This window comes from Amblyomma americanum, chromosome 4, assembly GCF_052857255.1.
Source record: "Amblyomma americanum isolate KBUSLIRL-KWMA chromosome 4, ASM5285725v1, whole genome shotgun sequence".
Lineage (NCBI taxonomy): Eukaryota > Metazoa > Arthropoda > Arachnida > Ixodida > Ixodidae > Amblyomma > Amblyomma americanum.
In genome coordinates, this window is record NC_135500.1 from 205,118,194 (window position 1) to 205,262,372 (window position 144,179).

Here is a 144,179-nt window from a genome sequence, read left to right on the forward strand (position 1 = left end):
GATGCTTCCGTAAAGAAAACATCCGCGGATGTTTGGATTTGGTCTTCTCCGCGTTTGCTGAGCACACCGATGTCAATACTTGAAGCTCCCGTATCTAACGCTTTGAAGTCGAACACTGAGGCAGTGTTGGCGGAGAATTTTTTATTCCAGATACTGTCCTCGTACACCTTTCTTCTCGCGGTCAGCCTCACGCTGCGCTCATAGTGCGATGTTTCGCTCTGACCAACGCACATATCGCGACTAGTTACTAGCCTGAGTACCGGTGTCCAGTCCCGACCGCGGCGGCCGCGTTTCGATGTAAGCGAAACTTATAAGGAACCCGTGCGCTGCTCTCTATATAATCCAGCCTGCCATCCGCAAAATTTCGAATCGCAGTTTCTGAATTGCTAAAGATATGTTTAGCCTCGGTGGAGGTGAGAAAAGTAGAGCGGAGGGTGGGGCAGTAATGCGCAAGAATTAGTACGGTAATTATGGGAAAACACTCCATCGTTGTGTTTGATCAATGGTAGTTTAAACATGCACCGATAGGGAGGCCACGAGGGATCAGTTCTGCCCGTTCGGTCTTGGTGTTTTTGTTAGCAGGAAAAAAAAATAGAAATTTTGCTTTTGTGCTCCATCTGCATCAGGTGTCACACAACCAGAGAACGACTGGAAAGCACGCGGGCGTGGACGCTTTTTCGGCGCCTAAGCGGCTGTCTACTCTTGTTAATAATGTTAATCTCTACAAACAAAGAACCACGCTGGTGCTTGAAAATGCATGGTTATCGTTTTGTTCCTTGGAACGAAGTGCTAGTCTACTCTTCGCTGCTATTATGTAGTGAGACCTGCATTCGTGGCGTAGGTCGATGTTTCAATGAAAGATTAAAGGTTCAACTCAGGTCAGGTAGGAAAGCACAGCAGGGGTGAAATATTTGAATGCATCGTGACAGGCAAAAACCATGATCACCTTCAAGGGAAATAATTGGAGCACACAAAATAACGTGACTCGTTATCTTAGGAAAACTGAAGCTCATGTGATAGCAATTTTAAGGCGAATGTATCACCCCCCCCCCCCCCCTTCCTGTAGGGCTGTCCAAAACGAAAAAAAAAAACTTACCTTTACTGTGAATAATGCCACGTGCCGCTTGTCAAAGTACCGAGGCAGGACACGTGTGCATTGTTTTTCCTATTTTTCCTCTGGTGGGGCATTTGTATCGGCTGCCCAAACGATAAAAATTTAAGTAGCGAGTCAGCGCTATGTTGTGTCCTTCTCATTGTGTCCTATGAATTGGGCCAATGCATGAAATGGAGTGATTTCAGTTAATCGGCAGAAACCAGTCGCCCAGTTGGAGCCACTTATGATAGCGCATTGATTGTGTGTATTTTTTTTATTCGAACCTCTCCTAGTCGGAAATACTGGTGAACCAGTAATAGTGACTGTTACTGACTGTGGCTAGGAACTAGTAGAGAAAGGAAAAGAAATACCTCCGTGAAAATACACACAACTCAAGTTAATTTTGAACGGTTTTGGTTAGGAACCCGCTTCCAAGGGTTTGTTTCTTGGCGTGCAGACGAGGAAAATAGCTAGGATTGATGTTGTATTGGCTTTTACTTATAACAGCTGTTCTCGAGTCAACACTTTCAAGTCTGCTGTTTCCTCTCCAGGATTGTACACAGCGTAATCATATTATGAGCCTGTCCGCTGACGACTGTATTTTGCCAGGAAGGGGCCTGAACAGCTTGGCGGGAAACAATCAAGAAACATTTTGGTTCTGGCGATGAACCTGGCTAGTGATTATTGAAAGCATAGATGGATGTTTTTTTATTTCGTGTAGAATTGTAGTAAAGCTCTCTTTTATAATTTGAACTATCTCAAAACATCGATTTCTGCAGCACTTAAAGCTTTATTTCCGGAACACCGAACTCTAGAAGCATTATTTTTGCCCATTCATTCAAATAGAGGCCGGGGCAGCTACTGCAGCGCAATTGTGGAAAGTCATTGACAGAACAAGCTTCTTCCAGAACATGTGTGTTACTCACCTGCGCCTAGAAATTTACTCTGTCCAATAAATACCCTATTAAATTAAAATTGATTCTATAAACTACAATTATTCTAAGCAAAAAGCAAATTGACAGCTAAATAGAATGTTACCAATGTGACAACATTAAAAAAATCCAGAAAGCATGGTATCCCAAACCTCGGCTAAAACGCATGTCAAGTATCGGGCCTAACTTATCTCTTTAAATGTTATGCATTTAAACCTTCAGTGGCTCCGATAATGGTTATGAACTTTGAATTTTTTATTTTTCTGTCACCTGTGTCTGTTCTTCCATGCCGTTCACGCTGCCGTTTATGCTTCCTGTATTTTCGCGCACGTACTTGTAAACTCAGCGCTTCGCTAGGAAGCTTTGCTACAGCAGTCTAAGCGGCACTGTTGATGGCAATGAACTGAAATGGCCATTGCCATCGACAATGTTACACCAGCCGCATGTATGCTGACACTTGCTTTTTGCGTACTCGAGGAAGACAATTATTTAAGTAATGATTTTCGAAACACGTGCCTTAGCGACACAAGTAACACTTTTTTTATAAGTTTTGATGAGTATTACAGAAACCGCTGCAGCCACATGAGCAGCCAGGGTTGTTGGAATTCTAGTTTTTTTTACTTAATGGAAGGACACAGCAACGTACGTCTCAATCCATTTGAGCTGCGTAGCATTGTGTTGCCCTCTATACGTGTTTGGGAGTACCAAAGCGCTCTGAATCTCTCTTTAGTCACGAGAGGGCAAGGCGAGCGGAAAGCATCGAAACGATTTTTCTGCACATCTTCCTTAGAGGGCGCCAGTGTACGTTTCAATCGGCTGCCAGCTCGATGGCTGCAGTTGCAAAATGCCGCTGCTTGGAAAGACAGAGTAAAAAGACTGGAAGTTTCACTTTTACCGAACTGTGCAGGTAGTGAGATTTCCCAAGGCCCCACCCTCTAAACGGAATAAAGCTACATGATATTATTTGGAGAAATGTTCTAAAATCTTACGGCGTCGATAAGTTCTGGAAGGAAAGTTGGCGCGAACAGATACCGTGATGGTATCATGAGCTGGCAAAAGAACCACCATGACCCCTAATCGTATTGTTTCAGGAGAACATCATTCGTTCTTCTTCAATGAGCGTCATGATCTGTTAATTCTGTGATAGCTGCCCATCACAGCGTCACAATTTCGCTTTGAGTATGATCCTAATTATCCATTCAACTACGTTATAGGTTGTAAATGCATTTGAAGTACTCGATATTATTTGGTGCATCAAATACGTGCATTAAATACGTGCAATGCTTAAAGTTTACTGCCGCCAGTGTTTTCAGCCTTCAGCATACTTTTTTTTTTTTTTACGCCAGGAAAATGAGGCTTCGTGCGCTTATTTTTCAGAAACCGCTGCATTATTGTGTGCGCGTCCAGGCGTTTACTTCAAACATATGCATACAAGCATGGCTATCCCAATGCTAATCGCATACCGTAGGTCTCAGTACGTTCAGATGTCTGCGCGACAGTTTCTTTGTTACCTAAAACAGTTTATTCTTTAGTATTCTGAACATAGCCGTCCTTGGCACGTTGAAGGCTGACATTTTTTACGACATACTCTGCGGTAATGGGATCAAAGCCATTTTTTTTGCACGTATCCGTACTTGTACAGGTACATGCATACTTCGTGCAGTAAAAAGTTCAGGTTGATTGTAATTAATGACTTTTTTGTTTTATCACAAAGGGTGCGTCCGTATGCAAGATGTCAAGCTCTTGTTAACCGTTTGTAATTCGGTAGTTTGGAGAAAAAGAGCTCCATGTTTTGCCTTTTAATTATAAATGTTTCAACATCGGTAAGATTCATACCTGTTCTGAATTTTCAACAGGAGTATTTCACATCTCATTAGTCAATACCTCACGTCTCTGCATTGATTTTTCGACCGTTGGTCTCATCAAGAGATCAAGTTAAATGATTGTACATGGGCACTGAAGAAAAGCTACATAAAGGCGGCTAGTTGGAATTTGATCATTAGTGAGAACTTTCTCTAAAATTCACAAAGAGCGAAAAGGGTGTTCGCTGTTCACCCCGATATTCTCGTATTATTGTTTGTTTCCGCTTCCCGTGTAGTTTAAGAGGTATTTCCTTTAATACAGACGCTGGAGGTCACACGCGACTGTCTACATTAGCACCCTCCGCAGTGTATTTGCTTCGTGCCAGCTTCGATAAAAATAATTTTCTTGATCTCAGTTATTTTTACAGGGAAGGACCCCACGTCAATAAAAAAATCCAAGGATTTCCTCAAATTAAATTTTAAGATACTTTGTTCCAAACAACACTTATTCCTCTAAATGCGTGACAACTGCCGAATTTCTTTAAAAATTAGGTCGACCATTCGTGATATTGTTTTCACCTCATCCTTTTATGTTTGTCATAAGCGTAATTGCAACCTGTGATATAAATGGCTATACCGGGTTTGTCAGCGAAAAATTTCAAAAATTCCTGAAGATACGGAGCTCGAAATACAAGGACAGTGTTTAGGAAAAAACTGTGAACCGCGGTGGCCGTCAGCTCTTATAAAAAATGTCGGAGTAAGATAGGTAATTTGTTAATTGATTTAATAGTTCACCTTGTAGTTAACTCTAAAAGGAAAAGGATAGTCCTCGCCAAAGGCATGCTGTTATTTCTGAGAGGGGCGAAGCAATGTAATTAGCATGGCGTGGTAGAATAGCGCCATAGAATAGCGATAGAAAAGCGGTAGTAGAGTAGCGGTAGAATAGAACTGGGCCCCGTAAACACTGCAACACGTCACCAAGGGACGCTTTGTGTGCCGAGCTGCCCCGCCGCCGTGGCTCAGTGGTTAGGGCGCTCGACTACTGAACCGGAGTTCCCGGGTTCGAACCCGACCGCGGCGGCTGCGTTTTTATGGAGGAAAAACGCTAAGGCGCCCGTGTGCTGTGCGATGTCAGTGCACGTTAAAGATCCCCAGGTGGTCGAAATTATTCCGGAGCCCTCCACTACGGACCTATTTGTTCCTCTCTTCTTTCACTCCCTCCTTTATCCCTTCCCTTACGGCGCGGCTCAGGTGTCCAACGATATATGAGACAGATACTGCGCCATTTCCTTTCCACCAAAAACCAATTATTATTATTATGTGCCGAGCTTCCTAAACATCTCATGCTCTCTGCTGACGTTTTGTGAGGAAAAAAACGGTGCAGAGCGTTAGCGAGTAACTTTTGATTCGTTTCAGTAGTTTTTAGCGCGTCATATTGTCGATGGCTTCCCATTCAGCGTTGGAGGATATTAATCAGCTACCTAATTATGCTGTTTTCATGGCAGCTGACGTCCGCCGTGGCTGGCAGTTTTTTCCTCTAAAAGATTTCCTTTCAGTGCTGAACTCTTTATATTTAGGAATTTTTGAAAGTGTTCTCTGAAACATCCCGTACATTTGTTTTGTTACTATTGTTGCTGACTCGGAAGACGACGAAGCTGGCCGTGACGCGGGCGGAGCGCTCCCGCTAGGCCAGCAGCCATTAAGTTCTTTCATAGCCGTCTGCCGCCATGTAAGGTACTGGTGCGTGGTGCGGGGTATCTTCATCAGCCCGTTCCCGTAGCTTCGCAGCCTGTTGTCTGCCGAGGCATTCTGTGGAGTACTAGTGGTTCGCACCTACTGGCACCAGCCCCAGCTCGAAGACTATGACTGACCCGTTACGGTCAAGTACTGACCCTACGACCACACGAACTACGACGGCACCTCCACCGCTGTCGTTTGGTACATACTTGGGCCTCGGCGATGGCTTCTGGCGGCCTTGCGGCTCTGCAAGTTCCGTGGACTAGGCTTCAGTCTTACAAAAATTTCTTGACTGGTCTATAAACTGTCCATAGACTTCTGTCTATAAAGACAAATCTTTGAGAATAGTCTATAGGCAATGCAAATTCCATACACAGTCTATAGACAATCTATAGACTTATGGCCATCATCATCGTCAGCCTAACTACACCCACTGCCGGACAAAGGCCTCTCCCATGTCTCTCCAATCAATTAGCCATACAATTTTAGTTGGATTTTGTCTATTATAGCCTATAGACTATGAATAGAGAAAAAGAAATATCCATAGAAAGTCAATAGTGTTGATATGAGGTCTGCAGACTGCCTGTAGACCATGTTTATAAGGGATGCATCCACTCGTCATCCATTTATCTCTTTGATCGTGGCGGAAAGCTCTTCACTTTCTCTCTACAACCATCCAGTCACGTCCATCGTAATGTCCTGCATCTCCCCGACTGCGGAAGTCTTCCTAGTTCGTGATCGGGACGATTTCTCCGTGGCCCCGGGTCGTTCAGCGAACTACGAAGACGCCGAATTGGGCAGAGACGCGAGTGCTATTTCAGCAACCATCAAAACATCCCGCAGACATCTGTGACCGTGTGTCGTCCTTCTGCTTGCCGCCACGTAGCAATATATTTACAGCGCAAGTAGCTTACTTCGGCGTTTCCGTAACATGTTTCAGCATGTTTCCCGGCCCTTGCGTCCCCAAGAGATGTGCTCATCTGTTAGCCAGTTCATGAAAGGCGGCGTCGACTTTTGTTGAACTAAATGTCATCATGGCGACCCGTCATGTCATGTCTCTGAGGAGCCTTAATAAGGCATTTTCGTAAGGTTCCCATGGGCACGTGGCAACTGGTTTTTCGGTTCGCTGGCCGTACCCTAGCAAGTTCAGCCCGTGACAAAATCTTCAGGCTTTTATTTTAACTCGGTCTATGCAGGATTGCTCATACGGTGACTCACAATTTTTTTCATTTCTTTCCCTCATTCGTTTTATCATTTCATTCCACATAGCTGAGGGATTTTGGATGTATAAGCAGGCATAAAACTTAGTTGTTGGTGGCTCTCTTGCGCCTAATGCAGTACAGGCGTATGTGTGATCAATCACGCTTCTGCAGCGGAGAATACCCACCTTTGCGAGCAAAAACTTATTGCTACTAATGAAGGTCCGCTACACTTCCTTGTCGAAACTTCTGATAATGTTGATGCTGAAGACTACTAATCCTGGCTTGAGTCATTCGACCCTCCCTTCTGATAAGGGTGCTGATGAGAGCCCCATCCACTGTTTTGATCAAAGTAAAAATTCCTCTTATGGCTTTCTGGATATGTTGGACGTTTGTCCGGCCGCAGAAAACGCGTTTATTGCATATACAAGTGAATCACTTTGCGGTAAAGTTCTTCAAATGCAAGCTCTTCATATCTACACCAAAAATGACTCCATGATCATAGTTTTAAGTGAATAGCAATGTAGCCTAGCCTCTGAGATCCGCACCTGCACACAGGAAAAAAAAAATGTGTCGGCGCACTACTGTTGACTGCGAAGTTGGTCGGTGTCGACAATGCATGTATTTCATGTTTAGCGTCTTTGCCACTAAAAAGGAGTAATCTATCGATACAGGCCGACTTGGATTTGTCCACTGTGTCCCGTTAATACATGCCAAAATAGAGGACACCAGTGGAAGAGAGGAAGGCTTTAGCGCTATCTCCTCCGGTGCGCGGAGAAGATGACAGCATTTTATTTCGCATGCATGCACGCGCGCACACAAGCGCACAAAACCCTCCCTCCCTCCCTCCCTCCCTCCCTCCCTCCCTCCCTCCCTCCCTCCCTCCCTCCCTCCCTCTAGAGCATTCGAGCAGTACTTTCACTCGAGTAGCACTTCCATTTACCCCCGACTGCCCATGCTTGAAACCGGGTGTCTGACATCCAGTGCCGCCTTCCACTTGCACCATCAAGTTTGACTGTTTGCTGCCAACAAAATGCTTTTCAAATTTTGAGGTTAGGCAGTAAGCCTGGGACTAAAGTATACTGCACGAGGTCAAGCCTCCGCAAATACTGTCAAATAAAGCGTGCGTACTAACACCTCAGTAGCAGGGACAGCTGCGCTGAGAACTGACTCGACAGCGTTGGGCACCTTTGGACAAGCGTTCTTTCCAAACGCGATTAATTGTGTCCCTTGGCCACCAGTCCAGCTAATTGCATAATGACGCTGCGTTGTTCCACCCGTGCTTCTGCACTGGCTGTTGATTCTAGCTACATGGGCACTGAGCGCACGTTAATAAAGGTGAACTAAAAAAAAGGCGTAGTTCACAAAGACACTTGCATGGCCAGCTACTAGCGTTTTTTGGGGGGGAAATGGGGCTCCCTGATTGGATTGAAGAAACATTTATTGCGCTTTAAAAAAACTCTTGTGGTTGTCAGCGGTTGTCGGTCAGTTCTTTTGCCAGCCACCGATCGAGGTCGGTTCAAGCGGTGGTCGTTTGCCTTTAAGCCAGGGCTCCACTAGCCTTTGCTTACTTTTGAGCACGCTACCTATTTGGTCCTCGGATCACCAACAGCAGGAACGGAATGCGAGAAGAAGACACGTTGAAACTGGTGAGACACTTGGTGGTAAGCAGAGTCACATACAGCTCACCACACTAGTGTCTGAACCAGGCTGAAAAACTACAAGCAGAGACCATCTTGCGTAAAGCACACATGACGGCGCTCAAGCTACCACAGAACACGTCAACTGAGAAGTTTCTGGCCCTAGGGATCCAGAAAACCTTCGGAGAGTTCAGGGAGGCAGAGCTCGGCTCGCAAAAAACACGGATTGATGCAGACAACGAGTGGACGAGTGCTCTTAAAGAGACTCCGCTACAGAACAGGTGTGGGGATCACTAAAATATATTTTGATCTATCGGTTGAGAGCAGCGGTGAATGAGGCTACTTTCTGCGCATGTCCTTTTGAGCACATCATAAATTCTAGAGGTTACGTTTCCGGCGACGCCTTTCCGGACGGGTGCGATGCCAGTACAGAAAAATATTCCGCGTGGGATTAAATTTTAAAGCACGAAATTTTCTCAGTGATCAATTTTTTTGGTCTTGTGAAGTGTCAGATGGTTAATGAGTGCCACAGATGCTTGCTTCGATTTTTATGCGGCCATGTACAGGAGGAAAACAAATAAGGCGTTACCTAAACAACCTACTCTGCTTAGCGTGCACTGTGCGCCGCTGATTGGTCACATCTTACGGATGTCCAACCTCTTTAACTCTTTATCTGCGACCATCTACGCCGAGTTGGAGTGTGTCTCCGGGAGACATTTCACGTTTCGGACCTGCAATCAATGACCATACAGGCCCGTAATTCTGCTGTCACTATAGCTAAGCATTACAGACCACTTTGTGCTCTTCCGTCACGTCAGCGTAATGACCACCTCTTGACGATAAGGAATACGGCCACCCACGCCAGGAAACTTTTGTCGGGTCGACAAAAGGCTTGTCTCGCACGCAACCATGCACACTTATAGCTCATCTTTTAAGAGAACATGGTATACAATTTAACTACAGTGCAGTCAGCAGCGCGCATCAAAGTTGCCTCTTCCTGAATTCTTGTACGTTTAAGAGTGGGTATGTGAATGCCGCCTGTTAAATATGATATGACTCCTGAATGAGCAAAGCGCAGGCTCATTCCACCCAGAAAGGGATAACAGGCGCCTTAAAAGGGTTTGTTTTCAGACGTTGTCGTTCGCTGTCTCAGTGGAGAGTACACTAAGCTTTGAAATGAAGGATTGCATCAAGTGCTCTTTCTACCGACCCGTGAAGATGATTCCGACTAGGAGCTAAGAAATAAACCAGTAGTGTCCATTTAGCAAAGTTGAGTTACCGCAAGAAAACTGCGCTAGCAGCTACGGAGTTTTCCACTTTGGGAACCTATTCATATATTTATTATTCTTTTATTCCCGGTGGTTCGCAGCTGTTGTCACACTGCTTATAAGGCTTCAGTGATGAACATCGAAGTACGAGGTCCTCCTTAGTTTTTCTCATCCCCATACGCCGCAGCGTTACGCACCGAACTTCCGAAACGACATTCAGAAACTAAAGTTTCTGAATTAAGAGTAAACAGAGAGAGCAGCAGGAGTGCACTGATTCTGACACCTGCTGCGACTAAAATATTTTGTCAAGATTAGTTTTTTCCTTCCCACAGCCTGTGTCGGGGACAAAGCATCGTAACTTGCGTCATGCAAGCGATGTTCAATTCTTATCAAGTTTTTAGCTTATTTGGTACCTGAGAACTTCGTTAAAATACGCGGAGAGAGTCGCAGAACAGTCATGTAGACAAAACCGTTAGCTTTACTGGTACTACGCGTAGCCAGGGTTCGGAGACGCAAGTTTATAAATAATTCTAGAAGCAAGTAAAAGCCTTGGGTTTATGTAGGAGATAACGCTAAGAAAAGAACAATGGCATGTACGTAGGGCCAACGAAAATACACTGCAATCGTTGGTGATCATGCTCCAATTTGCCCTGCACTTACGTGGTAAGCAATTTTCTCCTCTCGTGGACAGCCACGCGACGCGTCTAGGGACCAGTGAGGTACGCTTGTTTTGTAAGAGGTATTTCCCGATCTCATGGTGACGAATGCCTTTGCTTTGTCCCAATGGTGGCGACCTACAATGAGCTGTTATGTAAGCGAGATAGCTCGTTTCCTCCCATTCTTCATGATAATTGTCTCAGTCCCAAAGCTATTGTCCACGTGCTTGACAAATGGTGCAGTCCCTTGGCATTGCGTCATGGTAAAGAACGGTCAGGGTAAAGAAGCGTTAGAACGGTGCCGTACATAAAATATAAGCGTTTTTTTTCGCCGTTATCACCTTCGTTGATTGATTAATATACTGATTGATTTTTTCGCTGAGTAGCCCTAATTGATGTTCATCGTCATTAATTAAAGGGATTCAGCGAAATAATCAATCATTCTCCAAGTAAGCTGGCACAACCCGACTGGAAAAAGCCTCTAAAGGGTCCGACTGCGTGATTTCTTGAGCACACCTCATCATTCATTTGCGGCAAATGACACGATTACAGGTGAGCAGATATTCGTACGCCTCGCACCGCTAACGAAATGGAATAGAATTGCAGAACATGCTTGAAATATCTGATGTGTGTACAGTTAGTTCCTTAGATAACTGCGAAGCGAACTTGGCGTGTCAAGGCAACGAAGCTACAAGCGACTACTCTTTCTCTAGCTCCGGTAGATGCATTTTAAGTCCTGCTTTAAAAAGTCAGTTCTCTTTCTTCTTTAGATAGAAAATGAGGCTTAACATAATGACATTATTTAAAACATGCTGTCTAAGTTCTCTGAAATGAAATGAACCCTTGAAACATTTCTGCTCATCTTAAGGCCTGAGCGCTATGTGGGGACGTTGGGACAAGGACAGGAAGATGGAATAGGCGATACCTGCGGAACTTAGAGTGGTTCTTACGCTAAGACTGCAGTGCAAACGTGCATTTGAAGTGAGACAACAATGGGCGCGACAAGGCGCGCTATCATTGGAGTGGTGTGCTATAGAGATGTTGAGATGCGTCGTAATTCATGTATTTTACTTTACGCCAGCCCTCTAAATCCATTGGATGCCCTTTCTTCGTTCCCAGAACACGTCCCTGAAATTCATATCACGTCAGTACTCATACCCATAAATTCTGGACAAAAGCATTTTTGAGCGGGAAACCGTTTATGAATGCAGATTTTCATACAATGTAAGATTAAGATTTCACTATAGCAATCAATATATCCGCAGATCACCTGACGGCAGTCTTGCATTTTTTTTTCTATTCACGTTTTTGCTATCGTCAAAAGTGTTCCCCTTTGGTTTTCTATGGCAGTCTTAACTGTTAAATGCGATCAATGGAACCACTGTAAAATAAAGATTTTGCTACATATCACAGTAATCGATCATTACCTTCACTGTTTCCATAACAGTGTCATACAATATTTCAATATTCAAAACTATTGCCCGATAAAGCTGGACTTGGATCGAGTGAAATCTGGAAAGTAGTATGCAGTAAAGGGGGAATTCGTGCGCAGAATTATCACCTGAGCTTAAACAGTTTCTTCCTGGAAAACATATGGTCGCTACAAGATGTAAAAGAAAATGACGCCGATGCAAAGCCACCAGTTTATTTTCACTGGCCGTGAACATTTATTTACAGTCAAACAAAAGAGCCGCATACAGGGTCTTCGAAGACTGGCGATCGGTTAAAACGCCATCGATTAGATCGCTGAACAAGCATGGCTAATAACGCGCCAGGCGATAAGCACCGAAATCCAACACTTTCAACAATAGACAGGAGGTAAACCTTTCATGCACACTGCACAATCTAAATTCGTGTGATTTTGAGAGTCGCGATTTGGCGAAATCAATGTCTGTTGAGTTTCTCTCAGCTGGGCTTTCACTACGTTTTGTTTCTTTTTCGGGGAAAAGTGCGTATGTCTTGGGGCCTGTTTTCATAATTTCTTGCGAAGTGTACTTCTAGGTGCCACGGTCATTGCAAGAAGATTGACCAATCAATATTTACAGTAATACACACACGTATGTCCTACCTCGGCCACATGTTTTCACTAATATCCTTTTCTATTATGGTGTCTTGGGATCGTGGTGAAACTGTGTCATTTTGTAGTATTGTTATTTCTGGCCTTCCAGGCAGAAGCATTTTCTTATTAGCATTCTACACTCAAGGTCCTTGGTGTGCCGCCGACAACAAGATTTATTTCGATAAATTCTGTTGTTGCACGTTATGCTCATGTTTCCGTTGTAATCGATGTATATGGTTCTGAGCAGATCGCAAAAAACAAACACACACTGATTCTTTCTGTCAGAAGTTCTAAGTGAGGTTGGTGTAGTTTCGTTTATGCTTCGAGACATATGTCATAGATATGAATGTTGGTAGCTAAAAAGCAAATGGAAAGATATGTTTACTACTGCACTTCGTATGGAACATAGTCGTTTGAGTTGCGATTAAAATACCAGATATACGTTTATCAGAGCTTTAACTCGCTCTCTGAACAGTGCTCACTATCAAAACTGAGCACAACTTCGGTTTTTCAGCTCATTATACGGAAAGCACGTGCCCATATTTATAAAGCACGTTCCCTAGACGAGAAATAAAAGTAATTAACTGAAAAATGTTTCGTTACAAGCCTACGGAAATATATCTGCCTTGATAGTACCGAGTGAAGGTATTATACTAAGAACCTTTCGTTTCTGCATTTCCCGACGCAGAAATAGGCTGCGACACTCTGAGCATTTGCCTTGCTGGCGCGTTTAGTGACTATCTCGCACTGTCGTGCATGTTTCGTCGCCCTTGACGCTCGCGGATTATTGATTCGCCCGCCCTTCATCATCGTGCACACGGCGCTAGGGGCACTCTGCATATATACTGACACGTGGCAACGCGAGACTCGCGATTGTATCATACTCGACCACGCCGATCGCTCTATAGCATTTGGAACAAAGGGATCATGCAGTGAGGCAGAAGAGACCGCAAAATGAGAGGCAACGTTTCGCACGAGTGGGAACTCAGAGCAAGAACAAGAAGAGGGGAGACGTCTGCACAGGTTCTCAGGCCCAACGAGGCTTGTTTACGGCGGTCCGAGCTCAAGGTATGCCTCTCGAGTTCCCTTCGTTAGTTCATCCTATTAACGTTATTTTTTATTATCTTTTGCAACGCCTTCTTCGGGCAACACAGTTAGGCTTACCAGGCTTAGGCAGGCCTAACGAGGCCCGCCGGCCGACGCATTACTCGCGAAGGGGAGGAGCCCCGGAAGAGAGGTGAGGATTGAGTGATAGAGGGAGCGGATCTCAGGCAGGATGGTAGAGGGAGTTCATACAACGATCGAGGTGTCGGGTGGTTCGCCGTGTTTTCTTTTTTTTCTTGTTTTTCTTCCCGTGGTCCTCGTGATTTGCGGGTAGTAGGTCTGGGCGCGGCATTCGTGGGGCAGAAGGCAGGGAAGCCGGTTCATTGAAGGGCGTGTGAATCCCCTCTGCGCTTTAGTCGGAGCTCCTCTTCCAGCGCTCGGCCGCGTCGGCATCGCCGCCGTAGATGCCGCGCTTGCCCAGGCCGAAGTTGTACCTGCGCTTCATGAAGTCTTCCAGCTTGGACTTCTTGTCCCGCTTGCCGAGCCCGAAGCTGAAGCGGTGCCGCTCTCGCTTCTCCTGGTCGAAGGGCGCGTACTCGCGCTCGTGTGCGCCCCTGCGCTTGCCCAGGCCGAAGCCGTAGCGCAGGGGCTCGCGGGGGCCGCGCTTCTCCAGGTAGCCCCTGGACGCCTCGGCGGCCGCCATCGCCTCGTCGTCCTCGTCCTCGTCGATGTCCGCCTCGACGGGCGACTCGTCGGCCATCATGAGCAGGGGAGACCGCTTGCCCAGGCCGAAGCCGTACAGCGGTGCGGCGGCGGCGCGCTTGTCACTCGCGTGGTGCTGGAGGGGAATGACGCCCGCGCCGCCAGCGCCGACGCCGGGGCCCATGGCTGCCTCGTCGGCACTGCACCGCTCGCCGGCTCCGAGCACCAGCAGGAGCCACAGGGCGAGGCTGGCCGCCAGGGCGGGTCTCACAGGCTGCGACGCGCTGCTGACAGTCCTCCTGCGAGATACGGCAGAACGCGCTGGTCAAGCACCGCCACATTCAAAGTCAAACGAAGATCTATTACAGCGAAAGCTTTACTAGGCTCCGTCTGCAAGGTCGTGTCCGCAGCAGTTGTGAGGAACTTAGAAGAGGTAGCGCCAAACGAATGGTTGGAATCGAAAGAGCATGATGTGAGGATGCTGCGCTAAAAAAATTATGTCAATAGAGGGATTAGCTAATAATTAGAGCCAAAAATGTCCAAAAAGTGGGCGGAGCCAAGGCGACTTGTGGCGCCAAATTTGAAATACCGAAAGTGTGGGCGGAGCCAACGCGTGGCGCCAAAATTGAAAACGAAGCGTGGCGCCAAGTTTGAAAATTCGAAATGGGCAATTGATGAAACTCGATTAAGTAAGACAATTAATTGTGGTAATTGGTAAATTGAATGAATTTACAACAGTGCTTAATCGAGTAAATGTGAGGAGAAGGGACAAGTGAAGCAAAGAGGGGCAAAGAGAAACGAGGAGGCGTCAATGCTTTCGCATTCCTCCAATGCGGGTTACCACAGTGACCTCAAACGTTTTTTTTTCCATCTCCAGAACGTTTTTGCTATTTTTAATTATACATACTATCAATCCTATACGGACCGAGATAGGAGTGGTGTGCGCACATCACATTATGGTAAACGCACATTAGTACGATAAAACTCAGTGAATTCAGGTAATAAAATATGCCACTTCTATGCACTACTGTTTGAAATATGTTGAAAGAATGGTGAAAGACTTCGCAAACGGTTGTGCGTTGACAATTTGGTTTGGAAGACTATTCCTGTCAGATGTCGCAGCAGGAACGAACGACCATTTGAAGCAGTCTCAAAAAATCTGTCTAGCTGGACGTGTTCAGCACGTTTATTAATACTTACAGGCATCTTTGATTCATTCGTGTAGTGTTCTTTCTTCAACTGGACTAATGTTCTATTTATGGAACAATGAAACTGAATATACTCGGTCTTTTAGGCTGCAAGGCTAGAATCCTATTCAGTTGAGACAAAGGCATTTAGGCAGCCACATAATGAATGTGCTGGTCAATGTTTCATCAAGTTATAAACAAGCACAAGACAAGACACGAGACGACCAATGCATCACAACTTGACATAATAAAGGAAAGCTTAGAAATTTCTGCCCAGTGTTAATTTTGTTGGCCTTGTTATGCAAATCTAAATTCCAGCAAATACTGGTAATTTCTCACCGTATACATTGTAGTACGTTGTAAACATACTTTGTTGTAATTTATAAAGATAAAATCACTGTGAGCAGCATGTCTTGATACAGCATGTCCTATGGTGTGCACGAAAGCGCTAGACAAACGAAAGCGCAAAACACCTGACGCTGGTATTTGGGCGACAGTTGCCACATACAGGGCACGAAAAGTGCGCGGACATTCCACTTACGCGTCGGGACCTTCGCGTCCTAAACTCCCTTGTGTGTAATAAAGTTTCCACCACCACCAAGCAACAAAGCGCTTCTGACAGCGACCAGTAAACAACGTTTATATATATATATATATATATATATATATATATATATATATATATATATATATATATATATATATATATATATATATATATATATATATATATATATATATATATAAAGGCCTTCCTTTGAGGTTATTACATGAGGGGGGGGGGGTCAGTGTAAAAACATGAAACATGTACAAGGAAAATCATTAGCAAGCAAAGGAACAATAAACAGGCTAGGTATAACGTGGAAAAAAAATTCAGCACCAGAGAGTAAATAAAAAAGCCGGTGATAAAACCAATATAATAAAACTATAGATTTAAAGAAAAAATTAGACATAATGGAAATGGAAAATACCACAGTGTACGTATTAGGCACAAAACTAAGAAGCAATCGCAGAAGTACAGCAAATGAGAAAAAATTATTAAAAATTCAGAACATTTCAAACATTTTAAATGCCAACGCCGCTGCGGATGAGAGCAAGAAATGTGGATGTCTTAGATTCAATGGCTACGTGCGCTGGTAAATTGTGCCACTCTATGATAGGGCGTAGTATGAATGGCTTCGCAAATGCAGATATGACACGCCATGCGTTTAACTTAGTGCGGATGGTCGAGGCGCGGAAAGAAGGTTGATGGTGATTGGAAAAAATCGTGGTAAAGCGAAGGATGGTGATATAATTTATGCAAAAGTGCTAGTCGTGTTAGTTTATGGTGATAAGAGAAGTCTTCTAATTGGGCGCAATTTTTAAAGGCAGTGACGCTAAATTTATGATGAAAGCTGCAATCTCTGCGGCTCACATGGATAGGTGTGGTATAGCGCTCCTCATTCACCATATTAATCGGCGTCTCATTAAGGGCAGGCAGCAACAGTGCTTATAGCGCGGCAGCGCAAACGGAGAACTACATTCATTACAATTAAACGCGACAAATTTATCAGAACGAAATACGTGAACAGTGTTATGTGTTACGCTGCGTAAAACAAATTCGGAAGCACAGTGCTTACGCATGATCGCAGGGCGTGAAATATAGCTGACTTTAAATGTAGCTCACTTCGTTTTTAAAGACGAGCTAATAGAAACAGTTACACTGAATTTTTATACCACACACGCAGCCAGATAAACCAGGATCTTTTTCTGGCTTCCAGAGCTCGACAGTTTTCACTCTCATAATGAAGCTCGAGAAAATGATTTGATCACTCAGCTGCTGTCATGCCTTGAAAATCTTTTGCTTTACCACGACGCATGCGTTACAGGCATAAGAAAAATCTGCATCTCATTTAAATCTAAACTTGCCTATATTTTATTCGCAGTAACTGTAAGGAACACAAAATTCCTGTAATCAACATATTGCGTTCGCATGTAATAAATCTGCGCAGTAGGAAGCTCCTACAAAATGCTTGTGATATTACGCATATAACACTCATAAATAGAGCTTCGACTGTATGCTACTGCTCTTATATGACACACACAAAAAAAGAAAGAGGACTTTACTGAGAGACGCAATTTTAAACCAGTAAGTAAAAAGACAGAAAATGCTCCCGCAAATGTCGAAAGTGTGATTGCGCTAGTCTGAAAACTTAAGCGCGTAAGAGAGCGTGAATTGTTGGAGCACATGGCTATGCCTAATAGGGCTTCAACTTTCTTATCACGTTTCCTCTTCGCACAGGGGCTTTCTCGCAATGCGCGCGGCGACCGGCGGGTCCTTTCAGTGATTCGCGGAAAAATGCCCTTGCGCCATGGGACCCCTTCTAATGAATAAGCTGCCCGATAAGTATAGGTTTGCGCGCAATGCGCGAAACGCTGTATCATTCATTTTCCGGAGCGGTGGACGAGCACAAAAGTGCGGGTGCTTAAGTTTCTACAGCGGCCGCGAGAGGCGTATAACCGCTTTGCGTCGGTTATTGTAATTTCGAGCGAGGTTCCAAGAGTTAAGAAATTGCAGTGAACCACCACGTTACGCTGGCTCAGATAAAATAAGAATGAAAAGATAGGAATTGATGGAGCAAGACATTCCACGGTAGCGCAAAAAATACTATCTTTGGGTGCTTCTGGTATCTCTGTTATTTGCTGAGGTAAAAAGGAACTGCTTACAAGGCCCAGAGTGAATGGTTCGTGAAGGTTCATTCGCATGCGGCGATACGAGCTGCACCCGTTCATCAACGCTGGTTTTGGGGCGACCTCCGAGCTCTGGAGTACGACCATTTGGCGAGTTCGTCTAGCCTCTCTCCATACGCAATTGGCCATCTGTTTTCCGCGCCGCCTGGGCTACCTGTACTGAACACGCCGTTTCTTCCAGGGGTGCCGCGGCATCCATCAGAAGGTGAACTCAAAATGCTTATGCCAAGGAAATATGGCAAGATATGGATATGCAGCCTCTAAGATGTTCTCCTAGGGGGCGCCATGTCTTCATTTTGTGATGTTCTTAAATATGTGACAATTCACATTCGAGTTCGTAGACCTCGTTATGCCTTGTTATCACGCAAGAGGCTCGAAATTGAATTTAAATAAAATTCATATTTGGGAATTCGAGCCCATTGTTTCAAGGAAAGGCATATAGGGATGATGCAGATCGCCCGGAAGATCGATTACTAATGCGAGCGGTGCATAGTTCAACAATAATGATGGCAAATGCTTCTGCACATTGCGATAGAAACAGAAATTTCCTACAGGAACACGGTACGAAGCCAACCAAAGTTCCACCAAATTTTATGCACGAACAATCATTCAGGCATCCAATATTCCAACGAAGTCGTTGCTTACAAATTCTTATTTTTATTTACTTTTTTATTCGCCGTGGTGGCTTTGTGGTTATGGCACTCGGCTGCTGACCCAAAAGACGCGGGTTCGATCCCGGCCGTGACGGTCGAATTTCGATGGAGGCGAAATTCTAGAGGCCCGTGTACTGTGCGATGTCCGTGCACGTTAAAGAACCCCAGGTGGGCGATATTTCCAGAGCCCTTCACTACGGCGTCCCTCATAGCCTGAGTCTTTTTGTGACGTTAATTCATAATGGAGACAAGTTTCGCAGCATGGATAAAACGCACACAGAAGACAAGGAACAAACAAGACAGGACTGTGCTGCTCTTGTTTGCTCCTTGTCTTCTGTGTGCGTTTTATTCATGCTGCGAAACTTGTCTCCAATATGAATAGCAACCAACTAGCCCAAACCACCGTCTTACTGTGACGTTAAACCGCCATAAACCATAAACAAATTCATATTTTAACAATGCAACGTGGCACCATAGAAAATAAGCGTGAAACATTGCTGTCGAGGTTGCCTTGCTGGTCGTTGCTATTTTGAGGTTTAATGAAGTGATTTGAAAGGTAATTTAGTGTGGTACGCAAGAAACAGTGGAGCCCCTCACGGCCAAAAGATCATCGTTAGAGAGACAAGAATCTCTTAGACTGTTAATTGTTCTACGTTTGTTCATCAGAAAAAGAAACTTCGCTTCACATACGTGGTCTATGGCTTCGCCGTGTAGCTGAGCGGGGTGTCTCACGTGCCCTGAACCCGAGATTTCAGAAGGGTGGTTCAGGCGCACAGAGATTGTGAACTCGACTCTACGCATGGTGCTCTGTGCATACGCGCCACTCACAGCCGACATGAGGAGCCATGATACGTTCATATCCTTGTGTGCTGGATTGTTCCTCTAATACAGTAGAAATACGTGCCGCGTTTTGTACTTGGTGACCCGTGAATTTGTAAGGAATGCCGTAGTGTGGTCCGCATTTATCCGCGCTGGTAAGTTTGGTGAGAGTAAAGCTATATTTGCATTATTATAGTATTTAGCCATATTAAAAGGCATGAATTCTTTAGTTGCACGGAAACAAGGCAATATGGGCTTATAGAAGTCTAGGATAAGCTTTTTCTGGAAAATACGCGAATAGCATAAACTGGAAAGATGAACTTCGCCCGGACCACTTAAGATGGCTCATTTTGTAAAGGGGCAGGTGTATTAAGTGCTCGAAACAAATTTCGATCTCAATGGGCGTTACCATAACAAAGTCTGTGGAAGTGATAGCAGCTCCTAGAATCCACTGGCTGGTGGGAAACGTTTATTGGCCAATGCTGTAGAGCGCCGGTGCTAGCGTTGCGGCCTAAAGAATGCCTTGAACATCTGGAACGCCTCAGTTCGAACTTCTCGTTTTCTTCCGTGGAAGTGCGAACTATACTCAGTGTTTACCGAATATTCACTGCATATTTAGCGACCTCGAATACAATAACTTTATACAATATGGCGCATTCACATCAACCTCCGATATATTACACATTCACGCATCAGAAGGCCTCCGTTCTCATTGCCGAATATTACAAACGAGTGCACCTAAAATTTGTGAAAAAACTTTTCTCTTAAAATTTTCCTTCCACCCACACCTTACTAACATTTCTCAACCCGTCCTGAGCGAATAACCTCTCATAAAACATCGCAGCCGCTTCTTTCAAAAACATGTCTGAAAATTTTTTTGTCAGATAAGAGCTGCTGCTACATACAGAAGAACCCTTAGGGTTGTGGTGTTGTGCAGTTTTTTTTTTTTTTTGGGGGGGGGGGAATTCACGTTGTACGTTGCAACAAGCGTTATTGTGATGGCTTGTTTCCCATTTTCAGCATTTCTGCGCCTCTGTCCGGGAATCAAGGTGACTAATCAAGAAACGTCAAGATTAATGGCCTGCCCTCCAGAAACCAATAGCTTTTTCCGCCGCCGCAGAGTGAGTATCAAGTGGTCGATTTGGGCACCGTCCGCTTCCCCAAGCGCCTGCGTGAATTTTCTTCCCTCTTGAAACGTCGCTCGCATTCCCCAGGGTGGCTCATGTTTTTACCACCCCGTCTTCCACTGAACGCTTTTCGCAATATATGAATGCCTCCGTATAAGGCATCTGTTTTGATCATTCGGGTAAGGAGACGGCCTTATGTGTTTTGCTAGGCGACAACATTGAGAGCGCAGACGCCTATCGGCAGTAGCAATGTGTTCAATACGCGTACAAGACCTAGTTCGCTGCTTGCTGGAGGTGTCTTTGTTGGAGCATTACAAAAGGAAAACAAGTTTCATCCTTCTCGTGTGAGACACGAGAATAAGGACAGAAACATTCCAGAATTCGCAAGGCGACGGTTGGCAACGTCGCCCATTTGCGTATCGAGTTTTGGGGCGCCCATAACCGGTGAATCGGAGGGCGAAATTGCGTTCCCGGAACGCGTGCGAGAAATGTTTCCCCGCTGTAGTCTTATTTAGGCGGGTTCTGTATTCTTTGAGACTGTTGGGTGTTCACCCGCGGGCAATTAGAAATTGTACCTTTAGGATCAGTACAGAACAAAACAAAAAGAATTGTGTATGTGGCGTTAATTGAGTAATGACACTTTTATCGTGAAGTACGGGCACGGAGAAGAAGACATCTGACCGTTACAGGCATTTTCTCATGGCCTATTAAGACAATCAGTGGGTATATAATTAAGCTGAGAACCTGAGAACCAAATGTGGTGATTGTGTCGAATTATTTATGGATTGAAAGAACAAATTTCTTGAGCAACTGGGGTTGCACTTTTTTTCACCGACTTTGTAATGAGACAGGAATGCTACAAAATACTGTTGTCAATAATAACACAACAGCGCGAATAAGGACGGGGATGAAAGTGAAAACGAAACAACGAGCGCTCGTTATTTCGTATTCACTTTCGTCCCCGTCCTTATTCGATCTGTTCTTTCTTAATGGACCGATACCAGCTCGTGCAACTCGTTGTTCTTCTACCGTTGTCACTTTTTTTTATTTGTTACTTCGACCACAAACCAGTTTTATTGTAGCGCCACATGCTTTATTCTTGCCGGAAAAAATCTTATTCTTTGTTGAACTTACTTTAAGATAGAATCAATTACACAATCCAAGTGCATGCTATAACCTGCGTCCTGTCGTTCCTTCCTGCATATGTGTTCTTCTTCGGCGTAAATAATGTTTTATGAAGAGTACGTCGTTTGAAAAATTTTCAATAAACCCGGTTTCTGTGACTCAGTTTAGGATACGCTTGCCGCTTCTTTTTTGCTCTCATAGCCTGAGTTGCTTTGGGACGTTAAACCCCCATAAATTATAAACCAAACTAATATTTGGCAGTTAAAGCGTTTTGCCATGGAATCGCACGGCAAAAAGCCAGGAGAGCCTGTGTTTTCGAATCAGTAAGCGGAATACTCCATGAGACATTGTTTGGAGACTTTTTGTATGGAAAGAAAGCGCAGAAGTGGGATTTGTTTTTTAGTGAAAAAATTGTTTCCGAGATCGTTGCTTTCTCGGGTATTGCTGCTTTCTCGCCGGCGTTTTATTTGGAAATACTGCAATATTACATCAACAAACAGGCGAAATTAACTCATGAAAAATTATTTGCGGATACCGAATTAAGATTGAGAAAAAATTTATTCTCATCGGTTATTGTTTTCAGCTCCTTTTATTTCAAATATACATTGCCTTTAGTGCAATGGCTTTTTTTTTATTAACGAATCGCTTTTTTTGAACTTCTGTTCTTCTTCTCAAGCTGGTGATTAGAAGCGTCGGATGAAACTAGTGATTTCGTAGGCAAGAAAATACAAAGAATTTAAATCATGAAACCCACATAAAGGCATCCACGCGCAAGTACATTCAAGGTTACCGTAGAGAAAGGCATTCCATTTCTGTATATTGCATGACGACAATTTAAGCTGCCGCTGGCCCGAAGCCCTCCTAGATAATAAAAGAAAACGCCTACCAAGCCGGCCATCCCGCCGTCAAAGCAAACACGTTCTTGCTTGACCTCGACTGAAGAACGTAATTAGCAAGAACAAAAACAAAAAAGAAAGGCGCACCGCCAAGAAGCTTTCGGTTCCCCGAAAACAGTCCCAGCAGGTCAGAAGCGGCGTTATCAGATCACGCGCAAACCGCAGACCACCGTGAGACTGCGTGGCTGTTGCATAATGAACCATTAGCGAGAAGACCACAGCGGTCGCGAATTGCTGTCGTTTTGCAAGCGACATTCAAGCCTTATGACGCAGCTGTCATTGACACCCGAAATGCCCATATCAACGAGGCAGCCATCTGGCTCCTACTTATGGCCTGCAGTTCCACTAAACGCCGTGTCCATCCTATTTCTTAGTTCACGGGCGCCTATCTGAGAGCAAAGAGAATCGCATGTCTCTAGTCTGGCCCCATAGCGGGCAAATTTTTTCTGCGCCTTCTTTTTCCAGTGCGCTGGGAAAGCCCTGTGTTAACTTCGTCGTTCCTGACCTTTGGCACTGGCGTATAACTGTTAGCCATTCCTGAAATTCAGGAGAAAGGTTCGTTTCAATTTCGCCGTCGCTCAAATATATGCGAATGCAACGCAGACAGCACATGAACTAATCTCCGTTTCATTTTCTCTGGCGGGAGTTCTCTTGTTTCAACTTGAGATGTGCTTTCAGAGGCATGGAAGCGTGCTCTCTTAAGAACGGTTTTGTTTCTTTAGGTAGACCTAGGTAGGCAAAAAATTTACAGAACAGAAATTAGGCTCTGAAATTTATTGTTGATCTTTGTGCTTCTTTGCACTATCGAGTAACATTCCTCTTGGACGGCATTTAAAACGATTGTTCTTTTTTTTTACAACTCGCAGTACGTTAAAATTGTAAGTCGTGTTCTTTCTTGCCTTTAAGTGTATATGTAACATCAGTGTGTATGGACCCCTTTAATTACCCACACAAATGAAAGAACAGCCAATGTTTCCAAATAGCACTTTATAGGGTAAATCCGTTTAACAATTATCTCAGTACAAGCCTATTATTTTCTCTAGCTTAACCAATATTCTATCCAACTTTTTTCACTTTCATTATTAAAGCTTTTAGGGAGCAGCGGAAACTTCTCCAAATGAGTGTATATTGAATGAGGCAAACAACGGATTGGAGAAATTTCACCGATTGTCTCCGGCTTCTGCGCGCATATAATTTCTTAAATGAGTCTAATATCTTTGCCGTTCACTGTCCAGTCTACAGTGTTCTGCCTTCCCCACTCACAGGCCTTGAATTCTTGTGGATGGACACCAGTAACTTTCGGTTTATCAGAGCACTTTGAGTGGTTTTTCTGGTGGTATTTTTTTTCGTTGTTCATGGAGCCTTGTACAACGACGTGCCGGATCGTACGACGCGCATGCTGTTATTGTGCAGCAGACATGAGCTGTGTGCCCTCACGTGTAAAATGTAAGTAATTGAGTTTATGAAAATACAACTTTGTATCAGGGTGGTTTAGTTGTTGGGAGAAAAAAATAAAAGGCATTTATCAGAAGAAGCAGACACATGAAAATTCCAGTCACATCACATGACTATCTAGGTGCTAGTAAAAATATATATTTCAATTGCCTAAATTCTACTTCGACACTCTGGGAAACTTGAGAAAATCGGTCATAGGCTCCTTTTATGCACATATATTTTGACGGTCAGTGAATTTTCGGTCATTCCCAAATTCAAACGCTTGAGTGTGCAAGACGTGGTTGCAAGGAAAATGTGGACAAATTAATTTGGCCTGTATTAATGTATTACCGAGCTGAAATCAAAAATAGAGTACTTTCGCATGAAAGCGGAGTTGTTATAAGCTAGCATAGTTCAAAAGCAGAAATGCAGGTGTCGCCACTTGGGCCGTTTTCGCAACCGAACTGTGTTAGGACCGCACAATATTCCTTTCGCGGATCTCAGAGGCTAGGGAACACCTCAAAACGAAGATCACAGAGTCCTTTTCACTACAGACGTCCCACGTTTGAACCAAGAGGCTAGAAAAAAATTTAAATCCTATTATATCGGCAGTAAATGCGCCTTTTTCTGCCGGGAAAATATCAAGACAGTTAAAAAGAGCCAAAAAAATGTTTTGTACCAAGAACGAAAATTCGATGGCATTCTCTTCACGGTCCATTCAAGTTGATTATTTTTTAGGGCACTGCAGAGACCAGAAGAAGGTGGCATGGGTAAGGTGCGTAACAGACGCGCTTTAGTGATATCATTAGCTAAAATCAAGCAGAGAAAATTGATAATACCAAGAACTGATCACTGATATTTCGTTACATTAGCGGGGAGTTCTAAAGGAAGGGAAACGTTAGAGGGTATGACCGGGAGTCAGGTTCAGTCAGGCGAAGTCATCAGTTTAAGTAATTAGGGGGGATTAAATGGGCTGCCGCTGGCACTGGACGTTGTTAATTTGGTACCAAATGGGGAATTCCTCATCTTGCAGTGGACGCAGCAGAGCTCACGATGACGATTGCGAAGATAGACACTTTCAATTCTGTGGAGTTATTTTTACTGCTGCAGTATAATAGTCTTCGTTCACCAAAAGACAACGGTGTAAAAAGCCTCTGGTGACACCGCTTGCGCACACAGAGGAAATCGTGTCGAACAAGACTATGAGTAGAATTGTGGTTAGATTCTCTCAGGAATGGTTTCCTCTAGAAATGATGTGATGCAGCCAATAAGCAATTATTTTTTCGCTAAATATTGTTGGCTGCATTCATTATACAGCTAGAGTAGCGATAGGCTGCCTTTGCACGTTTGAGTGAACGAAACAAAAAAGTTGTGGAGTTATGTGGCTCCAAATTGGTGTGCTGGCAATTTATATTTCCGGATCGCTTTGATAGCCATAATAAATCTGAAATATAGTTTAAGAGCGTACGTTGTTGGGCTAGTCGGTCAATCATGGTAAATACAAGGGGGGGGGGGGGGGGGGGGGTACTGCGCACAAAAAGACGAGGACAAGAAGAAAACACAACTGCGCCTGTTGTGTTATCTTCTTGTCCTTGTCTTTTTGTGCGCAGTACCCCCCCCCCCCCTTGTAAATCTGAAATAGCGCATTATTACTGCATTTCTGATAACTTGATGTGATAGGGCGGCTGGAAGTATGAAGTCAAGACTGTTATTTTCACCAATATCTTTTTCGATAGTGCTTTGTAACCATACAATGCTAAACACTGCAACGTATCTCGCAAAGTTTTGTAAGACCGATAGAAACGATAATACAAGAAGATAGTAATCCAGGCCACCTCTAAGAATTCACAGCCTACGAGCGCTTGAATCATGTAGAACTTCTAAGCAAAAATTTCTGTTTCATAGAAAGCGCTGATCTGCACGGTATTGCAGGCAGACGTATGGAAGTGCGCATTTTATAAAATACTGTGGAGTTCGGAACATTTCTTATGATTTTTCTTTCAATAGCATAAAGTAGATGTTTGGATAACAGCGCATTATGTATACGAAATGTACCTTTTTTTTCTTGCATTGCCGCTTTAATTTCGCGACCCGTTCTAATAAGTAGACCGTGGGAAGACATGGATACTTAATAAAAAATAACATTTAGTTAGTTCAGTAGCTGTGTTTTCAACATTTGCCAGCAATCTCTGTAATAAGGTTTCCTTCAGCGTAGTGTTTACCACTCCCTTTCCATTCCTATTGACGCGAGAATGAGCAGCCAGCTCTGCTCAAGATTGCCAACGTCTTCTCTCAGACACGTAAAGAAAAAAATAACAGATCCTAAGGCAAAGGTTCTTTGTTTTTATTCGCCACGAGCTAGACGCTCTGCTACGACAATAAAATGGTGCCTGTCGTAAACTTGGCTCCGCGAGGAGCTAAGCCTAACTTCTCTGCCAGGAACGTTCTAAGTTTGAGTCTGCATAGGTGTTCCTTATTCCGAACTCACTATCGCTAAATCCTATTTGCATAGAGCGAATTTGAAGTTGGCGTTGAACTTGACTACCACTTGTACGGACTCCCTTGGAAGGCCTCTTTACTGAGACTTTTATGTCTTAGTTTCACGAAAGAATGTGCGCTGAGCCACCGCTTGATGCTCACTTCAGAACTTGAGCATTGAGATGCGCCTTCATTTCCGCCTCGAAAGTTTTTTGCGGAATCCTATAAACAAGCAATTATAATAGTGAAAACGATCCGATCATCACAAGAGAAGCAGAAAGTGTAGTGACTCTTTTACACGTCATGCGCTAGGAGAAAGAGAAAATAGACTGTCATGCAAAAAGGATGGCGTCTCACATAGACAATATATGCAGGCACGTTCGGTAATTTATACATAGTGTTTCACCTAAGATTTTACATAATTTTTAAAAATACCATGTTTGAGTTAGAAGAGCGCTTTTATTCGACATAGCATTGTCAGCGGTGTAGTACACGAGAATACAGTAACGACGTGCTAAATCGCAGGCTGGTTAACTAATATTGAATAGACAACTTTTCAACTAGTATTGTTAGGCTGCCTAATTATTGAGAGGCGTGCATCCCAGCATAATTAGTATCCATATCAGTTTTTAGAATTTCGAAAACGCAGTTACCCTCGGCGCTGTGGCCCAACAAATTATGCAACATCGCCCCAAAATACATGCGCTTTCGAGAAGCTTGCAGGCAAAGCAATCTCTCCAGCGCACGTAACTCTTCGCAATAGCCAAAATTTATTGGGCCACAGCGCTGAGCGTAACCGCACTTTGGAAATCCTAAATGCTGGTATGGATATTAATTATGGTGGACTACACGCCTCTCAATATTTAGAGAGCCTAGCAATAATAGTTACAAAAGTTAACTATTCAGTATTGGTTAATTAGCCTGCTAGTTAGCACGTGTTGTCTGTACTTACATCGCTGAGAATGCTATGCCTTTTCCTCTCCGTATGTGAATAAACATTTTACTTGGACCGTTTTGTTGTACTTGGCGCATGAGGACCTTAGCTGTCTATGTGCCATTAAACCTAACACAACACAACTTCGACTGTTTTGTTAAAAATAATGCAGTCTCCGTTTGAAAGTACATCTGAACTGCATTCGCATTACGAGAAAACCCGTGACTTGGAATGCAGACAGCCGAATTAGAGTTTATACGATAAGAACAAGAAGATCACTTATGCGACGAAATCGTGACGTTCGGTATTTACTCTCCACATGAGCGTCAGCGAGATGTGGAAACTCTATTTACAAAACTGAACTGAGGAGACTAGGGGCGTCATAATAGCACGAGTCGAAATTAAGGCACATTCTTGCTTTTTCAAAACTTTGTTTCAGGCTTCTTTTACCTGCGAAATAGATCTGACACATATCTGTTCACGCCGTCAGCATCTTCCCGCGTAGAACTCCCAGTAATGCTGTCTGTAGCTTAAGGGTTATCGTTATCGCTGAAAGCTGTTATTTTTTTTTACAATCTCAAGAACACATAAAGCTAGAGTATTTGTAATATATAACCAACAGTGTTAAACGATAGACTGTGAAACATCGGCGAAGCGAATCCGAAAGCTGACACAGTGTCTACTTGCACTGCGTACTTGCTCGGCAGAAATTTTACATTGGAACCTTCCGCCTGACTACACACGAACAGAAAAATGTTTATTTAGCAGCCCCTGGACGTGTTTCGGAACAGCTTGAAGCATATGCACTAAACAGTTTTTGGCAGTTGTCAGCAATGATGTTTCAAATTACACCTCCATATTTTATCGGCAGCTGCCGACTTCAGTTCATGAGATAAATTTTCTCTTTTTTCTTCTGTTTTCTTTTATGACATACATGCTTTGTCGTGACTCAAGCTGAAGGTTGCACGTAAAATGAAATGCCATTTTGAATAAATTTGTATTTTCAGTCACCGCTAACAGTATTGCCTGTGTTGTCTCTTCCTGTACCTATGCGGCACTTGGTGCCCCTTGTTGTCTTCGTACTCTGTATGGCGATATGTGAGCGCCAACAAAGAGAATACCTCGTTGCTCCAAGAATCAAGGCGGGACTTCTGCATACAACTCTGATGATCCTTTTTCTCGTTTTTTTCGATTTTTTTTACGAAATAAACCTGGTGCTACAAGAGAACGTGTAGGCGGCCTTTCTTCATGCCTACGGAGCAAGTGAGTCAGCATCCAGTGAGCTCTAGCCTTCAAACTGTATGCCATATGGAGCAATTTTGAAACGTTGGTACAACGAATCCTAGAAAAAGTCGATATAGGCGTCATACTAAGGGAACATAGATTTTAATAGCTTGCAGCTTTGGACTTGGGATATGATTGCCTTTCACCAGTGATACCTTTGCATGCTAGGCTAATAAAATTTCCATACAAACTGTTTCTGAATGTAATATTCCGCGGCCACAGATCCTTTGACATTTTTGCCGTGTTTACTGCCGTCTGAATCCTTCATGTCTGTAAAGCACGTTGTACAGTAAGCCAGCGAGCATAAAAAACAAGTCGATAATCTTTACGCAAAGATGAAGTTAACGTTGCCACGTCAATGCTCGTGTGTCAACTGCATTGATTCTGGAGTCACTTTTTTTTTTTAATCAGAGGAGCTAACAGTGTCCGCAAATTTATAAAAAGTGGTTACTTGAAGCTTATCTATTGTACGGGTGCACAAGATCAAAGAAGAATACTGCAGAAAAGATTTGCTGAAAACGTCCAGTTTTTCTTCAACTGACCAGCAATTAAACAGGCTAGATCGGGATGCTCCTGATGTCGTGTTAAATGATTAATTTGTCGGTCTTTTGAAATCATTATGGCTTATTAACAGTGTTCTATTTTGTCACTTGTACCTATACTAAACTTGTATCGCCCTCTTGCACTCCTCCCTCAATTTGTAATGCCATAAACGGACTCTGTGGTATACACTGATAAATAAGCACCTCGCTTTCGGCAAGCAGCGAACAATAAGAATACCCTCTATTTAAGAATTTGATGTCATCCCGAAGCCATCAAACCACGGATTCCTAGTTAGTTTTGGGCTCTTTCGGAACGTAACGGAGACAAGTTCAATACCGTTTGGTTGAGCGCGCAAGTTTTTCTGACAACTCCAAGTTTGAAATACAACCGAAAACTCGTCCAGGACAAGCGCGCGCCTCTACAGGCGCCAAGAAAGCATTTTCCATTCTCTGCAGTGGTCAGCAATAGCAACAGGCAAGAAAGAAGAACTGGTATAGATGTCGCCAAAAAGAAAAAAAATAATTCGAGGTACGGGGGACAATTTTCGTTCTCTGACCGCTCCTCGTGCTTCCTCTGATCTCGGAAAAAAAAAGGAAAGCAGCGCCAGAGTTGAATCTGAGAACGCACTTTCGGTCGCTTCTGCCACGGACAGTTTGCTTAGCGCGACAACACTCCACGCCTCTGGAAATTCGAGCTTCTCCAGTGGCTCGAGCGGATGCGCCGATCTCGACCAGCAGCGGACGAGGCCCGTTTCTATGGCGATGCAGCTCGTATGCCCCGGAGCGAGTGGCCAACGCGGACGTCAGCGGCCGTTGTTAGCGCGACTGTCCAACGCACTTCCGTCGCCGCTCGCGTGTCCTCCTTTGAGGCCGCGGTGCCAAGTTTCCAACTGGCCGCCGATTACCCGATGCCCCGCTGCTTGCTGTCCTGTTTGATCACGGATACTTCCAGCACAGAGAACCGTTGTTACTTCGTCTTTATTTATGAATTCTATTCGTCACTTTTTTCAGAGTCATTTCCCAGCATGCAGTTATGTTGCTCTCGCAATATTTTGAGCTCCAGTTGCAGGAATAAGAGAAAGTTAGAGGCTCCGGGGTGATGCCTGAAGCTGCTAGTGTGGCTACAAATGTCGCATTACACTCGAAATGAAAAAGACTAGTAGATAGGTTAAATTTGTTCTTCGAAACTATGTTTCTGGACTGCCCGTCCGATGTCTTGTGAGGAATTATGATTAGTCCGCAAACCACAGTCGTCCAGTGTGAGCGGCGTTCCGCTATTGAGACTAACGTTGCGGATCGAACTTAGCCTTATAGTGACCGAGTTGTGAAGGGGGCGAAAACTAAGACCACTTGCGTAATCACTCTTTTGAGCTCTTATAAAGACTTCGTTGGTTCTTAATTCCGCTACAAGTGCATGCCCAATCGCTTATGCCTTCGAAACGCAATACTTTGTTAATAATTTTTATTATTACTGAGCTACAATCTCGAACTCTGATGTACCAGTAATCGTGCTGTTGCCAGTCAAATGGGGCATTTACGTGAAGAATGTTTCTCTAATTTCACGAATACGCCCATTTGGAGAGGCGTGCCTTTAATAGGAACATACGCCCACAAGCGTTCTCATCATTATCGTCAGTCCGCATACCACGGTACAAGAAAGGCTACCCAATCGATCTCCGATAGCCCTGTCTCGCGCCATCCGTTGTCGTCATTTCCCCCAAACTTGACTCCTAATCTTATCTGCCGATGCCTTACACACGGTCGCCTCTTGCTATGATTTCTTTCCGTTGATATCCACTGTGTTAGAATAAGAGACGACCAGTTATCTGCTCTCCATATTAAATGCATAACTTATATCCGTATCCTCCTCTTGATATGCTCTTTATCTTGCTCTTAAATTGAGCTAGTTTTCTAATTTAAGCTGCTCTCATTTTTCCTTGGCGCCACGTATTCAGTTTCCTTTTTCGGTAAGCTAGTCACAGTAGAATCTGTTCACGGTATCTAATTTGGTCTCAAGCTTCCGAAGGGAACCACATGTATCTCGCCTTGCGCGCCTTGGAGATGGTTTCAATTTTTGCGACGTCTCAAGGTAATCGCGAATATTTAGCTCTGTGTCTTAGTGCCAGTTTATTGCAGTCATTACGAAAATCCTGGAATTTGGGGCCAGCCAACAAAAAAAATATGCAAGCAGTACTACTGCACTTTAGCCGAAGGAAAAAAAACGCAGCATTACAAATTGCTGGGATCCGGCACTGAACTACAGCGAAGGCATAGAAATTTGAATAAAGTCGCAAAAAAGTTTACGAAAAAATATGTTTCACGTACATGCTTTTGGAGCAGCAGTTTCACTTATATAAAGGTGTGTTTTTCAGGACGCAGTAAAGAGCGTTTGCTCAGTTGCGCAACCACTAGAAATGCAAGCTACTAGGCTTAAAGCTGTGTTCATCTAGGCCTCGAGATGTGCTTCACTGTTTAAAACAGCTGAATGCCAGGAATGAGAAATGTCCGAGATTTTCTCCGGCTAAGTTCTGCTGTAAAGCCCTCAAGTAGCTGCGCTAAAGACCACCTACACGCTGAAATTTTTGCTACTTACGCCACAAAGCAAATAAGAGCCATCCACGTAAGATAGCGCTTAGATCACTCCTAAAGAAATAATTTTCAGACTCGGTTCTTCTAAACAAGCATTCAATAGGAAGTTTTGCGCTAGAAGAGACACGTTCAGGAACGTCGATTCAAATAGTGAACAAATTTCTAGTTCATTACTGGCTTTCCTGCTGATAACAAGAAGAAAAACAAATGTAAGCCTATAATTTCCATGGTGGTGGAATTCTCTTTGCCTTTTCTGCTGGCTGAAAGCAACGAGAAGGTAAGTATAGAAAGACTCGTGCTGAATATCCTTATAAAATGTTAGCACTCTTTCGCAGCATAGGGTTCTGTGTCTTGTCTTAGTAATGCCAAATACAGAGAGCAATTTGAGATGTTGTATAGTTATGAGAACGGCGATAATCTGCCACAGAAGGTTTGTGACGAAAAATATTGGAGAGCAAAATCGACAGCCAAGCACACACGTCCCGTGAGATCTAGAAGGTACGTGAACGCACAATTAAATCTTAGTGTCAACTCTTCTGACAGGCCGGGCAACTGCACAGCCTTGAGGAAAACGCATACATCAGGCTGGATTTCTGAGATTTGTAAAGTCTTCAAGTAGCTTCTAGGTAACCAGTGCTTTCCATTATATTAGCTTATGCGAGAGACATAACGAGGAGAATAGACCCGCATGACTTAATGGTTATGATAAGAAGACTAACATGACCAATATTTCATAATATTCGCCAATAAAAGCGCAATGAACGGTGGGCTACAAAACGCCTAATTATAGCGCGGCAACCCGTCTCCAAATGTGTATGCATGTGCGCGAGATTTGTGTGCGTGTGTTTCGCTGAATTTTTGGTGCCCTCATACGAAGTAACCTGCCGAGTAAATTACCAGGATGACATATCTCGTGATGATTAAAAAGCGCCTCTTCCTCTTTGTTAATAATAATAATAATAATAATAATAATAATAATAATAATAATAATAATAATAATAATAATAATAATAATAATAATAATAATAATAATAATAATTGGTTTTTTGGGGAAAGGAAATGGCGCAGTATCTGTCTCATATATCGTTGGACACCTGAACCGCGCCGTAAGGGAAGGGATAAAGGAGGCAGTGAAAGAAGAAAGGAAGAAGGAGGTGCCGTAGTGGAGGGTTCCGGAATAATTTCGACCACCTGGGGATCTTTAACAAGCACTGACATCGCACAGCACACGGATGCCTCAGCGTTTTTCCTCCATAAAAACACAGCCGCCGCGGTCTTACAAACCAAATGTGGTTTGCAAAAGCAGCAGAAAGTTCCTTATATTAGTGCGAAAACCTTTCGCACCAGCTGAAAGGTCGTTTCCAAAATCATCCACCCTATAAAGAATATGCAGCAGAACCTATATATCAGCAGAACCAAGGATTAAAACTTCAACAAAGTGCATGCATGATCAAACATAACTGTTCTTATTTGTTTTCATGAACGTCCTTTGTATGGCAATCAATACCTGCATTGAAGGGCATGTTTTTAAATCCTGGTTTCTGACGAATATATCCATGTTACCTTATTCGTTCCCGCAACAGCTCTCTCAGACTCCTGTATTTTACTGGTTTCGATCAGTACACGTCGTATCATGCGCGCATTTTTCTTCAATTAAAAAATCCCTGACACCGATTGTCTCCACATACAACCAGCGTGTTCTCTGTTTTGTTGTTGTGATTAGTTCAAACACAATACCAAGGAGAGATAAAGCGTTCGGCTCTTAGAAATATCAAGCGCGAAAGCCATCTTCATTAAGCTCACAGAATCTAGTTTCGCAAATTAAAATCGGCGGGCTCATATTCTAACTCTCGAAAACTCAATACTTTGCAAGTAGGCGGCCGGTGCCGCGAGCCTTCTTTTATCAGCGCTTCTATATATTTTCCCTTACAACCAACCCTTATTCTCGGTAACCAAACTCGCCATTAACAGTTGCTGTCTAGGCCTAAAGCACCATAAAGTGAACGAGAAAAAGGTGTGCGCCCTTGCGTTGCCACCAGAAGTAGGCGTAATCGCACGGCACCATTGCGTTGCTCCTTGCGATTCATTTCGACCGGGAAACGACACAAAGAAAGACATTCCGCACTATGTTCGGAATCAACGCTGGCTCTGTTCTCGCTGTGTGAGGCGCATTCCTGGAGTTCCGCCTTTCATGCCGGCCCGCGGTCGGCTACTTTCGGAGCTCCAGCATTCTTCGGAGCACCTTCCGCAGTAATATTCATCCGAATAGTTACAGTTTCTCCCAACTTCGCCTGCTCCTGAATTCGACTAACTTTGGCGAAAACTCAGTGAAATGAATCAGATTCATGCATTATTGTCTTAAGTGTATTATTATTTGCTGTTCTTTACTGTATCCAGGATTTCGCTAGCCGCTTGCGGTATGTGAATGCGTTGATGCTGACTTGTTTCTTCCCTTCCATGTGCTACGCATCTTAGGCATCCGACTTTCGTGGATTAAAATTGTGTCCATTTCTGTAAACACAAAAGTTGCTTAATATTATAAAGCTTCAAAAAACTTAAAGAAAACAATTTATGACCATAAGCTTTACTTCACACAAGCAACCTCATGTTGAGGTATGCCAGTCTGTTGCATCATTAAAAATATGCCCAATTGGAAGCATCCACAGCTTATGCAATAGTTATTAGTAAAAACATTTATTGAAGAAAAAGCAAGAATGTTCAGAGTCATTTCTTAAAACTTATAGTTTATTTTAGAAACTTTACTGAGCGGGATTTTACAGCATGAATTATGTACCTCATATAAATCAATAATTAACGATTAATTAACTGAAAAAATTAAATAAATTAACTTTTCATTTTTCATTGTAAGGAAAGGTGGTTATATTGCGAAATAGATGGCCGTCGGCAACGAAGGTGAGTTGCGGTTTTAAATTTTCTTAATCGGAAACGTAATTCGCAATACGGATGGTCAAAAATACGCACTTGAAAGCTCATTCAGTTCAAGTTCTCTCACTGAAAATTTATAAAATTTTTCTCTCGCACTTCTTAAGCATGAACTACATGCGCAGTTTGTGTATTTGGTGGTGTAGAAGAAGTTAACTTCATTTCAGCGACGGCACCGTGCGCATGGTTGCTGTTGTTGGTGTGAGGGTAACAACAACAACAAGCATGCCTAGCGACGCTATTTTATAAATAATTAATGCGGGAAAGTCAACACGAGAGGCTTTCGATTGTGCATTTTTGACGTTCGATATTTCGAACCACATTGCTGATTAAGAAAAATTAAAAAGGGCTCACCATCAATATTGGCGACCATTAATTTCACAACATAACCTTGCGCCTTAATATAAAAAAATATTAACGTTTATTGCTCAATTTAATTAATTTATCCTCTTATCATTGATCTATAAGAGGTACATAATGTCCGCTTTGCTGTGCAATGCAGCTCGACGGATCGTACCGACCTATATCTAAAAGTTTCTAAAATAAAAATATGTAAAAGTTAATAAATTCACCGTGTATTCTAATTGGCCAACGGTAAAATAATGTCGAAAAAAATGCCCACACACACATATGAGGTTATGCTGTACATTTCGCTTCAACATTAATCACCGTCCCACTGTGTCTTGAATTGGATTTCGCCGTCGCTGCTGTGGAGTTGGAGGCTTCTGGAGAGCGCCGGTGGATGCAGCTTCTGGCGACAGGAGGTGGGTGGGGGGGAAGGGAGGAAGCTATTAGGTTGGAGATGCATTTTTACCAGTGGGTGCTTGGAGGTGCAACCTTCGGAGGATGATTCCGAAAGTTGTGGGCGACGGAGACCATCTGCAAGGTTCAGGTGAATGAAGGTTGGGTGGCGGGCGTACGCTTGCAGCTGGGGTATGCTCTTTCCGGCGGGTGCCCGATGGTTTACCCATCGGAGGGTGCTACTGGGTGCCGGAGGTGAGTTGAGAGTGGCGATGGGCGGGGGCCTTCTGGAGTGGGAAGAGAGAATGTTTGTGGGCGATGGTAGGTGGAAGTCCTGGAAGGTTTAGGCATGTGGAAGGCAGGGGTGGGTGTAGGCCCGTAGATGGCTGATGCCAATTTACCGGTAGGTGCCGTTAAGCCCACCCACAGGTAGGTGCTTCATCCGAACGGTGCTTCCGAAGGGTGGAGGCTTAACGCACACACACGCATACAAACAACGAATTTTGGGAGAAATAGGACTACTATGATAGCGCAGTAGACATGTAAAAATTGTTGATACCCGTCAATCTCCTGATACTGCAATACACTGTAGAACACCGCCATCATAGCCCAAAGAGAAAAGCAGCAGTGCTTAACGACATTTTCGCTCATGGATCAGCTTTCTTGAATTACTAGCCGCAGTCATAACTGAGAATCGTAGAGTGCCAGATCAAGCTATGAGCTTAGTAAATCCGTTGAAATGACGAAGTCGTGGGTTCCGTGAAAGATGAAAAATTGCACGTCATTGGGAGAGACCTTTGTCCTGCAATAGGAGGGTGGTATAATTCCTCTGACAGCGATGATAAGCTTCCTGAAATCCCTTTAGCTGTAAATCTTTGCAGTAATACATGGCTTTGCTCGATAAAGAACTTGATAGAACAATCAATGTTTCTTGTGGCGCTGACAAAATTATATGTCCTGATTTTTATCCATCTTTATGTATGGGACTTCTTAGTTTTCGTTCACTAAATTGTAACGTCCTTGAAGGAATTGCTCTGAGACAAACCGCGTAAAGAATTAATTGACACTACTCATTGGTGAAGTTCTCCAGGTGTGTAAGCAGGTTTATTATATCAACAAGCTTCGCAGATGCGATCACATCATAAAACGCTCAGTGGAGCATAGTGAGGGCCTAGAAAACGCTCGTGAGGCCAAAATAAAGCGACAGACTCAGGTTGCTCAATTTTATGCTCCTATGTAAACTCTAGCGGTTAGGAATGGGTTAAGCGCTGTGCTGCGAAAATGAACCACATCTGTCACAATCGTGCGAATGCATTTTCGTAGATGAGGTGATCGTTAAGAACCCACAGTAACCTACCTCTTTATGACGAGCGAAGTATTGCGCCCCGCGCATCTTGACTGTGCTATGGCGGGGGATATTCGATTCAATACTGTCATGGAGACTTTAGTGTTTAGGAATATGTTATGCGCCACACTGCGTTCATTAACACAACCCGTCAGAATCATTCGAATGCATTTTCATAGACGAGGAGATCGTTACGGACCTACAGTAACCTGCCACTTTGCGACGGTCGGAGCGTTACACCTCGCACTACTCCATTGCAATATGTCGAGGGTTTTCGACGTCTCACCTTCTTCGATTCATTTCTCTCATGCAGACTCTATAGCGTTCGAGATGAGGCTATGCGCCGCGCTTCGTAAGTTGACTGAATATGTCACAGTCAATCGAGTGCATTTTCGTAGACGAGGTAATCGTTGCGGACCAGCAGTAACCTACCCCGTCACGATGACCGAAGTGCTAAGCCTCGCACTACTTGACTGCGCTATTCTGGGGGCACCGTATTTCACTTTATTCGATGCGATACTGTCATGTAAAATCAATCGTTCGGGAATAGGGTACGTGCTGGAGTGCGCCTACTGATCTAAGCCCTCACGATCATGCGAATGCATTTTCTTAGAGGAGATAATCGGTTTGGACCCGCGGTAGGCTAACGGTTTAGGATGGACAAGCTGTAACGCCTCACGTTGCTGCATCGCTCTGTGACTGCGGTTACCAACGTCTGATCGCATTAATTTCTCTAATTTTTTCTCATTATCATGATAACGCAAGAAAACTGATGCTAACTACTTCCCAGGCATGTTTATCGTTTAAAGAGCCTATTAACCTACCTGTTTAAAAGAGAACAGGGCAAACACGGGGAAAAGATAGGAACGTACAACACAGGCGCTTACTTACAAGCAAAGTTTATTCGAAAGGTGCAAACACATGTTAAGTAGCCTCGAGGCAAGCTGTCAGCTGACTCAGCGTCAAGAGGGGTGTAAAGGGCAGGATAAAATCGATAAATTCTGTAAAAATGCACAAGCGATTATAGTTGATTGGTATTCATGAATTGTCATCAAACGCAGAATAAACGCTGTAGTAATGAGCACGTATGAAAACCTCAGTCCTGTCCTCTGTGAGCGCAGTCACTTCATTTAAATACCAACAGCTGCTAGAGTGGAGAGGGCAGTTTACAAAAAGGCACTTAGACGTTGCAAGCGCAAGCGCCTTATATATACTCCGCTGCTAACGGAGCTAGTTAGACGGTTCCAGGTCATATAACCGAATTGACTGAAACTACTCTGCCCATTCAAGGCCCGCGTAAAACATTTCTGTAATAACAGCTCCTTTGTTCACTAATAACCGCAACATTAAAAATGCACGCACATTTAAAGTCGCCTTTTTCTCGGTACAAGGAGTCTTAAAAACTACTTAGCCGTAGAGGATAATGGTAGGACTTATTTATGTATTTCTCCTGGTTGGTTTATGGTTTATGGGGGTTTAACGTCCCAAAGCGACTCGGGCTATGAGGGACGCCGTAGTGAAGGGCTCCGGAAATTTCGACCACCTGGGGTTCTTTAATGTTCACTGACATCGCACAGTACATGGGCCCCTGGAATTACGCTTGCATCGAAATTCGACCGACGCGGCCGGGATCGAAACCGCGTCGTTCGGACCAGCAGCCGAGCGCAATAAACACTGAGCCACCGTGGCGGCTGTGTGTCTCTGCGCACAAGAATGTAAAGAATTGTGGTATATGAGAAGGACGGAGATGTTAGCGTGGGTCATGTCCGGATTGCAACCTTACGCATGAAGAAGGCGTGGAAAGAAGGAAAAGAAGAGAAGACACGGTAGAAAAGAATATGGTTTCCTATTGGAGGGTACGTGCTGGTCACGAAACCTCGCCTAGCACCCAAGGCGTCATCCGTTTCCGCAGCATGGCAACCAGCGCTGAGAAAACGCGCAGCAGGGGCTGGCGATAGACCGCAGGTGCGTCCACGCTTTCTTGATTTCTAGGAAAGACAAAGAATCCGGCCCGGCGGTCTCGATCCTGCAATCGCGCATGCCCGCGAGGGGGCACGAAGCGTTTCCAAAACTTTTTTTGTCACGCGAGGCAACGTGGGCAGAGGAAAATAATGCGCCTGCCAGGGCTCCCACTTGTGGTGCCATGCTGCGCTATCTCTCGCCATTATATCGCAGTAGTACGCGATGTTGGACTAGCGTGACCAGTAAACCTTACGCGCGAGGAATATATTCATACGTGTTTTTGTTTTACCGAATATGTCCCCAAGTCTTCACGTCTGGTCATTGTTCCTTCTTGAATGGAACGCCACGGAGTTTTTTCAAATGCCTGCGCGCTGGCAACAATGGGCTCGGGCGCCGGGAATCCGGTGAACTTGAAGTATAAAAAGCTTTTACTACCCTGACAAAGCGAGTAGTTAAGTGAATCACCACACAGTGGAGAAAGTGATGTGACGAAAATATAGGCTACTCTAACGAGGAAAGTAAGGAGAAAAGTCAATAGAGTATAAGCTTCTGATGGTGGGAAGAAGCGTATACCTCTTTTAATAAAACAAGAAGAGTGCATCGGCATGTAAAAAGCGGATATCTCTCCTAGTTACTGCTTCTGACGTGTCTGCTTCGGAGCATCGGAACATAATTGTCGGGGAGCTCTAAATGTTTTGTTTTCATTGTTTTGGGGCTCGGTGATTAAGGACGACGACGCGCATGATGTGCGTAGGTGGCTTCACTTCGCAGTGCAGCAGAAAATGGATGTTGCCAGTATTAAGTATTGCAATGAATGAATTGTATTCATAACGAAAAAGAAAAAACAACAAAATATGTTTGTTTCTTGTTATAAATATATCACTCAGAAATTTACGAGATGCGTGTGCTCTGAAATTAAGTGACCATCGCGCTGCCACATTCCTCAGTCACCATGTAATAATTTGAATGGATGTAGCATGCATGTACCGTCGTATGTGCCAACGCCTCTGGCAAAAGCCCAGAGCAATTTCACCCAAATAAATCTGTTTTTTTTTTTTGTTTTGCACTCCCGCATCCAGTAAACATTTACTGCCAACTCTAGGTGTTATAAAGAAAAGCAGTCGCACCTTTTTAAGCTAAGTAAATTCTTGGTTACATGATATTAGACCCTGCATAATATCTTGTGCAGTAGACTGATGTTTTCATAATTTCTCTCGCTGCATGGTATCTGAAGATCTTATTTTGCTGCTACTTGCCTATCAACTGCTACTGGGCTTTCCTGCCAGGTCGGATCAAACCGGTGCGATGCAAAAATGTACCCAATCGCCTGAAACCGATCAAGTAAAAAAAAAATATGCGGTTTCTGTGAGCAGTATTAACTCCATAGACAAAAACCAAGACAGCTAGTATCCGGATTCAATGGCTGCCGCGTCGGCGTTACTTTAACGTCGTCTTTGAAGAAAGATTTCATTCAAGAGAGCGCACTCGCCATTGTATTAAAGCATTTTTGAAAATTATGCAGTCTGGGAGGCTTGAATCTGGACATGTTGTGTGGGTCATTATGCATCATCAGCGTTTTAAATCTATTAAAGTAAGAGTCCCTCCCTGAAAATTCGGGCTTCATTGCACTGCTAAAAAAACAATACATTGCATGAAATTAAATTCTTTGGGCTCCTTCACTTTGGCAAAGGCTGTATCGTAACCCCCCTGGAACGTAAAAAGCAGATTAACGTAACTTCGAGTTCGTTTAGCCTATGAGAGCAAAGAAAGAAATGAAAAACCGTAAAGGATGATCCCTCTTCTATTTCTCATGAAGTGTCATCTAGATTGAGCAATGCTCTGGGGAACAAGATAACCAGGCTATTCGTGCACTTTTCGCTTGGAACATTGCTGGCTGTCTTCATCATATGGGCGGTTGCCTGCTTTTAATTTCTGCACTGCTGAGTGCTTTAACAGCAGAAATCTGCTCCTGCAGAGCTTCTTATCCTCTTTCATCGCCTTCTGCGCTCCTGTCTTCCTTCCAGCATACGATTAATCAAAAAGAGGGCAGATTCGATCTTCAGATCCGCCTACAGTTTTCCGTGATAAGCGTTTCACATCGAGGGGACGTCGCTATGTATTTACAGCAGCTGAAGAAACAGTCCCTGCTTGAGAAGTAAACGGAATATTAAATGTGGCCCACTTCCACGAATTTGCCGACAGCTGTGTCGTTGCGTCATTTTTGGAACGTGATCCATGGTGCTGTATGTTGTACCGCTCTAAGCTCTAGAAACTGTTTCAGTTTCCTTTTCGTTTCCAGTCGTTTTAATATTTATTCTCGTCCCCGTGAGCGCGTAAAATTTATACGAGATCGTTGAACAAATCGCATCTTCGCTCGCCAATTGCTGGCACCTGTCGCTGCTGTGCTCGCGCGGTCGAAGGGAGCGGAGCCGCCAATAAATGTACCGTTGGATCGATAGATTTTCAATACCGCAGGAGCGCTTTAATCTCGACGACATTGGAGAAGTTTCGGGGCACCGTAGCGCGCTGTCGCCGTTTCATCAAAAACACGGACAAAATAACGAAGGGCTTGTTCGACGCATTTTAGACCTTGAGCTTACGACGTTACTTCCAATTTCTTGCAGAACACCACCCACCCGCCAAACTATATAGCCGGGCTTTCTGTTTGGACTTGCCGAGAAATCCGGATAAATGAGCCGTTTCTCGCTAATCTACTGTCAACGCCATGCTGCTCGCTGTGTTTTAACAGGACGTAAAGTAAAGTAAAATGCGATATGAACTCAAGATAAAAAAAAAATGAGGGTACATAGCGAGGCACCATAACGTCTCCCTAACGACAAGTTGGCTGAGCGTTGATCAGCGAAGCGTCCGTTTAACCGTACACATGACTCCATCAAGGAAGGCAAGCTATTTCCTTTAGCTGAGATTTTCGGTGTGCGGCTTCCCTGTGGCGCGGATTAACGCGTCGAATTACGAGGCCTGGACGAAAGTCTCCCAAGAAACGAGCTTCCTTCGGCTGGGCTTAATCTAGATTGGATGCGTGTTCCCTCGCGCTTGCGAGTTTCGAACTACGGTGCCTGATTAGTCGCGTGTTCCTTAATTACGTTTGTTTTTGGCGGCCCTGAGTTTTAAAATAAAATATGCTCAAGACCAGGAACGTCATGACGTTAAGTCGAATCAGTAGCTTGCCAGTTATACAAAGCCAGAAAAGTTTGTGTATGCAAGTCTGCCAGCATAGGGCTTGCTTCTAAAGTAGGCTTAGCTTTAAAGTAGACATTAGTGTCATGTGTGCATATACGTTGGCCGTAAAACACGGTTATCTGTTTTGTAACACCTTTTTTGCTCTCCTCGCCTGCCTTGGGTTGAACTATTCCTTTCACCAACCCGTATGTAAAAGTGCTCAAGAAAACTCTCATTTCTCCACTGCCAAGGTTATCCCACATCTAAGCATTTCTCACTGTAAATAGCCCAGGATAACTTGATGTCGGACAGCTTTCATTCCTTCCTTCCATGCTGTAGCAAAACTGCGCCCTATCGCGGTTAATTTCTTTATTCGGCACCATTTGTAAGCTCTGTCTTGTCATAGTGAACCTATCCGCGGGCGCTTTTAGCATTTTGCGCATGATTGCTCTCCGCGGGGTTTTATAAGTGTCGTTCTTCTAATTTGATCTCGCACTCAAATTAAGCTGTTCATTTGTCTCTTGCGGCTGTGGCAAAATGTCTGTTGTAAGCTTCAAAACCAATGCTGCTCCTCTCTTCGCTGAAACGATGTAGTGAGAAATAATAAATTGCGGCACGCTAATAACGCGTCTCTTGCGAGGTCAAGCCCGAATCTTCGAATCAGATTCTGGGCCTTTGAACTAATTAGCTTTGCTCTGACGCTGCGTCAACACTTGAACAAAGCAATTTCACGTTGATTTTAACAATGGGCACCAACGAAAAAATGAATACTGGGAGCTTCGTTGAAAAGCTAGCTGCTGTCTTGCACGTAGAGACCTTGATAGAGGCAAGGTGCGAAAAATCTTACATTTGAAACACTGATTCATAATGCCACACGAAAGCCGCATTCGACTTTAGGGTGTGCTTCTATCAGGCCGAGTGCTTTCCTTTTTATTCTAATGAAATGGAGGAAGATTTTTTTAGGGCCACAATATTCGTAGTCGTAGCAATCAGTCCAGTTTATTGCAGGACATAGCACTCTCCGAATGGAGGCCTGTGTTGGCTTTTAACATTGCAGTCAAGAAATTCTTTGGCTATTGTTGCACTTGCGCCCTACACATCCACCACCACAACCACCAATCACTACGATCACCATAATTACAACCGTCATAACCAGCATCAAGTCTCTCCTAATTACATCCGCTTCTGCTGGGCAGGTTGTCACGTTTTAAGGAGGGCAAGTTGTTATGACGTCTCAAATGTCACGTGACCGTTCTCAACCAGTCAGACAATTCCGTGGATAATTTCAAATTTCGCGGTGCTCTTTGATTTGTCATCTGGGGTCACGTTACCTTGATGATGTCATAAATAATTTTATTACCCAGGGATTTTCGTTATGCAGAAGCAGGAAACTGCATGAGGACAGCCTAAATGCTATTGCAATAAAGGAAACTGGTTAGCGATCGCACGATGTTAAGCGACAAATTTGCGTTCGCACTTTTGGGTTGTACATTTCGCTTTCAGATTAATCGCTTGTCCAATGCGTCTTTAAATACGATTTTTCCGTCGCTTTCGCCTTCGACTGCTGCCTGGGTTTCTGGTGGTTAGGGGCTCCTGGAGCTTGGTGGGAGGTGGGCTCTTTTTTTTTTCCACGCTGCCGCCTCGGCTTCAGCTTCGCGCCAGCCCATGCCGTTGCCTGCAAGTTCTGAAGGTGTGTAGGTGGCGCTTCTAGAAGTGGAGGCTTCACTCGTCCAGGCTTCACCAGACGTCGTCGTTTTGAGGGAATGTCGCTCGTGCTGCTAATACAGTTTATAAACCTTGCAGGTTATTCAGTTCAACGTCTCGACATCCTAGATGCGTGCTGCGCTGTGCCGTGCAGTTATGAGTATACGTAACCAAGTGTTGTCTTCACGTTTCCCTTCTCTCCCGGAGCATGTGTTCTGCCTAGGCTGCCTCTTTTTTCATCTTTTAATAATTCATCTTCTTTTTCAAGCTAGGTAAGGTACGCTCAAGCCTGTTCGGTCATTTATGTACTGATCTAAGTATTATTTATATAGATGAGCTTAACTGTAATACAGGTGAACTGTCCGTCCGAGGACGGACGACGAGACAAAATGTGCGCTTAGATGGATGAACCGACGGACGGACTCGGAAAAGAGAAAATGTAGGCGCATAATGCACAGCATGTATTGGAAAGAAAAGTCCCGCCGACACCGGTCAGCCTAACACGCTGGACTTTGATAACGTCACCAGAGCAGCTTCTACAGCCTGTCGCAGCATCTAGTGTGTACGCTACACGGCTGTTGGAAGGTGGCTTTTTTTTCCTGATTTCTATATTAGGCGAAACCCTGTTTTAACATCTGCGGATATATGAACTGGTGAACATTTGAAGGCATATTGCTGGAGAATGTAGTTTCTTCTCAGTCTCCTACAGAATCGGCCAAAGTAAGCAGCCTTTTCCGTCTGGTGCAGAGAGATGCTGTTGTTACGGGGAAACTTTCCTTCAGAAATCCTCGCTTCGTTCCGCAACCCGGCTGGCTTGGGAAGGTCGGAGATAAGGACAGCTTTTTTTGTTTCTATTTTAAGACGCCTAGAGTCCGCCTCTCGCCTTCGGTTCTACAGTGCGTGCAACTAAGTTAAAAAAAAAGCACAGACGAAGGTAGAAGCGCGGATGGGTTGCCCTTTTTCGCCGGGCTGTCCCAAGGCAGCGATTAAATTTTTTAATCAGTTTGCTCCACAGTAGTGGAAAACAGCTAGCAAAAAAGAAAACGTCACGCGCAGTGTTCATCCAAATTCCCGCGCCTGGCACCTCGAGGGAGTTCTTGTTCAGAGCGCACACGTTTGTTTAGCAGTCCGCAAGAAGAAGCATATTTCTTGCTCCCTGGGGACGCACGCTTTTGGCACGTCAGCCGCTTGTGTCTGGACAGCTTTAATGTTTAATATTTTTGAGGTAGCCTTGCAGAGTTTCTGTTTTACGCACTCTGTCTGGTCTTTATTTTTTTTCGTTCTTTAATGTCCCGTGAGCCGCATGGGCCCTGTGACGCAGGCGTGCTTTGTGAACTCGCAATTTTTGCTGTTTCGGGCGATTTTTGTGTGAATCTGGCTCACGCACGGCTTTGTCGCCTTTCCACTCACGGTATACTCTCACTTGAAATTAGGTCAAAGAGCGCGAATTCATTTATTCAGTTACCTTGGCTTGCTCTTTGGATTTCTACTTAGTAAATGAATAATTTGAATAATATGTCGCATGTTTTTTAATATGGAATAAATATTATTTGCGTCATTTCATACCAATAATGTGTGCACACACAAATCTACCTCATGATAATTGTCAGAATTGAGCATTAAATGCTATTTTGCAGAAGTCTCTACATTAAGAGCATCTAAAGATATTTTTTTAGGGGGGGGGGGGTGGGGGGGGGGGGCAAGACGCGGGTTCGATCCCGGCCGCGGTGGTCCAATTTCGCCTCTGTCGAAGTTGTAGAGGCTCGTGTACTGTCAATGCACGTGAAGGAACCCCAGGTGGTCGAAATTTCCGGAGCCCTTCACTGCGGCGTTTCTCATAGACTGAGTCACTTTAGGACGTTAAGCCGCCTTAAACCATAAACCAAACCAACACGTTTGATGTTTGCCCAGTGGTGGATGTGTTATCTAGGTCTTCGCGTCCCGAAGCAGCACTACGGCTGCCAGATATTGTGTAAGAGAGGGCTGCGACTTAATTTCGACCAGCTGGGGCACATTCGGGGCGGCGGCCAGGACTAGTGCGAGCATTTATAAATGTAAAGTTTAGATTTGTGTTTTCTCGTTACTCAAGGACAATACTGAGATGCCGATTCGCCTGCCCTTCTAAACAGACCTCCATGCACCTGCCTAAAGCGCTCGCATGGCGCACCAGGGAGCACATTTGCGTTATTTACGAGAATCCTGGATCTTGAAACAAGACTTTACATGAATGCGCATCTCCAAATACTTTTTCGAACTCCCGATGTCTTTAAAAACTACATTGGGTCTAGCACGAAGCCGCGGTAAGCATAAGTGCACAACAGAGTGCGCCACTCGAGTGCTCAAGACAGGTTTATAGACGACTGTATTAGTACTGTACGTACGAGACAAAATTCGAAGACGCGACAGAGCCGACCAATGTGTATTGTTGCGCCATGTTCCGATGCCTCTCAATTAATATGCAGGCAAATGGAACGGAGGCGTTCTTGGTCTCTAGTGTAGTCGGAAGTGCCACGCCGATGCTACGCTCACTTCGTTATCCTACGTCTTGACCCGTTTCTTGTGCGTAGAATTTCCGCGATGTGCAGGAGGAGGAGGAAAACATTATTGTACTCATGTGCTTCTTGCTGCAGTTGTGGGGCATATTCAGAGATGTTCTGCCCATGGCTGTATCCCCAGGAGTCTTCTCTGTCGACCTCGTCCACTTTAAATCAATGGTCGTTTGCCCTAGGTCCGGAAAACTTTGGAGAACCAGGTGTACAATGCATTCCGTGTTAAGAATATCATAAACACCGAAAACAACCTTCACACGTCATTTGGGCATGAATATTTCTTGAGCTCTCAGTTTGCAGAGGAGACATACTGTCGCTCTGGGATCGCCTCCTGTCGTCGAACTGTGAAACATGCGTCTTACGATTTAAAAAAAAAATCTGCCGTTTAATAGGAGGACGCAATTAAGGCAGCGAATTAGCGAGCTTGTGCCGTCCGACTGCGGCTACGCTGGCACTGTCTGGCACTTATATTTAAGGATTTCCAAAGTACGGAGGATCGAACATATTCTTCTCGTGGGTTGAAAGTAGGCGAAATCGTTTGCAAAGGATTTATGTTGATGGGAAGAGTAACTGGATTGGCGACATCTGTGCCTCTAGCCAATTACTTTAAGGATTACTTGTAATACGTGTCGGTTCATGAAGTTTGCGAAGAATTTCCGAGGAGGTTACTTGGACAAAAATAAAGAGGCTGCAAACAGCGTACTACGTGAACCCAGAGAAATGTAGGTGATAAAAGGCGCAAACTACGGAACAACTTATGACAAAAGTAAGGAACGAAACCAGTCCTGGTATTATTCTCTTGCCCTCTCTTTGTTTACACTTTTTCCTAGATGAGTCTAAATCAATCCACCCAACTTCAATCTTGAGAACAGTTCAATTCCGAGAGCTGGCAGATCATTTTGCACATCGTTACATATCACGCGGACACACGCTAATGGAATCCCGCCCGAAAGTTTTATTTTCTTACATTCATAATGCACGGATTTACACTTCTTGATTTTTTCATAGCAGGCGTAGCTTAAAACTCTCCAAAGTGGTCTCCTGACACTCTTGGAGGACTGAACTGAAGCATTCGCAGTTACAGCGTAGTTTGACCTATATTATTATGCAGGCGCGGGTGTTTAATGCAGCAAAGTTGTTACCTGTGCAGGACTGTGGAACATCGTCACATGATTTCGCATGTCGTCAGCAGCAGTATTTGAGTCCAAGCCAGCTGCATAGGACCTCTCGACGTGTAGCTTACACGGCAGCTTCGCAGTATGCTCGTACCTCAGACACAACTCGAAGCGATAAGGCAACAGATGCCACAACTGGAGAAGCTCTTCGCACGATAAGATTTACCACTTTTTTTATTTGCAGCCAGAGACCTTAGGGGATGTCGTCAGGATCCACCAAAATTTTTAAAAAGAGGAGAAGGAGGAGGGGTCAGTTGTTGGCGGCGCAAAGTTTAGATGTTCGGCAATCATCGGACGATTCGATCGGCCTAGCTCGCGTCGCCCTGCCTTGGAACAAGGATACTTGGTCCTTTCTGTCATTCCTTGTTCAAAAAATAAAAAAAACAACGCTATTCTCGGTCCGCTTGCGATTGTTTAGCTGGGGATATTCGCAAACGCAAGCGTGACGGCGAAATCCTGGAATGCAGGCTTTTGCGCTGAGGCTGTGCTAAAATACGCTACAAACATCCGCTATAAAAATCTTGTGTGAGCGTTTCGGTGACCAGGTGCTGACGCACCCCGAAAGATGCTGTTTCTTTGGAAACCCGCATATATCTTTGTTCGTGTGAAGGAATATTTTATTCTATGTTCAGAACTGCCGAAAAGTTGAAAGCGCCTGCTTTTCTCTTCCCTGTTGGGTTCGTTGCTTTTGTTTTATTTTGCATTGTTGCATAGTTACAGCTTCTAGAGGAAAGTGTTCCTTTGAAGAGGAGTCGAAGCGAGTATTACTGTAATCTATATTTCCCATCTTGCGTGCAACCATAACGGGCATTAATTCGCGAGAACTACTCACAGCTGCTGAAGGTGCTGACATTATCGCTGTGTCCATGACCGTCACAAAGAATGCACAGAATACCACTGCGATAACGAAATATTCCGTCATGAAATCTTCACTCTTTTTCTGAACGAGAACGTCATCACAAGACAAAATTATCAGCGCCAAAATTTTGATGTTTCTTTGCTGTCATCTTTCTCTCATCGGTCTAAAGCCGCGCTCCTACAGTGCCGGTGGCGAGAAGTGTCGTTGCTGTAGATGGAATACTTTGCTCACAACTGTGAAGCCAGGATAAGGAATCATTACTGGGTCGACTAGATTGTCCCATCCAGCAATGCGCCGTTTATTTACGTGTTTTTTATTTTCCTGTTGAGCGCTTCATAGGTTATATTCCGAGCAGGTATGCCCGTGGTAGATTCGTCGAAATCTAATTCTTTAAGAGGCAATTTACAGCGAACTTAAGTCTTCCTACCTCTAGTAGTTTCCACCTCCAGATGTTTCTCTCCCTATCCTACCAATACTGAAACGTACTCTGAAGAGATGTGGAAGGCAGTATAGTCATTTCCACCCGCGCTAACAGATGAAAGGTTTTAGAAGACCAAAACCTGCCACCAACGTTGGATGCACGCTTCTGGGTTTATATTTGAAGAAGTCTTGCACTTTGCAGTTCTCCAGCAATCCTGCATTTGTCATACTTGAAAGTTATTTTGTAAATTTCTTTGCTTTTATCAAAGTTACATGTTCCACGCGCGAAGTATAGTCTACGCTTTTTGCTCTTTATTGACCACATTTCGGGATTTCTCAGCCTGTCAGAGTTAATGGCTTAACACAATATACTCTACCCACTCGTTTCAAATTTCCGCCTAATATAAGAGCAAGGACATGAGAAAATTAAATACTGACACGGCGTGTTTCAAATACACAGCTGACAGAGCACGCAGAGAATTGCACAGAACTTTCACCTCTTCTTTCTATCTTCCCTCTTTGTGCATGGGGCGTCCTAGAGTTTTAAAATTTCCTAGCGACGCTTTTGGTGCGAAAGTAAAATTCATCGCGTATTTCTCGTCCCGTTATTAAGAAAGGGGCGTCCTCGTAAAGTGTGTCGAGGCGACGTCGTGAGATAAAGCACGAGCGCAGAGCAATCGAGAAATAGGAAAACAAAGATCAATGCAGGGGGAAACTAAACGAGAAATGCTTAAACGTTTCGTTCCTCCTCCAGCCAGCACGTACATGAGTCGCAATTATAAAGAGGCAAAGCCGAAGAAAGCGATGAGAAAGAGAAATGGATGTCTTCACGGAGTCGAGAAGAAAAATTACTCCCTTGATCGTCACGAGGCGGCGGTGGCGGGGTTGCTTCTCTTTGTATTTTAGTTTTCGCTTTAACGTCACCAACTTCGGAGTCCTCACTGTTCCGGTTTCCCGTTGAGCAGCAGCAATGGTGGGAAACGCGTAGTTTCTCAAGGCGAGAGAGACAATGCAGCGTCGTCGGAACAAATGTGGTCTGCGGCGACACTGGCTGATGGAGATGCGGAAGAAAAAAAAAGGGGGGGGGGAGAGTTAGTGCCTGGTTCTGAGAGCAAGAAATCTGCGGAAGAGCGCACTATGAACGAATAGCATTAGAGAGGGTCGTACGAAGGGTTAGAGAAAATCACTGTGCTTTGATCGGGAACATTAAAGGATTTACAGTCTCGTATTTGTTCTCGTTTTCTTGAAAAATGAAACGCTCGTTGGTTGCGGAAGCAAAGAAGGCTGCCTGCTGCAGAGATCTCTGAAAGAGAAAGAGACAGCTGACTTCGGCTACGCTAGCTCCTTTGCCGAAATCTTCGTTTTGCAACGAGCAAGTCTGAAACGAAGAAGGAAGCGGAAACGCGAAGGAACGTGAAGGATATGAAAAAGTGAAAAAGAAATGCACGAACGCACAACTGTTTCGTGGATCGAGAACGTTCCCAGACTGACTCCCTCGTTCTCCTCCTCGGAGTAGAATGCCGGGCAAAGTGCCTCGAAAGCGCGCTGGTGGCTCGCCTTTACATCGAGCACAACAATAAGCCTCTAATAAGCGCTGCGTGCTTTGCAAAGGGGAGCCCACCGAGAACGCGTGAGTATAGGGGGGAGTTGCGGGACGCGGAGCATTGTTCACCCGCCCTCGCTTGTCGTTTCGTCCCCCCCCCCCCCCTCCTTCCCATTCTTTTATCGCCGTTTTGGTTGAAACCTTTTCAGTACTCATCTCCACCCACTCGCTGCGAAGTGAACGAAAATTTGCGCGCTCCGAATATCCTAGAAGAGACGGCATCTAGAAAGCCCGCGCACGCAGGCAGGAACGCCGGGTCTCATTCACGTTAACTTCGGCTCGGATGCCCGCCACTGCGGGTTTCGACACCTGGATTCTTGTTTTATTTTGCGCGCCAATCTCTCTTGCTTCCTTGCATTCTCTTTGGGGCACAGAAAACAAAACTGTCGGGCAATCTCGGCGCCCGAAATGCGTTTCGTTTTGCCGCGTCTCGTCTCTGCTTTTGTTGCAACTTCTTCCAATTCAAATGGCGGGCTGGCGGCCGGTGAGATTCCAAGAAATATTTTTTTTTTCGTAAAGGTGGTTCGACTTCTCCGCGTCGCATCGGAGAGGAGACGCGCAGAAAAACAACTTCGCGAAGACGCCCACCGCTAATACCTTCAACACTGTCTGCACTCGGGACGAAGGAAAATGAGTGTGAAGCGTTATGAGCTCGCAAATGCACTGCGTTTTCTCCGCAGTCGAAGCAGAACACGTGTGCACCAGAAATAAAGTTCCACAACCACAAAAAAAGTCGTGGTTAGAGGAAGGAAATGCATAAACGGCAGTTTCAGTGCTTCAGTGCTTCAGCCCGCAACTCGTGCGTGCCCTGTCGTTTTTCTGATCACTCAACGCCTCCTGGGTAGTTACGCCCTTGCAGTCACTACTGAGACACTGCTAGAAAGGGCACGTTCACTTCATCTTTTTCTTATCTTTAAGAGCCACGATTTGTTGCTTGAGGTTGCTTTTTTATTCCCGTTTTCAGCGATTTCTCTGTCTGAGGCACACAATTCCACTTGTTTCTTACGAAATCTTTCTTGCACAATGGAACTTTCTTTCCTGTATTCACGGCTTTTTGTTCATAGTTTGAATGATCAGGTCCTTCGACCAAGCACGGATGCGCGCGGTGTCACTCACAGTGAAGAAAAACATGCTCAACCACAGGAATGGCCATAGCGTCTTTATTATTTTCCCTCTTTGCTGTTAGCAGAACCATTTAAAGTATTACGAATTATGAAATTATAGTGAATGATTACATGTAGCTGAAAGCCAAGAATTCAAAGCTGCGCGAAAAGGGTATGAGATATAAAATGCAGATTTATAATTACATTTTTTGTCTTGGGCCCCAAAATTACTCATTGTATCAGCTTGCATGCGCATAAGTTCAATGCGGAGTTCTGCTTTCATGGCGAGCACCAAAAAAAAAAAGAAAATCGAGTGATGCGACCGCAGAATATCATCAAAAAGTTTTGGCAGTGCAATACTGTTGCCCAGTTCAGAATAAATATTAAATGCTCAGTCTAGCTTGGAGCTGTAATGCGCGTATGAACAATAAAGTTAGTCTGTAGAACATGAGAGCGTTTGGAAACAGGAAAGTCTTCTTGGAAACCTTGGAAACCACGACCTATGCAGTCTACTGTGTACCTTACAAAAAGAAATGCTTCTATGAACTGGTAGATAAATAACTATAGAGGCGGACTTTTCAGATTTCTTGTTTTCTATAAGCACTGTGAATGTAGATTATAATTTCCGGCTAAATGAATGCATGAATTTACGCGCGCACCGTCAGGAAGCCAACTTTGTTGCCTGTACCTGTCTAAAAATTGCACAACGTCGAGGATGCGTAACTGACCACATTGGTTTTTGCAAGATTCAAAGGCCTAACTCTTACACATTTATTGTTGCCCCAAAACTGGCACAATATGTGCGGCATGTTCACCTTCATGATCACGCGGTACCAAAATATCTTTCATTTTTCACCAAAGTCTTGGCATCTCGGGCAGCGAAATTTCGCATCTTCAGAAGTCCACAAGAAGACAACGACGTCATTTTGCGCCTGCGGGTCAACAACATACGTGGCGTTTGCAGCGAGTAACAGTATTTGCCGCGTTTGAGTTGTAGCTGATGTTCCTGAGGAGCTCTAAGCACGAAAAACCTGTACGACTCTTTCGGAGCTGCAAAGCCATTACGACTCTGCACAAAGTTGCAGTGAAGTTCAGTGTCTGCGCACTCTTTCTGCAAAAAGTAAAAAAAAAAAACTCAATTTCCTTGAAAATCTGTGCAGGCTTTCTGCACAGTGAAAGAACTGCCTCATGGGTATAACGGCGTTTCGCTCCGCTCCCGATTTATGCGTGGGAGTGAAACCATGTGCTCAACGCAAACCTAGGCTCCTGTAAAGCGTGTTTTGCCTGTGAAGCTCGTTAGCTTGAGCACAAAGCCCACTTTACATATCGTCAGTGAACGTTATTGTATCGAAAGCTGTGCACATCGGGCACCGCCTACTGTTTCCGTGGCAGAAACTGGCAGCTGTTGGTTATCATTCGGCCATTAAGTACAATAAATTACTGGACATTTTAGTTCAGCCCTGCTTTCACTGCTTTAGGTAAATACAGCCAAGACTTATAATTTTGAGTCGAATTCAGAATAAAGTTTATTGTGCGACCACAACTGCGCAATTGTGACAAATGTGAACAAAAACGACGACAGAACTGTATGATGGCATAGCGCTGTTCCTTCAAGCACTCTAATGAGGCAAGCCTATTGGGAATTAACTACTCTTCTACTTTGAATAAGTGTTTCAGGTAACATCCCAAGCTACCTTTCGTACTCCGCTCGGCAAGCGCTGTAAATCGTTCCTTCAATTGCTATTAATGTTCTTTAAACGTGACTAAGAAGGACGGGTCTGCAAACTTACACTTGGCAAATACTTTTGCTTTTGAATCAAATCCACCCGACCTGTTCCTCGGAGTGTTTCGCGCAGTTTTCGCTCCGCGACTAAGCTGAATTGCCAGTTCCTCCTCTTCCTCACAGAGCTCTTTTGGCGTTTGCTCACTAGCTCTTTCTCTTTTAAACGCTCTCTCTTTTTTGCATTTTTACTTGTTTTCTTCATGTCAGCTCCATGTTCGGCGAATTGGGTGTACGATAATTGCTAAAACAGCCTCCGGCACTGCCTTTGCAGAAGGATAATAAAATCAACCGAGTAGCAAGCAGCGAGTCTCAAACTGACTGCCGCCTGTTTACTCGTTGCCAGCATGTTACTGGTTACACAAGAGAGGGTTTCAACAAAAATGCGGCTGCAAAATAAGGGCTGGTAATCGACAACAGTTGGTCATGTTACGCAGCCTCAGGGTGTTTCTGTTCAAAGCATCTGCTTTTTCCGTCTCTGCTTGTCTTGCTGTTTTGAAAGCGCTTGATTTGGTTCCTGTGTTTGCTTTACAGGGGTGGCTGAAGTGTTGTGTGTTTTACTTTGCACTTTAAGTGAACACAGTAAGCAAAACTAAATTCACTCTGCTCCTGTGCCTCAGCCGCAAAATCCCAATTTTAGCCTGATTTCACCGGCGCAGCGCCACATTGTATTCCGCCTGGGCGGAGACGAAGAATGCCGCGACTCTCATGCACCTCCTCGAGAAGAGAAATCAAGGAAGCTCAGTCTTCTCAAACATTTATTAAGAGCTCGCTTGAAAACTTGCCCGTCCCAAATACTCACGATTTAGTTCTGTGCTGAATGTAATAATGCTTTAGCAAAATTCCGTGTGTGGAAAAATCAACGAGACCTGCACTGATGGACAATATTGAAATTCAAAAACATACCCAGATATCACGTTAGAATCAGAACGTGCCGGTGCACAGTTTAGAGAGTAAATATGTGCTTTGAAGTGGCTCGAAATAATCTAAGAGTGTTTACTCATTAATGTTTGCGTTTAATTATTGCTCCCGACCCGGCTGCACAAACTCATTCCCTGGGAGATACCTGTTTGGTGGACTGCTTGCGATTAAAAGGATGCGGATGGCTGAGTGAACGCGTGTTTTGCCCTCTTAATTAGTGCTACTGCTTTCAGTACTCCCATACTGCAGTACTTTGAAATACGGAGCAGATAAATTTCTATTTCAAGGCATCTTTTGCAAAAAAACTTACGCAAGTTATAACGTGGTTTTCTGTCTTTATGGGGGCGAAACAGAGGCGCTGTGTAACACCGAACTACCATAAAACCAAAATTGTTGCTGTTCTTTGCATATTGTTTAAATGTTTCGCACCACGCTGCAAGGCAACCACGTTTGCGTTGAACTGATTTTATACACCATGACTGCTTCATAGCCACTACAGAACAACAACTTTGTGATGATTACAGCTTATGCGCATTTTAAATAACATTGCCGATAGAACGACAGGATTGAGGAGGTCCCTCATCGATTTATCTTCCAGTCTATTGTAGAAAGCATTCGCAAGAAAATAACGACTGCATAATTTGCTAAATACGAAAGAAAATAGAACATATTCGGCATACACGTTATTATGAAGCGGATGCTAATGAAGGGAGCCCACAAGCGAGGGCAGGCTGTCTTGATTAATTTTGTGTTTGTCGGTGGTTAATACGTCGGCTGGTTTTATTTCTTCTACCTCTACTTAGGCCTTCTCGTGACAAACATGTTGTGCTTGTGCCCTGCTAATGCGGTGCGTCAGACCCTGCGGCAGTTGACTGCAACGATTAGCTCTGCGACTTTGCCTCGCTTTTCCTATTTGTGTGCCAGGCTTGGCGTGAAGTTTTTTAGCGCGACACTCTACTACCCCTTAATCATCTCGAGCGACGCTCGGTGGTGATAAAATAGGATGGTTGATTGCGGTGCATAAAAGCTACATATATTTATTATGCGGATGGCATTGTGGCATCGCTTTGGAAAATGAGTTTTCGTTCATCGATTGCCTCAGGTTGGATGAAAAACTTGCGTGCACAAACTGGCTCTACAGGCTGCAAAATGATAGAAATTAGGTGCTAATGTCAAAACTGGATTTCGTGAATTCAAAAAAAAAAAAATCGATTGCAAGCTTGGCTCAGCCAACTGTACAGAAAGCTCTAGGGATAGTTTCTTGTGTTTTCAGCCTGGAAAAATGTATTCAAAACTCGTTGCTTTCCTAATTTTCTCTGTGTCACCGACGCTTCTCACCTAGAACCTATAATAAACATGCATTTTTTTTTTCTTTCTCTTGAACCTTCATCCAGAACGAACTCAAGAAAAAACGAGCCACATCATCACATGATTTATATCTGTGAACTGTCCCATCATGCAGCTAGTCCTGTGCGCTTGGAGTGCCCTTGCTCCTTCGAGATGAGTGGAAACAAGGAACGAAAGTGCAACAATCGTTTGAAAGCTTCTTGTTCAACTAAATTAAAAGAAATAATGAAAAGTAAATATGAAGGATCTTAAGGCTCTTTTTTTTAATTAAATATGTATGCTCCTCATCGGTCGCCACCTTCGCCTTGTGAAATTATCGATAACAGCGAAAATCTATATTTAGCGCTGGCTCCGTGAATCGTCGTTCCAGAGGAGTTTATAAAACTTGCTTATGCATATTCAATTGCTGCACTCACCTGTTCAGATATTCCAGTGGTCGATTAGATTACTGCCGACCCATTTATGCTGGAAGTAGTAGGAAGCTAAAGCGGTGACCTCGAATGTGGCATTCATTAAATTCTGCTGCGGCGTTTTTGGAGAGGGCGTATTTCACTTTGCGGGAAGGAGTGCCAGGGAGTACTAATTTTATTTTTACATTCTTTGAAATACCATTCTAGAAGGTTAATGGGATACAATGTACCAATCAGTCACAGTGCTCTTCGAGGCATGCCGTTGAGACGGGCTTCGAATTGATTCGTACCACCTACTGTTCCTTAACTAGGGCCTGAATCACAGAAGGAAGGTACACTCTTGCTCAGGAGCCGAACGCTGTAACCATTAAACATCGAGGCGGATGATTTGATAGGAGTAAAATGATTTTAAAGTGCCGTAAAGCCTGCCACATTCTTAAAACAATTATCAGGTGGAGCGTATGTTTTCGGCTCTTTTAATGTGCTTGCATTAAAAGCCCCATCGGAGAAACAAAAGCAGCGTCATGTGTCGTAAACGTCTCTGATTGGTTGAGGAAGTGTGCCGTCATAATGACACCACCAGACCAGACGTGGTGTCACCAGACCGGAAGTGACGTCCCTAAATACGACTTGGCCGAGTATTGGCTGCTGCACAAAGAGGTTCAGCGCATGCAGGGAGCAGCAGGTCAGCAGGACTTCAATCTTTAATGCTTTCGCATTCTCAGCACGTAATATATTGAAGCGTCTCCTGTTTTTTTTTCTCTCTATTGCAGCTAACTAAAAAAAATATGTAAAGATATAGAGCGGCAACACTTTCTTCATTCCTGTTTTCTTTTTCTTTTGCTGAAGAAAACAAGTCAGAAAAGAGGGAAAAGAGAGAAAAGGAAATAAAGTAGAAGTACGCTTCATTATCACTTCTTGATTACTTTGCGATAGCGTTAGATCTTTTATCTGAATTCCACTGCTTGTGATCTCCCAGCGTTTCGTGTAGCATGCTGCATGCTCATCTCATGGCGCTTCCACGTGCACGGATGCCAGATGATGAAGACGGCAACTTTCAAGCCACAGCGCGAGACAGTGTCATTTTAACACGTGTGAACGCGGGTAGTTGCTAAATACGATGACATTCTGAGCACAGTGCGTGATACTGGCAGTTTTAGCATCTGGGCTGTTAAGCTGCGGTGATGGCGTACTGGTCTGAAGTACCGGCCATCGGAACTGATCTGTTCGCGCCTCCGTGGGTTCGAGTCCAATTCCCCGGCTGTGAACCTTCATATTTCATTAGCTTCTTCCTCAGGTGTGACCTCGGTCACCGCACGACGCCGACTTTCCGCTGCAATGAGGCTCTTACGCCTTCGTTTAAAACAAATGATATGCTTCGGGTGGCCATTGGGCCGCGATGTGGGGCAGCGCTTACGGCGAAAGCAAACAAAAGCCTCCCCAAGATAACGCGAGCTTAAGAGCGTTGCATCTGCTCTATTGCACGCAGGAAATAAAGCGTTTAAAGACTACTGTGGTGTCACAATGCACTGACCTTCAATGCTCAATCATTCAAAGCTCCAGCATTTCCCAGTCAGTGAAAGACCATAATTGCAGCCAAGTAGCCTAATTTGAAGCCATCTTGATATTCATTCGATTTTTAGATGTTTCTCTATTGCTTCTAGATTACGCCTGCACCGTATGATTGGAACTTGATGGAGGTTTTATTATATAGTCAAGAGAACCCCGATAATTAGGCAGCAAAAGAAAAGCTAGAAACGAAAACTGAATCTATCGTACTCTAGTCTCAACGACGCGCGAAATAAGGTTGCCAGAATCTTGCAGAACACGTCAACTGCAATGCTTCTGCAGTCTTTTGGTCGCCTCTGCACCTCTGACGTAATTTAGGCTGGGAAAATGATATCACACTAACGAACACTAATGCTTCGGGTTTTGTGCTCCGGGCAATCACCAAGCTGTGACTCCCCCATTTATGCACCGGGGTGGCTTTCCCTGTCCTCGCCATCTGGCCGAAATAAATAGTCCTTGCCCTTGCACCCCGGGTACTTGAAGTCTCTTATCGGCGGAAATAAGCGCAAGGTTCAGCAGCACCCTGCGGAGCTTATTTATTGGCTATAATTTTTTTCTTCTACTGTCACACTCTTCAGCTATCTTATCTGACTCAGCGGCTGTTCTACTCTGGATACTAGTTTTTTGTGCCGTGTTCTCCAGAACCAAGAAGCAATGAAGGGTGCCTACTGGGCGTGGAAAAAGCAAGCGCTCCATTCGTTTTTTGTGCACATTCCTTGTAATTCCCGTGTAAAGGATAAAATAAAAAGACCAGGGCACAACATAGTCCCAAAAGTCTGTGCTAAAAATCTGATAAATTGGAAGCGTCTCGTTAATTCTCAAAGGTGTCGCGGCAAGACATAAGTTATCCGCACCATCAGTTACACTCTGCACTATCCCTTCTCGTAGCCTGCTTCTCATCAGCACTCTTTCTTCCCTTTTCATTCCCTCTTCTCACTTCTTTCCGAAGGCTGTGAAGTCTATTCTGATATGTACATCCAAGAGCTCTCATTTTATTTATCTGATATGAAAGGTATCGTAATTAGGCTCTTTATAAAGTGGGGGGGGGGGGGGGGGAAGCGGAATAGGTTAGATTATAGCAATTTTTCTTAGATACGCGCCAGAGGCGCTGTTAGCGCGTGATAACATTGTTTGGTTTATTTGTAAAAAATCCACCGTTCTGGAAAGGGCGAGTAATGATGCTTTGTGTATTTTACCACGTACGGTATTTCAGTCGATGCGCATGTAAGCCAGTAGAGATGTCATGAAGGTACTGCAATAAATGGTCAAGGCCTCAGAATACAGAGTAGTTGGCAACGTAACGCCATTCACTCAATAAGCGTCGCACTTGATATTAAAGAGCGTTACGTACCATATAGGGATTTCAAGTCCCAACGCTCACAACTGTTAAATTCTCCTCTGAGTGCCAGAGCATTTATGACGCAACAAAAAAAAGCAGTTCCAGAGCATATCACATCAAGATACGTTAATGTTGCACTCCTGGCTATTTAAACGTTCTGTGCCCACCTTGTCAGAAAAAGTAGAAAACAATGATTATCATTGATTCGGCCTGAGCATCTGACAACACGTTGCGATAAACTTGACGTTATCGGAATAGATAGAAGGAAAGTATATATCCCCTTCAAAATTCTCCAAGAAGCCTTTCTTAGTTCTGTCGTTGTGTAACTCGAAGATTTTAATTTTTTATAAGACTCAAATGAGAGCAACAATTCATTGCTATAGAGGTAATTTAACACGAGGCATGGAGTTTCACATATTTGTTTTGTTTGGCTCTCTGGGATTTGGTATCTTTCGTGTGTTCGGCTAAAATGAAGTTTTCTGCGGCTTCAATGCTTGTTCCTTAGCGGAGATTTTATGCCCAGGGAAGAATATAACCACATTTAATATACAGACTATAACCTCAGCTGTCATTTTTGCGAATGTTAGCACAAGGCAGCTTTTGTATTTTACTTGCTGAAGAAAACTGACGAGGTTTTGCAGGCCGAACAAAACCAGGCTGTAATTCAGTTAGCGCAGCATGCGCCATGCAATGGCAGTAGGCAGAGCACTTACATGCGGTGCTTTTTTTATTTATTCTTCGCTCCAACTAATGTACAAGCTATAAATGTACACAGTATTTCAGACAAGCTATAACAATCGTCCCATGCGTGCTCTAGCATCAGCAACTGCAGGTTCTTTAATTATCTACGAGGAAACGCTTTACGTTTTCTATGTCATTCACCCCATCAAAAGCTGAACACCTTTACAGCTCTGCAAACAACAAAAATGTATAACAGTGAAACACAACATAAAAAGGGTTCAAGTAAGATAAGAAGGGCACAAGTAAAGAAAAAAATGACCACGAAGCCTATAGAGTGCATGCTGTAGTGCCAATGATGTGCGCTCTTGATGCTGTTTTATTGAGCCCACCAGGTCGAATAAACAATGTCAATGCGCAACACAAAGAATGAACCCGTTCATATCGTGTAGGATTCCTAGCGCTTGCTCCTAACAAGATGCGTCTTGTTCGTGCTGTTCAGAAGCAGACTGATGGTGGTCGTTTCCTCTCTAGGAATACATCCCAATGGCGCCGACACTAGGAAAGTGTCTTTGTGATTGGGTATGAATACAAGCGCACGCATACGCTCCCCGGGCCCGTCCGCGTCCAACGTCGTCGCGAATCCCACGCAAGGAGCCCACTTTTTCTCGTGCAGTCGCGAACATTACCCATCTCGAGTCTGGAACGCATTCCCGACTCCACCTCGCGTCATCAACACCCCACTCCTATTCCTTGCCCCCGTTTCATTCCCCACGCAGCCTCAACACCCTGACATACCTCTCGTGACAAACAAGCGACACCTAGCGTAATCGTCCCTCATCACGGCGTGCCTGGCCCGTTCAGCAACGAGGGGCAGTACGTAAGGACGAGAGAGGACAGCGGGGGTGGAAGGCGCAAATGATACCCACCACCGAGGGCAGTCGTCGGGCCTCCGAAACCCCGCTTGGTTCAAACACACAACACACACTGTTGCGACGCGCATCCGCTGGGATGGAACCGGCCGAGCCGCTATGCTGGACGTGGGTGCACGCCCCGGCGACACGAGTGTAAAGCTGCGCTCCGTGCGAGTTGTCTGACCGTCGAGGACGGAGACACCAGGAAGGAAGGCGCCGGCCTAATTTGGAGTCACCACGCATGGCGCTACGTAGTCAGAACTGTACGCAGGAAGTACGCGTTTCGCTTTTGGACTGACGCACTCTTCTCCTGTGCGCATTAACTTCGGTGCATGCACGACGTGTAGAATAGCGCGTGAGAAACCTAAATGGAGTTAATATGTCACACTGTCCTTCTTCCGTGAATTTATCCCGCACGCCTCAAGGAATGAAAATAGCCAGGGATAAGCGGGTACGAAGTTCATCACAGCTGCGCGCCTATCCTAAGATGGAAGCATAAAACCTGCGTTGAACTTTTCTGAGATCACTTAGTTTCAGGCGTAACTACGGAAACGCCAAAGTCAAGCTTTCATTCTCGTACAGTCGGACTTAATGCGACTAAACTCAAACAAACTCGCGGCCTTATCGCTCGGTCATGTTGGAAAGACGCTTGTTGCTTCCTTCATACCTAGGTTTGCGTCGGTAGTTTATGTAAATGTCTAGCTTCCTTATAAACAGTGCCCTTCTAAACTGCCTTCGTGCATTTACCAAGTTGATTGCATTTCGATGTCCTCACCGTACCCTACATGCTTTCTCGACACTTGTTGCGCGCACACATACAAGCGAGCAAAGATTTTGTTTCCAAATTGAGAATTGAGCTTCTGGTCAAGCTGTAGCCACTGTGATCGTCGTGTGTCTGTGATCCGCACTCCCCCGCCTCGTCACTCACTGAAAGCGGACGAGGCGTCGTCATACCGCTCTCCACCAGGCCGCTTCGGCGCCGAATACTTGAACCTCCCCTCTCACAACAATATTCCCGACCATCTGAACCTGCCAGGCTTAATGAGCGCGAGGTTGTGCCACGGACCGCGCCGCTCCACTTGAGTTTCAAGAGGCCCGGCACGCGCCGTACTGGGCGGCGGCGCTCTGACTCGCAGCTTTCCCTTTCTCCTCTTTCGTGCGTTCTCCTCTCCCGCCACGCGTAATAGAGACTGAAATTACCGCTCATCAATACTGAGCCACGGGAGGGTGACCTCGTAAGTGCATAAGGGCGAGAAAGGGAGAGAGAAGAATTAGCGCAGGCTACTCCTGCAGCATCCCTTGCGGACGCTTCACTCCCACTGGCAAAGACAGCGCTCGTTTTTCATGTTTTAATTTTCCTTAACGCATCATATCTCTACTTAGTAAATATTGTTTCTTGTTGTATTGCCGTTTTCTCTGTAATGAGATTTCGCTGCTCTCATTTGTAGCTAAGCATGGTGGTCAGGGGATTGAGGCTTTCCTTCTCTACGAGATCCAGTTGATCTCTGTGCGTCAACAATTATGTCTTTCTTCTCTCTCACAGTGGACGTCGAAGCATCAAATGGCTTTCAACGGAAATCACGGATTGAGTAAAAGGCGTCATGAATTTGAAAGAAAGGCCGCAGAACTGAATGTTTTTTTATACATTGCGAGGCCTTTTTAATGGAAAATTAAGACATTTTCTCCTGTTCTTATGTGGGTTATCAGTGGTGGCCCAGTCGTAAAAAGCTAATTAGGGCTGTATAGCAAATGACGAAAACAAGGCTCGAGGCCGCACAACCAGCTCACAATCTCATTCCTCTACTTTGTAAGCATTGCTATAGTCTCATTTCAATGTAGCAGTCCGATGCGTTTTCTATCACCCCTCGAAAAGCTATATAGAAAGAATCCCGCTTAAGTGGAGAAGCTCACTCGCTCCACCGTGTCTCAGAGCTGCAGCTGCTGCTGCCCGTTGACTGTTTTCATCCAAGCAAAACACACACGTACGCACGCGGGACTGCGCTGATACACGTTTCCATTCGCTAACAGTTCGATGCCGGGAAAGTGTCTCCAGACTCATACACTGAGCAGCCGAGCTTCTGCGTCCCAAAGGCCCAAAAGGAGCTTGGAGTAGTAGAGCTGTTGCGAGTGCCGGGAGCGCTATCGCGTCCCACAATGTTTGTGGCTTAGAGACGGCCACACACCCCCGCCGGCGTTCCTTTATTAGATCCGAGCGGTTTGGGTGCTGTAGGGTCAGCGTTGCGCAGCTGTCCCGCCAATTACAGAGCGCCACCCCATGGCGTCTGTGTGTACCTCGTACGTCCGCACAGACCGTCATTTGTTCGGGTCCCGTTTCCAGTGTTCTCATCATTTTTCCCCCTCAAGCCTCCGCCAGCGTCTGTTTCGTTCGGGGTCGAGAAACGGTAAAATTCTTAGCAGCGAAATAGGCTTTAAGGCAAGGCCGAAGAAGTGATGGAGTGCGTTGGTACACTGATTGAACGCGAGATGGGTTTTTGCTGGAACAACGAGTCTGTGGAGGCTTACTGACTGTATGCAGCAGTTGTGCGGAAAACTAAGTAAATTGCTCTCTGTGGTGCTTTTTTTTAATTCGTGCCGCAGGAGGAGGTGACAGGTGCGCATTGCCTTGGGGATCAGGAGAAGTCGTTATCGGAAAGTATGGAAGAGGCAGACGTTCTCGATTGAATCTTTTGCGTATTTCTCAATACCTTCTTTAAGCTCACGCTGTTAACGCTCAGGTTAGGGCCTCAGGTGGTCGTTTCTTAACGGTTGGTTCTTAATTTATATTTTTCCTTAATATCTCAATGCCCGGAGCAGGCCCAAGGTTATCACGCGGAAGAAGACTGGTTTAGACGCGTGGTTGAATAGAGTGGTCAGCAGTTGTCCTTTCTGCACCGATTTCTTGTTAGTCTACAATATTCGCTTCTTAGCAGCAGATGATAGCTGGAAGAATTAGTTTAAAAATTACGCGAAAAATGATACTAAGTCTATGCGAATAATAAGGTAACTGGATACGATTAAAACGAATATCCGGTGTGGCCCTACTGTGATAAAACTATATTTTCCACTTTTCCAAATATTTCGACATGGTTGGGAAATGTGCGAAAATACAACCGTTTTCACTTAAAGGCTGTTGCACACGCTACGACTTATGTATATCTGCGCACTGTTTTTGGCTTTGGTGGCAAGAGAATCGTCTTAGCAATAAGCCATTGCTCTTACGTATGTTCTTAGCGAAGAAGGCTTCGGAGCGAATGGAAGTTATTGTACGCGCTGAGAAAAGTGCAGGAGGTTTCGAAAAGGAACCAAAAACAAAGCAAAAGCTCTTGCACTGCGAAGTTTTGGTTTGAAATGCCTCAGAATGAGCTGTGCAGTCAGTTTGAAATGAAGCGCGAACAAGAGAATGAAAATGTAAATGAAAAAAATAGCAGACTTTCGATGAAGGAGAACGGATACTTTTGCACTTGATTTTCACTGGGATGGTGCTAAGGCTATTCCAGGGAAGTTTTAATGAAACCAGCCTGTAATCCTTCTCTACGGTCTAAATTTTTGCGTTCCTGTGTTCACGTTTCAATTATCCTGTTTGCTTTTCATTTGACGCTGATGGTACATTTCTTTCCAGTCTTCGTTAAGGCGATACAAAGCTAAGCCGACCGCTTACCAGCATGCGTGGTTTATTTTGGGGGGCTAATCCAATTTTTATTCTTTAAGCTTTGGTTTTGAACTAATTGTGGGGTTCTCAGGAACAGATTGACTGTGAGATGGGATTCGTTACGGCTAGTGTAAGTTCCTTCTACTGCACATGTGCGCATAACTCGTTCACCTGTGACTTCACACGTTCATACAAGCTCTACGTTTATAAAGAATTAACCTGCACTTTTTTCGCCGCTTTGCCGCACTTCCAAGGACACGATGCAGCACAGTCCAGCACGAATTCAAAACTTAAATTTCTGAAAGGGCCCGCCAAGTGGCTTTGGCGAATTTAATGGCATTTTTAGAAGTTATTTTCTTTTAGCTGCCTCCAGTTCAAAAAGATTGATTTAATGTTCGATGGTAAATCTGAGATTGCTATTTAATCTTACATAACTATGTTTGATTTTCATTCATATTTTTGAACATTCTTTCTTCTCTGAAGCCCAATCAGCGTGTTTGAGGATAAAAGGAGCATTCTTTTTAATGAATGAATGAATGAATGAATGAATGAATGAATGAATGAATGAATGAATGAATCTGTAGTTTTGTGGTGATGAAACAACGGCTTAGTGAGCGAGTGAATGTGGTCAGCAGCGAGATAAGGAATGAAATACTGCGCTATTGTTACAGCAAGCAAGTTATGAAAAAATAACTACAGCGTGCTTACGCCACGTGGCTTGTGTGAAAGAATTAGTTGCTGGGAAGGTATCTTTTGTTCATTGGCTGATATTAACCGGACACAGCAGCTCACTACCAAAAAGACATTGCTCTCCCTGTACTTTTTATTGCTGCTTCCATGTAAGTAGCCCAAGCGATTGCAGCCGCAAGCAGAGCGCCTTGAGAGGAACCAGTGGTTGCAGCTCGCTTAAACATTCACAAGAAGGCATTAATTCTAAAGGACAGTTCTGATACATGAAAGCTTTTCCTAATGCACAAGTGCATTGACATTATGAATGTTGTGTGTAGTTAACTAATTTCACTTCATAAGAGCTGTTCCTTTTAGGACCTAATAAAAACGCTTCGAAAACCCAGACTAGTTTCAGAACAGAGTAAATTGAACTGCCAATAATACGTCGCCGAGCTTTTATGCTTGAAAGAGAGAATACGAAACAAAGGCCGTGAAAAATAAGCATATTTTTTCTGAAAATATTACGCGCTTAAAAAGCCTTATAAAAAGCAGAAGCAACGTATACTGCACTCGCCAATAAGGAATGTGAATAACAAGTATATCGCACCAGGCACATTATTTGCTTTGAAACGTTCACAGACACACAAGAAAAAGCCACTTTGCATACCATGAAGAGTTGTAGCAGCAACTTTCAAACCCGAAAGATAGAACGCTTCCGTAATTCGTGATTTTACGCGGCGTTTTGTACAGCTCAAACATTCGCAGCTTTCCTTTCCTTTCATATAAAGCATACGCTGCTGCTTGGCTCTCATGCAATCTCCGCTATATATGCTAATCCACTCAAGAGAGCCAGAAGCTTCCCCATTCGCCAGTGCCGTTTATTTTTTTAATCATTCTTCTTATTCAATATCTGGGCAAATATCGTATGTTTCCTGCTAACGTATCTCGCCTGCTGTGCGTTTCGGTACCGCTGCAATTAATTATTCTCTGAACTCATACGCGGGCGTTTTCACATTCTGGTCTTGCCTTTTTTAACGCTGCGCCTCAATTTCGCAGCTTTTTCTCACCCCCTCTCTAAATTAGAGACTTTCTGAGGAGCCCTTCTGAGTATACTTTTGAGTACTGCGTTTTGCTTTGCCCCCTGTTTAAGAGGTAATTGCGTTCACGACCCACGCGTATTCAGGCGAAAATGTCAGTCGTAGCGAATGAATAATTGGGGCGCTTTAATATATATTTCTGTGACCTGTAAATTTGTCTTAAAGCTGCGCAATCTTTTTTTCACAGGTTCCAGCTAAACGCTGTAAAAGTACTGCCGCTGTCTCGGGCCCGCCGTGCGCTTCTATAGCGTATCAGTGTGCTACCGGTTCTCCATGACCTCTCGCTCATTTGTTCAAATCTTCCGCGTCAGAGAGAGAGTCGCCGTCGTAACGTTTCCCATGCTGTGAAGGAATTTAGTCAGTTTGTAGATGCCCTTTGTCTTGACGCACTTTTGACTTTGTGCACCTTACACTGGTAAAATATGGGGGCGCGTCTCTCTTTAAAGCCGAGCTAACAGCGAAAGCGCAGGCTTTTCGAACGGAAGTTTCCGCTGTTCGGGCCGCCATTGATTGCCTTTAGCGAGCGTTGAACTCAACGGGGGCCCCTGTGAGAAACCGACGTGTTCCCGGACGATAAAAGGAACTCGCTTCGAGTGATCCACTTAAGGCAGCAGCTGCGGCGCTGGCAGTTCGGTGGAGTCGAGCGAAATGTAGCGTTCGCGCTCTACTTACCCGGCCGGAGTCACTGAACTAGACTAACGGAGCACACCTCGGGATTTGCGGGGCCACCGGCAGGTTGTTCAGTCTAGAGGGTTACACGCCCTGGCACAAAGTTTTGAGCTTTGAGGCCAAAATGCAGCGCTCAAAGTGAGAGTTATTTTATTCAGGCGAGTTTAATACATAATTGAGTTTTTGGCCCATCTTAAAACACATAATAGTCTACAGCCCACTTGCCGAAGAGATAAAGCTGCTGGTGCACCGCGCTGCGCATATTGAAGGTGAACCAAGATAATGTTTGTAATTATCGCACAAACAACGTGCATTGAAAGCAGGCATGCTGTAGTCGCGCACATGATTTGATGGTTTATCTCTCCCTCTTTCCTCCTCTCCCAGTTCAAGCAGACTTCGGGTATCTCGTATTTCGTCATGCCGTTTACTAACGGCTAAACTGGTACTGCTTCTTCATTCTGTCTTCAGCGAACGTGATTGCCTACCAGACCATTTATTGAAGAACGTGTAGAACGCAAAACAAAATGCAAACGAGAGACCCTGTCGGGCAGAAGGATCATCTCAGGCCAATATTTACGCAGCGTATGATGACATCACGCGTTCAACTTTTCATACGATCCTTTCAACGAACTGCTCTGCACTCTTTTGTGTTTGCTCTAGTAAGACGTCCTCCTGAATAATTCATTCCAAGATTGTTCTCTCTTTCTCTTGTAAAGGAATAAGTACTTTGCCAGAAAAAAAAGTGAAGCTTCAGCTGAAGTTCTTCCGCCGTTAAGAAAGTTGCCAGGAAGGTCTGAGTGCGACAAAGATTGTTCTAACACCGGTGTCATGGATAAATAATTACCTCACTCTTCAAATCCTTTTGATTACAGATATGGCATCTCTATTTGGTTTGCGGTCCAGATGTCCAAACCCATTCATCTAACAATGCTTTGAGCAAACATAACATCTCTTTAAATATTAGGGGTGCGCTTTTTTTCCGCGCAGAAATATGCCGGTTAGGTTTACCGTAGCGCTGCCTATTTGAAGAGGCTGTTTCTAATTACGAGAAGAGACCGATTTAATTAAATCGACTGATACGGAAGCATAGTGCGCAGGCTCCTTCTCCTAGAGGAACCTGGAAGCTCATTCTTCATGGAGCACAACGCACGAAGCGGTCTGCACGTATCAAATGCACGGGTGTGGGTAAAATGCGCAAAGGATGCGGGCTTCGGCATGCGACACTCCCACAGCATGCGTAAGTCCTCATCTGGGCATAGCCAAGCTCTATGTGGTTAACGCAATGCTTACCAAAGCTATGCCAGAATTTAAATATTCTGAATCCTCTTTCATACAGTTCCATCTGTATTTCTTGTGCACACAGGGTTATGAGTGTTGCCCGTTTCATCGTGCTCGCATGAAGTATAGGGTCGTAGTTAACGCTAATACCGTGGATTACTTTATTTTCCCTTCGCCAGCTTTCAAAGGCAACCCCCCCCCCCCCTCCCCTCGTGCTCAGCGAAAGCCAGGCAAGAGCGTTCTGATCACGTGACCACACCGCGCACATAGTCCGTGCTACGCACCGAGTCGGAAACAGCGCAGTAAAGAAAGCAGAGCACTACTGTGCGAATAAAGACTCGCGTAGTCAGGGCTTAAGTGGCTCCAAATTATTGGCCACAATAATAATGTACCAATCTTACTGAGTTGCTTTTCCTTTCTTTACTGAACCTTCATCTCTCTAAGCACAGAGATAACAATTTAAAGAGACTATTTTGCGCAGCATTCAGTCACTGAAGTTTCCACACAACGTTTGTACGTTAGAGAAAGCAGGAGTGGGATCACTGTGTTTTGCTTTAGCTAAATAAATTAGTGCAGTAAATGAATGTAAGAGCGAAATAAATATGTTAAAAATGAAAACTTTGTTCGACGTTCTTGCTTCATAAAGGATTTTCACAAAAGTGACTGCAAAACCGTACATGCCGTTGGAAATAAAGAAGACAAAAATAAAAGAGAACCTTGAGGTATTTAGTGTTTCATCCATTTTTTACCGTTAAGCTCCTTAGCTAGCCACTTTAATAACTGTCTTACCTGTCCATGTGCTAATCATCTCAGCATTAATTCATAGCCACGAAGGCATTCCCACTAATATTTCGCAAAAACGATTGTGTTCAACGTGCTTGAAAAGAGAGATGAAGAATTGTGAATTCTGCCATGTCGTTTCCAACCTCTGTGCAACGCGGCCAACGCAAGTATGTCTCGTAGTGTATTATTGGCCTAATTATGAGTTTTTTCAGGCCTTCGTAAATATTGAGATCTCTAATCTCAACATTCGGCTTTAAATTTTTTCCTCGCAACCTGCAGAGCGCGGCATTGAATCGCAAAGCTGCTTAATGCATGCGTTTTGTTCGCTTCAGCTAAATTATAGCCGTAAAAGTTAAATGAGTCTCTTCTCCGAAACATTTTTCTCTTGTTTTCGAGCACCAGCAGCAGTGCTCGCTCGTGCGACCAAATTTGCCCACGTGATGTCGGGGACTAGAAGTTCCCGAAATCACGTCGGTGTTCACCCATCAAACCTGTTTATCCTTTTACTGCCTTCAGCCTTTCACCAAATTCGTTGCCGCGTGAACAGTAGTTACGGTCGCATGTCATTTCCATAAGTTACTCAAACGTGCACGGGATTATGAGCGGTCCGCAAGCAGGCAAAACGCCTTTGCTGCGGTCTCCATCGATGCGTCCGACCCGAAAAACGAGCGGAAGTCATCGACTCATTTACTCCGCACCTCGGACACGAGGCCCCGCTCAAAAGAAAAAAAAATAGGAGGGATTCAGTAAAGCAGAATCTGGCACCGCGATCATTTGCATCTTTGCTCCGGCGCTAAGCACCGTTCGACGCTCGAGAGGTGAGCATGCACTGAGCACGACGAGACCGTCTCGACTGCCGCTGGTGTTGAGTACTTCAACACCTCCTATAGCTTAAGCGATTTGGGAAAAAACAAGCATGCTGGAGACTCTTAAAGGCTAATGCCCAGCGCATCTTGTCACCCGCCGATAAGTGAGACGAGTCCAGACGCGCTTGAGGGGCCGCAGCAAAGGTTCATAACCCAATTAAAAGAGGCGTGGGAGATTTAATTAGCCGTCGTATCGAGTGTTTAGGCTGGGCAACGCGCGGATGACGTGAAGAGGCAAGCGCGCGTCTTGTCCGTCCTTTGGCCGACGTGCACAACGACCTGGTGAGCGGGATTCGATGAGTGCTTGCCGCGCCCGGTCCAGATGGGGCCGGCGGCGCGCCCTCCTGTCGGGCCCACGCGCGCTGACACCTCTCCCTCTCCCCTATCCCGCCCGGTCTCCCCCGCCCCTAATGGGTGACGAATCCTGGACGGTGTGAGTGTCCGGGCTGAGAGAGAGGAGAGATCATTACGGAACAGTTTCAGTGATCGCATTTGCACGCCGTGTGTGCGGTAACCGGTACTCTGCGAGAGTGCACTGCCACCCACGAAAGCGAAGTTGGGAAAGTAGTTTGTGCGTTTGTGTGTGCTTGAGTGAGATGTTGGGGTTGTCTTGCGCGGTCTGCCGCTCGTTGCCTTAAGCGTGTCGTTCACCACCCCGCGCAGCACCTAGAGTAGCAGCATCAGCTGTCACTGAGTGGAATCAACGTGGTGCAGTCTATGTTTCTTTGAGCTTTTTTTGCCTCTTTACGAAGAGAGAGAGAGAAACCCTTTAATGAAAAAGCAGAGAATTTCTTTACGAAGACGAACTTCCGAAAGCCATGCAGCCAACGCGAAAACTCGCTATACATCATGTTCGCTAGGCTCCTTCAAAGTTTAGCTTTTCTTATTCCCGGTGGCTTACTGTATTTCACTGCGCAGATGTAGATTATTGCTCCACGTTCAGTGATATCCATAGCTGATATAGACGCTTAGTATTCATTTGTTCTAGTGGCGCAAGCTGCGTTAATTCTCGCGAGCCTTGTCTATATTGCGATAAAGCACTTTTGATCTACTGGACTGCCTAACCTTGGAATAGGGAGGGCGGAGACCAGTTTCACTGGCGGTGCTGGCAAAAGTTTTGGTAAGCGGTATCTGTGTTACCAAATGGAAGAGAGCGCCAATGGAAACGTTCCGACAAGCCATGCCCAGATCATACTCGGCATCATGGATTCACATCGAATAAAGAAGGAGGGAATTGAAAATGTCTGTTTGAATTACAATTTTTTTTTTAGGGTTCACAGCACAAAATTTGCAATTCAAACAGGCGTTTCAAGTGCAGCAAAGCTGAGATACGACCGAATCAGTGATGTCGCTACTCATAAGGAGCACGCAACGATCACTCATAGGTTCAGTGGCACGCCCTCTCAATCACTTGGGCTTCGTTGCTCAGAAGTTACCGATGATTCAGCAAGCTTTTAAACCTGTATTAATTGCCTGTAAACACGACCTTCAACTCTAGGTTTGGGTTTTGTGAAGGAGATGTGCGAATCAATACGCCAATAAAAAAAACTGATATATGTTGAGCCTCACCTGCAACAAACAGTTCATCCATTTCTGTCCTAGTACCTGCGTAGTCTTCAACTGAAATGCCGCTGAATTTAGAATTCAGTATCGTGAAATCGACCCCTACTTTGTACCCCGGAGCGTCACAGGTAATCGGTACAATGTGAGAAATGTGTTGGCAAATGCTGGCCCTACAAATGACCAGTGTGAAACCATCCTTCTTCAATATTGGCCCCAATTAACTGGGCTACTCGGGCCTGCATAGTGTTCAACTAAAAAGCCGTCTGCATTTCAAATGCAGTGTCGTGAAATCGGCTCATGCCGCCTTTGAAATGCACGCCTGTCTTGCGCTCTCGATTTTAACTAATACCGAATAGTGTCATTCACTACCCATTCTTGAGTACTACGACACATCCGCAAATAGATTTGACCTGTAACCCTTGAAATCAGAGCGACCCCCTGTAATCAACCTTTTCTGATTGTGTCTGAGCACCGAGACTCGAATGAGCGCAACAGAAACATCGGTGCACTGACCGGACCTCGCGTGTCTCGAGTCAAATGACCACAGGACGCTGCGCCTTGCGACTGGCATGAAAGCGAAGTTGGTGCCCTCTCCCTTACCTCTCGTTTTTTCTCCGCCTGTACCGCGTGAAAAGAAAACGCACTACTCGTGAATAGCTCGCTTTGCGTAAGACTCTCTACGCACGACACACGGCGCACGGATTCGACGGTAGTACGTCCACTGGCGTCAACATGAGATCGCTTTGAAATCATAATTTCACCAACAAATGCAGATGTTTCGCTGTTGTGCAACAAAATCATGTTCTTGTTTAAGCCTGTAAACAAGACATTTATTTTGTTTTTACTTTGAGTTTTGCGTTAACATCTGAGCTCGTCAAAAAGAAAGGCTCTTTGTTCCTTCATTGTAGATTACGTCAGACCGAAAATTGTGAGGGCACTTAAGTCTGCTCGCGTGGAAGAAGGCGAAATCATGTGTCCTGAGGAAAGGAAATGTTTTTTAGGAAATGGAGGGGAGCAGTAGCTCTCACATCTCGACATCTCGGTGGACACTTAAAGATCTCCTTAAAGCATGCAACTGAAGGTGCATATGTGATCGATCAGAACCCCTTTCGCAAGCTAGCCTCAAACTTGACTAAAACATGTAAGCTATATGCAAAGAGAAATGCTATGACACCACCCGAAACGCTGTATGATAAACGGTTGTTCAAAATTTTGGCGCGAATGTAGTCAGAAATGCTGCCACCACACTGAGGTCAGCCAATGATGCCATCGCTGGGATCTCGCATACACCTTCATAGGTTAGGGAATGGCTGGGTGGGGACTGTGCATGACATCACATTTCACCGCTGTCACGTGACCAGGTATGACGGAACACACATATTATGTCATAAATAGTTATACATATTAGGTTTGATGTTACCAAATTACATTGATTAACATTAACTAGCCATGTTAATTATTTTGCGTTGATAGTGTTAATTATATGACGTCATAATCTTCACTCTGTGACGTCACATGGGGCCGTTTCTTCCGGACATGACCTAGGAAGTGAGCCATCTAATGCTTTCGAATTAATAATGTCTTTCTGTAGGGCTGCTAACTGAGAATATAATCTAAAAATAAACTTAAAATGTTCATATTCTACCCTTGCTCATTATGCTTGGCATTAAGAAAGTTCTGCCGTCACTTGCCGTTAAAATTTCAGTTGCGCTGTTTATTTTTTTGACTTTTTTTTCATAGTATGAGTGCTGTCAGCTCTCAACTTTCCTGACCTTTTGCGACCCAGACAACAGCGCCGGTGCCCCACGGTGTTTACAATGTCGTGTACATATATATACGTTTATTTTTCCGAACTTCAGTCTGTGGCGTCCATTCGCGAAGAGCCTTTGCTAAATGGAGCCCTTTACTTAAATCACAATTACCGCTGGCAATACAAGAGCAGTTGCTTCTTGATTGCGTGTCAACGCTTTTTTATTTATCGATTCAGCTGCCACTCGTCACTGAAGAGTACTTTCGGAAACTCTGCTACTCCGCACTGTACTCTCTAACTTGCCGAGAACCCAATTATGCGGTTTATGGTCACTATATTATGCGGTTTACTGTCGCTATGCGTACGAAGGCCTCAAATAGTGGCCGTGACACTAATGATCAGGGTACTCGAGCATAGTATCGGAATTTCACCAATGTAATTAAAGAAAGCAAAGCGCACCGCAAGTTGTTTTTTGTTCCGCGTACCCATAGCTTAGGGCTCCGTATTCGCGCATCAGGTAATTGCGTGCTTTTTACGTCGCTACTTTCCTAATTCTGTAACCGCAGCTAGGGCAGAGAAAAGTGGAAAAGCTGTGCCTTTTTTTCTTTTTTTTCTATCCCTCGCCGTAAATTCTTTTTATCCGGGCCATAAAGCGGAGCCATTTGGCCCCCGACGCTCGGTAGAGACTGCTGCAAAAGCTCAGCAAATGGACCCAGCCTGTGGCGTTGAAAGAGCGCTCCCACCGGTGCAAATGACTCTTTTGGGGTCGCCTACCCCGAATGGACAACCCTGTATTCTCCTCACTGTCCTGCGGGCGGTATGCGTGTGGGTAGTCGTATTGGCGGGCTCAGAATTCCTGATCTGACGCCGGCAGCCCACGTTGCACGCTTTGGTAACGTCTTAAAGAAGTATAATAAAAATTACACTGTTGCGTGCACCAGAAGAGAGATGGTAACGGTGGAGCTGGCCGCCTCTGACAACTGGAAAAATTACACAGCCAGACTTGGACCGCTAAATCTTAGCCGCAGCTTCCAAAATTATCGTATAAACTTGACAAAAAATCACCGGTTATTAGGGGTAACAATGAAGGCCCTGTCACCCAGCGACCCTTGCACAACCAGTAGCTTTAGAACCATAAGCAAAGGTTGCAGTCGGAAGGAAATTAGTGGTCAGACAGAAATATATGCCTTCAATGTAAGCCCAGTCCATTTCAGCTTGCGGTGCTGCTTTTCTAATGAATTGAATTTGTGTGGCACACACTCTCCCTCTAGAAAAAGAAACACACACAAAAAAACGCGAGGTTTATTAAGACACAGAATCTATGCGATGAAGTTGAGAACTTAAAAAGAAAATCGGCTGCATGCTCAATAACCTCAGAGAGGCAAGGAAATAAGAGTTATGACGAGGATAACTCACCCTACCTACTTTTCTTGAAAGCTATACTTAAATGGGCCCTAAAACGCCTTTTGTCGGACCTGCTGTTACTTTGTGCCTGATACTTTGTTTCGCCTCTTCCTTTAATACTCAGATGTCTTCATGCGAGACACGCAACGGTGTCTTTGAAAGACGATTATCATTATCACGGTGCTTCCCATTGCTTTTATCGACGCTGATTCGCTTTTCTCTCCTTCCTAACATTGGGAAAGCCAAGCGATAGAATTGTTTTTGAAAAATGCAGCGGAAGTGATGTATGACTGAAGAGGAAACAGAGAAACGACCTTTGTTTTACTGTACATGTATCTTTGAGCATTTGGTATGTAAAAGCGTGTGACGCCTGTTTTTAACTCAGTGCTATGACGCAGAAAACCTGCAGCATATGTCTTTATGGTTTTGACTGCCGGCGCAATCTAACTGGACCTTTATTTATTTTATAGTCACGTCTACTCATTGGAAACGACGTTTCAACGTCATCACTGTGCAAACATGTTCATGCAGGGGTGTGTTCAATCACGTACTAGTAGCGAAAATACTACTTTAGTAGGAAGGATTGCACCGAAGGTGATAGATAGTCAATTAGATTTTCCCTCGCATTGGTTACCTTCCGTCAAACCAGTGAAGCTGTCGCAGTAAAATAAGTGCCGTGCTATTGTTTTGTTAAGTACTGTACTGTTTAATACTCTTGCGGCATGAAAAGAATCAATATTCTCCAGAATATTTTGATGTGTTAGGCTGTTCTCAAGCGCAAGCCACAGATATGATGACATGACAATCTAGCTAACAGCCAATGCACTCCTCAATGTTATTTTTCACTATGCTAGGCAGATGACTTGGTGTTGAAGAGACGTTGTCTAGTTTCTTGCGTCTTTTATCTTCGCTTGAGTACCAGGGCTCACAACTAAATAAAGAAATGCTGAAGCAAACTGGCACCAAGAAAAACTATTCAGGTTATTTTTACGAGAACTGTTTGGAAGAAAGAAACGATTTTTTATGCTGGTTGTACCAAGCGTTGATTCCCTCATCAGTTAGGGAGGCGAAATGTTGTTAGAGCTGTTCAATTTCGAGGTGCAAATCCTACTTCTTGCCTTTGAGGTACGCCATCGAAAAGAGCTGGAGATTCAATTTTACTACTCGAATTCTTAGACCTACATCGAAATTTCAGAGCATTGGAATGATAGGATTTCGTCCCACTTAAAGTGCAGCCACGTAGCCTGGAATCACAACCACAGCCTTGTGTTCCGGTGTGGAACATTTTAGCCGCTGAGTCAGCACAGCGTGTTGAGTCTCGTTAAACAGCATATGACGTTTGCTTCTTAATCAGACTTGCAATAAAAGCCTCATCTAAACACCATTTGACAACAGGCCCTTTCCAGAGAGCAGACCATGTTTTCCTTCCATTTTGACGACGTCAGGATGCGCTGATGCAATTGTTCTTGAGCAAGCCAAATGAGATCTACTTTCTTCGCTGCCTTTTGTCGCAGCAAACCAGAAAGAACCGGTTTGCTGCTATCACACGAGCGGCCACATCACTCACTATGTCTAAAGTTTCCCACGGACCAGCTTCTAGAAAGACGAGCCGCACTACGAACAGCCGGAGATATGGAGTTATACTATGCTTCTCTCGTACTCCAATGCTGCAAATACATCTATACGGCAGCATCTACCGCTAGTAGCACAGCAAACAACCGCCACCGCCCGCTTCAACTCCGTCCTCTACTAAGCAAGCTGAAAGGCGAACCGGCGCTTTTTAGAGATTGACCCAAGTTCGCTTTGCTTCAAAGGGAAAGCTGTGGGAGTGTGCTTTTTGATGCTCGGTGGCACTATGGGCTGTGGCACTTAGGTTTGCGTAAGGGCAGAGATGCCGAACACGCGAGATGTCGCTTTGCAAACAGCTTTTTTCGGCGCCATCCCGAAGCGCACCACGCGCAATGGAAAAGGAGCCTTGCCCAATGAGTGGACATAATGCGGTAGGGGCGGCAATTTTCAATACATCAAAGGCGGACTGCCCGGGGGCTTCAATTATTAACGCATTTAGTACTTGCGCTCTCCGCAAAAATTATTCAATGCCACCAACAGCAAAAGGAATTAGCATTGCCGGGAAGAGGAGACCCGTCGCTGATTTGATGCTACAGTCGAGTTTGACCGAGCTGACCAAGACTGTGTACATATTGAAATAATCAAGCATTCTGGCCTGACCTCGCCGTGCTCACGTTGTGTTGCTAGGAGTAATACGTAACTGCAGTGTCCTTAACAAAAACGCTGAGAAAGACTGAGGTTGATATTTAATTATTTAGAAGACTAAAGCGGAAACTGACGAAAGATGATAGGGCATCGAGGTCTAAAGATTAGTAGACAAATCATGCGTAGGAGTGCGGGATGTTTGAATGTCTTTACAAAAACAATCAGTGAAGCTTTAGTGAGTGCAGAAGTGTCCCCAGAACTGCTTTAAGAGGACAGTCCGCTGACAATTAACAGCCGACGATAATTAACAGCAGCCGGAGAAACACGAGTATAGCTGCGTATATCCACGTCAGCAAGCGAGACATAGTCGGATTTCATCCATTAAAAACTAAATGCTCTCGGTCAGATTTTTAGACAACGTAGCTTCAGACACACTGCGTGCCTGAATTCGGAGCAAGGGCAGGAACCTAGGTTTCTGAGTGATATGTCGCAACTATCCCGGTGGTTAGGTTAACTTTTCGTCGAGGCGTCGAGTACAGCGGGCGTTAAGAGGATCTTGGCCTCTGCTCTGAAACTTCATCGTGAACGCCACGCAGCCAACGCTCCGAGCTCGACCCATTTACGGGTCCGTTGACAGAGCAGGCTACCTATTTTGTTTTTTCATTCACAGCATATTTTTAACTATTTCCTACCGCGTGTAATGATGTTTTGCATGTTCAAGGCTTAAGTGCATTAACATTACCGGAGGCTGCAATAACGTCGTGTCTATAGCAACAAATTAAACAAAGATACCGTTTTTCTTCGCATATTTATATGAAAGGTTTCTGTCTGCCGTAGAGTGTATCTATTTCACACAGCTGCACCCTGATGGTCCCTAGCTTTGGAATAAAAACGCAATCTAGAGAAAATGCGTGTACTTCTATTTTTGGGGGCGAATGCTATTTAAAATGTTACTTTATTGCAGAAAGTATTTAACGGTTGCTTTGTGATGTTTATTTTCGACAAGATTCAAATAAAACTTTTTGGTAAGTGCGTCCACTTCGAAGTCAAAAGAAGAACGAATGATTTGAACCTCCAAACGTGTAAATGTTATTGCCGTAAAGTTTCATCAAATGGTGCGGTCGTAAAGTTGCAAGTTACACTTGAATGACGTGCTGTGTAATTTAGTCCCGGTGGTAATAGCGACATGATAAGACGCACTTACCGACGGTGGAGAAAGAGATAAGCAGAGCGCGAGCCTGCGTCTCAATCAGACCAGAGTTGTTTTTTTTTTTTGCTGATTGAAAAAACTCTGACGGTGGCGACATCTATCCCGCCCCATTTTGTACAATGTGAAGGTGCGACAGAAGAGGAAACGAGGCTAGGGTTTGCGCCAGGTGAAGACAGAAAGGCACAGGCGCAATTTATCTAAGATTGGCGCAAATGTACTTTTCTTAAGGGGCTTTAAGAACGTAGATGAGGTGCGTTACCTGTGATTTTGTCTGCGATATCGCAGGCAGGTCGTGTAATTCATAGAAGCGCAATGGTGACGACGGTTCCTATTAAGTTACATCAAGCATAAAGAGGAAATTGAAACCGACCGAGAAACCAAGCGCATCTACTAGCGACACACTGATAGGCAAAGTAAAATGTATTATGCATCACAGCGATCCAGCGAAAGCGAATATAGCTGCAATTCTTTTACGATCTAGCACTTGCCCATTTTGGCCGATATTCCCGAATGTATGTTCATTCGCAAAAAAGACTCAGGTCTTTCCAAGAATCGAACATTTGACGCTGTATTTCTCCCTGTGAAGTACGCCTCCTAACGACGCCACCACCAACTAAGCAGGGATCAATGTGAGATAAATACCTATTCAAGCCACCTCCCATAGTGCTCCCCCAGCCAGGGTTGTTACCAGTATTTAGATTTGTAAAATTTTCCTGCTTGCCGGCTTGCTTATATTGAGAGCTTGTTAAAATTGTCGCGGTGAATCACGTAAATTGCTGTTCACTGCCGAACTTCAGTGAAGGGTTTAAAACATGATCCATATTGCTAGAGAAAACTAATTCGTTAAATCCGTTACGATCACCTAAAGCGAACGGCTGTATATTGCACTGATTTTGCTTGGGGGGGGGGGGGGGGGCAAGCGACTGTTCCTCTGCTTCTGTTATAACATATCTTACGGCCGTAGGCACTGGCGGAAATATTTTATCAGAAAGTTTTAACGAATGAATAAAAGCCTGAAGCACGAAGTTTCTAGTGGCGGCATAATTTCTCATATTGTGGGCTTTAATCCAAGAAAAACTATCCCTGTGCTGAGCAAAGCGCTTAATCGTCAACAGCTGTTGCACAAACATCTCTTCCGAACATCCCGGGTGTAGAAAAGCTCGTCGACCGGGCGCGAACATGGCGTGTCCAGAAAACAGCACATCTCGCATTGAGACTTGTAGCGCCATCTGCAATGTGTACATCCGTTCCGTTATATATACTCTGACAACAAGGGGCTCTCAACCGGAGACAGTTTTGCACAGAATTTTATGGGCAAATTAAACCCTATCAGTTGCGGTATAGAAATAAAACCATGATTAAATAATAGGCAAACATTGTATACACGCAATTACTAATTGAAGCGTTACCATATCGCATCGCAAGCCGAATCCTAGGCCCACCTTGTCCCCCCAAACGAAGCAAATTCAGTTTGGGACGTATATCTAGGGAGTTTAACTCGACAACGGCTAGACGTTCATCGTAATTTCTCTGATAGATGGCACTAGGCGTAGATCGCTCCTAGGGTGCCTCGATGCCAGCATCAGGCATCGGATGCTGGCATCGAGGCACCCTAATCGCTGCGCTAGGTGGAAAAGTGTTGTTACTTTTCCAAACCGCTCTGGGTTTTCTTCACTGGCCCCGCTGGATGCGGAAAGACTTTCGTTTTACGCATGACCAATAAAGCTAACGCTCGTCACTTCAACGTCTTCCAGACGATGGCGGCCTTTTTTTTTTTCAACTGTGACCGCAGTCTCCGCGTGAACTCTAGCCGCTGTATTGCGCTCCTTCGCCGTGTCAGTGCAATGCCTTCGAAACGCTATCATCATCATTTTAATAATAAACTTTGCAATATTTCTCATTTGTTCAGAATATGCTTACGGCAGGTCAGAAGCCGTTCCACTGATGTCTATTAGCCGAAACCTGACCCAGCGGCGACCACCGTGTTTTCAAAAATTTGAGAGTTACATTTGCCTTCTTCACTCTCTGCCGACTCTGTCCACGTTTGCCTTCAGTTGATATTCGCTGCATTCTTCCGACAGAACATTGCTGATTACTACTCCGAACTCCATGCCCACATATGTGAGCAACATCACACCATAAGAATAGACATAGTATGCATAATGCGGTTGCTCCATTCGTTTTTTTTTTGACATTGTAGACCTGTGCAAATGAAGATTTCCTATACCTGGAACTGTTCATGGTCAAGGAATGTATCTTACTAAACTAGTTACGTTCCCGCCAAATAAAATAAACTTTGCAATGACATTTTTGAACAATGGCGATCCTAAACTGTATACAGAATACGCGTGGGAAACAGCTCATAAATAATAGGTGCCAAGTTTTTCATTGTTCGGTTTTTTATGAAGCAACATAATAAAAACAATCGCGAGGGCTTTAGGTGATTCTGTACGGCGAAAATGGGAAAGTGATAATCTTGCCGTGCACTAATCTCGCCCCTAAGTCCTTTCGTCCTCCCAGCGGTCCAAGAAAGACCACTTCAAGGTAAGTTCCTATGACCGAGTTTCCTTATTGGACAGAACACACACCTGTACTACGGTCATCAGTCAGAGGTGACTAATTAAGAGTCTCTGATGTGTCTCAGGCGCATTTGCCAAAGCGCCGCATGCAGTACAAAGCGTAGTATATAAAACTTTTGGAAATGCAAAGAACCCAAAATCGGCAGTACTGAACGTGCAGAATCTCTCACGGCTCTTCACAAGGCAAATTCTAATACGTAGCTCTACACATAATGAATTTACTGCCATATTACTTTCACAAGTTAAGGGTATTGTTTAATTAACTAATAATTGGTTTTTGGGGAAAGTAAATGGCGCAGTATCTGTCTCATATATCATTGTACACCTGAACCACGCCGTAAGGGGAGGGATAAAGGAGGGAGTGAAAGAAAAAAGAAGAAAGAGGTGCCGTAGTGGAGGGCATCGGAATAATTTCGACCACCTGGGGATCTTTACCGTACACTGACATCGCACAACACACGGGCGTTTTGCCTCCAAGGGTATTGTTTCCAGTAGTGACTTTGGGGTAAGAACATTACGTATTTGCCACTGAGGATTTGTCTGCTAATCTCAAGGCTTATTAGCAGGCGGCCATCAATTCGCATGCACCCTCGAACAATGAAAACTCACCAAATTAGGACTTGGATAAAAAGAAGTACTTTCCAACAACTTCTGCTGATGTTCACCATCGTTTAGGGCACTTCTGGAGATATCCTGCCAGACCTTTTAGTGTTTCTAACCGCGTGTAAATCAAGAAAATGGCAAATGTGTCAGCAAAAGACCCTCTCCCGCAGCAGATACGAGCTCCAGAAGCTCCACAAAAACATATAATTCAGCAAAGCTCCACAACCCATAGTTTTGCCTTGGCGATGTCGTGTCGGCAGCGTCACAAGGATACTAACCACTTAAATTCAGCGACTACATAGCTATGCCTCTATCCCCCCGCCATCTACCCCTTCCTTCTGCTGATTTTTGTTGAAGGCCTCTCAAGGGAGCGTGAATTGAAGACGTACGTGAAAAACATGGATGTACTGTAACGTGATGCATTTAAAGGCACTGAGGTGAAGGAACAACCGGTTAGCTAGCACTCGAGAGATCTCACAGGTGTCTCACACTTGTCTTCTGTGTTAAGCAAACTGTACATTGAATTGGATTGGATTGTAAAACTTTATTTGCCCAACAGATGTAGGAAAGGCTCTAAGCCTTCCCACCTAGACGACGGCCAGGAGTCCTTGAACTCTAGCGGCGGTTTCGGCCAGTCGGACGGTCTTCAGTTGAATCTCCGGATCGTAGTTGAGTAATAAGGTCTCCCATTGTTCTAAAGACTTCATGCTTCTCTCAGAGGGAGCCTGTGGGCATTCCCACAGAATGTGATTAAGATCAGCCCTGACTTTACATAGCTTACACTGGCTGGAGTACTGACCCGGGTAGTAGAGGCTGCACGACACCCGGGCTTGGAAACGAGTTGGTTTGCAGGCGACGCCAAGTGGAGGCCTGGCTCTTGTTTAAGGATATATCAGCCGGAGGATATTTAACCCGCCCTAGTCTGTAGTGTTGTGTGATCTCTCTGTAACACACTAAGCGGTCCCGCCCCGTGAAGCCTTCGGCTAGCCCACGAGCTCGGAAAGTAAGTCCTCGAGCTAATTCGTGGGCCGCCTCATTTTAGCTCGAGGACTTACTTTCCGAGCTGGTGGGCAAGCCGAAGGCTGTACAAAAATATCTTTAGACAGCCCATAGACTGTGCACAGACTTGTGTCTATAAAGTTTATAGACCGTCTATAGACAGTCTCTGGATAACAGTCTATAGACAATACAAATCCTATGGACAGTCTATGGAGCATCTATAGAATTATGACCATACACTTTAAGCAGACTTTTGTCTTTAGGCTATGAATGGACGAACAGAAATATCTATAGGAAGGCAATAGAGTCTATATGAAGTCTAGCGACTGTCTACAGACTATTTTTATAAGAGAAATAGGCACTGACACAGCGAATTCGGAATTGCCAGACCGTTATTTCTATGTGCTTGGACACCTCGGCCGCACGGAACGAGATTATTTCACGTAGACAACAGTACGACAATTCATTAGTGAAAGCGTGGAAGATACAAAACCTGCGTAATTTTTTCGCGGCTGACAGAGAATTCGGCGAACAAACTTGCCGCGACAAGTGTAGTGTTGTTCGTTGTGTTCTCTCTGCAGCAAAGGTTTTGCTCCATTTATGTAGTGAGAACGAGGGCTGCAGGAAGAGGCTGTAGATAGAGGGAAGTCATCTCCAGACACCTTCTCAGCTGCGTAACCACGCGAAGGCCAGAAACGATAAACAGTCTGCCGTGACAAAATGCATGCCATACTCGTGGCTTCTGCTGAAACATCCGTCAAGGCGTCATTTCGTGTCATGTTTATGAATACTCTGCACGCGGTTTTGAAACCACTGCTCAAAAGCGATTAGTAAAGGAAGGCAGGGGATTGTGTACGACTGAAGCCCGTTTCATATATCTTCTTTATTTTATAAGTGGGTGGCGTTTTATGCAGGTCTCTTTTATTTGGGGATAACGCGTCAGAAGTATTGTTACAGTCGAGTGCGATCTGCAGACAGCGTTGTTTCTGCGGGCTTAAAATTCATTTAGCGAAAGCTCTCGCGAGCCCGCGAGAAAACTTTGTGAAAATCTTGGAGACAAGGAACCGTGAAGGCTGCTCGTAGTTGCGCGCGTCCGCCGGCAGAAGCGGCAGCAAAAGGCGCTGTCTTCACGCTTTGCAAGCCATTCATTATTTACCAAGAGCCCGGGTAATCTCGTGGACGCCCTGCAAATTGTCTCTCGCTGAAGAACTAGGCCCTGCTAGAGCTTTGCGCGCAGCTAAGCATATGCCGTGATTTACTGGCTCAAAATGCTGGAGCGCAGCATTTTATGACAGCCTAGAGTTGAGCGAAAAAAAGAACAGTTATCGGTGGGAGCTCCACTCGACAGCGCGAGATGGATCCTAATATCTTCTGTGCTCTTCTTGAGCAAACAGCGCGTTATGGACGATAAATTTTAGAGGATTGGGCTTACGGACGTCGGCGTGCTTTATCTCAAGTCTCTCGTAAAATGCGGACTTACTGTGGTAGTAAATAATGACCTAATTTTTTTTTTCAAAGCAAGGGGTTAACATTAACAGCGGTCCTATGACTGAGGTCGGTATACCCTGCGAAGGTTACTCAAAAAATAGAAATCAGAACCCTTGGTTCTTTATCTTTCTGTGTTTCGTTTAACAGCATAGAAGCTGAACGCAAAGCCTTGAAATTAAAATCCGCTTCTACATGCCGCCTTCCATTTTGTTGCTGAACTTGTTTGCTCTCATTGGCGGTCACAGCACTCGCATAGTTTTTCTCGCCATTCACTGCACGTATATCGTTATCTTCGCTAGCCTCTAAACAAGAAGCTACAATAACTTTCGTTATTTTAAGACCCATTAGCCACCTTCTGCTCAAAAACACAGTTCCACGGCTAGCTGAATTATGAATAATAATAATTGGTTCTGGGGGAAAGGAAATGGCGCAGTATCTGTCTCATATATCGTTGGACACCTGTACCGCGCCGTAAGGGAAGGGATAAAGGAGGCAGTGAAAGAAGAAAGGAAGAAGGAGGTGCCGTAGTGGAGGGCTCCGGAATAATTTCGACCACCTGGGGATCTTTAACGTGCACTGATATCGCACAGCACACAGGCGCCTTAGCGTTTTTCCTCCATAAAAACGCAGCCGCCGCGGTCGGGTTCGAACCCGGGAACTCCGGATCAGTAGTCGAGTGCCCTAACCACTGAGCCACCGCGGCGGGGCAGCTGAATTATGCAAAGCACCAAACAGGCGCAATGCAAAAGAAAAAGAAATAGAAGTACCGACTTGACCAATGTCACGTCTCTCAAGACGCGCAAAGTTCTTCGAACAATTTTGTTGCCAATTGGAATTCGAGCATCGCAGGTGGTTCGGAAGCGAGCGATGTAGCACATCATCCTCCGCGCCAGTTTTGTCTCCTCTAATACGTGACCACGGCGCTCCATTAAACCGTGTTTCGTCGCAAAACGCTTTACGTCGTTTGGCGACAATGCAATTTCTCCTCGCACCCTCGTTTCAGCGTGCTCTTTCCACCTCCACGTATATTTTATCCTTTTCTCCCCCCTCCCCCCTTCGCACATCTTCGCAAAGCGTTTGCGGCTTTCGTCGGTCGCGGGTAACAAGGCCTAACACCGGGAATTTCCCAAATAGGGTTAGTGGCTCAAGGCGGACTAAGTGGAGCGCTGTGCACGCGGGAACCCACCGTCTCTCGTATTTATTATTTCTGTTTCGCTTTCTGTCTAATTCTCGCCTTTAGAGCAGGCGGCCACCTTTTTGTTTCCTCTTCCCTGGAACACACCTCCTCCGGGTCCCCTTTCGGGCCCAGCGCGCTCGGCGGAAATAATTGATTGAATTTTGAGCGCTAGCGTGCAAAGTGCCAAGTAGCGTTCTGCATGCACGAGTGGGTGGAGGCTCTCCGCGTCGACGTACGGGGCTTCTGCGACCTGCACGGATGAATACGAAGCCAGGCTGGAAGCAAAAGGGCCGCTCACGCCCACAAAGTCTGGTCGATGTGACCGACTCGAAGCCACGGGCAGCGTACGGCCGTTGCTTTTAGGTCACGACGAGCTTCCGGCGGTTCGTGTTCACGCTGCGACGCTCGATAGCTATTTCGCTCGCGTATTTACGGCGCCAGACAAACACTTGCTTCCTTTAGCTCTAGCGTGACGAATGCGTTTTATAAGCAGCCAGCCTAATCAATAAGCGAAGTTATTACATAGAATGAGACGGTCAAGGTCTGTCGTAGGAGACTTCGTATGTTCGCAGAAAATAGCGCGGAATCATTCGAAACATTAATTTAAGTTTTGGACTTTACACCCTCACCTGCCGCGGTGGCTCAGTGGTTAGGGCACTCGGCTACAGATCCAGAGTTCCCGGGTTCAAACCCGCCGCGGCGGCTGCGTTTTTATGGAGGCAAAACGCTAAGGCGCCCGTGTGCTGTGCGATGTCAGTGCACGTTAAAGATCCCCACGTGGTCGAAATTATTCCGGAGCCCTCCACTACGGCACCTCTTTCTTCCTTTCTTCATTCACTCCCTCCTTTATTCCTTCCCTTACGGCGCGGTTCAGGTGTCCAACGATACATGAGACAGATACTGCGCCATTTCCTTTCCCCAAAAAACCAATTATTAATTATTATTATTTATTTACACCCTCAGTGGGGAGGGCAATTGCACTATGGAGTGACGTAGGAAAACGAATTGGCGCGTCTTCTACAAGAGCTGCTCGGCAGTAGCTCGGCACGAACTTCGTGCGTCACGTTGGTGGCTTTTGTGAACAAACTGACTTTTCGCTCCACCAGCCTCTCTCTGCTGCCGCAGCTTCCAGTGCTTCTCGGTGTTGTTGTTCGATATGCCGTCTAGGCTCGAGTTCCAAACGCCAACTGCTACATGACACTGGTAGAGGTTGCGGGCTCGACGCCCCGATGTCAAGGGCCCCTCCTGAAAGCAACTCCTCCAGTCCTGACCGGCTTCTACTTGTGAGCACGTTATATTTTGTAAATAAAATGATGCGACTACAGGTCTAAGCTGTACGAATGATAGGGCAACCTTTCAAACTTATCAAAAGTTGCTTACCAGACAGAGAGCAAGTTTCCTTCATTTCTAATGTGCTCTCTCACTTGAATACAATTAACATAGGTGTACCTCAAGGTTGCATTCTGGCCCCACTCCTGTTCTTAATTTATATTAACGATCTGCCCAGCTGCGTTACTAAATTGGAACTCTTTCTCTATGCCGATAAATCAATTCACGCATTAACAACATCGCTCACTACTGGCCTCAGTAATAATTTACTCTGGTGTCATCGCAACTGCTTACAAATTAACCTTTCTAAGAAAACATTAATGGTATTTAGCTGCAGTCGTAAAGCTCCAGCACACATTTTGTCGCTCTCTATAATTCTCATTCCATTCAAGCATTTGGCCATTGCACCTTTCTTGATGTCATTCTTGACGCTAACATTAAATACACTCAGCATTTTTAAAGCATAAAAAAAATGTGCTTTTGGCATAAGAGCATTACTAAAAAGGCATACTTTTTCATTCAAGGTACCTTAATATCTCTTTACTACGCATTTGTTCAAAGCCAGTTTACTTACTTCGTCACATGATGAGGAAACACCCATCGCACTTAAAATCTACTACAACATCTTCAATATCATGGAGCGATTCGGATAATAGCTTAGAGTTCATTACGCCTCGATGCAATGCCCCTTTTCTCGATCACAACTTTTTATCGATCGCTTCAATGATTACCCCTAATCTCGCATGCCTAATTTATAAACTGTTCACAGTGCCCTACTCTCAAATGTAATCAACAGTGAGGCCCTCATCAATACTCAGCAGCAAACATTTGCCAGGGATAATAATTTTTTGCAACCAACTGTCCGCACAAACCATCTAAAGCGTACAGCTCCTTTTGCATCTTAACAAATTGGGAATAACCTGCCTTCTCATGTCAACAATCTCCATCACTGTTCTGTGATGAAGATTGAAGCACGCCTAGTGTGCTAACAATATTTTTTGAAAGACAGTGAGATGGCAGGGAAGGTAGACACCTAGAGATGATAGAAAAAGGATTGAGGATATCGTGAAAGGCTGCTTTGTATTCTGCTGAATATTACCACTAGATATCAAGTCGGCATTAGGCATCGAGCACGACGTCTCCAAATACATAAAAACAAAAAATTGCCAGTTAAGACAGCACTTCCGATCAATATCTGATGCTTAATGCGAGAAACTAACCCAAACGCATATTGGCCAACCGGACAATAGTCTGGCTCAAAACTGCCGTTGTCACAAAAAACCACTCCAAAAATTTCTGAAGGAAAAAATTATTTAAGAAATAGATTTCAGTTTCCGGAATATATTTCACAATGCGAATTTCAAGTCAAATTATCCTAGAACCGAGGAAAATCTCTGTTATAAGAAACAGGCTGGTGTTTCGTCGTTCTCATTACTTAGCAATGACGTAAAAGTCGTGTACTTCTCCGGAATTTATGCACAGACTGAAAATTGCCGGTTTCACGCCCACCGTCTTTTTGAGATGAGCGTCTCGGCCTGGTTCTTTCCCTAAGATATTCCCAATATTCGCACTTTTTTTTTATTTTTTTTCCCCATCGGACACGAAATCGCGCTCTTCACTAGGCGTGCGAGGAGCAGGTTTTGCTTGACAAGCTGTCTCTTCGAACTCGGCACGCACCCATCCACATAAACGTCGTGGTCTCGCGAGCGCTCTACGTCATGACTGGTATATTTGGGCCGTTAAAAAATCGTGCAAACACCCGCGCTAGACAGCTTTCCTAGTGCCGCGGTTTGGCGAGCTCGTTCTGTGTGCGTGCGTGTGTGTGTGCTCCTGCACCCCCCAGAGCGCGTCCTTAACCGCAACCCTGCTAAGATGGCCTCCCCGAGACAAAGAGAATCAGTCGCGCGTGGACACTTGACGCGCTTTAAGGCAAACCGAACGTGACGTGTTTGCCGTGCTCGCCGCGGGGTCGTCGGCGACTCGCGTCACGTTCAATTTCCAGACGCCCGCCGTCTTTAGCGACCACCGCACGCCACTTCTCCGATTGCCTGCTCCTCAATGTCGCCATTTCGGTTCCCCTATTTTGTTTCACATTTTTTTTATTCTTCATGTCTATCTGAGCCCCCTCGGAGCTGTCGGAGCGGCGTGTGACAACATCGGCTTGATAACACAAGGCATGGTCTCTTTCTTCACGTTTACGTTGCATTTCCTGCATTTTTATTGCGCGCTTTGTTGCCCTGAACCACGCACTTTCATGTCCTTCTGAATGCAAGCACTCTGAAGGGCAGGAGAGGGGGGGGGGGGGGAGGGTGCGGAGTTAACTAAAGCGGTTATTAACCTTGGCTCACATACGTCCGCGGCTTGGCTGGAGCTATGGCGTAAGCAGAATTAGGAGCGTCTGCTTACGGTCAGCATCGTCTAAATGAAGCACGTCCTGACCATGCCATGGGTTCTCACAGTCTGGAGAAATTTGGCACCGACAGATTGTTCGGCCTCTCTGGAGGCCTCTCTTTTTTAGTATTATTCGAAAATAAGAACTGCTGTGGATGCGAAGTCGTTAACATTATTCCAGCAAACTGCCCGGTTGCATTGAAACTTTCATCATTTATTTATCATAAAATATAAATCGCTAACCCGCCGCTGTGGCTCAGCGGCTAGTGCGCTCGGCCACTGATCCGGAGTTTCCGGGTTTGAACCCGACAGCGGCGGCTGTGTTTTTATGGAGGCGAAACGCTAAGGCGCCCGTGTGCTGCGCGCTGTCAGTGCACGTTAAAAATCCCCAGGTGGTCGAAATTATTCCGGAGCGCTCCACTACGGCACCTCTCTCTTTTCACTCCCTCCTTTATTCCTTTCCTTACGGCGTGGTTCAGGTGTCCACGATATATGAGACAGATACTGCGCCATTTCTTTTCCACAAAAACCAATTATTATTCACTGAATTCGGCCCTAAAGATGGCGTCCCTTCTTAATATTCGCGATGCTGGAAACAAGTGGTCATATTTCGGGGCTATCAAGCACGGTGCTCAAGTTTCTTTTTGATAGCGATAGCTACACCACGCCACCTCTTCGACCCTTCAGAGTTGCACCACTTGAGCTCCGGAGCACCACTTCAGCTCTGCGGCACCACTTGAGGTTCATGGCGGCACCGTTGGTCACGTGGTTGGTCACGTGGGTTGATCACGTGGTGCGGCCTTTGGTCACGTGGTACGGAGGAGCTCCTGCTGCCGGCCGGGCGGCGCGCAACAGCTGCAAGAAACAGCTGTGCGCATGCGCCGTGTCAAGTGGGACGAAGATGAAGCAGGAACGCCAGATGTAGAAGGAACGCCACTCGGCCAGATGTAGCTATCGCGTCACTCGAGGTTTAACCAGAGCTAAACCGCAGCCATTTTTTTCTCTTAAAATTTCTCTATGACATGGTGTACAAAAAAAAGTGTCCTGATTCATCTACTCACAGCTACTGAACAAAAGGTAACCTTTAAAAATGTGTCACCTCCATGAACCACTGAATGGTATAGAAACAGAAGCAGAGGTAAGATGATCCGCACTGTTGTAAAAGTCCTCGCTGAAACTTTGTTTAACAGAAATCGTAAAAAAGAGGTCTTCAGAAAGAATGACGGGCCATATAAACAGTTAAACGTGAGCATATTACACCCCCGCACCTTCTTTGAATCTTAATACCTTCACATAACTATGGGTCACGATTTGTCAGGAACGAAAAGCGAATAGAAGCTCGAACTCCGCAAGTTTGCTAATGTTGAAGAGATGACACGAGGAAGACAACTGCTGTAGTTTTATCTTCGTGTCGTTGTTATTCAGTACTGAAGTTACGCGAGGTTTCAGTATTAAAGCCTTTTTTTTCCTTAGTGTGAGCCGGGCAGCTACCGAGGTACATCACGTTAGGAAGCGAAGACCCTTTTTCTTATAATTTAGTAAGATTCCTACAGCATGAATTACAGGAGAATTGCCAGGTAAGCTTGGTAAATAAAGAGATGTAAATTAAGGTGAGACAATATCCTAAGCATGGCGTTATAAATCGCGAATGAAAGAGTGGTTGTTGTTTTTTAAAAACAGCCGAAGTTAAGTCATTATGCTAATGGGATTGCCAATAAAGTTATTTCTATGCCGATCCGGCATTGCTTGCAAAGTGCGCGAACTGCAACGAGAATGCAGATTTTTCTCTCTACAGTGTTTATAGTCACCTTTCTGTTCGCAGATCATGTGTGCGATGCGGAAAATCAATCCTCGTGCTTGGATACTCTCATTCCGAGTTCCGAGGTATTAGCCGGATTATGAGCATGCGGTATGTGCATTGTGTTTCAAAAGAATCTCATCATTTTCTGGGCGTTGTAGAAGTGATAGAACTAATAGAAGCAGGACGACGTTCTCATTAACTTGAACTCCGGTGCTGGCCGGAACGTTTCAACAAAGCGGCTTGAGAACGTAGATGTTTCTCTTCTGCGTCGTATTTACACCACAATGGGGAAAGAATACCAATCTTTCGGAATGATGACAATCTCTTCATCGACTGTGGTGTCTGTAACATTAATACTGAAATGGGAGGCAGAGTTTACGGAAGATATTAGCTCTTTCTGTTTCGACAGAAGCACACGTGGTATCGTCTAAACATTGCCGCATCCAACTTCACGAGCACGTTGATGAGAACAAATGAAATCTTAGTCAGCAAGGCCGTGTTGTCCGGTGGTGCTCTATTAAGCCTATTTCGAATAGAACAAGATATGAAAGTTTTTTTCAAATTTATATATACAAAAAAAGAAACTGGCCAGGATCCGAATGAAAAACTTTTCCTTGGCTAATCGAGTCATGTCCTACGTCTAAAGACAAAAAAATAGAGCAAAGTCGAAAAGGAAAGGCTATTAAACTGAACTAGCAGCCGAAACTCTCAGCAAGGCAATACTTCACCCGAAATTTAACGTGAAAGAAGACGGCATAATACGCATGTAGATTACTGTTTGGGAAGAATGAATGTAAAGTTCCAAAATCACTGCATGGTTCTTCGAGAAAACTGTACCGCTTCCTTACGAATTTAGGTCTCCTGAGAAAACCTAGGTAGTGCGCTACATATAATTCTATGCGCTCCATTCATATTAAACGCAATTTTACAGTTTCAATCAAATATGATCCGACTGTTTGCTAGAAGTTAGGCGGATAATAACGAGTAGCTACTCGTTTTGAAAAAGAAGGCTTTTCCTCTGCTGAAACACTTATCCACTTTATTTACCGGGGAAATTTTTAAACCGCGGACTGTTTGGGCTCCATGTAGCATATTCTTGGAGGAAAATTGAAAACGACAAGAAAAGCACTGCCGGCTGCTGCGAATTTAAGTTTAAGTATAGACTGGCACGGAACGTAATGAAGCAATCATGGAAGCGCCGAGTCATTCGCAGAAAATGAAGGCAGTGAAATAACATGTTAATTAAAACTCCTCAACAATTTCGCCTAGTTATGGTCAAGGGCAAGAGGAAAATGATAATAAAAGGTAGGCTACACCCTGTTATAGAGGCCGGCTTTGGAAGAAAGGTTCCTCAGGGAGTGCAGGATGTGAGCCGCCACAGAAAGAGGAAAGCTTACTGGAAGGCTTGCACAAAAGTGCGCGGTGATTGGAGACGTCGAAGTGGAGAAAACAGCCATATTAGTATTGCCCAAAACTCAAACGATTTGAACGATGTGCGTCGCATGCAACGCAGCACAGTGTACCGTGTGCTTATGTGTTTTGGACTAAACAAGAGCAGGGTCTTTTGAAATTCTATGATCTTATAGTGTGACGCTGTTCGCGTGTCTTTACAAGTGCATACATTGGATGTGAAATGATGTGAAATGGTCGGTTATAGAAAGGAATAATGCACAAAAACTGCACTGCCTACTCTTTCAAAGAACCCTATCGCTTTGGTGGTAACCGTAGACTCTTCCCTTTCCACCTGAGCGTGTTCGATTTCCTTCTGTAAGAAACAAATTGTATTGGGATTTTCAGTAAGGGATCCCGGCAGACCGCTTTGAAGTGAGTACTTTTCTGCTCTACTTCTTGTGAGAGGCATATTGGGTTGCTCTGAACGAGCTCAATTCCTCGATGCTGTTAACCGAGATTGCTTGCTCGCTCATTGTATGAGAGCCTGGTCTTTCGTACGGAATTCTTGCCGGTGACTGTTGCTGCTTTTCCACTATCTCGCATGATCCGGCTCCAATTTCGTGTACTGATAGAACATCCATGGTGTTCACTCCTTGATCTCTGCGAGATTCTTTGATCTAGGAGGATCTCGTTGCTCCACAGGTGGGCCGTATTTTTTGTTTTGTTTTTTCATTTGCCTTTTATGGCCTTGCAAAGTATCCACTCAACTCTTCAGCTGCTGGCATCTAGAAAGTTTGTTTGGTATAGGCTGCAACTACAAGGTTTCGCAGCAATGCAAATTACAAACACCAGTTGTTAACTTGCATACATCTCAATTCATACATTAATCTTGGGCGTCCTGTAGAAAATACAAACAAATTATGTTAGAGGATCAAACCAAGATTTTATTTCCAACGAATACTGCACACAGTGCCTCTTAAGTATAACATTTGCCTCCTTAAAGCGTGAACTTCAGCCCAGTTTACGCAGAATTAAACACATGTGCACACTAGGCATTAATTTGCCTTCATTCTTTTTAGATATAAAGTTAGGCCTTGTATATTTGTAGGAAGGCTTGGTAGGCTTTGTGATAACATGGAACAACTTGTTTTATTTCCAATTACCTGAAATAATATGAACAGTTGTGTTGTGGACATTTGTCAGTGCTTATCTCTGATGCGAGTGAAGCGTACGTAAGTCAGCTGACAAGATGCAAACACGAGTACACAACACGTTCCTCTTTTCTGCATATGTTATGTTTTTTTTTCATGTTATTCGCATAATGGAGCACCGATTAACTCGCTAAGGCAATACTCTTTATTTAGCTGGTTTTAATTAGTTCAAATGCTGCTTGAAATTAAACGGTGGGCAGGGGCGAGAGCTGTGAAAGGAAGAATTATAGGGATCATGTTAAGAGAGAAGAAGAGGGCGACTCTATTACATCGAATTCGCACGGCCTCTGCTCCCACTCCAGCCTGGATACATAAGACGGGCATAGCATCATCTCCGCTATGTTCTTTATGTGGTGTGTGTGAGGATATCGAACATTATATTATGCACTGCCCAGAGTACAACCCGGAAAGGTATGTGATGTTCGCTTCCTTCAAGAAGATAGGAATCCTTCACAGTTCAGTTCAGGACATTGTCTACCCGAGTGGAAACCAGGCATGCACAAGGGAGGCGTCACGCCTTCTTTTAACTTTTCTGCAGGACACGGATCTTGTTTCTAAATGGTGACAGCAGTTCAGTTCAGGACATTGTCTACCCGAGTGGAAACCAGGCATGCACAAGGGAGGCGTCACGCCTTCTTTTAACTTTTCTGTAGGACACTGATCTTGTTTCTAAATGGTGACAGCAGGAACGGACTATGGTCTACTCTGATTGAATGTGTGCGTAGATGGTGTCTTTTGAAGTGGGCTACGTCATACTGTGAGTGAATGTGTGTATGAATTGTAACACTACAATGAACTATGTTCTACTGTGACTCAATACGTGCACAGATGGTGACTTCTGGAGTGTACTGTGATATGGACTGTGTGGAGTGATTGTGTGCATTGATGGTGAGTGCGGGAGAGGAATGCGTGCTAATATAAGAGACTGTGCGCATAGCGGGGGAGATCCGACAGGCTTTAGGACATTATTAACATAGAAGGGACGCTACGGCAGAACAATTGCCGGCAGAATAAGCAAGGCTAACCCCACCTGTAGCATTCAACGCCTCAACTCTTCTCAACTCAGCAGAGTGGGTGTCAGAACAGATGCGTGTTCGCGTAGCTGAAATGAAAAAGTGTATATTGACATGATTAGAGAAAGTAATGCCGTTTTAATCCTGGTTAAATGACACGATAAAGGACCTTTGAAATCCTACGAACGGCAGCCTCCAGAAGGAGCACTGGAGTGCGCGTGTGAAGTCGATGTCCTTTCGGACTCTTCGTGTACTCTACTTCACGGTCAATTCCTCCGTTTAGGGTAGTGACAATTATTGCCCTGTCAAGAGATGCTAATTTGGGGCGTAAGTGAAGGACGCGTAGAGCTTTTAAGTGGAAAAAGAAGCAGCTTTTAAGTTTCTCTGTACCCGAAATAAAATCTCGATGCCTTGTAGCTGCACTGGAGCTTCTTGGCCCATTAAGTCGAGAATATTGCCTCCCAGAATGATGCTATAATAATACGCTATGCGCAGGAGGCAGCACGGTTCCCGATGCAGGTTCCGCGTTGAAGCGGCGGAGTCACTCACGATAAACCCGGTACTGCTTCTGCAAATTAAATTCAAGATTGCGTTCTTGCGTTTCGCCGGCGTGGAAGCTTTTTGCTTGCTTGAATTTTTTTTATTTTCTATAAGATTTGGCATGAGCACTTAGGGTCTGGGATTTCCGTCCTTCATCTGCAAAGGACAGGAGACGGGCTGTCAGGACTTACGATAAGGGCTGGCGCACAACTTTAAGTGGTGCGCGGGGCGTCTCGCTGCGCTGATCGCTGTCATGTGGCCTTCTTGTCTTCCTTTTTTTTCCCGGAAGCCGAAGCATGCACCGTCACCCTACTTTTTCGCGGTGCAGATCATTATTCCGGCAGAAGAGTGACGGTCGTGTCAGCGTGCATGTTTGCCGACGCGTAACCAAGTCGCATCGCGTGCACACAAGAGCTCCACGTGACTTGTGCCGCACCTGTAGGCTGATGAAACGCTCCCGTAAGGTAATGTTTGTGATATTCCGCGCTCGTTACACTGCCATATATGAGCATGGTTAGAAAACTCCGAAAGTTCCTCAAAGGCACGCAATGTTTCTTTTATGTCAGCATGCCACCGGTAGGTGACATACGCCATGATATAAGATGGAACTTGCCTCGTTATTCATGTACGCGACGAAAGCTTGGTGGCCGCTGAAACTATGCCAACACGATGGCCAGCACGTATCGTTGTAGTCTGCCACCAATACAGGTCTTTTTTTCTAACTTTATTTTTTGCCTTAAAGAGGATGAAGAACGCGTTTGTGTGAGGCTTAGGAAAACATTTGTGTATTTGTATCTATACTGTTCTCACAACGGCTTTCGGTAGTGGCAGCGGAACGACAAAGCCACACGGGCGCAGACGTGACATTTGCTACAATGGACGGATCTCTAGCCAAAATCAGTAGTGCTAACACGGACTCTGCGCGCGGAAGAGCTGTGGTGCACGCATGCGCAGAAATGGGACCTACGCAACGAAAGAACAATGCTGCTAGCCGACACGCGACATTGCTAAGGGCACTTATCGTGTGTTTTGGTTCGAAGTTCTTTGTTGGACGCCCAAGACATAGATCCCTTTGGTCTCGAGATTTGGTTTCGGATTTAAATAAGCAGTGGCTGCGTATTCAACCATTGAAGAAGCAACCAAGCTTTGTCGTGGAACATACTACCCTGAACGTTAACCTTAACAGCTTTGCGAGAATTTTATTCCCGCTAGTTGCCGAACAGGCGCTTCAAGTTCCGATGGCAAATGCCGCGGAGCACATCTTTTCCTTCCATTGTAATTTTATTATAAATAGCCACTAACAGCTACTACAGCCTGTGCAATCACAGCCATTGGCAGTGGTTGCGGCCCATTTATTCACATCTGTATCCAAGTAATGATAAAAACTCGGCTCCCGTCTGGCTCATTTTACGGAAGTTATGAAAGCCATATATAGCAGCGATGAATTTGAAAGCTTCCAGCAAGAGAAGGGAGGAGTTTCGTATCTGTGAATGACCGACGCTATCGAGCCGAGGTAACATCTTTTGACCGCAAGCGCAGTAAAAGGCAGATCGAATTTGTCATGAAAACCGGTACCTGAAAGCTGTTTGAACCTAGTTTATCTCATCTGAAGATACGGTAAATACAAACCTTGTGTGCTCAGCTCTAGATTTATTGCTTCTAAAGAATGCAGCTAAAAGTGTCCAGAAAATCTAGGTCACTTTTGGGATTGTGTTCAACAGGTGTTCTCAATAGCCCCTACAATTGATTTCGGCCGACCGCTGCTTCGGTTTTTCAGATTCTCAGATTTCGGGATTTAAATTTCAGTATAAAGCATCAAACAGTTCCGTTTCATTTTCACTAAATTTGTTCTTCGTTAACACAGATAAAGGGAACCGTATTTTTATTTAGGCTGCAGTAGTTGCGCGGTAAGTAATCGACCACTATGATTTAATATATATATATATATATATATATATATATATATATATATATATATATATATATATATGCGTCTCCGAAAGCCACAAAAAAGCACGGGGCGTATAAAAAGGGCCAAAGACAGAGCGGAGTTCTCTACAGGATGGGCGCACTTAAGGACAGCTAGCAGAGCCATTGGCTTGACGGCCTCGGGCACTGCAGCAACCGTCGAGTGGCCTTCTGCGCCAGGTTTAAGCTGAAAACGCGATGTATCCTCAGAGTTTCTTAATTTCCGGTATGAAAGCTGTAATGGCCGACAAGCCTGCGTCTCATGAAATCTCTGATATGACCGCTGATATGTGCAGACTTCTTTACTAGAGGTTTTTGCCTCATTGTGTGCACTTTCCAACTCTGGGCAAAGCGCCAGCACACAAATCCTGAATCATGGTGCGAAAGCCATTTAAAGCAATACTAATTTTGCTAGTATGTGCTGATAAATGAACAGAGGTGGTGTTGTGTACACTACTGGGTATCATCAAAGATTTCATTTTTGTTAATAATTTAATGTTTTTATTTATCGCAAATTATGGTGACTATTACAACGGCTAAGTTTGCTCACGGAGCCGAAATTTTACACAGCGAATTTAATAATCCGCTGATTCATGCTAGAGAAATTGAAGCTGCACGCATGGCATGAACGGTGCGTCTGTTTGTTCATATTCCGCTGAATAATTGATTGACCAATTCTGAATCGTTAATCTAATGGTTATCTAATCTGCCAGCTGGATTGATGACGTCATGGGATTACACCGAAGTTCGTTTACCAAAATTGCTTGTCTTGCACAAACAGGAGCAGATGATGAACATCGCCATATAAAATTTAATTCTCACATAGCTCACATTACATGCAAGGCTGCTTATGGCTTAAAACTTTTCATGAAAACTCGTTCACACCTTCCTCAGTGTATATTATTAACACTTTGCAACTCGTCCATTCATTCGTATCTAACATATAGTACGCAGCATTTACAGTACTCGTCTGACGTCCTTACTAGTAGTTCAAAATACTAAAGTTCAGCTCTTTAGATTGAAACTACATTAACTGCAAATTCCTTCCGTACCTGAGCTCGTTCAACATAACCTTTGTGTCTTCATTTACACGCCAATTAATAGATATATCTCATTTCTTCCCATTTCACAGCCAGGTCTTGCAAGCACTAACGCTACGAGATTTGCGATTAACAGGAACATAATTATACCTAAAGTACGCACCAATTATGGGAAGCAAACAGTTCATATGTCATAATTTTTTCTGAAATACCTTACTAGTGAATTTGAAAAACACTAATCGACAATGTAAATACAAAAATAAGCTAAAAGTCTTAATTTTTTAATAAAAACTAAGCTGGTCCCGAAGCCATACAGTCAAATTATAAAATTAATCGCACTGGAAGCGAATAGAATATTTGTGAACTGTGCTTTAGATGTTCTGAGCGCGACTTTAACGATTGCATCTTGCTATCCTTTTGTTTCGTGTTGTTTTGTATTATATAAGCCCCTTACCTTTGTACTATTTGTGTAATTCTTTGTTTGTCTGCATACAAATGTTATTTACTAACTGTGCCGCTGCCGATAACGATAACTGCATAATTGTTGTTTGAATTTTTATTGCAGTTGCTGTGTTTCTGTGTTACTGTTTTACTTACTAATATAGGAGGTCCCCGTACAGTCACTGACTACGGGACCTCCTTTTCTATAAATTTGCTCATTTTTTAATTGCTTTTCTATGCCAAAAAAAACTAATTCTGACAATTCCAAACGATGTTGAGGACGAAAGTGAGGATTGTAGAAAAATTTGAGGCAGAACTGTTTCCGAGAAGAAGAAGAAAGTTGATTTGAAGGGAAACAGACTGAGGAAGAAAAATATCGTCTAAAATGTAAAAGATAGCGCGTGCAACAAGTACAACAAAAAGAAACAAATTAAATTGAGAAACGCGCGAGTCTTGAAGGATACGCTAGTAACGAGGGACCGTCGCTGCGTAAATAAAATCACAAAGAGGGGAAATTGTGTCAGGTTTCTTGTCCTTTCTGTCACTGCTGTATAATACACATTCTCTTCAGGATCATTTCCGCTCAAAAAGGATAAATAAAAATATAAATCTGAGAGGTGCATGACTTTTTCTGGATGGAGAATTTCACACTGCGCTCGTTTCATCCAATCTCATTTAGCGCCAACACGCTGGAGAGTGTCAGCTTCAGTGTAGCCTGCTATTGACATTTTCAATAAAATTTCCGGAACGTGGGGCATCTCTGCAGGACGTAATTTTTAGAATGTAGCCTCTCTCATTGAATCACAATTTGAGATTTTTTTTTCAATCTAGTTTTATTTGTTTTAATTTCTTGAGATGCGGGCCGTGACAGCAACGCGGACGACCAGTAGACGCCATACGAGTGCGATCATCGCTTATCGATTCCATCTCTCTGTTCTGTCGCCCACGGTGCCCGTTTTATCTATTTTTTTTTAAATAAACGATGCTACAGATGGGTCGAACTGTTGAAGCCGTTACGTAGAGTCTGTGATTCAGACGCAATATTGAATGTCTCAATTTCCTCCGGCAGTTCGTTTTTACGCAATCCAGCGCACACTAATTGAATCGGCGTTCCTCTGCATTAGCCACGGCCGGTTGCAGGACGGTGGCAGTCGGAACGCGATATTATCCACTCGTCGCGCGAGTGTTCACTCACGGGCATCGGTCCTAGTGGTGGTAAAGTGGTGATAGTTTTTTATCGCGTCGTAAGTCCACCTTGCCGTTATCTAAACACGATATGGGTGTCATTAGCACTGTTGGAACACGTACACTGCTCGTTATCGGCTTGCTCAAACTCGCGCAAACGAGACAATATGTTATGTGCACCAACAACAATCGGCTAGCAGTTTCGTAGGAGTGGTAAGCTGGATAGACGTATTGTGCTTGGCGCTTGGCATATCTGGGTGAAATGCTTTGAAAATTAGAATCTAAGCACATCTTGGGCAGACGAAAACACCCTGTGCCTAAGAACGCTTTCGCCGATGCTCCATTGCACCTTTAAATTTCGTCATCATCATTATAATCCCAGTTAGAAACAAAAACACGTGTGTACGCTTGTGAATGCCTGTAGGGATTCATAATAGAGGTGCGGAAGGTAGAATAATGAAGTACACAAAACCTTTGGACAGCGTCTTTAGTCACTTTGAGAGGCTCACATTCGCAAAGATCGAAACATGCCTTAAGTTGGAGGCACACATTGTCCGCAGTTATCGCCTTTCTTTATCGCATGTGTACTTCATTTTCATTGCCTTCAGAACGCTAAGATATTCAGAATTAACATCAATGCTCACGTCACTGACGACATTTTTATTTAGAATAAAAAATAACTGATAATTTGTAATATTTGGTAACGACGCCACTGGCGCATAGGTCACACGCATGCTATGGGTCGGTTACGCGTTGCTACAAAATCTTTGTTCTGGTCAACGTAAGCAGCCTGCGTTCACGCCGCTACGGCCTTGATGGCAAGAAGTTGCGGTGTGCTCGCAAAATCGGCATATACAAAGCCTACCAATAAAAATAGAAAAACACAAATACAATAATGCCGCAAGATCCGAAAGTGCGTTAGCAACTATTAGCTTTAACTGAAGGAAGCGTGCGCATTATTTAGTTCTCAATAGCACAAGAGCCTCGCTTTAGTCTTAAATAATCTAAAAGCGTTCATCATTCAATTCTAGACCTGTTAGCATGACAACTCCGTAGAGCTGCCAGACTACGTGTTTAAAAGGAAGGGTAGTATGGAAAAGGTAAGCAGTTAAACCGAAATGCGCCAAAATATTGAGGTCGAGTAACAAAAAAAAAAATTCTAGAAAATTTTGTTTTGCGATTACTTTGTGGTAGCCGGTGTTAATGGAGCGATAATTACACCGTGATTAAAACTAGAGACGGCGCCGACCCTGAAATAATTGTAAGCATCTGATAAGACAATGCCATCATGTTGCGCTGAAAAGCTTGCACTGGTGGAAAATTACAGATTTCGCGCACTTTCGCGAGTTGGGGGGAATTTCATAGCAAGTAGAATCGCCTGCTGTAAACGGCATTGACAACAAAATTGGCCGGTCGGCTTCTGTTTTCGTTGAATGCTGCGGGACATGGGAAAATTCTCCACTCGCTTTTCGTTCAGCCAGCACTTGAATTGGCATTTAAATAATATGGCGGAGCAGGGTGAAGCTGATTCGGATTTATTTTTGTTTCACTGGATGGCTCGCAAAAGAAACGTAGATAAAATGGCTTGGACCGAATTTCTATCGAGCACAGGCGGAAAAGACATGACGACCATGTAGGCAAATAGAAGATGGGAATCCATCATCTATCATTATGAATGTGGTGGATAGAGAATGCGACTGATATGCTAAAAAGATATAATAGCGCTAGAGATGCTTGTGGGTAGTTGGACACATCAGCATTCATCACCACACCGATATCTACCAACCTCCGTCATGAAAAAATATTCCCAAACTACTCTTGGATTAAAGACGTGGTTCGAATCTCTGCACCTCGCAGTGGCGTGAATGTACAAAGGCGGCAGAGTGAGGTCATCCATGATACCTGAGTTTTTTTTCCCTCGATGACTGAACGCAGTAAACACTATTCCACTTTTCAGAGATGCCTCCTGGAGAACACACTTTGTTTTACGTATTGCTGCATACCCTGCACTTTCTAACGTAAGTCTTTAGCCACACTACACCCGCCAACAGATGTCACTGGTGCGGCCACTGCAGCCATCATTACATTCGTAGCTTAAAAGCACTTGTGCGTGATTGTGGTGGTCAGGAACAGAGACTTGTTGGGACACAAGGACGCATCTTGTTCTGGAAGTTATTTCGGAGTAAGCCCGTCCTCTTGTTCCTCAGGATATCAAACTTTGAACAATACACTGGGGTGTGTTGGATTCGGTTCTGTGCGTACGCTAAGAACTAATATTTTCTTTTCGATGAAAAACAGCTCGAAAAAGAGGACGGGCGAGCATAAGGTGAAGACAGGATAGCCCTTGTCCAATCTTTAAATTGCACTAGTTCGTCGTTCCTTTCACACTGTATTTTGTTGAAAATGAACCATAATCAACTCGCTCAAATGTCCGTTCTTCTGCAAGAAATAATAGCTTCAAGTTCGTGCACGGCAGCACCAGAGTTTTCAGAGGCAACATCTACCCACCTTGAACATAAAATCTTGTCGCACAAAAAGGAAGTGCACAGAGCTTTTTTTTTTTCCTGAGGAGATTCTCGGGTTCCTGGTGCGTGAAAACAACATTATTTCCGCGTCTGTGACAAGCACATATTCAAAAGAGAGTCCGTGTAGTACTTGGCTATGGAACTATTCTACTTTCTTTCTTTTTTAGTGTGTGTGTGTGTGTACATAACGATGCACTATCAAAAAAAAAAGCAGGGGGGGGGGGGGGTACACGGTGTTGAAGCAAGCAAAGAGTGCGAATAATTTGTGCACAGAGTGTGTTTTCTTCCGTTTTAGGCGGACGCGAAACATCTCGCAGAGGATAAACAACGCGGAGAAGCTCCACCTCTTCCGGATGCTATCTTTTATATATTCATTTTATTACTCTATTCTGCAGCCCAACGTCGCTGACCCATTTTTTCTGCATTTTTTTCTGTCTTTGATCAGTTACCCTTTCTCCTGTTCAGGCCATCACCACAAGGGGCTGTTGTTAGTAGCCTTTTGACGTACTTCATGCTAATTTTTCTCCTAGCTCTTCTCAAGGGAAACCTTATGTACCTACCAGCGTCGTTATATCACACGTCTGTGTGTGCAGGAAGACTAATTGTGCTTCGCGCACGAATCAAAATAAGATGTTGGACATACTGCAGCACCCGTGCAGATATGTTTGCTCGGATCTCTATTATCCTGGTTGAAAGAAAAAGCGGTTCCTCAATTATTTTTACTTGTATTCACATATGACAAAAACAGCGGGTATGACACGTGAGATACGGACATCGTGATGTTATGCAGTTCTCATTACGTGTCCTAAAAACGCACCCACGCCAGCATTGCAGGTAAAAGTAGAGGGGGCAAAGGTAAAGAAAAATAATAAATAAAGGCTACCTTAGAGGCGAGCGAGTCCGAGGTTGACGCAAAGATTGCAGCGCACGAGCTCAAAGCTTGCAGCTCTTCAAACACATGAGATTTCCGCTTCGTTGACCATGGAGCCTTATGTCTTATTTGCGATACGTGAGCTCAGATCCAGTATTACTGTTCCTCACATTTTGATGCACTACTGTTAGGCAGCGAATAGTTGTGGTGTGGTGTGGTGTGGTGTGGTGTGGTGTGGTGTGGTGTGGTGGGGTGGGGTGGGGTGGGGTGTGGCGTGGTATAGTACGGTAAGGTACGGTAAAGTACGGTAAAGTACGGTAAGGTACGGTAAGGTACGGTAAGGTACGCTAAGGTACGGTACGGTACGGTATGGTATGGTACGGTACGGTACGGTACGGTACGGTATTGTATGGTATGGTGTGGTATGGTATGGCATGACGTTATAATTAATCTTCAACTTCGCGAACCTTATTCAGGGAATAATTAAATAAAGTGATTAGCAGTGCACATCGGTTGTTGTGCGGGTTACAAGCAACTTGAGCAGAAAAAGAAGCGATTGTCCTCGTAGCTGGGCTTGCAGAGTGAGCCGGGTTGTTTCTTGCATGGCGCGGAAACGATCGTCCCTTAATGGGGGCGTCTGGGAATGTATTTGCTCGAGAATAACCGTTTTTTCCCATTAGCTTGGCACCGGGAGCCAAATCTTGTTTGTCGACGGGGCCCAGGAAGAAGCCAAGAGGAGGAAGAAGAATGGGACGACCTTCCCCCACCAGGCTCCCAATGCGCATACAAATTTCCCTGGGGTATCTGCAAGTCTTACGCTCCTGGAACGAGCACTAAACGACAACGGCTCGGGTTGAAACAACCAGTCATGAGAAGCGCTTCTTTTTTCCTTTGAGTAATCAGGGATTAAGGGTATTATGGTAACCACTACACTGTAATTTCTCGTCAGTTATGTTCAGCTCATCTAGTGGTCTCTTCCCGTTTTCTGAGCAAAAAGTACGTGAAAGACTCTAGCGCAGTCCTCTTCTCTCATATTACATTTCCAGGATTGAAAACGGATAGCGTATTGCTTGTGCGAATCGAAAATAATTGCATCTTTGAATGACACCAAGTAGTATAACTTAAGTTAAACATAGTTAAAACGTCTTCTCTACCGCAGCTCCCATTAATTCGCGCAACAGTACCTGAAAATTGAAGTCCGCCGCAGGATTCTTGTGCGTCACTTGTCTTCAAGCGAGATAAGTTGCGGCTATGTTTTATGTTGCACTTGAGACTTACCTGAAGCAAAAGTTTGGTTTAAGTTTTATGTGGTTCAACGTCCAAAAGCGACTCAGGTTATGAGGGACTCCGTCGAGTAGAGCTCGGACAATTCTCACTACCTGGGGATGTTTGGCATGCACGGACATCACACAGTAAAACGGCTTCTAGCATTTCGCCTCCACCGAAATGCGACCACCGCTGCCGGGATCGCGCCCACCTCTTTCACGCCGACCCCCATAAACACTGAGCCACCATGGCAGCTTGAAAAGTTACCAACCTAGAATAACCTGCTCTGGGGACTAAAGGTATTGTAGTTGCGTCACGTATGTACCAGCTTAAAGGGCGAATTCTTGGTTTTGCGGAGCCGTGAGAAGATACTCTCCGCCTGCCTGTCTACGACGATAAGTCTTGGTCAGGACGCCCAGCGGCTGACATAATAATAATAATTGGTTTTTTGGGGGAAAGGAAACGGCGCAGTATCTGTCTCATATATCGTTGGACACGTGAACCACGCCATAAGGGAAGGGATAAAGGAGGAAGTGAAAGAAGAAAGGATGAGAGAGGTGCCGTAGTGGAGGGCTCCGGAATAATTTCGACCACCTGGGGATCTTTAACGTGCCCTGGCATCGCACAGCACACGGGCGCCTTACCGTTTTTCCTCCATAAAAACGCAGCCGCCGCGGTCGGGTTCGATCCCGGGAACTCCGGATCAGTAGTCGAGCGCCCTAACCACTGAACCACCACGGCGGGTCCAGCGGCTGACACCAAGTTCGTTTTTGCGGCCGACTTCTTAAGGATCTTTGTTCGCACTCTTAGGCAGGATGGAGCGAATTTTTACTTAACTTCAGCGGCGGCGTTTGTTCCTATAGCTGTAATCGAGAATGTTAGTGCACTATAAACTCAAATTAGCCTATATGAGTGTAAAGAGAGTAAGCTGTGCTCTGGCGCACTTTGTTCTAGGGACAGGATATGCTCCTTAAGTACCAGGCTAGCTTTTTACCACTAAATATAAGAAATGCTTACTCTTGGCAACGGAGGCATGTTCTTATCGGAAAGCATAGTAACTTGATGGAGTTCGCCATTGGAGGAGCCTTTTAAACACGATACCGCAGGTCTTGCGTCTAGCAAATGGAGGAGATTGAAGCGTTGGTTTAAATCTTTATATCTGCAAGTCCTTAGCGCGTTTTGAAGAGGGAATTTATACAATAACCAAAAAAGCACCATAACCACTGATCACCGCGTTGACTACGTACATTATGAAAGTATGCATAATGATAAAAGTTATTTGTTAAGGACTTTCAGGATTTAGAGCTACACATAGGATTCTTCCTTCTTCCGACCATGGAACCACGAACTTTGGCCTGAACTTACCAGTTTAACACAAGGGTGTTGAAATCAGGCATTTATTATTTTTATGCTGTGCCCTCAAGTGTAACTTTAGCCTCTCACGCGACTGAAAACTAATAATTAGGACAGAATGAAAATAACAACATGGAGTAAATAAAAGTTTTTCTTTTTTCAGACGCTTTCGAAGTGAAGCAGCCGAGTAAGCGACCTGACTTTTTTTAACGTATGCAGATTTTTATTTTAAAACTTGTGAGAGATACGTCAACGTAGCCTGCGCAGGCGAATTGTACAGCCTGGTGGACCTTATTTAATTATACTTTATATAATTAGTTATATAATTGGACGAATAATTAACTAATGTTAAGTAAAGTTAGCTAGTCAACGTTTAATTTTTATTATAGTGTCAAGAATACACTGCCAAATTTAAAGCCGTAAGCATCGAAGGGAACCCATATTTTAAATTTACTTTGTCGGCGGCGTTGTCCGAAATATTGAACGTAAACAGAAACGCATTTGAAAGGTTGTTGAGTGGGGTTTTTCGCATTGCAGACTCTAAAATAGCACCAGTTGCACCTCTATAGCGGCAAATACCGATGCCATTTGAGTGTTTTATGAAGCAGGAGCAGTTAAAGTGATTTCGGCGACAGTTCTAAGCGCAGCAACGCCGTTTCAAAAATTCTGCAACACGGGAAAGCGAACTCAACGACCCAACAAATACGCATTTTGGACGTTCGACATTTCGAACCACATTGCCAATTAATACATTTTAGAAACCAGGCTCACGATGGATGTTGGCGGCCTTTAAATTCGCAATATAGTCTTGCCGCCTAAATGTTTATTTGAATATTAGTTAATTATTCGTCGAATTCTTTAGCGCTATCACGTGCATAGTGACCACCTTGCTGTACAATCCACTTGTGCAGAGCACAGCGACGTGCCACTTATAGCTTTTAAAGCAAAAGTCTGTAAACGTTAAAAAAACTTACCCGGTATGTGTTAACGATGCACGAGCACGTTTTAGTTTAACATTCTTTTTAGAAACTGTCCTAACTTATTGCTGAAATTTTATTGCCTTTAGCGCGCTGTGTGCTTTGTGCCAGGAGCACACAAGTGTTTAACATCTGACAGACTTCATCCATACATTCTTGTGCGAGGCTTATGGGGCAAAAAGTGACGCTGCTCTTGCAGCAATTCTGGCGCCATCCAGGAATTCCGTAGAGTTCAAAGTGAAGCAGTCGTTCCCGCTAGATGGCGCACCAAAATGAAAAATGCTTTCCAAGATTCGCTTCCCGTCGCTGGCAATGAGAGGGACGCTGGTTGGGCATTATTGCCAGTAACGCCCTCTTTTAGGCTTTTATTTGCTCTGCTATGCTCGTGTCCTTAGTTTTACAGTAATACTTTGAAAAAAGTCAATATGTGTGTACCAAGAGACCATTCTTTCTTTGCTCAGAGGAGCCGCGTAGTCAGAAATACCACGAGCAAGAGGAATTTAAAGCGGCATCTTATAAAGAGGCCTTCTCAATTCAGCTGTATGTTCTTGAGCAATGTTCATTAAAATATGCATATTCGGAGAACCGTTCACTGCATAATTTTTATTTTAGCTCAAAAAGAATAGACAATTTTGCAATCTCTTCTGAATACTTTGCGCGTGTGCTCGCCATACGTTTTAAATTATATCCTCGTTAAATATAGTTGTTTCTCAAATGCGTACATCATAGAATAAAATAAAGAGAAACTGATTAGTAATACTTCGCTGCACGGAAAGTATCTGACCTTCTCCCCTAAGAAACTGTGTTCGAATGAACGCCTTTCAAAGTTGGCATCAGATTTCTCGTCACAACACAGGCTTGATCAAGTCTTCAGCGAAATTGACCCCGAATGGCGAAAATCACATGTCAGAATGCTGGCTCGGAATTGCAAGTGTGAGCAATTCTTAATAACGCTGTATCACTCGAAATTAAATGCTGAAAGGCGCTTTATTAAGCGTCGTTTAATAATGTCACAGAGCGTCTTTTCGGCTCGGCAGGATATTCGCATTTTAATAATTGAGGAAAAAAATAACATCAGCGGCTGATCTGCCTTTTCGCGGTCTTCGGTCAGAGGCTACGACAGAACCCACATCTTTGCAAAATCTTGTCCGGTTAATATCACTACTACTTACTATTAATAATATTTCTACTTGTACGGCCAGGAGACCTGTCTTAGGCTTACTTTTAGCGCTTTATAAACTTTTACCACGCAACGTAGAGAACTCGCACTTTCTATGCTGCGGCAAGTTTTTTTTTTATTTTGCTCATTTTCAACTTGCCTACTAGAAATAGCTTTGTAAATATATCTTGCGGGACGTTTTGGTGGTTAGAGTAATAGAAAGCCGCAATATCAGCGACGTACGTAAGAAGCCTTGGTTACTGGAAGCTGTGAAACAGTTTTAAATGCCATGAGACTCATTTTCTAATTAGCTGGGCAGTAAAACGCGCGCATTAAAGCTTCTAGATGTCTAAACATAATGCGGACAAGAATCGCAGCATAAATAAAACGCACACCGAAGACCAGGAACAAACAGGACAGGACTGTGCTCCTGGTTGTTCTGTGTGTGTTTTATTTATGCTGCGAATCTTGTCTGCATTATGGATAGCAGCCAACTAGCCCAAACCACCGTGCTACTGCTAGATGTCAAAGCACACTTTTCTTGCAAGCAGATTTTTCTAATGACTACTGGCTTGCAAAAGAGGAAGAGTTTTTGTTAGACGGGTTGCTTTTCAATGACGAAGTGATGTGCGGTCCTTAGGCTTACGTATCACTAAGGCCCTGTGGGAGTTTCATGAGTCATAACTACGCATGGCCTAATTTCATAGCTCAATGAATTGTGCGTGCAATGCGTGATGTGGCACGTGCCCATCTTATAGGAGCAGATAATCGCCTAGAAACTTTCATCAAACGACTCTTCTCGAACTTATATCTGGTCTGCCATTCGAACCGTACGGTCACAATTAAGTATACATGACCGTTTACTACTTAAGGGTAACGGACGTTTCCGTGATCTTTGATCACCTGTGAATTACCTAGCGGACACCCCTGACTTAAAAAATTTCTTTGCTTATGTCCACTATATCCTTACTTACAAGTGCTCTTTTTTGTTTTTTACACTTAAGTATATGTGTTGTGCACTTGGCCTACGCAAATATCAATGCTCCGAATCGGCGTCGCAGTTAGGTTTCTGAACGATAGTTTTTTTTTTGACGGCATCCGTCTGTAAGCGATAACTGGTTAATTGTTTTCGAGAAAAATCATAACAGTTCAGTTATAGACGACTCTGAACGTTTAAGCAGGTCAAGCAAGCTTAAACGCCAATGCCGACTTCCACGCACACTATGGCATGGTTACCAGAATACTGTTCTGTGACAGCAACTTTGCAATTGAAGAAAGGTTTTAAACATCGGGGCACGAGGCAGTGCAATTTAGTATCGGTAGAAAATAAGAAAAATGTTTCAGGGCTGTGTGAATAAGTGTTGAGCAGCGCAGAGAAAGCTTGAAACTATCAAGCATCTGAAGATGGTTGAGTCTGGAGCATCTCCAGTAAACACTGTGAAGATTTTTGCAACTACTTTATACTTATCTTCAATTTTAGACAAATAGCTTATAAAAGGTTCAGATAAGCAATCCAGTTCAAGCATTCCTAGGTGCCTAATTATAAGGTATCTTTTCCTCGGCATGACTTAACTCGGTGTGTACCAATGCGTGGTGTCGTCGATGTGAACAATGGGATTCGGGATATTTTTGTCCTCGCAACCTTCCCGTTAAATGCAAAGCTTCATTAATTCATTGGTGCTTAAGCCAATCGTTAAACAGTGCGTGAATCCCACAAAGTATGATGTTTCAGCCCACCAGTATGAAAATTCAGAGGTCAGTCCTCAACAGCATACTTATGTAAAGACGATTTGTGATCAACCTGTGCTTTAACTTTTGCAACGCTGGCTATTGTGAAAGGCAAGCGATGACACAGGCGCCAGCCGGTAGTCAGTTGATTTTATATGCGCATCGCTGAGGAAAATTCGGTCCCTCGTCCTTACAGGGAACAAGCTTTGATAACCACTTCTTTTCTTTTAAAGGTCCTTGACTTCCTTATATAATAGAAGCTCTAGATTCTACGCCACAACAAAAACACCGAGAAGGAAATTGGTTTTCACTGAGAGAAGTATTCCCTCTCGCCTTCTGGCAAAGAACTAAGCATCAAAATATTTTATGTAAGCATATCAGGGTGCCGGTGCGCGCTACAACAAATTGAAGCTAGCGCTTGGAGCATTGTCTTCTGCTGTGCTTGCTGCTCGCGTAATCTCCTTCGGACGAGTTGAAGAGAGTCCCTTTTCATCATTGAGCCGGAGCTTATCTTAAGGTTTTGGGTCATCAAGACGCAGTGGAGGAGCATTGAAACTGCGCTGTTGTAGAAGATAAAGTATCTCGTAGAGTTTCGTATATTTGCGTGTGTTCTGGAACAGCATTCACTTTCAAAAGGCTCTTCAGGACCTGATGAAGCCTCCTTGTCTGGAAAGCAAAATAATTTTTCCTAGAGCAAATTCTATTCATCCATCTCTGCTTTCGATTGAAGACAAAAGAATCAAAGGCATTAAAGAAAGGTAAACTAAGGCGCCCCTAACGATATCCTGTCCTCAGCGATAGCAGAGCTACGCCTTTTCCCACTAGTGTGAGTAATTTTGGGGAAAACTAGTCGAGAGTATTCTAACTGAAAGGAAAAAGAGGAGCCTTGTAGTAATCTAAGACCTCGGGTTTTGCGTGCTTGTTGTGAGAGCAAGCCACACCTGACAAGCAGATCTCCCAGGGTTACTCAAAAGACTTGCTTTCCTCCTTATTTCTGCCACCACTTGTTAAGGTTCATGAAATGCCGCTGGAAAGAAATACAGCGTCTTGACGAGCCGGTAAAATGTTGCTATTGATCTGGTATATTAAGATTGATCGAAAATCAAATGCGCATTGCGAACAAGCATCAAATAATACCGAAGTGGTAGAAAGATTCCTCTTAGTGTTTTCTGAACTCTCTTCCAACAAAAACTACGCCGACGCTTGTTTCTTGACGAGTTTGTCTTCACATTCCTTATCCTGGTAAAGAAACTTCCTGAAGTTATTGCTATCAATCGTTAATCCCGACATCTAGCACTCGCGCACGCATGCAAACAAGTCATTAACATCTTATCGGCTGATTGCTCTTGAAAACTCACTCAGGAACTCGGTGCTTTAAGCCGTGTGCTGCCCCTCGGTTCCTCACGGTTCATTGACGAACTACTTGTCCGAGTGCCAGACTCGTTAATTTCCCCTCTTAAGTTTTGATGAGGCTTAAAATGAAAAAGCCCTCACTCACCTCATTTCGAGTTTCAGAGGGAACAAGTCACTGCGCACAGCAGCAGCAGAGCAACTTCAACGGCACTCGGACAAGTTCTCCGGACGGCGGGAGCTGCGGGAAACAGTCAGTCACTCCCTCTCCCCTGTCTGGCCTGTCTGCGTTCCTAGCGGCGGGTGCGCCGAAGTCGACTTGGCAATCTTTGTTGCCCGAGACGTGATCCGATGGTCGCGAGGCAGCAGCAGGTGTCGGCCCGAAACTTTTTTCCTCTCCAAGTCTTGTCCCGTCGTCGTGCTTCGCAGCTCGCGGCCCTTTGTCGCCAACTTGAGCCGGCCACGCCGCTTTTTATGAGAGCGCGCTCCATGACGTCACTCGCGGCGGCCACCAATCGCGGAGTTCGGGTCGACCCCTCCGTTTTCGGAGGAGAGCAGAGAGGGGGAGATGCGCGGGAGGCAACGAGTGCGCAGTCGAAGAAAGGTTGAAAAAAAAAAAGAATAATTATTATACGCGGCGGGAGAAAAAAAGGGAGCGTGCGAAGGGAAGTAGGGGATCCGCCTGTAGCGCTCGGGATCGCGCGCCCCGTGCGAGGAATCTACGGGACGGCGGTGGGGAAGAATAAGGGAAGCGACGCGTCACCGCCACCGTCGTCGTCTTGTCGTCGTAGTTGTTCTGAATGGTGTGCCGAACTACCTTTCTCCCCCACCCTGCTCCCCACCTCCCCATCTCGGCAGTCTTCGGGAACATTTGGGCCGGCGGCTGAGCGCGCCAAGTTCTCTGTTTCTGGTGCTATCTTCCTCCAACAACAATTGCGGGCCGGCGAGAAGTGGAAAAAAGAACAGGGAAGGAATAGGGAGGGAAAGGGGAAAACGGGAAAGAGTCATGTGCGTTTGTGGGCCCACGCAGGCTTCGGATGCTTGGCGATCGTAGTGCCACCCGCGTGTTGCGTCTGCCGCTGTTCTTTTGCCTCTATTGCGTTTGTTTTGCGTTCGTGCTTGTTTTTGGGGGAAATTTTTGTTTCGTGGATTTTTTTCGGAACCCGACACTGCGGCCGAAAGAGACGCTCAACTTTTCGTCCATTTTTCTTTTCGCGTCAAACTTTTGTTTCACGGCCTCGGCTGCTTTTGCTGTTTTATTCTACCGAGAGAAGAAATGCGGTATCAGCGGAGGAAGGACCTGTTACAGCACTTGCGGAATTTTTTTTTCATGGGACAAAAAAAAAAGACCGCGTCTTCAAGAAGATATACCACAACTGTAAACTTCTCTTTTTCAACCTGCACTGTGCAAATGGAGTTGCTTCTTGTAAGAGCTGCTAAAACTTCAACAAATAACTAAGTGAAAGTCTCTAAATCATTTTGACAGTTAAAACGTTCACTCGGAACAACACTAGTTGTGAAAGTAGCAGCCAAGGCATTAAATGTCTTTGCGATGATGTCTAAACACGCACACTGAGATTAACGTAATATAAAACAAATGCCGAAAGCGCGCGCATCTTTTGATGAGTTTTTTTTTGTTTTTTGGTCATCGTTCTCTGCCTTGCTTCAAAAATTTCTACACGCACCTTTAAGTCTTCGCTCGGTTCACACATCCGAATGGGTCGTATTTTCTGGTTCCCTATTTTTCTTGCACGTAGTTGAGAACGACTGAAGAACGTCTTGTTCTGGACAATTTGTTTTCATTTTAGACGGAATTGTAAAATGCAGTGTACCCAGATTTCGCTCCCTGGTTATGGCATTCCGCATTCAAGTCTTAAGCGCAAGAATACGCGGAGATTCTTACGCTAAGCTTTATAAGATTGCGCATTTATAATGTGCCACCTGGAAAAAAAGTCGCTTTCTCCGCGAATGCATGTTATCATTCTTCATTAAATAACTTTATTGGTGGAGCTTATGTCATAACAAATTTGGGAAGAAAAGGGTGCCTTCAGAAAAGGATTCGGCTGGTGTTGCGGTATGTGGTAGTCTGGCTCAGGACTTCTGGATTAAGTTCCACCACTGTTGCCGCAAGTTGTTGCACTCATAGTATGACAAATCTGTCGCCTCTTTTCTACACGGCTTAAGAAGGAACGGGACCACTTCCCCAAGCTAGTGCTTAATCTTAGGCTTGTTAATGTCACAGGAACGATAATAACTTTTGCTTAAGCAGAATTATTTTAGACAGAGATTTGCCCGTATAGCGAGGATTGTGAATTTCTCATTCTGCCGTTTCAACTTAAAGCATGTTATTTTGTAATTAATGCTTGTAGTGGATAGTAAAAAATCTGGAAAGCTAACCCATGCCCTACTGCAAGTCATGTCCGTATTTATGTAACTTTCCACATACGATCGCAGCGATTATACCCAGCCTAAGTCATTTGCACTCTGGGGTGTATTTCCTAATGAAGATACACCCCAGATACACCCCAGGAACTACTCCTAATGGAGCTCCCGTGGAAGCCCATGTGCTATTTGGGGCTTTTATCTAAATTTCTCATTACACATATGCGCCCCAGCTAACTAGGGGAGCCGGGTACTCCGGCTCAGTAGCCGAGCGTCCAAACCACTGAGCCACCTCGGGAGGTGTTCCGGGGCACTGCAAATTGTGACACGTGCGCGGGCAGACGTACACTATATGGCATGGGCCTACGAAAAAAAATCCAGGGACAGACAGAATAAAATTAGCTGCGGTTCAACGCGGTTGAACCTAATAGGAGATGTGAAAACTTTGTTAAGCATGGTTGTCTAATCTGACGCCTTTCCATATCGCAAAGATCATCAAATTCCGCTTGACGGCGACTATACATCGTTGAAGCACTAGTTCCGGCACTAGCACTAGCAGCAAAGCACTAGCACTAGTACTAGTGCTCATGCACGGCTTTGTGTGAAGGTGGTTGTTGCTGTGACTGTTGGAAGAATGAAAAGGAAAGTGCACCGGCCTGCCCACTGGCTCAAGCTGAGCCACAATCGCTGCCAGGTGCAGACAGTAGGAGAGTTCAAAGAGATGTGAGTGGAAAGATTGAAAGAGAAGACGCGTGCACCAACAACCGTGTCATCCTAAACGACGACGACGGTCTAGCAACAGATACACCCTGTGACAAGGAGCCCTCGACACATTGGTGAGAGCTCCTAGTATCCCAGTCCCGTAGGGCCAAGAAGCCACCCATCACCCCCCCCCCCTTCCTCCGTGAAGGTATACGCACACGCCACACGCTTTGATAAAGCGAACAAAAAATGAAAATGAAAAAGGAAATGGCGCAGTATCTGTCCCACATATCGGCACACACCTGAATCGCACCGTAAGGTAAGGAATTAAGGAGGAATTGAGAAAAGAAAGGAAGAAAGAGGTGCCGTAGCAGAGGGCTCCGGAGTAACTTCGAACATCTGGGGATATTTGACATGCACTGACATCGCACAGCACATGGGCGCCTTTTAAAGCGAAAGCTTCACTGGCCGCGAACTTCCGATTTTGCCGTGGTGGTGCTTCGAGGAGGCACATGACGTCACAATGCGCGCCTCGCCGCGGAGCCGAACCGGTCTGGCCGGGTAGGCGGCGGCTGGCGCACTCGGAGCGAAATAGACACGTGCTGCAAGTCTCCGCCAGTGCGGTTAGAGTGCGCCGAAGCCGCCGACCGCGTCGGCGATCAAGCGCTGCTGGAGTATAGAGGGTCTCGCTTTGGCCGACGTTATGTCACCGTGCAGCGCGAGCGCGCGCGCGTTACGCCGACGTATAAACGCGCCTTTACAAAGGCTGCGCTTAACCGCTAACGAACGTATTCGGTGGCGGCGTCTATGGAGCCACTGAAACCCCCCGCACACTCACTAAATAAAAAAAAAACCTGTGCCGAGGCTCGGAATCGAATCAGGGCCTTTGGCGTTTGGGCCGCAGACGCTACCACTCCGCCACGACGGCTCAGACTTCAACCATGAATAAAGGCGCATGTAGTGAATTCACTCTTCCGATGCAGAGTCTCCGCGTTTTCGCTACGTATATCCTGGCCTAACAGAGCTAGGCCATAAGCAATTTTTTTGCGTTTCGCCTCCATCGAAACGCGGCCGCCGCGGCCGGATTCGAACCCGAGAATTCCGGCTCAATAGCCGAGCTCCCTAGCCACTGAGTCACTGCGCCGGGTATGGCGAACGTGTATAGCGACTTCCAACTTGCTGCGCTGTACTCACTACAACTGAGTCTCCTCTTATTTCAATAACAAAATAACTTAATTTACAGAATATTTACTACAGGTGCGTTAACTGGTATGGTTGCAACGTTATTTTTTTTTAGCAGTACAGTGGTGGCGTACAGTCAGAGAATAAGACTTTCGAATGAATATCAGTAAATACGTATCAACCAGTATGGGCTTCGATATTGCTGCAACAAACAAAAGTCCCTTGGCGCAGGTGGACCAGCATTTCTTTCTTGAGCGCCGTTTTGATGAGCATCAGCGCGGCCATAGGAATTGGTCTGGAGACTATCCAGCTGGAAATCTAGGCATTTCTGGGCATAAAAACTGTTGTTCGAGTTGCCCGCTGTTAAGCTGGTTTCTTAAAGTCCAGAATTTCGAGCGGGGCTAGATATTTAGCGTTTGACCTTTAACGCAGCTCTTTTCGGGCTTCCTTCGAATGCCATCGACATTCGGAATCTTGACGATGAACCATTTGCGCTTGTGTCTTAAGACGTGCCGGCTTTCCCAGCGCAAGTAATTCTTGCTGCACACTTATCTACACCTCCAAAAATTCCTCTCATAATGCGACAGGCAACTTCATGATGAGTTAACAGCATGTTAACCTTCCTGCGAAAATTCATTTGCTACTTAACGCTTAGTATGACTAATATCTTGGCTAGCTGGTACATAACACAAGAAACATCACAGAAGTGAAGGAAGGCACAGCTTGTGCGAAACGAATATTGCTTTTTATTTTTTTTTTTGGCGTGCATTGTTCGATTGCCCGTTCTTCACTTATTTTTAAGGCCTGTGTTTCGTTCTTTTTGAGCTGTTTTCTCTTAGAATAAGCGCTTGCCAGCACACATTGTTTGCATCACCGATCGTAGCCTGCGATCCAGCTATCTCTGTACTTTTAGTAGTTTATCACACTGTCTGAGTGGCTTCAAAAGTATATTTCTTCAAACGTATACGTATTTCTTCAAAATTGACTTCAAACGTAGAATTCTTTTGGAGGGTAAAGGTGCGTGGTGCTTCTGTAGGCTGGAGGTGAGCCAAGGGTGGCAATGGACACCCTTCGCATTATGTAGATATTTTTTATCAACCGTATCTTCTATGTGGCACCATACCTTCGCCTCAAGAAACCTGATATAAAGCATCTCGACATCACAATTAGAATGGCTTATAAAAGAGCTATGAGACTACCGCTATCAACATCAAGAGAGCGAATTCTCCACTTAGAGGCCCACAACACCATCGAAGAACTCATCAAGGCACACTTGGCGGCTCAAGTCGTCGAACTGGCAACCACACAGACAGGGAGAAAGGTCCTCAGTAACCTCAATATTGAGTGCCCCCTCAACCTTTCTACAAAACAAGCCATCCCGAGCACCTGGAGGGGATGTTTCAAGGCTACTCCCTTCAAAAGGAACACACACCTCACGTACCACCAGGCACGAAGACAAGAAAGGGCACAGGAAATCTATAAACACTACGGCATGCAAGAAGGCGTATTCTACGTCCATGCCGCGGGTCCCGAAAGTGTACTAGCCACAGTAGCCGTTGTCCACAAAGAGCGGACGGCCGATGGACTTGCAGCAGTCGGCCACGGCACAACAACAGCAGAATAGGTGGCAACAGCACTCGCAGCCACACATCCTGCCTCGAAATACATACTCACAAGAATAGCACACTGCAACTTCATTAAGGGTAGGATTGCCCTGCTTGCGTTCATGGTCCTCCAAACCGGACAAGTCTACGCTGACGTCAAAGAGTTGATGTGGATGCCTGGCCACCAGGGTATGGACCTCCTTCACCCCGCGACGTCACGAAGATGCGGTGGCGCTGATGTTAGCAGCGACTTTCGCATGGTAGGCAAAACAGGTTCCGCATGCCCGTGCCTACCGCAGCTGCCGCAGTTACCGGCGGCTGCTTCCAGCCTGTGCACTGCAGAAGCAGCATGAATTGACCAGCTGCGTCACTGCTGGATCCGCGTAGTAGCATAAAAAATATTAAATTAGCCTCGATAGGTTTCTCGCGCATAAATGCCGCATTCGGAAACTGGCTAACAGGCATTGGGCCATGGTAGTAAAGCGCGAAGTCTGGGAGTCGATAGGCACTGCCACTCAATGCACTTAATGCATGCAAGTTACTGCGTTCATTCACCTGAACTTCAGGATAGTAGGCTGATAATTGCTCAAGGAAAAAAAAGACATATGTAGCTGCACACGTACTTATCACCTTGAGCCGGAGTGCACGGGGCGCCGACAGGTTCACTCGCCCCCAAGGAATGCGTTTTTTTGTTAATAGCACACCATGTTTAAATGGCGCGTTTTGTGACATTTATTAGTTATTTGAAACTGTTTCTTGATATGACGACGTATTTATTTGATTCGAGTACAAAGAAGTCTGGTAAGTTGTGTCAATCTTGCGCGGTCGCGTTGGTGTGCTTAGAATAGCGTACCTTAAGTGTGCTAAACGCCATATGCTTTTTCATTGCATCATGCATGTGTCATGTTTCATGAGGTAATACATGATCGCGAAGCTTGTTTGGAAAGAAGCAGCCGCAGGCGTGCTACTAACAGACACGTGGCGAGATTGAGAGGGGACGCGGCATGAAAAGTGTTTTCGTTATTCATGCATGCGATATGTAACTAAACTTGATGCAAATATGAAATTCCTACGCTAGTTTCAGTCATTCCTTTTATTTATAGCTATACCTGGCGCAGTTCTGGGTAATTTAATTAACACCGTCGTCAAGTCCCCCCAAGCTAGGTCTCAAATAATTGAGTAGATAGTGCGCAGTTTTTTTTATGCCAGCATATGCATAAAGCCCTGTTCTGTATGATGACGCGATTAGTTGTTTTTCTATATGTTCAGTACTTATGCATGCATAGTTACATGAAAACGTTTCTTACAAAAAATAACTAACACAATACTGCACGTGTAGGGAAAAAAATCGAGAGATTTATTACGCTCCTCAACGTCTCAGGAATAGTTTGCGACAAATGGAATCATTCTATTTTCATGCGAATTACGAAGGTGAGTGATCCAGTCGCAGAAAATGTGAGAGGTCAGAAAACGAACCTTAAAGTTTATTCCCTCGTTTATGGCATCTTCGCTTTCGCTTTGGTCAAAGAAATGCGGCACTGAAATCAAAGAAATTACCTCACAATTTTTGACGACCACACTTCTAAAAAGCGTAATTTATAAATTTGTACTCAATAATTTGCTATAATTTTTCGTCACGAAACTAGACTTCAGGGCTAGGAAAGGAAATAATTCTAGAAATCAAAAATTTTCGCCAAATCGACCAGCTTAACAAGAGGACAAGTCGGCCTGGCTGGTGCGTGTTCATGCGGCTAAAAACAGCGCTAAGCGAGACAGGAGATTGGGGACACGACTCTGTCCCCACTTTTCGCGCAGCGCGACACGTACGTATGTCAGCAGACGATGAGCGCATGTCTGCTCCGGCGAAACAACGCCAGCACTTCCCCTCACTACTGTCCCGAAGTAAAATCATTCCGGCTAGTGCAGAGTGTCAAAACTTGTTTTATTCAATATGCCTAGCGCATAAATAAACGGCAGGAACGCTTTCTACATGTTTACTACTAACCATATATACAATACACAGTGGCAAACTATTTCTCTTTATAGGCCGCACGTGGACAACGCGAGCTCGTGTACTTCGACAAATTACTAAGTTGGAAGCATCGACCATTGCTGTGATTCGCAGAAACTGGAAACGCGCCTACAAGCCTTGAAAACCCGCGGACAACACCTATCCGCGACGCCACTCCCCGACCTTTTGCCTACCACGAGCTCGCTAGCGACTGCAGCGCCACCTCGTTTGTTTACAAACATGCAGGAGGTCCGTAATAGAGAGGAACGTGTTGGCACACAACTCATCCCGACCTTTTCTTCCCCGGGACCCCGACAGATTTGCCTCGGAATTGGACCAGTTCGATCCACTCACAACATACGACGAGATACTACAACGCCTCAGATTACAGCGGCAGATATATCTACGACACTTTAGGTTACAGCGGCCGACATATCAGCCCCCCCCCCCCCCCCTGCCAAAAACCTGAGCAAAGACGAGGAGATTTATCTCCGTAGACTACAGACTGAGACATTCCACAGCCCTTATGTATTACACGCCATAAACCCGGATTCGATCCAATCGAAATATAGATTTTGTGGGGAGAAGGCAGGCATGTACCTTATGGTTTAAGCCTGCCAAAAAAACGAAGCCATTCATAATAAAACTCGGACAACGCGGGAAGTGTGGGAGGCGGCACTGTCCAGCTCGGAAGAAGGACATCAACGTCTTCTTATCGAACGAGCAAGGACAGCAGCTTGCGCCAATGAAGTCCCGGACTAATGACACCCCATCTTCCTCTTCGCCTCCCTCTCTCTGTACTACACCAATTATTTTCATCATCATCCCTAGTAGGGGGCACAGTAAGGAGTTGGCTGGTGAATGTTGCTTCTGGAGGGTGGAGTCTTTCCTCGCTGAGGCTTCACACAAGTGGCCGTTCCTGTATTCACGCAGATAACGTCAGCATTTTTATGAGGTGACCCTCTTACTGCAATCGCAGTAAAGAAAACCACGCTAAGCACGCCGCCGCGATTGCTCAGTGGTTATGGTGCTCGGCTGTTGACCCGAAAGACGCGGATTCGATCTCGGCCATGGCGGTCGAATTTCGATGTAGGCGAAATTCTAGAGGCCCGTGTACTGTGCGATTCCAGTGCACATTAAAGAACCCCGGGTGGTCGACATTTCCGGAGACCTTCACTAAGGCGTTCTTCATAACCTCAGTCACTTTGGGACGTTAAACCCCCATGCAAATCAAAAGCACGCTAAACCTGTCCAGAAAAGAAGTAGGAAAGCATAAGGTAAAACATACAAAGGAAAACCCGGTGTTCTTCACTGATTTTCTGTTAACTTAACGATAAAGAAAGGAAGCTTACGTATATTTCCTTTCATAAGAGGCTAGGTAGTCCGCTTATACTGAAAATATTCGTTTAAAAAATAAAACAAAAACAATCTGAACCTCCAGAACGAGGAAGTACAAAAGCAGCAGAGAATACATAAAACGGAAAAAGCAACGTGCTATAGCAACGACATAGATTGGGAGATACATGCATTGCGGTCAAATATGTTAGAACAAAGTCGTCAATTTGAGTTTCTTTCCGTCAGAATTAAGGACAATAACTACACTTAGTTCAAAGACATTTTTGTTCTGTCAGAAGAAAGGAAAAGTCCACAGGAAGTCTGTTCAAGAAACAAAAATGAAAAACAAAGAAAGTAGAAAGGCGAAATCTAGTTCCTCAAACGGGGCGTGTGGTAATCAACGCGGACGCTTCAAAGCTGCGAAGCTTGATGCCGTCCTTCCTTTTGAATATGTCGTCAGATCAAGTTGATGGCGCTGACGCTGGCACGCTGGAGTTTGAAGTTTCCGCGATATTCATGCGACGGTGCATCACCGCGGAGTACTGAGGTTCTTCCTTCGTTCAGATGCGTTTGATGTCTTGGCTCTGAACCGTTTCTATGAGGCTGCTCCGTCAAGCGCGGGAAACGAAACGCTAAAACGGTGACGTGGCGCTGCAATCACGCGTTTAGGCTTACTGACTGTTCTACACTTCAAGGGAAACTTCATCAAAGCCATGCTAATCACATAGAGTAAAGACTGCTTGACACTTTCCGCTCGAGCGCTAAACAGAAACGCGTGAATGTGTAACAAGAATCTTTCCTGTTTAAGGAAGTCTTTGAAAATCAAGAAAACACGGTTCTGCGTGCCTCAGCTTTTATTTTTTTCTAATCTTGCGCAATTATTTGTGTCTCCCGCAGCCACACAAAGGTGCACGCAGGAGACGTCGAACTATGAGCAATAGTGTTATAGCTGCCGTATATTTCGCGTTCTTTCATCGAGTTCATGTATAATGTTAGCAACCTACTACCGCTGCAGTTTTCCGGAATGAATGTGAACTGGAATCAAGTTGCATTTATACGAGAAGTTTATCAAGAGAAAGATTCATAAACGTCCTCAGTTGCCTGCGTACCTTAATTCGTCCGTAACCTTCGGAAAATGAGGTTCTGCTTTAACGCAGTCTCTTGTACCCCAGCTTCAACGCACACCCTGTGACTAGAGTGTACTCGTTTGGGTACACTCTAGTTTGGGTTAAGAACGTGTACGAAACAAGCCCGTCAAACAAAAATACGCACTAGCACGGAACACATTGGTTTGTAGGTTTTTTCGCCATATGCGTTCTGCCTAAATTTCTTTCCGGTTTTTTATTGTGCTGCTGAGTATGAAAGTTGCTCATGCACCCGCGTTTTCTGCGTGTTTTGTGTGTGTTTTTCTGGACCCACAAATCACTAAAACTTCACCGAACAATAAAGTCAGATATAATAGAGTTGATTAAATCAGGTACCTTCATTATTTCTTCGCGTGCCCACTATTTCAAACCTTGTCTCCCACTCGTGCTATCGCAGCTATTCTCCATCCAATGAACAGATAGGCGCGCATATTGGCTGAGTCTGCATTCGCAGTTTTTCAGTGATGGCTGTCATGTTGATGATGTGAACTTTTCGCTGTTTTTACACCGATTCTCGTTAACAAAACCCCATCCAAACTTTCTTTATACTTCCCAAGCGAGAAGCATATATTCTTCCTACGCTGTTTTTTTTTACTTTCTACACTATTTTAACCCTCACTACTTTCATTTTTCCTTCCTAAAGTATTCCTGCATTCAGACTAGACGATATTGAACATTCCTAGGTCCTAAGTACAGCAGAGATGGTTGTTATCACGTCTTTTGTAATCTGGCTGCATGATTTAATGAGGTTTAGAATTCGCGTCCTACGCGTCCAATCATATATGCTGCTAGCGTAGTCATCGTGAAATCTTATTACCTTTTTGTGTGATATCATTTGAGTAAAAACACCGATACGCAGAGTACGTTTCTACTGCCGAAAAATGCAGCCATTCGATACTACAATGCTCGGGCCAACAAAAGGGATAATACCGATGCCGCGCAGGAGGCGGTGCAGTTCCACAATGCTTCGTTTCACCCACACTCCTGGCTGCACCTCACGCTATTGGACTTCTTGTATATTTCCAATATGAGGGAACAGCTGAAAGCTACGAGCTCATCGTCTGACGATGACGGCGCTAGGAACAGTCAACTGTTGCCTTAATGCTTCTATGGCGTCATGCCCTATGTACGGAGAACCGTATAAAATATAAAAAAGAGACGCCTTTTTAGGAGAAACAACATTCCAGAGCTCAATTCAGATGTAATGCCTTCCACTTCACCCACTTAACAATGAAGTTCCGGAAACGAACGCAAAACCTATCGAACACCCCTACGTAGATATCGATTAATGGTTTTCTAATAGCTGGCCGCATAGTGCGTAACCATTATGATTGGTATCCTGCAGTAGGACTACTGCAGCCCACTTCAGGACTAACGTTTTTTTTTTTCGGAGGTCTCAAATGACGCACCTCTTGCGCAAGTTGCTGCTACTCTATCCCAACGTATTTGCTAACCTCATCAGTCTGCCTGATTGTCTGCCATCCCTTTGCTTGGTTTCGTTATCCGCCGCATGTCCCACTCATGCACTACCACTAATCTGTTTAGCGCATTGCGCGTCGTATTCAATCCCAGTTCATCTTAATTTCCGCTGGCATGTGATTGGTTCTTTGATTTACGGTGTTCTCTTTTTTGCTCTCGACGTTACGTCTACCCACACCCATTTCGTCTCTCGCCACTCTCTACCCTTGGCCTCATTTCAGACTTTTTAGTTACGTATCGTCCATGTTCCGACCTAAAGAGGTCGGTGCGGAAATGATACGACTGGCGAGTTTTTGTTTTCTAGGATATCGGTTTGCAGTTATTTATATTGCTAGCATTTGAAATGTCAGGTGCTCTGAAGCCTATTGCTATGCTGTTGGCGATTTGTTTCCCGCTGTGTGGATCTACCGTGAAAGTTTTGCCTATATAGATGCCTTCCGTTCTGCTTCCGGAAGTTGGCTGTCTATTTCAAACTATCATTTTTTTTTAGATTTCCTGATCCGCACTTCTGTTTGCTTAGCATTAATTTAAAGGTTAGAAGTGATGTTGCTTCTCTGCTACGTTCTAGCGTGAGTGCTTACTTTTAAGTGTCCGCCACGTGAAGTAAATGGTATATGCAGCAGAAACACACGGACAGGGAAGAGGGCATGTGTACAGAAGTTTGGGTGCTATTCATCTGCACGTACTACTGCTACTGCTACTACTACTACTACTACTGCTGCTACTGCTACTGCTACTGCTACTACTACTACTACTACTACTACTACTACTACTACTACTACTGCTACTACTACTACTACTACTGCTACTACTACTACTATTACTACTGCTACTACTACTACTACTGCTACTACTACTACTATTACTACTGCTACTACTACTGCTACTGCTACTACTACTACTACTACTATACTACTACTACTACTACTACTACTACTACTACTACTACTACTACTACTACTACTACTACTACTACTACTACCACTACTACTACTACTATACTACTACTACTACTACTACTACTACTACTACTACTACTACTACTACTACTACTAAATATTTCATTTTGTCGCAGTCTATAGCAATACAGACGAGACAGGCCGGTCTAAGCCTTCAGATGGCTTGTAGTACCGTGTCTAAATAAAATACGTAGTGACTGAAAAACATAAGTCATGAGTATACAGACAACGAAAACAAATAAAATAAAGATGAAAAAGAGCGCACTAAAAATGAGAAAGTCGATTCAAAACAAAACTCAAAAGAGCATAAAGGCGCAGAATCTAACAAGGTGAAACAGATTGCATTAATCCTAAAACTAACCTTACCATTCATTCTTCAATAATTCCCTCAGCCTGCCTCTAGCGGTAGCCTTAAATATTTCATCTGGCAGTTTGTTTAGAGTAGCGGGAACATAAGCGCAACGCCTGGCCGCACCACACCTCGTGTTTGACCGAAGAACAATGTAACGGTTATGTTTTCTAAGTTGTCTCGTCGGGGTAGTTTCCTGCTTATAGTCACTGTACCAATAGTGATTAAGGGCAACTGTGTCAATGAGTAGGGATTTGAAGTATGGAAGCCCTAGTTCACGGAAAATATTTTCAGCTGACAAAATGGATGTGTTATAAGGAACGTTTTTAAGAATATTCTTTAAAATGCTGTCGATCCTGCATATCCAACGATCCGAGCAAAAGGCAAAGATAATAATAATAATAATAATAATAATAATAATAATAATAATAATAATAATAATAATAATAATAATAATAATAATAATAATAATAATAATAATAATAATAATAATAATATATAGATACTTTATTCTTGTAATATACGGTACATGACACTGGAGGTTGGCAACAAAGGCTGTCATAAGTGACAGCTTGAGAGAGCCGCAGGCCCCCAAGCACTAGACAGTGATACAGTGGCATTGCTTACAATACAATGCAATACAATACAATACAATACTATAATTACAATACAACACACAGTACACCCTGATAAATAAAAATTCTACTCTTCGAGGCTAAAAAAACATAGAATTAGCATGTTATAAGGCAAAAAAATGACAAAACAAATTCACTGAAACAATGTCAATAACAATATGAAACAATGTCACGGAGGGACGGTAATTTTGCCGTCAACAGATGCCTGCTTTTGGACCGGTGGTTGTTTTCTAACTCAACACACTGGAGAGCCTTACAGCCGTAAACCTTTCAATATCGAAAAGGACCTTTCCGCATACCTTCAACCATTGTCGTATTTTAAACTGTGGCATGCGGTTCTGCTTCGAGCTCTCTTCTTGTGGGCCACGTAACACCTGAAACAATGTAAGCGCGTCTACCATGTTAGAAACCAGCCCTGACCACTTTCTACTTTAGCAGTCTTCAAGTGCAGTGCCACACCAAAACTCTTTCAGTGTTACCGCGCGGCCACCTCTGATACACGAGAGAGAAAAAGTAATTTAATGAAAGCAAAGGTGGAGAGATCACTGATCCATGAATGCTTCTTCGGCTTCCGGCGGAGGCAGAGAGGATGGTTGCACAACGCGAACGCAACAAGAAAAAAATGGCTTGTAAGCCAGGACTCGTGCCCGCAGAAGCGACGCTCGTTAATGTTCTAGCCGTGTCGTCGTTGGGGACAGCAGCGGACTACGGAACGAAATCTGACGTTGTTATCTTCGGCGATCGTATTAGCAGCGGAAGCGAGCGTGGTCGGCCGGCAGCGCAAAATCTCGATACGTAAGAGCGAGTTTACGCCTCCCTTCCCGGTGCTATGCGGCGGAAGTCCACTTTCGTCAAACAAAAACACTGGGCGTGGAACGTGCTTAGCATGGCCGACCGCTTAGCGGCGCTGTCGTCGCCACTGAGGACGCACTTCGCGGCTCGAAGCGGGCTTGTCGCATTGACCGTGTCATGGCGCGGACACCGCTGAAGCGGCACAGGAGAGTACACTGTGTTTTGTTGCGCGCGCCTTGCTGAGTAATGGACGGTTATAAGAGCGACCTTGTATTGCCCGTGGCATTTAGCGCGCTTTGCCGCCCGTTATTACGGGCATTTCGAATTCGCCGCCCCCAGTTTGATAGGCACTTATCGCGACTTTAGAAGCTCTAATAAGTCACCCTATCTGCGAACAATACTTTTATAACCGTCGGGAGCAATATAAACTACTTTGAAAAGTAGTCTGAAATTTTATAATTTACTTAGGTAATTTTGAATGTCAGGTTTGGAAGCTTGCATTTTAACCACTGAAAACAACTTCATATCACAGAACTTCAACTGGAATAATAATAATAATTATAATAATAATAATAATAATAATTGGTTTTTGGGGAAATGAAATGGCGCAGTATCTGTCTCATATATCGTTGGACACCTGAACCGCGCCGTAAGGGATGGGATACTTCAACTGGAACAAACATCTCGCTACGCTTGTCCTCAGAAAGTAGTAAACAGTGACATTATGTGGCGCACTATCGGCAGAAGAGATTTGAGGGAAGCCAGTTTTCAGAAAACCATTTATTGTAGCTTTGCCTGGCTACCAAATCGCCTGGTATTGTTACCACTAGAAGGAACTGGTATGCTTCTTGATATCTTCATACATTTCAGGCGATTGACTTGGGCTACTGCGTCAGAATAAATTTTTTCCGCACACCCTCGCCCCGTAAACTTATGCTGCCGACAGTACATCGGCGGGCATCACCGGGTAGAATATGTTGTAGGGCAGTACGCCAAAACACACTGAAGGGTGGTTTTGAAATGCAAAAATGAGGCGTGCGGAGTATCTGTTGGACATGAATAACTGCAGCGGCTCGCCGGAGTAAAGTGGTGCTGGAAAATTAGTTGCTTGGCCGGTGGTACTGGTGACATACATTGTGTGCGAGTTGGTATTGCTTCTTGAAAGAACAAAACAAAAGGGAAAAAGCACTCTGGATTTGATTTTTAGGCATAATCTGTAAATCTAATCGCTTCGGCCAGGAATGCACAATGAACTGTTGGAGTAGGCTTTAAGACGCCATACCAGCCCGACGGTCTTGGACAAAAATTCATTTGTATTGCAACAGAGAGTGCACTGTTTCTGCATGTATTGTGACGTGTATCTTGGCTCTCTCAGCTTTTATGATGCACGAAGCACGGCAAAATTTACAAGCGCGAACTTCTACCGCTTACGTACAGTTTTTGTTCGTCTTACATTCAAAGTACTTACCTCAACAACAACGCCCTGATGCAACTAAGAAATTTTTGTGCGCCCATTTTTGAACGTGATCCAAACGACAAAAAACAACAACATTCGGTGGTCGTAGAAGTATTAGATGCATTAAATAGTGAGTGTCTGTATTTCTTCAAATCGATGTTCTCTCTAATCGACATGACACCGTGGCGCGCTCGGCCTGGGAGATGCAGAAAGGTATCCCCATAGCTTTGCGCAGCAGGTTCATGGCCATTAAGCATAAAAGTGCCAAACAACCGTATGGACTATTCGCGAAGCACAGCCCTAGTAGCTGAGAGTTGACTCATCCTTTAGTGACATTTATTGACAGTGACACTTAGTCGCCATTCGTGGCACAGCTCAGTGTACTTCATGGGCCGTGAGAGAGCCTAGAAACAGAAGACTTTTTACCTGCCAGCTGCCAACGGTAGCACTGGACGCTCAGTTCGGTGTCTCGAAGGAATCTGTCGGAAGCCGGGAATCGCCCCGAAGAGGTATCCGGTTACCGCACGGGCACAGCAGACAGGCTCCGCAGACGGTAATTATGTAACTCGGCGTAAATGAACACAAGAAAAACACGGAGACGATGCCAAGACGACGAGAAAGGCGTCCTCATGGGCTCAAGGGCCAACTGAGCTTCTCTGAACCCGTTGCCTCGCACCCCTAGCCTCTGCTGCATAGCGACAGAAGTCCGGCTGCAAGTGTCGCCTCTTGAACAGAGAGCCGCCGCTGCCTTGACAGAAGCCCAGGAACGCCGAACCCGGACAGGAGCATCACAGGATCTCGCGTCTTCGCATTCTATTGAGATTAGGTTCACTGAACAAAATCCCTTCGTAAAGCGCGGTTCGTGTATTCCGATACCACTGGTCGTCAGAGTGGAACTCTACACATAAGCACCGCTTTTTCCTCTCTCTTGTAGCAAGTCGCACCTAAGTTGTTCTTATGTGAGCGCAAGACATAGTGATAGTTTTTTATACAAGACGTTTCAAGCAACTTAAGCCCATTTAGGCTTAAGAACAAGTCGTACGCCACAGACGCGTGACGCCAATGACGAATTGTTCGCTGCCGTATTGCGCAAGAATAATTATTAAATTGCGCCCCGCCGGGGCATTTACTACATACACACGTTGGTGAGTGGCGACACCACGGGTTCCTGAGCATCCTCGGGGACATCGCCGCAGGGGGATGATGGTGGTCACCACGGACCCGAGTACCCGCGCTTAGCCGTGCGTGGCACCGCCGTGTCCGGGGGAAAGGGGCTGCTGGTGGTTGAGCCCACGCCGAGGGTTTGGACCTTTAGGCACCTCGGCTGAGCCAACACACCACTTTTGCCCCAGCTTCCCGTATACGGCAGCTCCGGCCTGATCCGACCGGGGGAAATCGGCAGTCGCCTTTTCCTGTCTCCTCCTCTCCATCTGTAACTTTCCTATTTCTTTCTCACAACTCTCTTACCTCCTGCTCACTTCTCGATTCTTCCTTTTCTTCATGGCGGTGCGGTTTAACCTTGTGTGGCCAACTACCCTGAGTTGCTCATATTTGGTTATAGTTGAGGTGTACAGCGGGTGTGGGAAGGACTTGCTTGCAAGTTCCTGTCCCGTGCCCTTGTAAGCCTCCGTGGTGGGCGGCTGGCACCGTGGCTGAAAAATATATACTCTTTATGGCTTCCTTTAGCTTAAATAATGATCGCACTCCGAAACGAGTGCGCACCGAAGATATCAGTGCCCAGTGCTTTCGAAAAATTAGTCATGCATTTTCAAAATACCACGTCATCCACAGTGGAAAAATTGGCAGTGGCTTAGCTCGGTTGTGCCAGGATATACGTAGCGAAAGCTAAGGCACAACTTGGTTAGCCTTAATTAATCTTGATTGCAAGTCCAGGATAGTCTGGTTATCGGGGTAGTTGTCACGTGGTTCTTCACGCGGTTGGTCACGTGGCCACTCACGTGGTTGGTCACGTGGTGCGGTGCGACCACGGTGGGAATGCGAGCACGTTGAAACTGCGAGTTCGAGGCTAATGTAGCTTTCGCTACAAAAACTGAAAAAAAAAACTGTCAGAACACTGTCTCCATTCCTGGTGTCCAAATGTCTGACCGATGCCTCGGGCACGGGTTACAACCTGACAAAAATACCCAGCGGTGACTTACTTTTAGAAGCCAAAGATATTGCCCAACACTCAAAACTCTCCAGGATAATTTCAATAGGGGAGATTCCTGTATCAGTAACCTCACATCTATCCCAAAACACCGTCTGAGGTGCGATATCCGAATCTGACTTTCTAGAGCTCAGTGAAGAAGAAATGCTGGAGGGTCTGGAAGACCCTAGAAAAAGTTTCAACTGTCAGCGATACGTCCATGGGTCGCAGAGTTGCCGTGGTCGATAAACCTGCGTAAAATGTGCTTCACATGAACATGCTTCCGAAAACTGTGAAGCAGCAGCACTGCACTGCGCAGACTGTGAAGGTGATAACCCCGCCTACTCAGGGTCTTGCCCAAGATGGAAGACTGAAAAGGCAGTAATCACTCTCAGAACGATAGAAAATATTTCATTCAAAGAAGCGCGAAATTGACTGTCACACAATATACGCGCGTTCACCTTCGCTGCAGGAACAAATTTCACCGATGTGATGCGTAGGGGCGGCACACCACACAGTGCTAAAGCTTAGGCAAAGCCTGAGGCGGGGCCACCCCCGCCCCCTGCAGACGCAGCGAAGGCTGCCCTGCCACCTCTGAATAAGGGTCCGCCGGCTTTTCAGTGGGCTGCCCTCAAGGCTTGTCAATATCGGGAGAGGCTTGTAAATTGTACACCGGCGGGTTCTCCGTAGACGGCAACCACCTCAAACTCTCGCATGCGAACATTGTAGTTTGTAAGAAGTCAAGATTTTTTTCAGGACCGGCCGTTAAAACTGGTGGTGGCTACTATGGTATCGAAGAACCTTATAAACTTTAAAATGGCGAGAGCTAATGCACGGCGTATCCGTCTCATTTCCGAGAAAGCTTCCTGGAAAAATTACATATCGTTCATAAATAGTTCAATCACATAAAAAAAATGGAAGGGCAAGTTCGCAAATTCAATGACAACTTCTCCCCTTTTACAATACTTTTTCTTACAGTCACTAATACACAAACAAGTACACAAGAACAAGCAGACATTCTAAGTGAACATTTCCCAAATGTTTCCAGTTCCTCACAATATACAGAATCATTTTTAAAATACAAAAACACAGCTTAGAAAAATGCCTTCCCTCAAGTGGTTGCACAAATAAACCTGTAGATAAATTAATTACAATCAAAGAAATAAACAGAGTTCAATCTGCCGGCAAGCAAACTGCTCCCGGCCCTGACGTAATACATTAGGAATTGCTGGCACATTTTTCGCAACCTTCTGTAGAAGCACTTCTGAAATTTTTAGCCAAATTTGGACACTAAGTAAAATTACAGAAGCTTAGAAAAAAGCCATTATAGTGCCGTTCCTGAAATCAGGAATGCAGCCAACATCCCCCGGTAGTTATAGACCAATAGCTCTTACCCCCTGCCTCGCCAAGTGTATTGAAAGCGTTTTGAATATCAGCCTAACCTTCGTGCTTCAATCCCGTCAACTCCTTGACATTCATCAGTATGATTTTAAAAAGGCATGCTAGACAACAGACCACTTAGTTCGCATCGAAAATGCAATCCAAGAGGCTTTCATAGATAGACAGCACCGTCATGTTGTATTCTTCGATCTCGAAAAGGCATACGATACAGCTTGAAGGTTTGGGGTACTCCGCGCCTTAGCAGAGCTTGGCATCGGAGGAAGGATGTTAAACTGCATAAAAGACTTCCTGTCCAACCGCTCCTTTCATGTACACCTAGGCTCAGCCATCTCAAAACTTTGTTCAGGAGAATGGAGTAACACAGGGGTGTATTTTAAGTACAATACTCTTTGTCGTTAAACTTAATTCCTTAGCCCAAATAATCCCGAAATCAACTTCGTACTCAGTTTATGTTGATGACATCAACATGTGAGCGACAAGTACCAATGACAATGAACAAAAGAACAACATGAGCAGAAAGAAATGGATTCCAGTTCTCTCCCCAGAAAACAGTGGCTGTCATGTTCTCTCTCAAACAAGGCTTCCAGAACAATCTCTCCCTACACCTAAGGGAAACCGAATTATCAGCAAAAGAAGAGCTAAATTTCTAGGTATAACTTCGACAAAAAGCTCAAGTTCTTTCCGCACATAAACCACCTGAAGACAAAAGCTCTCCGATCCTTAAATATCCTAAAGGTGCACTCAAGAAAATCGTGGAGGTCCGGTAGGACATGACTTTTGCACATTTATCGCGCTCTAGTGCGACCTTACATACATTACGGATGCATAATGTACGGTTCCACTAGGCCAACCTATTAAAAAGATTGGACCCAATACATAACTCAGGTCTGAGGCTTTCAAGTGGAGCATACAGAACATCACCCATAAATAGTCTGTACGTAGAATGCAATGAACCGCCCGTCGCAGATAGAAGAACCATGCTGACATGCACATACATTCTAAAAACCGGTTGACTACCAAATCATCTCTGCCACCCCATAGATACAAGGCGCCCATCCAAACAACGGTTTAACAACAAATCCCATGCAATCAGACCACTCCTCCTCCGCTTTGAAGAAAAATGCGAAGAATTAAGTATACTGAACACACTGCCCAAAATTGCCCTGAGACCCCCCCCCCCCCCCCCCCCACTACCACCTTGGTACATCTTCCCGTCTGCATGCGATCTTACACTGACACATACACAAAAAGCAAACTCCACAAGAACAAATACTGCAGGATTTTTGGCAGTAAAGGGAAAGTACAAGAATTGCACAGATTTTTACACAGACGGCTCTAAAACCAAGTACTACGTTGGGACTGCGATAATACAAGAGAAAGGAGAAAAAATGTTGAACCAACCTGAGTGCGCATCGATGTTCACAGCAGAATGTTACGGCATTGTCGTTGAAGTTGAAGAAATAATCAAGAAAGAGAGACAAATGTGTTATCTACACTGACTTCTTCAGCGTAATTACAGCACTAAACTTGGCAAATGCAGTGCAACACATAATAACGAGACATAATGCATAATACAATAAAAGTTGAAGCAAAAAGATGTAAAATAAAGTTCCGCTGGGTGCCTAGTCAAGTGGAAATCAGGGAGAACGAGAGCGCTGATGCATGTGCGGCACGCGCCCGTAATGTACAAATAAAATACGCATATATACCTCATTGAAGATGCATGAAATTTGTAGAAAATAAACTTAGAGGAAAATGGCAGGCTTCATGGGACAATGAAGTTAACAGCAAGCAGGACTTTGTAAAGCCCGTCATGGGTGAATGCAAGACCTGTGGGACCACTAACGTTTTACAGAAGTAATTTTGCGTCGTCTCCTCATAGGACACACACACCTTACGCACAACTTCCTACTTAAAAAAGAAGAGAAACCATTTGCGAAAAAAGTGGAGATGAACTTACAAGTAATCAAATTTTATCCTCATGCGAAAAACTAGAAAAAAATAAGGAAAAAGTACTCCACCCAGTTTTACAATGAATCCATTCTTTTTCACCCAACACTGGTCTTATGCGACAGTGGCGTTGTTGACATTTTTTTTTTGCTTTTTAAGAGAAACAGGTTCTCTCGAGAGACTATAAATTCTGATACACTCCTTTGCTTCACTTTTTTATACACCTCAGCCGCCTTCTCATTCCTGAGAAGAGTGCTGAGGTATTTACTTTATTTCTTGGGAGGCTCGGGATCCTTGCCCAGCCAAGTATGGTTGCTGAGGTTACCTGACCTTCTTTAAAGCTTTACCGTAACCCATTTCTAATATTTTTGTTCTTTATCTTTAGTAGGTAGTAAGAAATAACTTTTAGACCTTTTACACTACCGTTGTTTTGCGTGCTTTTTATAAAATCATGCACAAAATAATTTTGTACACCTTGTGTTTCGAGCATGATGGCCTTGGTTGCTTATGCATCACTAAACCAAACTCAAGTCAACTCATTATAAATTAGGCCTGATTTGTTAATTGACCCAGACTAACTATGCAAAAATTGTCATTTTTATTTTAGACTTAAGGGCGTTTCGTTAAGTCCCAGAAAAGGTTCAGAAACAATCTATTCAGTTTGTTTTAGCAATGTACCTCCTGCGTGGTATTTTTTGCCGCTCACTTTGACGGACTGTATATGTGATTCGAAAAAAAAATAATAAAGCAGGACTGCCTTCTTCTACGTGACTTCACCTCTTCACCTTCTCTTTTTTTTTTCTGTGATGGCTGAATAAAAGCTCCGTCTCAGCTGCCTTTCGGTGGCCTGCGTTATCAACCAGTCGTAGGCGGGTGCTCGCCCTTTCCGTATACCGGACGAGGGTTCCGATGCGTTTCGAGGCCGATGCTGACAGCGGCATTGGCCTCTCACTTCGACACGATTAGCGTGCACGCTTCGTTCGTTTAAATCACGGCCGGTGGCGCCACTTTACGATGACTCAAGAGCGTTGTCACGTGGGTATTCTTTTTCATATTCAGAGTGCTATGCCGAGCGAACAATAGCATAAAGCTCGCAGTGGGTGCTTCGTAGAGAACATGCTGCCATCTTCCAGGCTGTAGGTGATAGCTTACACCGGTAGCCAGGTTGAAGGGCTGCGCTCGCTGTTAACGACCGTACACCATGTATGCAGGTGTGCTAAATGAACGCTTTTGCAAGCAAATGAAGTTAATGCTTACATTTATAAATGCCCCTGAATCAGAGAAACGAACTTACCGGTCGGGACAGCTCCGGGAAAAAAAGTACCGCGTGTGGAAAAGAAGCTAAGAACAGCGCTTGTCTCTTTTAAATTCAGTTTTTCTTCAGCTTTAGAGGCGGCAGGTGAACGAAATCAGCGAAATCAGCCATGTTAATTTTCCCGACATTGAGAAGGAACATTGGGAATGCTTGACTAGTTTCATTTCTAAATTCTCATTTCTAACACGCTAATTTCCGTTTCGAAATTAACTCGAAATTTTTGGAGGCGCGCTGCTATACTTTTTCGTGTAGATTTAGAGGCGTGACTGCGACTGACGGCTTGTAACCTTCGGCATCGATATACGGAGCTTTAAACGCCCAATGGTTTTGGACGCAACGAAGGGCTTAGTGCCCATGAAGCCCGCCTCCACTACAGTTTTGTTAGAAGCTTTGCCGAAGGTTTTTACTGATAAGCTTTCGATTAGTGGATGCACCCATTTTATGTATCCCGATGCTGGAAACCATGATTATCGAGCGCGATGACAACTGCGCGCCGGCAAAAGGGATGAATTAATGACTAATATATTCACAGCCTTGAGGCAGGATTCAGATATTTTTAGCATAAAGATGCCTCTATTTCAGTCCCCTCCCACCAAATCTTTACGTATTGCGGCACATTGACGTACACCTCGTCGGGGACAGTTTTATTCAACAGCGGTGGAACCTAAAAGAAAGCTCGAAGAATTTCGTCTGTGATGTAAAGGGAGAGTAGCTTTTCATTGAAACGCGCACTTGACTGAGCGTAACGAATATGACGAAATCTATTCAAAGAAAAAAAAGCTGCGCACTTAAGTTATTTTACAGAGATGTGGTCACGATAGGATCTCGCATAAGCTTGTTTCATGCAATTTTAAACGGCGAGCTAAAATTGTAAATCCTTTTTCGAATAACAGGTGTCTATTATTAAAAAAATGCCACGATATTCTTTCAAAGCCACCACAATCTCAAGACACGCACGTTTTGGTCAGTTGTCGGTCCCTTCAAGACATTCCTATAATATTCATTATTTTAATGTTACAATTGGATACTAGCGAAATGTGAAGTTTACTTACCGCTTTAGAGAAGGCGATTGCTCGTTCACTAAATCAAACTGCTGGAATATGTGTATTACAGACAGAACTTCAGAAGCAATCAGAGTTTCTGGAAACTTGAGTGTCGAAAATTACTTGCGTGACTGATAACGGAAGCATTATTTGGAACTTGAAATGTTCGCAAATAAAGCTTGAGGAGGAAGCGCTCAAAAAATGGAATGCTGCTTTGCCGACCGGCGTGCCAGAAGTCTGGCTTATAATTGAAAACCCACAGTGCTGTACAAATGGGCGTTACAATTGAAAAAAAAACAAGCAAGCAAAAAGAAATTGCTGTTGCTTTTCTGTTATCTCTGTTCATCTAAATTTTGTTTCTTTTTTGTTGCTAACTTTTCATTCGCTCTGTGCAAAATGACGCGTTCTATATGCCACACAATGTTACGGTGTTCAACAATTTCTGTTTAAATAAATATCTCCATGGCGTATGCCCTTGGAGACCCACGTCGGTCGTTTGAGCGCAAAACAAAGCGCCTCACAGCGGATGCCACACGAGAAAACAAATTAGTGCCCGAAAGAAGAGGAAAAAAATTGTGAGTGGTTTAACTTGGCTAACCCTGGAATTCAACGAAAAGCAAGCACGCTTGCTAAGCGTCTGAGGCTCGTCCATGGCAGCTCCGCTGCACGCTCGCGACAGCCGTTCTATATATACCCACACGACCGCGTGCCTATAACGTGGTATCACATAGTCTTACACGACACCCCCATCGGATGTCATCCCGTGGCTGCACATCACCCCATCGGATGTTCATAAGGCAAAAAGTCAACCCAAAGGTCACCCAATGTCAAAGATCAGAGCTCAACTCAAGGACAGAGGTCAAAGGTCAACCAGAAGTCATGGGTCAAGGTCAGAGGTCAAGGGTTCGACACCATAACTGTACCACATATGGTCATACACGGCTAACGTTGTTGGGCTGAAGGTTGTTCAAGGTCATGCTCCGGCCTACGCCACGACTGCTTTACGTAGCGTAGTGAAGCTTTTGGCTTCAAAAGTGCACGAATGCGAAGTCGAAACGGTAATATCGAGGATACACAGTAACTCCCAACGCTGTTCGAATAAAACACATGAATTCACAGACCATAACATGAACGGTGGGCTTTTATATCGCAAGAACAGCTTACATTTTGTCCCGGGAATAATTGGAATCCATGCAGGCGCGTTTTAAATGCGTTGTGGAAGAAATAGCGAGCAGCACTCTACTTGTCATGCGCTGTATTGAGTCGTTTGTTGAAGACATAGTGTTGCCACCTTTCGACTGCGTGTTAAACGGTACTCGGATAAGTTTCGGCGCATCCCGAAAGATAGTCTAGGACCCACGCGGCGATGCACGCCAGATTACAATTCACTTTCGTGTTTGAATTTTCTGGCAACACTTTTGTGTCCCCACAGCAAAAGCCTACCTGGATAGCAATACCACCCATTTCTTAAAACTGGCACGCTATATATAAATCTATGTACAGTGCATACTGCATATGTGACTGCGCAGGTGGCAATACAGGTTATTATTGTTCTGCGGGAGGTAAATTGGAAGAGCATGATGATAAAGAAAAAGGAAGAAGTAGTTTGCGGAGAAAAAGAGGACAGTCTTAAAAAAAACTGGCAGTGGCTTAGTTCAGCTATGCCACGATATACGCAGCGAGAGCTGCAGTTACCCCCTAGCCTAATCACGTGGTCAGTTATACGATGAGCCTTTACAACCTCCTCTTCAGTTGTTGCTGATGATGATGTTGTTGTCATTGCTTCATCTTGATTTTCTTGCGAAGGAACCATGCGAGCTGCTATGCGCCGCTTGTTACGCTCCGCCTCTTGGCGCCTCCGCTTGGCAAGACGTTCTTCTCTTTGCTCAGGCGTCTCCGCCCCTCGTTTCGCCTTCTGATGTTCATTATTTCCTTGCATAGCGGCCAAGTGCCAGGCGACGACTTCTGTGTCCGAAGTATTCTGGGTACGAAGCGATTGTGATACACCGACATGCGCAGTTTATCCACACAACCCCACAGGCGGCCGTGGCGGCGGCCGAGCTATGACGTCAAGCGCCGCGCACCTGCTGCCCTTCTCCGGTTGCCGCGCATGCGCATTCACGCTAGGCGCCGGAGGGCGTAGTCGGGACGGCGCGGCTCCTCGCGCGGCAGCGGCGGCGAACTCTGACGTCCTGCGCCGCCCACCTGCTGCTCCTCTCTGGCTTCGCGCATGAGCACTATCGGCCTCCGAGGTTCACGGCGAAATGCTAGACTGGGTAGCGTAGTGTAGCTCTCGCTACAAAAATGCAGTCTATCTCGTCGTCAACGGTAGGTGTTGAAATGCATTTCAATAAAGGTTTGGCACACTTTAGGACGCCTCATAGACGGTGGCAGCTGCACTTGGGTATGAGCGAAATCCCACGGTTGCTTTTCTTCTTCGAGCTGGGGAGTGCGTTTAGTATTCCTGGCTGTTTTGTTCTGCCTGGATAGCCTGATAGCTGCTTCTCGCTGCTTTGGCTCTTTTTAGTGTCATAGGCCTCTTCCTTACTCCAGCGGTCTCAACAAATATACACAGCGCAAACAAAACGGTAAACGGTGAAAAATGTAATTTACAAATCATTGCGTGAGAGGCTACCAGTAAAACTCGAAGCGCAAGGAGCTGTGGTTATTGCCTAGTGGTCTAAGTGGCTGTGTTATGCACTGCTGCTTCTTCGAATCTCGCTCGGGTTCAGCGTTTTTTCTCCTTAAGCAACACTCGCTGTTGCGCTAGTTGGTTATTTGCCACGACTACGGCAATCAGCGCAAAAAGAGAACGGGCACGAGAACAAGAAGGACGACAGCACAGATCGCTCAACGGAGTGAGGACGGATTTTTTCTACTTGCTGCCATACTGAGGAAAAGTTCGCATATTTTCGTATAAGTTCGCCCTCATGTTCGGTTTCAGGTTCGGCATGGTTTCTGGTTGTTCGCCTTGATTTGCCGAGAACAGAAGATGAAAGCATCGCGCTTTAACAATCCTTGTTCCTAGCTTCTGAGAATATGCGTTTATGAGTCATGTCTAGTTAGTAAATGCAGACCGCAGACTGCTTTATTAATACTGTGGTCGCGATTAACAACTGCGTAATGTTTACTAGACTTCGCTTGTCTGCACGGTCGTTGCCGTGTGTTATAGTTGATCTTCCTTCAGCGCATCTGCTTGATCCAACAAAGCCTTGCAAAAACTAGAATAGATGTTCCTGTTTTCCCAACTTAAGCTCAGTAAGAAAGACTGTAATCAGCCTACCATTCAGTTTTGCACGTGTTTACCCTTATCTGAATGTCGCCACATTAGTTACACATTCTCATGGCCCCCAGCTAAACAGCGCAACACCAGGCGGAAATAATCAAGTTTTCTCGACAACAGTGCACCGTAAATTCTCTCAATGAATGCCAAGTTAAAATTATAGGTGTATTTAATGCTGAATCTTTTCTATATTTTATTTCCTTTATGGAGAGGGGTTGGTTTCCTCAGATAAGATGGGAATAGAAGCTGTTTATTGGATACAACACTTTTCTTTAAATAGAGATGTTCTGCATGCCGTGAGCTCCAAACGGAAATCGTGTGGCATTATATTGTAGAATTCATAGCATAAATCACTTTACTCTGCATTTTACGCACGCATTTATTTCTTTGGTCCACTGGTAAAATGTCTGCTTTCGTACTTCGGGCACCAGTGCCAATTTCACAAGCGCTTTTCCTTTTAAATTGGCTTAGATTAGGCCTAACTAACCCGTTATTAAAGATCTCTACTCTTCATGTTTTTCTGTGCGAAAAAAATTGCACACACGTGAGCTAAGAGACCCGAACTGCAGCGACATCAGCGAGTGTTTGGCGTCGTTTTCTCTTCTCGGCATTGTAAATTTTTTCCAAAAAAATTTTATCGCTTAAGCATTTGCGGACATTTACAGGCTAACTAGCTGTTCGTTAGGTTGAAGCATAGTTTTTGTTTTTGTTTCTGTCATTAATCTTGTTTTAGTCCAAATTTTCAGGGTCTACTCGTATCGTACTCATGTCTCGATAACCTTCACGTCCAGCCAGCGCTGTTTTTCGTGTCAATGTTTCCATTCGAATACAAACCGCCTCGCGCTTCACATCCCGAATGACACTCAAACTCGCCCAAAATTATACCGTGCCCACTAGAGCTCAACAACCTGCTTTCTTCCATTCTCCTTAATAAAGATAAATTAAGTGAAAATAATTTGCGCTCATCGCAGAAGTTTGCTGTTACGAAATTGGCTTACTATTATAGAGCTCAAATTTGTTTTTTCTTCTCCTTCCACAGGAAGATTACATTTGTATCGAAAGAATTGTATCTTTTACTTTGTTTTCGCTGATCTATTTTGGTCGGCATATCATGTGTAGCCATGTGCAAAAAAAAAAAAATTGCTGCCTGCGCTGTCAGGTAGCATAACCTACTCAGTCACTTTCCGGGCCTTTTGCTATGACTCCCTAATCAAATTGCATGCAACTGTCTCAAAATAAAGAGAGAGAGAGAGAGTCACCATGTTAAACCTGCCTATTTTGTAACACGCAGGTATCGTTTTAACCTTTTAACGGAACATCTGCTCGTTGCATCGTAGTGGTAGCTCAGAGTACGCAGCTTCCTACGCACCGCAGACGCGATGATGAGGGACTCGAACACCCCCCTTGTCGCTCTGCACGGCGAGGGGGGTGATGACGTCGGGCCGTTATCCTCCTCGCCGTCAGAGCAGCGCACTCGTGAGAAGGAGCGTGTTCTACTTTGCCAAGCCGACCCTCGCAGTGCCCCCGACTCGAGCACGGTATAAATCTCTGATTTGAAATAGCTGCCAAGACCGGTCGCCACGACGGCGTCTCTACGGACCTCGCGCGAACAGGCCGACAGACGGCGCTATGCGCTATGAACGCTATGCAAGCGACAGGAATGGCCGGACGCACCGACGTCGCGACGTGTTGCAATATGCAGCTCGTCTCGGGAGTGGCGTTAAGCGAGTTGTGGCGCGGTATACCCGGCTGCTTTGGCATGCTGGCAATTAAAAAGGGCGAGTTAGAATTCCACGCTAGAACGTTCGAGAGAGCGAAGCATTCGTCTTGATTACCGTTCTCCGATTTCTGAGCAAAATTCAAGCCGAGTAGGTGGCTATAACGCGGTGTTTATTCATGGTCGCGTTGAAGAGGAGGCGGTTCTGGAAGTAAATTAATTATTCCTTAAGAGAGTTTGCGGCTGATCAAAGGAGTAAGTGGAAAGCCATAGGCAATCGTGGCGAAATTGCAGTCTCTTCCTGAACGTGTAATGAGAAGTAATGTGCCCGGGTGCACAGAGCAAACAGTTTCAAGGTTGTCTGAAGGTACCGAGTCGTTTTACAAATGGGGTAGGAGCCGTTGAGAATTGTATCTATTGATATTAATATCTCAATGCGAAAGCATTATATTTCTAAACGGCAACAATTCAAGGCATAGGCGCTGACCAGCTACAAGTCCTATATGATGTCACCCTGCTATCGAAGAAAAATAACATTTTTTTTCGGAACTTGCAGTTATAGCAATGAAGGTATACTGTGGTAACACAAAACCTGTGCAAAAACCAATTCAAGCCAATCGAAAGTGCTACTTAAATGTCCAGCTTTCGCGCTGAGTGTGTGTGTGTTCCTTGCTCTGTACTGTCTGTATTTCTTGATCTCTACACAATATGTATCCAAAATACAAAGGAAAATAAGCCTATAGATTCGTTAAACAAAAGGATTGGATTAAGTTCACCCATCGATGTACGCGTTACTAAGAAAATTGAGCCTCCCATTTACTTCGTTAAACCAAATGTGGCTCAGGTGTGCTAGCACATGTATGGACGCTTTGCACAGCTTATGCTTCAGCATAGCTTACGTGCATAGACAACAAATGACCAAAGTCAATATTCACCGAAACCAAGGATCATAGGGATGTCTTTTTTGTTATTACATTGGTAGCTTTTATAAATGGAAGATTAATAAAATCAGAAGAAAAAACAACCACGTGACGCCGGTGGGATCCGAAACCACGACCTCCGTAGGTAGCATAGAAGGGTTCTCACACAGCTTCCGCCTTCACCGTTCGACCACGTTCCTACGTGGCAATCGCGGTGATGCAGGACGTACTACGTCCACCGCTATGGAAGAGGGTGGCGCTGGTGAACACTCTCAAAGTTCTCTTACACTACACATAAATACACTAAAAAGCAGAAGATTGTACCCCCGTGCAGGTGCCGCTGTAGCTCAGTTGGTAGAGCACCGGACGCGAAATTCTGATGTCGTAGGTTCGGATCCTACCGGCGGAATGTGGTTGTTTTCGTTATTCTGCTTCAATGAATCTCTTATTGATAAAAACTACAAAATTAATTTCAGAAATAGACGTCCCCTATGCTGCTTGGTTTCGGTGACTGTTGGCTTCCGTTATTTATGTGATAACGATCACCTCTTTCCATCCCCGTGTCTGATGAATTGCATCGCCAGTGTAAGCGGCAGCTGGCGTAACGTGCTTCAGCCGTTCCATTTGGCTGCAGCTTTCGAGAAACCAATTTTTCTCCTTTTTCATAGGCTGCAGCAGGCGCACCACCTTCCATTCCACTTGGCTGCAGCTGGCGTGCACGTGTTTGCACGTGACTGCAGCTGCCGCGAAACCGGCTTTCCTCCTCCTCCAGGACACCGTCTGGCTTCGCCAGATCGCATAGAGGCTTTTGTGGCTAGTGACCGGCCTAGTGTTAAAGCACAAAATGTTTTTCGCCAATGATTGCGTCGTATACCGCGCCTTAACTAAGGCGACACGTGCACCCTCCAACAAGACCTCACAAGTTTTGGGCTACATGCGGCGTAGTCTCAGCGACTCATCCCCAGACATTAAAAAACTAGCATATCTCAAGTTCGTCAGAGCACAGCTTGAATACGCGTCAGCCATCTGGAACCCGTCACAATCATACCTCGCCGCAAACCTTGAAGCCATTCAAAACCGCGCAGCACGATTTATCACCTCGAACTATTCAAGACATTCCAGCGTCACCTCAATGAAAAGAGACAGATTTGCCGTCACTCGCATCACGCCGCATCATATCTCGTGTGTGTCTTCTTCACACATTTTATTATCACCCACGGTCCAGACATGAGCTACTAACAACACCACTTGCGCTTCTTTCCTCTCTCTCAAAGTTTCCTGTGTTCGTCCTGTTAGCGCACGCTATTTCACACAAGAAGATCTTCCTGCTTAACCCATAACCAGTCACAAGCACGAATTTCTACCCGCACCCTCGCAATGAATATCTCATTTTTCCCTCATGCAATAGTATTATAGAATTCCTGCCCCGAAAACATAGTCGAATACACAGATAGAACTCAATTTCGTAATAAGCTAAAACTTCAGCCATCCTGAATAGACTGCACCCTTTGTATTCTTTTGTCACTTCACTTAATTTCATTTCTGCGCCTTGGTGTAAGTCTTGTTTCTCTTGCTCTTACTTGTTTGCTGTTATTTCACTTATATGTATTTCTGGATTTTTTACTGTATCTGTTTTTTCCTGTTCTTGCTTGCTTTCGTTGTATCCTGTATTTTTCTCTTCATCTTTTTCCATGTTCAAGAAATATACATCATGTTAATTCGCCTTTCTTTATGTAATGACCTCGCGCCCTTAAGGAGAAAATAAGTGAAATGAAATGAAAAGGAGATTTCACCCTCTGCACTTTGCCACCCGCAACCCGTCACCTTTCGGCTTAGTCTTCCCTCTAACACTTGCATTTCAAAATCCTCAGAAAGTGGAGAGGGGAGTTTTGCTCCTTCCACTTTGGCACCTTCTAACCGTGGCAGCTGGAATGTGGAGGCTTTTTATAACGCATTTGTCGCTATTGGCTCACCTAGATCCAGCCTACTTCACCTGCCAACTGTGGCAGCTGTGGCAACTGGCAGGTGGAGGCTTCAACCCCAAACAGGACAGCTTTTTCGCTAATGAGGCATCTGGTGCTAACACACTAGAGACAGTTTCTTTTCACGGTGTTGTTTACGATGCAATAGCAAAAAAAGAATGTCCTAAGCACTTCGCTTTTCCACCAACATTTTAAACTGCGAGTTTTTTAGCGCTTTTGTGGCGTGACGCTGCAAAAGTTTGCGAACGATTTCACGACTTTAATGGCTCTTCGGAAAGAGCCGCCTACGGGAGCACTTCGAAAGTTGCGTCAAATTTTAGCGCTAAATTTTTGCGAACATTAGGATCTTTCGTATCCTCACAAAGGAGAGAGGCCAGTCTGAGAAAGCAAAAGTAGGCATAAACAGTAAAATAGCTTTGAGACTGTCAAACGATGAAACGAAAAAAACAATGGGATTACGACGCACAAGGCTTATCGCACAACAAAAGCATCAGTGAGTTTGTGCGCAAAGAGATGCGTAGATGGCGCATGTCTATTTCTTCGCATAAACGTTAAAAAAAAAGAAAATAAGAATACTGACGTGACAATATTGAGGCTGCAGTTGTGATTAGCAAGACTTTCTCAAACTTATGGCTGCAAATATTTTCTCCTTTGTCTGGCCGTCAGTACTTAATCTCAAGTGGAGTCTGTGCTCAGCTTGAAAATTAAGTAGGAATAGCGCTGAGTATTACCTACCGGCAAATCCAGCTTTATTTTTGTCAGAAAAGGAGATGGCACAGCCCGTCGTGAGGCTTTTCAATTCTTGACATGCGCAATCGACGTATACGTTTCTACTGCATAGGCGCTTAAGAAATTAAATAAAAATTCTGCTTCGAAGCTAGCGGCGCCCTTTGAAGTCTGCCAGCAATAATTACTCTTTCTGTGGGCACAAGCCGACATTCACAAAACTGTCTGCTTCCAATAATACAAGAACATAATAGCGAAGTCAGTCGGGTTTATATATATTTTTATTTATGTAGTTCAGGTTTCGAGAGAATTTTTCTCCAGGAAAAAAGCACCTAGCCTCGCAACTTACAGGACTCCCGCTACGCCAATTGTAGGGAGATCTTGAAAAAATATCTTCATTAGAACATTAAACTGAGCTAGCCCGTAAACTTTCGTACTTTGACAGCGCGACACAGCGAAAGAGTACAGAAAAAACAATCGATAGACCACGCGCTGTTTGAGTTCTATCTGTCCTTGTGCAGCCCTGGAAGTTTCTGTGAAAAGCATATTGCATTCTTTTTCTGATCTGGACCATTAACAAAACGTTCGACACATGAGATTACCCGTTTATTGTGCTTATGCTACTGGTAATCTCCTCTACCTTATCAAGTGGACTTAAGGAAATCATGGCTCCAATCTTCCAGACTAGCGCAGCAGTCATCATTTCACGTCAGTAGTTACCCTACCGCTCACCGACCGAATACCCATATATACAAGGCAACTTCATGCGCTCCAATCACTAGTAAAGAGGCTTTATCATTTGTTATGATAAACAAAATTTGCTGCTCGTATGTTTAGAAATTTTCGCATCCTCAGCACTTGCATGTTTACAAACCGCTGTTAAAAAGGTAAGGTGGCATCTTTGCGCTAAGGACTTTACTAGAGAGTTGCCTATTAGCTGTTTCAAAAAAAAGCATTTAGATTTATTCCTCGATTTTTTTGCGCGCGCTGTGAATGGCCTATTCACTATGTATTATAGTTATCATTTCGACATGTGCCGCTCGAATGAAAAGGAGCGCTAACGCGCAGTGATGAAGTAATGCCGACAGTTAGTGTTGTGTAATGGAGGTAGTGGGTTCGAATCTCACAGCCGAATTAACAAACGCGCCTCGACCCAACGCTCCGCCACCACTGCGTTGAAGTCAGCGAAACAGCCGTTCCTCCATTCAGGGGCGGTTGGGAGCCAAGAACGCCACTCACCGTCTCCTCCGACAAGGAGCTCCTCAAAAATCACCGTCCAACCCTTTTCAAAAGCGAAAAGCTTCACTACGGAAGGTAAAGCAGTCGTCGCGTAGGCCGGAGAATCACCTTGAACGACCTTCAGCCCAAGCAAGGATAGCCGTGTTTGACGATATGTGGTACAGTTATGGAGTCTAACCCTTGACCCACTACCTTGACCTATGACCTATAGTTGGCCTTTGACATTAGGTGACCTTTGGGCTGGCCTTTGATGTTAAGAACGTCCGATGGGGTGATGTGAAGCCACGTGATGACATCCGATGGAGTTGTAAGACCATGTGATACCATGTCATAGCCACGTGGTGGTGTGGGTATATATAAAACGGCTGTCGCGAGCGTGTAGCTGTGCTGCCATGGACGAGCGTCAGACTCTTAGC

At 44.7% G+C, this 144,179-nt stretch overlaps 1 protein-coding gene across 1 annotated transcript; it reads right to left on the reverse strand.

Moving 5' to 3' along the window:
• Positions 1-11,958: 11,958 nt before the first annotated feature.
• On the reverse strand, positions 11,959-110,458 carry LOC144129154 (uncharacterized). Its single transcript, XM_077663099.1, has 2 exons — positions 110,159-110,458; positions 11,959-14,431 (listed from the first exon to the last, which is right to left on the reverse strand). The coding sequence occupies exons 1-2, from the start codon at positions 110,161-110,163 to the stop codon at positions 13,843-13,845; spliced, it is 594 nt and encodes a 197-aa protein (XP_077519225.1). The 5' UTR covers positions 110,164-110,458; the 3' UTR covers positions 11,959-13,842.
• Positions 110,459-144,179: the final 33,721 nt, after the last annotated feature.